This window comes from Zingiber officinale, chromosome 5A (genome assembly GCF_018446385.1).
Source record: "Zingiber officinale cultivar Zhangliang chromosome 5A, Zo_v1.1, whole genome shotgun sequence".
Lineage (NCBI taxonomy): Eukaryota > Viridiplantae > Streptophyta > Magnoliopsida > Zingiberales > Zingiberaceae > Zingiber > Zingiber officinale.
In genome coordinates, this window is record NC_055994.1 from 91,132,058 (window position 1) to 91,276,236 (window position 144,179).

Here is a 144,179-nt window from a genome sequence, read left to right on the forward strand (position 1 = left end):
GTTGCAAAGTCATCGTGAGGGATGACCGATGGAAAATTGATGCACGAGTATCTGAAGATTTTTATTATTATTTTTTGATAATTTTTATTTTTTTAATAATTTTTAGTATTTAGATTATTTTTGGTAATTTTTATTTTTTGTATTTTTATATTTTGAGTTCGTTTAGGGATTTTAGGATTATGAGTTTGCTATGAATTTTTTTCCTTTCCGTTAGAATTTCTTTCTTTCTTTACACGTTAGAAATTGGGCCTATATGTTAGGATTTTTTATCCTTTCTTTGTAGCTTAGAATTTAGAGTCTATATAAATATTTATTTAGAGTAATCAAACTTGGTTATTAACTAAAATTTCCTTTTTTGGAAAGATTTAGAGGACGACAAATTTTTCTTGTTGTCTTCTCCTCAATTGTCACTTCTTATCAGCCCGCAGGATAATTTCTATCATGTCTAGCGTCAGTTGGTATTAGAGTTGGTAGGTTTCGATTGAAGAATCCAAGCATCAGATCTAATGGAAGTTCGTGGTCGTGCCAAGTAGGTTCAGGTTGAGGAATCCTTGCACCATGGCCAAAGTGCCCGAGATGAGATTAAGGATTTACATAGGCAAGTCACAGATTTAACCCAATGTGTAGCGGTGGCGTCATGAAATTTCATGAGATCTCATATTGTGAATCTGAGTCTACATTCAAGAACCCTTATCACTAGCGAGCTACATACTAGGAACGTAATGGTTGGAAGGAGTCTTATAGAGGCCTGAGCTGTCAGATTAATCTACCCATATTTTCTGGTAAGTTACCAACAAAGAACTTTATTGATTAGATCAACGAAGTGAAAAGGATTTTTCATTATGAGGAAGTACTCGATCAGATGAAAGTAAAATTGATCATCTTTAAACTCAGAGGTCTAGTGTTAGAGCACTTGTGATTCTTATAAGACCGACAAGGAAAGGCTAAGATCAAGGATTGGGATAAGATGAAGAAGATAAAAAGTCACTTTCTTCCCTTTGGATATACTCAAACTTCGTTCTAGGGACGATTAAGTTTTGTCATGGAAGATGATAGCTTCAATGATCTAGATGACAGATTCAAAGATGATTAGAGGAGAAATTGGACTCAAAAAATGGTTGTAGGAAGTCGACTCTTCTTGCAGCCATTGGATGCAGGGATTTCCCTATTCTTGAGCATACGGATATATAGCACAACCTTTTGAAGGAAAGAGTAAAATAAAATGTCGGTCGTTGGTGGAAGCTGTTAGAACATGTATTTTCTCCTAACCTCATAAATTCTAGGAACGAAATAAGAACTCGAATAGAGAAAAGACGAGCATATGAGCATAAATCTTCGTTTTCATCGAAAACATGACATAAGAAAATAAATACATAAACATATGATAAAGAACCTGATTGAAGATTCATATCTTTATCCTTTAGTGTCGTCTAGACGATCCTCAAGAAGAAGATGAAGTAGAAGTAAACAAAGGAGGATCTTCCAAGGGGCTTAGAGAATAACGGCGCCAAAATGTTTCTTGTCAATAGGGAACAAAAAACTAGGTCAAGATCATCTCTAAACCCTTGGGGGCCTCCCCTTATATAAGCATCCAATCTATTATCAACCCATCGATGATAACGGATTGGACTAAAGGGTTCTACACATTCAACCGAGATCCAATAACCCAAAATCCACTAAACATAAGTTGATCACTTTAAAGGGTTTGGATTGTATTCACACGTGTAATTTATAAAAAAAACCCACATAATAGAGATAATTATATCCAACAATCTCTCACTTGGGCTATATGTGAGTTGTATGTAAAATATAAGTACAGCTTTAGTTGATATCAAAATTTATGGATACAAGATACCCTTGTAAATAATCTGGTCCATTAACTTCATTGGCATAGGACTAAAGAGGTCATATCTACTCTATATGATCATAATAAGCCCTAACAATACTCACAATATTAATATCATTAATGATATAGATCAAGATGTGGATGTGTAGAGTAGAAATTACATGAAATGTGATCAATACATATCAATTTTCAACTGGTCCTAAGATGACCTCAAAAGAGGTCAGATCATATTTGTAAAATACTTTATGCTAAATTGCAATAGCAAATCATGATCCAAACTATATGATTCTAAAAAGAATCTGTATTATATTTACAAACATCAAATACTAAGTAGTAGCAGTAAATGATGATATTATAGTCATAGTATTAAACAAACATATAGATTTTTATTAATGTTTTGAACTTTAAGTACGTACAATCATTAAAACAAATGTTTATCTTTATTAATTAACATAGAGCAATAAAATAAATACAGACTCCTACCAGACGAGTTCTTCTTCCATAAGAAGGATTCTCATATCCACAACATGCGTATGAAACACCTTAGCCACCAAACTTTTGGTGAGTAAATCGGCTAACATGGAATCTATGCTGATTTGCTTTACCATGATTTTATAACTCTGAACTCTTTCGTTAACTGCTAGAAATTTGATGTTGATATGTTTAGACTTTGACTAACTATGATTGTTCTTGGTATAAAATTTTGTGGTTTTATTATCATAGTAGATCCTCAGTGGTCTGATAATGCCATTAACGATCTACAATACTGATATGAAGTTACGCAGCCAAATCCTGTATTGGATGTTTCATAGCATGCTACCAACTCTGCCTCCATAATAGAAGTGGCTATTAGCATCTGCTTGATGCTCTTCCAAAATATAGCCCCTCCAGCAAACATGAAGATATAGCCCGAAGTAGACCTCCTGTTATCTAAGCATCCGATAAAATCAGAGTTTGAATATCTAATCACCTCCAGGTGATATGATCTCTGATATGTCAACATTTGTCTTGTAGTTCTTTACAAATACCGCATCACTCTCTTTACCACTTTTTAGTGTGACGACCATGGATTATTAAAATATCTGCCTAACATCCCCTGTATAAATGCTATATCTGGTCAAGTATAAACTTGTGCATATATGAGACTTCCCACTACTGACACATATGGAAATTAGTCCATCTCCTTATTTTAAGTTCAAGCTGTGGACACTGCTATAGGCTGAACTTGTCACCTCTTGACACAGGTGTGTCATCAAGTGTACAGTTCTACATTCCATACCTTATAAGCACATTTTCAATATAAGTTTATTATGAAAGTTCAAGAATTCCTCTTGAATAATCACGATAGATCTATATGCCTAAAACAAAGAATGGTTCACCAAGATCTTTCATTTTAAAATTACCAGATAGAAATGACTTGATTTGATGCAGTAGACCTTTATTATTGCTCGCAAGTAATATATCATCTACGTATACAATAAGTATAACAAACTTTCTCCTACTGAACTTAACATATATGTACTAATTAACGGGGTTCTCTTTAAAATTATATGAGATAACCACTTGATCAAATTTTTGATACCACTGATGGGATGCCTATTTTAAACTATAAATGGACTTCTTTAATCTAGATACTAGGTGCTTTGAGTCCTTAGACTCAAAATTCTCTTATTACACCATATATATAGACTCCTCTATGTCTTTATTGAGGAATGCAGTCTTTGCGTCTATTTGATGTAGCTCTAAATCATAATGAGCTACAAGTGTCATGATTACCTTAAAGGAGTCTTTCATCGACACAGGTAAGAAAGTCTCCTTATAATCAATGTCTTTTTTCTGAGTGAATCCCTTGGCAACAAGACGAGCCTTATACTTTTGACATTGCCCCTTGAATCCGTTTAGTTTTAAATATCCATTTACAACTAACGGGCTTCTTACTTTCAAGAAATTCAACAAGTTCCCAAATGGCATTGTCTGCCATAGACTTCAACTCTTCTTACATGGTGTTAATCTACCTTTCAAGGTTAGAGCATTGTTTGACTTTTTGGAAAGATGTAGAATCACTTTCCAACCCTATGTCAAAATCATACTCTTGGAGATAAATATAATCACAAGAATTAGTGGTTCTCCATTCCCTTGTGGATTGCCTTAAATGCACTTGTATTTGAGGTGGTTGAGGTACTTGCTCATCAATATGAGCTAATACTTCAATTTCAGTGGTATGCCCCTCCAATTACATTGGAGATGTCATGGAAATATCTTGGTTCATTACGCTCACTAGATGTGTGATACCCATAATATAAGATATGGTAACCATACCGCTATTGATCGCACTAGTAGTGACCACAGGAGGATCACTAATACTTTTCTCAAAAGATACTTCCCTAATTTTATAACTCCCATTGTCCTCAATGAATTTGGTGTTTCTCATTTCGAAGAAGGATCTCTTAGAGGGATCATCAAATTTATACCCCTTTAATTTCTCAGAGTAACCTACAAAATTGCAGCTAACTGTTCTTGAGTCCAATTTTCTTTCGTTAGGCTTATAAGACCTAACTTCAGCTAGATAACCCTAGATGTGTAAATGTCTAATGCTAGGCTTTCTACCCGTCCATATCTTGAATGGGGTTTTAATTACTGCCTTACTAGGAACTTTATTGAGTAGGTAAACTGCAGTCTTGAGTGCTTCACCCCACAAAGATTCTGGTAGAGAACAAAAAGTCATCATACTTCTTACCATGTCTTTTAGGGCATGATTGCGATGTTCAGTTACACCATTCTGACTAATAGTACTAGGCATGGTATACTGAGGTACAATCTCATACTCAGTAAGGTAATTCACAAAAGGTCCTAGACATTGTTCACCTGATCTATTATATCAATCGTAATACTCATCTCTATGGTTGGATTGGACAACTTTAATTTTCTTACCTAGTTGAAGTTCAACTTTAGCTTTGAAAATTTTAAACATATCCAAAGATTGCAACTTCTTATGAATAAGGTACAGATAACCAAATCTGAAATAGTCATCTATGAAGTTAATAAAATATGTGTGTCCATTCTAAGATGCCTTACAGAATGGTCCACAAATGCCTATATGTATTAGCTCCAAAATGTCACTAGAATGACTAGACCCCTTGTTCCTTTTGTTAGTGGTCTTCCCCTTAACACACTCTATGCAGATATCAAAGTCTAACATGTCAAGGGAATCGAGAATTTCATGTGACATTAACCTTTCTAGGAGTTATTTGGATATATGTCCTAAATGTCTATACCACAACATGAAAAAATTTTCATTGGTCAATATACATTTCATACCTATACTATGCATTATTTCATTATCAACCGTAGGAGTAATAGTATTCAATTTATAAAGCTTATCAACCAACACTGAATTAAAGAAAATACTAAAAATTCTATTTCTAAATGAATAAGAATAACCTGATTTGTCCAAATAAGAAATTAAAATTAAATTCCATTAAAAAGATGGTATAATAAATATATTTTCTAAATCCAAAATGGCATTGGTTCTTAAACAAATCTTAAACACACCAATCGACTCGACTTTAGCCTTCTTTCCATTTCCTATATAGATGTATCTTTCACCATCAAGCGAAAGTCGGCTCCTTAGATAATCCTACATAGTGACACTTATGTGAGTAGTAGCACCAGTATCTATCTACCAAGTGTTAGTGGATACAATAGATAAATTGACTTCCAGACTAATAAAGTTGAGAAGTTTATCTTTCTTTACACTTCAGTTGGCGTACTTGAGGCGATCTTTCTTTATATGGCCTTTCTTCTTGCAAAAGAAATAAGTGGATTCCTTATCCTACTTCTTGTGCTCCTTATGACCATTACCTCCGGAATCTGCAGTTTTTTTTTCTTTTTCCTTTATTATTGATCCTCTTTCGCTTCTTGCTCGCACTTTGAGAATCAGATGCTAAGTGAGCACTCTCATATGTCTCAATGTTTAGCCTCCCCTCCTCTTGCACGCATTGAGCAATAAGCTCATTCAATGTCGACTTCTCCTTTTGAGTATTATACGATATCTTAAAATGAGTGAAATGTGCAAGCAGAGACGTCAAGACAAAATGCACTAACATACCCTAAGACATATCGAGTTTTAGTGCTTTCATACTTATCGCTATATTGGATATCTCCATAACGTACCTCCCTTATGTTTCCTTTATGATTGTACCACATGGTTACTAACTTCATAAAAAATGTGGTAGTCTCGATCTTTTCATTTGAGGTGAATCAATTTGTCAATTGGTCCAGAAAACTCCTAACATCTCCTCCCTCTATTATTGAGCCCTTTATTGGTGTCGGCATGGAAAGTCTCATAATACTCAGGCACATGCAATTTGATTTCTCTCACAGCTGAAATTTAGTCCTCTGCTTTATAGTGCTAGCACTGGTCAGAGGTGTGGGGTGATTATTCCTCAATGCATAATTTAAGTCCATCCAGCCTAAGACTACGATCATGTGTTCTTTCCATTCAGCAAAATTCGAACCAATTAGTGTTGGGATGTTATTAATGTTGGCAGTTACAGACAGTGGCGGATCCAGACAAAAATTTAGAAGGGTGCTCAAAGAAGAGACTAAAAAAAATTCTTATTATTAAATAAATATATTAAAAGATAAAAGCACTAAATTGATAATGATAATGATACAGACATAAAAATATGTGCATACCAATAAAGTAATTATTTTTTGATACTTGAACTACCAGCATCAGATCTAGACATACAAACAAGAGCAGGCAACTGAATCCTACCAGTGTTCATCTGTTGAAATAAGGAACAAGATTCACCTAAAATTGAAGAGATTTTGCTTGTTGAGTTGTTGTGGAGGATCACCGGCGGAGCACAGTGACAACGATGTCTACGGAACAGGCGAACCGCGAACAGTAGTGGTGTCACTGGCATGAGGTGTCGACGAAGTGAAGAGGCGACAAAGATAAGGACAACAATTTGAGGAGACCGGAGAGGGGGAAACAATGAGATCTCTTAGTGCGATTAGGGTTTTTAATTTGAGGAAGAAAGGGTTGGCTTAGAAAAAGAAGGTTCGGCTGCTGAAAAAGCTGCTGGAAAAAGGATTGGGAATGAGAAAGAAAGAAAACCAAAGCTGCTGCTTGTTGGAAAAGGTTCGGGTATGAGAAAGAAAGAAAACGAAATTTGCTACTGGCTGGAAAAAGTTCAGTAATGGGAAAGGAAAGGAAAAGGTGTTTTTAATGACACTTTTGAGAAAAGTCCATTAAGTTTAAAAAATTATAATTGTACCCTTTATTTGTTAATCATGTATTATATTTTTATCTTTTGTTTCCAGAAGCAAGGGGGTGCTTCCGCACCCCCTCGCGCCCCCCTACATCCGCCGTTGGTTACAGATTGCCTTGAAATTAAAGAGATAAATTTATTTAAGCTCACGATTTAACTAAAGCCAAGAATATATAAGCAATATAAAATTATGTAAATAAAATAAAATTTTAAATGCACATAAATGGGCTATTTATGAAATACCAAGTACAACATAATATGACTTCCTTTAGACCGACACATTATTTGTTAGTGATACTCTCGAATATAACTCAAATTTTACTTGACCACACAATGTGTCTTTCTTTGAGTCGACCCATTGTGCGCATAATATTATACTTTATATGAGTTATATTTTAGTCAATAGCTCACAACAACCTTAATCAGCCACATAATATCTTTCTTTAGGCTGACATATTTTGTACATGATCTAAACAAAATAATATTTTGTTCCAAAGTTACAAGTTACCTTATGCATATATCTGGCATAAAAGTAACTTTCTTTTGAACCAATTACATTTAGCATAGATATACATCTACCAACATAAAATACACTAAACCTACCTAAGGTGTCTTCTTTTGGGCCGACATAATAGTTCAACTTTGTAACACGTTGTGTAGATAAACCCAAAAAAATATTAGGAACTTTAAATGAATAGATTATTTAATCAGCCCTGATAACTCTAAATTAGAGTTATCATAGCATATGACAATCGATTGGTTTTAATCAATCGATTTGAAAATTTACTGTTTATGACCATATATAGAATCCTCCCTTAAGAAGTTAAAATTTTATTTAAGTTCTATAATTAAATAGTATTATTTAATACTATTTAATTTCTTAATTATTCATGCATAAAAAAGAATATTTAATGTAATATTTTTTAATGCATAAAATGATTATATTTTCTTTTTTTTTTTTTTGGTTACGATTTCAATGAAATGGTTTTTTTCTGTTTCAACTAAACAATTTGGTTTTTTCCTCCGTTCACTATTTCAAAATGAAAAAAATTTAATCGATTAAAAAAAACTTAATCGATTAGAATACAATTCTAATCGATTAATAGTTACAGTAGTCACAAGTTTAGGTTGTTGATTCACATTTATTCTATTTGATATTTTAGATTTGGTAGTCGATCGACCGACCAAATTAATCAATTAAATCATCACTATTTGACCTAAAATTAGGTTAAATGTGATGGTTCTTCTTAAAACGATGGAGATTTATCATTGTTCTTTATGTTGTTCGTGAAATTCACAAATTACATGGAAGATCGAGCCTTCTCTAGGTTTTCTATACAAAAGATTTTGACGATTAAATATAATTTATACCAGTAAAACCTAATCCAGCATAAAATCCAAAAGATAGACAAAAACTCTAATTTTAATCCATGAAATTTGAAGAAACAAAGTCATGACTCTGATATCAATTATTAGAACATGTGTTTTCTCCTAACCTCATGAATTCTATGAATGAAATAAAAACTCGAATAGAGAAAAGACAAGAACATATGAGCATGGATCTTCGTTTTCATCGAAAACATGATATAAGAAAATAAATACATAAATAAAATGACAAAGAACCTGATTGAAGAGTCATATCTTTATCCTTTAGCATCGTCTATAAGATCTTGAGGAAGAAGAAGAAGCGGAAGCAAACAAAGGAGGATCTTCCAAAGGACTGAGGGGATGACGACGTCGAAAAAATTCTTATCAATGGGGAATAAGAAACTAGGTTAAGATCATCTCTAAATCTTTGGGGACCTCTCTTATATAGGCAACCAATCCGATATCAGCCCATACATGATAACATATTGGACTAAAGGGTTCTACATATTCAACCTACATCTAAGAACTCAAAATCCACTAAATATAAGTTAGATCACTTTAAAGGATTCGAATCGTATTCACATGTACAACTTACAAATAAACCCATAAAATAGGAATAATTATATCCAACAGAACCTTCTTCGCCCTCTTTCTCATGCCATGGCCGAGGAAGATCCCAATGTTGCCGTTCTTAACGATGATGAAGACGACAATGATCCTCTCCCCATTGTCCTGCCATCTTCCTCTGCCCCTTCTTCTGCTTCCTTGGCCACTGAGCAGTGCATTAGGGACCTTCTCTCCAAGCTCGAGAAGGAACGAGGAGCTTGGAAGGTAGCTGAGGGTACCTTGGGTCACCTCAAATCCATGGCCCAAGATGCCATCCAGAAGCGAGACGATGCGCTCCATGAAAGGGATGAGTCCATCAGGTGGCGTGATGATGCCCTCCATGACAAGTGTGAGGTCATGAGATCCGTGAAATGCACCACTGCTAGGCTCGCTAATGCGGTTCGACTCAGGGATGAGGCCAACAAGAACAAGGATTCAATACGGTCTGATATGGAGACTATCGTTCAAATGCTCCTTTTCGGAATCAGTAAGATCTCAACAAGGTGAGCGAGTATAAGAACTTCTCCACCTCCGTGGCCTCTTAACTTCCCAGAAGTACACCGAGCGACCCCTTCAAGGCCTATGGCATCATCAAGCAAGCACATGAGATCTCCGAGGAGCTTGTGAAGCAAATTGACGCTACCTTGAAGGCCATGGATCAGGCCAGGGAACAGGTTGAATAATAAAATTATAAGATTGCAATAGAGGCGTCGCAACTTGAGGCTGTAATTGTGAGTCCTAAAGATCAAGTCTCCCAGAAAAACTCAGAGATTAAAAACCTGGAGAGTCTCTAAAAGGGGGACAAGGATCACAAAGAAGGAGAATGTCAAGATTATTTTTGGCTGATGGAAGAATGTTCTTCCTTAGCTTGAATCTTGTGATGGACTATTTTTTGATACTTACGGGGAATACTATGAGGACTTGTGGCAAGTTTCACCAGCATCTTCCTAAGCTATTGAAACCTGACGGCATCTATTGCTACTTCAATAGTCTGTGTAGCAATAATGCTTTTTTTCAAGTGGTTATTATTGGAGGGGAACTTATCTATTTTGAGATGGACTTAAGAGACAATTAAAGGAGGTGGAGAAGTACTTAGGGAGGCGAAGATGGACAAGAGTAACATCCATGATATCATGCTTATCAGGGGATTCACAAGGATTCTCAAAGCCCAATAGTTGCTAATAGATTTTACCAATTTAGTACTAGATGATCGTCCTATCTGAAATTATTCTAAACTTAAGGACGAGTTCTTTCAACCTAGGGTGACTGATGCAGGAGGATCGAAAGATTATTATTATTATTTTGGTAATTTTTATTTTTAGTAATTTTTAGTGTTTTTTATATTTAAAGTAATTTTGATAATTTTGTCTTTTATGTTTTTGGATTTTGAGTCCATTAAAAGATTTTATGATTATGAGTTTGTTCTTTACAAGTTAGAAATTAGGGTCCATATGTTTAGATTTCTTTCATTTATTTGTGTCTTAGAATTTAGAGTCTATATAAATATTTGTTTAAGTATTTTAGGAATCATCATTGGTTATTAAATAAATCTTTTTCTAGAAAAATCTAGAGGATAATGGTTTTCTCTTCTTGTCTTCTCCTCAATTTTCACTTCTTATCAGCTCGCAAAATAATTATTATCCTTCCCGAACTCAAAAATGTTGATGCAAAGGAATAGCAACATATACAGCTTGGAGATCCCAATAATTAGATTCAATGAAATAACCTAATTGTACCGACTAAGTGAAGGAACTACCCAATGAAAGGATGGAAATTAAACATATGACGTTTAACAATCTAGTAGAATAATGTGGAATGCTTCTAAGGGATCACCTATGTGAAAAAGAAGTGGGATCGCTTTAAAAAGAATTAAAGGCATTATTCTTAAAACTTTTTACAGAGCCAAGCGTGTTCATGGATAAGAACAAATACACCCATAAAAACTGAGTTATATCATGGAGAATCCTAGTGAGATATGTCAATGTTTACACAGACGGTATAACAATTTAAGGGCATTGTGTCTACTATCAACAAATAAGCAAATAAATCTTTACAAGGGAAGATTCAAAATGTAAAATCTACCTCTCCTATACTAAACTCAATTACTGAATGTTATCACATATCCTGTTTCCATTCATATGGGAGATTTCAATTCAACAATTTTCTCTTTATCTTCGGCAATGAGATTGTCCAATAGGAGGAGCACCACCACTTGCAGCCACCAGGCCATGCACCACTCCACCAACCATTAGCGGAGCCAACCCAAGTGATCTACTCGGGCTGATCCTGGGCGGTGGGCTATGAGCGTCAATGCCAATGTGTCACCCCGGGCTACTTTCCTCTATCTCTCTCTTTTTTTTTTTCTTTTCCCTATAGTAAATCTAAGTTCTACAACCTGGGTACCTGTTAATGCGGCTCCGCCCGTTCCACCCACAATGGTCCATGAACAAATTCTCTAGCTAGTAGCTAGTGCTTCGCTCGACTTGTTGTGTGAATGGAACAAGGACGAGAGGTGATTATATTCTTTTGCTGCTGGTGGAGCCGTAGCGAGGAGCGATCACTAATCAATCAAAGGGAAGAGGTTAAGCATGATTTATGGGAATCTTCCTGCCGCATCCACACCAAACTAAATTTTTTTTTAATTGCCATCATATATTTAAGTCTTTGACTTAACTAATTCTACATGACTGACTCATTCCTACGGAAAATTTTCATATTCGTGAACAAATCTAGTGTTCAGCTTGGTAAGAGCTTGTTTATATTCTTTCAATATATAAGATCAATTAAATAAACAAACTTGAACAGCTCGTTAAACTAAACAAACAAGCTTGAACTCATATGTGTTCAATTCGTATATCACGAACAATGTTAGTGAACAATGTTCACAAACTATGTTCATTAATAAAACTCTTATCAATATGATAAATAAATAAAATAAAATAAAATAAAAATAAATAAATAAATTTAAATTATCAAGCTCGATAATCAATCAAACAAGTAAAAATTTCAAATAATCAAACAAACTTGAATTGAGATCTCGATAACATTTAAACGAACTCAACTCAAACCAAGCTCAAGGTAAGCTTGAATTGAGAGCTCTATAATATCTAAACAAATCAAGGTCAAGTCAAACTTAAACAAGCGCAAGCTCATAAAAAAATAAATCAAGTCAAGCCTAAGCAATTATTTCAAAAGCTTGATTCATTTTAAGCTCGGCTCAATTCGATTTGGTTACCTTATCAAATAAAATTGAACATCACAAAGTTCTGCTCAGCTCGACTCAACTTGTCTACGACCCTACTAGCCTAAACCGATTTTAGAGTGTGGTTTCGATCGGGATGGAGTCGACTCATAGATGAAATGGAAAGAAATCTTTGTCTCCGGATCGCTAAGAAATTCACAATCGATCCCCTGTTAACTTGAATTAAGGTATAAGGGCATCTCCAATGGGAGACATTTGGAGGGGATATTTCTCCAAATATCCCCCATTGTAAGGGATATTTGAAAGGAGAATAGAAATCACCGGGCACAATTTTGTGCCCGGTGATTTCATTGTGGGTGGCATGAAAGTGGAAATTGTGCCCGGTGATTTCATTGTGGGTGGCATGAAAGTGGGCCCCACAAGTTGTAATTGAGAGATAAAAATATTTGGTAGGTGGAGTCCATAAATATTTGGTTGAGGGGATATTTTATTGTGAGATTTGGGATATTTGATAAGTGAGATATTTAATTGATGATATAGAAGTGGGCCCCATAAATATTTGGGAGAAATATTTGGTGTCATTGTGGATGCTCTAATGGGATAGGATAGGATCCTATAGGATAGATTATACATCTTTTTTATTTTATTTATCTATTTATTTTTAAAATGATAGATAAACAAATATTTAAAAAAAAACTATCTATGAAAATAGAGTTGAATTAACTTTGCTTCCTTGACAAGCTATTACTTCGTTCAAATCTGCATCTCATTGTCGCTAGCTAGCAATCTGACTCGACCGGTGGAAAATATAATGGAGGAATTAATCGCCCAACCGGTTTAACCTAACTCTTCTTCCCACCTACCGCACCAAATTCCTCGATATATTGCGTTCTTCCTGCGTGGCCTCTTCCTCGTCGTTTTTCTCCGTTCCATCGCCGCCTCTTCCGTCGATTCGATTCCCCTCTCCCATGGAGCTCAAGCTCTCCAGTTCCTCTCCCTCCTCCCTGCACGCTCATCGGATCTTCAGTTGCCCGCGCGCCGGCGCCTCCTGCAACTGGACAGGGCGATCATTCCTACCTGACTCGCCTCTCTCGGTTTCGCCCAGAGCTTCGAAGAAGCTCCATTCAATCCAAATTCGAGCTGTTTCTCCTTCCAGGTACGAGAAATTTTGCTCCTTTGGCTTTGGTTTGCCGTGCCATCGTTGGTATAGGCCGAGACGAGTTTTTTCGAATGTCAAATTTGCTTTTTTGGATCTGCGGAAACTTTGATCTCCATTTTCTTGATCATAGGATTTATTTTTCGGATCATTTAGTTGTGATTTAGGTTTTCTCTTCTTCTGCTCTTCTGTCGTTCTGGAGTCCGACTATTCATCCGTCCACTACCTCCGCTTTTTAAATCGATAAAATTTATAGTGGAATTGCAGCTTTTCACACATTCTTGTATTTGTTTAAGAATTTTCTTAACCTGATGGCTGTTTATCAAGATCTACGTATCTTTCTCTTGTTCTTTGCCTGTTTGGCACCAAAATATTTACTCGAATTGAAACATCTGCAATGGAACAATGTTGGAACGTACGATTTGCTGCCTTTTCATGTATAGATACGCCAAACAAAAAAGGACGGTTTTTTATATTCCTTGATAGTGGGATTATGTTCTTCGGAGCAATAGTTTGGAAAGGAAATATGATTTTAGGGGAAACTTTTTAAAACCCTATCAGGTTCAGCTCTCACCATTCAAAATAAGTCAAACACCAACCTTTTAAGCAAATTTTCTTTTGTGAGAGATGGCTCTATTTAATGAGGCCAGATCCCCATATCCTCAAGTTATAGTTTAGGTTGGGGAGGGCGGCCGGACACACACACTCGCCCCCGGTAGCCTGGCCACTTGCCCACCGCTGACATACTCCAGGCGGCCTCTAACCACCCACCCCGACCCAAACTATAATCGTGTGGAGGGGATAGTGAACCCAGGAAGGGATTGTAACCAATTGCGGTCTGATTGTTGCAACGATCTAGCGGTAATTGCAAGTGGTCCATCCCCCGGTCCATTTTTTGTGGACCAGAGGTTCTGGTCTCTTAATGAGGATCCTCTAGCCTCTTAATGAGTCCAGATCCCTTGGTCCACAAAAAAAATGGATCAGGGGATGGACCACTTGCAATTGTGGTCGGATCGTGGCCACACTCCGGCCGTAATTGATTGCGATCTCTCTTTGGATTCACCGTCCCCCCAGGTTATAGCGGTGGGTGGCCAGAGTCCACCCGAAGGACGCCTCCCGGTCGGCCCTCGGTAGCCTGGCTACTTGTCGGCGGCCTTCGGGAACCTCCAGCCACCTGTCTGACCCAAATTATAATCTGGGGAGAATGTGAACCCAAGAAGGGATCGTAACCAATTGCGGCCAGATCGTGACCATGATCCGACCGCAATTGCAAATAGTCCATCCCCTAGTCCACAAAAGTGAACCAGAGCATCTGGTCTCTTAATGAGGTCAAATCCCCTGGTCCACTTTTTTTGTGAACCAGGGATAGACCACTTGCAATTGCAGTCATGGCCAAGATTGATTGTGATCTCTTTTTGGGTTCACCCTCCCCCAAGTTATAGTTTGGGTTGGGATGGGTGGCCAGGCCGCCCCCTACTTGACCCCCGGTAACCTGGCCACCGTCGGCGGCCACCCGTCTCGACCCAAACTATAACCTGGGGGGGGGGGGACAATGAACCCGGGAGTTCACCGTCCTCACCAAGTTATAGTTTGGGTCGGGACGAGTGGCCGGAGGCCGCCCCCCGCTCGACCCCTCGCCACTTGTCCACCTCTGGCAGCCTCCAGCCAACCGTCCCGACCCAAACTATAACCTAGGGGGGATGGTGAATCCAGGGAGGGATTGTAACCAATTGTGGCCGGATCGTGGCCACGATCCGACCGCAATTGCAAGTGGTCCATCCCCTGGTCCACTTTTTTGTGGACCAGAGGATCTAGTCTCCTGTTTAATCTAGCTAAATAAATATATAACTATAAGTTGTGCACTTAATGGGAGAAATAAAATATCAAATATATATTTAAGATTTCAACAGCCATTGTAATTGTACATTGCTTATGACTGTCTGTGTATATAACAAGTTGCCCTGCCTTTTTTGTTTTTCAAAATAATCAATTTCAGATTTATCATTATCTCATCTTCTCATCCTCTGTAGTGTGGAGAAAGAAAGGATCGATCAAAGTGAGATCTTAACGTTGGAGAGCATCCGACACTCACTGATAAGACAAGAAGACATCATTATATTCAACCTTTTGGAGAGATCACAGTATGCTTATAATCCCGATACATATGATCGAAATGCATTTTACATGGATGGATTTGGTGGTTCTTTGGTTGAGTTCATGGTTAGAGAAACTGAAAAGTTGCATGGCCAGGTAAGCTGCACCTTAAAGGAGACATAAGTAATAAAAACAGTCAAACTCCCGAACTAATCCCTTTTTCACTTATTGATCACTGTGTAATATAGGTTGGTAGATACAAGAGCCCAGACGAACATCCCTTCTTTCCAGATGCTTTGCCTAAGCCCTTGTTGCCACCTATTCAATACCCTAAGGTATGTATATGTTCCAGTAATAGTATCTTCCACATATATGACAATTGAGCCTTCTCTCTGAACCATTACACTAAGAACTGACAGACATTTGTTAGGAAAAGTGAAATCTCAACTAGTCTCTTTCTTATCAGTGCTGTCTCTTCCTCTTCTCTACTCTCTCTTCACTTGTTACGTTGTGCGTATGTTCTACCATGGGGATTTCAGACATTCTAACTTGTGTTTTCAATAACATGCATATATGTTTTAGAAAACTTAAAAGCAGATTCATAGCTTAGCATTTTGATGATCAAACCATTTAAATTTGATTACACTCGAAAGAAACAGAGAACAAATCAACTTAGGACTATAAATGAGCTCAATGTTTGAGAACAAACTTGATACTTAGCTCAAGTGGAGCTCATTTATATTGGTTCTCTGCGAAAAATTGAAAAATATACAACCTGAATAAATTTGTAAGTTAGACAAGATAACAAATAATCTTGAATCCTTGGGAGTTTAATTCATTCGTGTTCTTGAATAAACTTGTGAACTGTTCATGAATAAAGCTCAATTCATTCATGAATACACTTATATAGAAACTTGTTAAGGCTGGGTTATGTTATTGCTTATTTAGCTTGTTAATTCACATATATACAATACATATGCCACATGTATTTATGGCACTATTTTTTTATATACTCTTGAAGTTTTGCAAATTTAAATATTGTGTTTATCAGTTTTTTTTTCATTGTGTACAAATGAATAAATAACATACATTTTAGTCTAAAACTAGGTTTATTTCATTTATGTCCTAACTTCTTTTATTCTAGGTTCTACATCCGGCTGCTGATTCTATTAATATAAACAAGAAAATATGGGGTATGTATTTCTATGATCTACTCCCAAGATTGGTTCAAGAACAAAGTGACGGAAACTGTGGCTCAAGTGCTGTTTGTGATACGATCTGCTTACAGGTATTCTTTTAAAATTATAGGTTTCTGTGCATGATCAAGTGACTCATACTCCCAGTATAGAGGGTGTGCAACATGATTATAGCGTGCTGCAATTTCATGCTAACATGTATATGCAATGAATGTGCAGTAACATTAGATGTACATCCTAGGTTATTGAAATATTCCTGTGGCTTCAAAATCAAGTACACATCAAGAACAAAGTTTATTGCCCTTGGAAATGATTGGGTGCATTGACTGCTTCTCGTCACTACGAAGATATTTAGAATCATGTTAAAGCACCATTTAGAATTTGCTTGTTGTCTAAATATGAATCTTCTTTCCTTTAGCCTATTCTTCACCTTTGTGCAGGCTCTCTCGAAAAGAATCCATTACGGGAAGTTTGTGGCGGAGGCTAAATTTCGGGAGGCACCTGCAATCTACAATCCAGCAATAAGGGCACAAGTACAGCTACTTATCCTGTGCCAATCCAACTATTCCACAAATGAATTCAGATGGATAATATATCTTTCTTGTGGTTTTCAGGACAAGAATCAGCTAATGCAACTTTTAACCTATGAATCAGTCGAAACTGCAATCAAACAAAGGGTCGAGGCAAAGGCCAAGATCTTTGGACAGGAGGTTAAAATTGGAGAAGATGATGGAACACCCCCTGTCTACAAAATACAGCCTTCTGTAGTTGCTGAGCTCTACGACAATTGGATCATGCCATTGACGAAGGAAGTGCAAGTTGAGTATCTGTTGCGTAGGTTAGATTAAATTGTGATATTTAGAGAAGTATGTATACTTTCAGCAAGCACTTTGTCATGAATCCAATAACGAAAGCTAAAAAGAGCCATATGCTGTTTGCAAGCAGTGTCCTTTCATGTTGAAACTTGAAATGAGCAAATGAAGAAGTTTCCTTTAGAGTGAAACTTAGAAAACAGTTATCTGCTGTGTTACTTGTGCATGGATTTAAGAGTAGAAATTGGGTTGTGCAGTATTTGAAGGATATTTCATCGAGCTCATAGGGGCGTGCAAATGAAAATTCTATCAGAATCGTATCGTTTATGTTCTTAATTTCTCTTTTTGGCTCTTGATTTATACTATTGGTCTTCTAATAGTGATTAATCATTTATATTAAGGCCAATGAGAGCTGTATTTTCCAATTGGTTTATCTCCTGTAAATATATGATTCAAATTTGGGTGTTCACTCATGATAACCCCTTTGTAACTTATTTATGAATTGGCAAACAATTAAGTTTAAAAAATCTAATCGCTTGTTCACTTAAGACAACTTTATGGTATGCTGCCCCATTGATATTGCAAAGTTTGATTCATTTATTTAAGCATCTTGGTTTTTAAGCATCCATATCCATAGTTTGATTTTCAATTATTAAGTAAGAATTTTTTCTCAGTTGGATAATAAATTTAAAATGTTGCTCGTTGAACGATGAGATACTTGCACTTTCGAATTATCTGGTGATCGATGAAAAAATTTTATGAAGCTGAACTGATCATCTCTCTGATTAATTGGTTCCGAGTTTGAAATCTCGATTATCAAAAAAAATAATAATAATAATAATAATAATAAGAAGAAGAAGAAGAAGAAGAAGATGCTGGAGGAAATGGAAACTGTGCTGGGGTCACGTAGAAATTGTGGGTATTGTCCGATTGCAGCCTATGACTGCAAGGGCTGCTATGAATGAACTGTGCGTTCTCTGGTTTGGGCCGTGACTACACAAAGATTCATCTTGTAACAGTGTCGCGACAATCAATTTGCTTCACCAGAATTGAACATTCCTATATTCATTATCGGTATAATAGATTGTTGCCCCGAGACTATAATACAGTAAAATGAAGCTAAGTTGTTCAGTGTTGTTACCTGATCCAATATTTTTTTATAATAGATTGTCGTCCTCATAGAGTTCCTAATTAATTAGAAAGTGACAGATTTACTACAATAAAACAAAAATCAAATCCCCTAATCATTTAATGGTTGGCTATAAACTAATCCTCCCTTCACATACCCTGAAAATGAACCGTAAAAAATATCAACTTAATCAACCTTTATTGGTATAATAGATTGTCTGTTAGTTACAATAGATCAGGTAATCCAGAAAAGTAAGTTGGTGTCATGGCGTCTGATGTGGAAGCTATTAGAATAAGAAATGTTATGTCTATCCAGGAGGTAATGAAAACTCATGATTTTGCTCATTCCAATAAACTGATGACGAACTTATAAAATCCACTTTGACAACAGCATGACCTTCCTCAGTTGGGGAATGCTACATTGAAAGAGAAACAGGTACTCGCATGATACAGAAGAATTGAGCGGACGTTAGCAGATGTAAGACAGAAACCTACATGATTAGAGCTCATAGTAGCAATTTGCAATTATACAGATAATATTGCCTCAAAGAAAAGAAACCGTCTGCTAGGTTAGGAAAAGATACCTTCTTCTACAGCAATTCAAACACGATTACTTGTAACCACATTGAAACCACATTAACTGGCAGGTAGAAAAACCGTTCTGACAATTTTGATCTATTCTTCGAGTTGAGGGCAAACCCAAGTGTACATACATTATTGTGGATGCTGGTCGATATGAGTTTTAGCATCCTTGGCTGATCGTCATCCCTAAACAGTTGTTATCTCTTCCTACTTTGAGAATCCAATAACTCTTTGAAAAAAATCATGCAATTTGGTCGATGAAAGCAATTCCAAATTAACAAAAGCTTAGAGATACAAACAGAAATTTAGAATCATTTGATAAATGCGGCCATGAACTGTGATGAAGAACTAAAACAACTCATTCATGATCAAACAAACAGAAACACGTTTAGATAATCAGAAGAATGTCAATCATCACACAGCTAATTATTAGCCCAGGAAAACATAGTGGTACCACGACAATTTTATAAAGTAGAAACCTAGTGAGCATAATCAGGCAACTGCAAAGGAAAACAGATCGTACCCAATAAAAGCAGCTCCTATTATCCAACTAAACAATGGAAGGCAAAGGATTGCAGCTTTACTACTACCTCATCCTAGACGAGGCTCATGGATCAAAACTCTTAAAACTTTCAAGATGACACTCAGGTTTGATGATTGATACCATCTGCTGCAAATCAATTTCTCCTGGATTCCATTTGCACAGGCAATGGGGCGGATAGGCCAAACTTGCCATTCTGATTCTTGGCCTGCTTCACACTCTCAAATCTTTCACCATTCTCGAAAGAACTTTCAGAACTCCTCTCATCATCACTAGCCTCATGAAACCTTTCAGCTCCTGTATGATTTCCTTGTCCATTTCCCACAGCTTCACAACTCAAATTCTCCACAACAGGATGTTGATCACTGAAATTACTAATTTCATCTACAAACTGGTCGTGATTGCTAAAGGGCACCCTGGATCTCTTACCAACTTCTGAAAAGCTTACCTTTTTGACGGCCAGAACTTCCTCAGCTCCCTCATTCCCTCTTCTACTATCCTCCGCAAAAGTCACCAGATTTCTACCATTACCTGCAAACTCAACAGCATTGAGAAACAACTGATGCTCCTTGACCAATACTTTATCAATGAAGTCAAGTATCCGGGTCAGCTCTCTGCTGATCGATCGCTTTCCTTCTCGAATCATTGAGTCGCCACTCTGCATGTCAAATGCATATCAAATACAGAGATCCTCAGCAGGATATAGCGACGGATACAGCGAGCAAAGAAACCCAACAAAAGAACCAACTTTCCTCGTTCTCACCTGGATAGCGTCCAACCGGAAGAGAAGATCCATGACTCTTTCGGTGAGGGCTTTCGGGTCGACTCGAGTCTTGTCGGAGAGCGCCGATCTAAGGTCAACCACATGGGATTTCATCGCAGCGAGTTCCTTCAGGTGGCGGAGCGTCTGAGATCTCCGCAGAAGGAACCGGCGGAACGCCGCTTGGATTCTCCGCGCGGCCAAATCTCTCAGCGAAGGCGCGCAATAAAAATTCGATCTTGCCGATGGGGGAAAATGTCTTGTCGATGGACGCTCCATCGCAGGAGAAGGAGAGGGAGACGAGTGAGAAGGGGGAACATGGGAAAAGGACGACTCGAGCGCAGCGATACGGCAGAGGAGAGACTGGACGAGTGGGTGAGGTTGTTGTTGGTGATCGTGGAGATGATGAGGAGGAAGGCGAGACTCCTCCCCATGATGAAGACCTGGAAAAAGGGGAGGCTGCGGAGGCTGCTGCTGGAGTTTGGAATAGAGAGAGGGCATCAACTGAGGAGAGTGCTGGAGGAGGATTTGGGCGGCTAGGGTTTGGGGGAGGTGACCAGATGTGGTGAGCGGAGAGGTGTTAGAGCAGCAGCAGCAGCAGCAGTAGTCGCTGCTATAGAACGAGGAAGAACAGCAGCAGCTGCGGCGACAGCATTGATTCGATCGCGTCTGGGTGTGGGCATAGCGGTGGTGGTGTGGGCAAGCCATGAGGGCGGCGAAATGGGAGAGGAAGCAGAGAACTCTGCAGACAACAAGGTATTAATTAAAAAGGAATAGGGGCAAAGAGAGAGCGCTCGGATCATGCGTGGAATGGGAATTGTTATGGGCACTGGGGAGTTTTTTTTTTTGTTTTTTTAATGATTCAGGTGTTCAATTCTTGCAATCCGAAGATAAACTCGCATACTTCAGCCCAAGATCGTTCGGTTTAAGTTTTCACTACCACCAATTGTGCTAAGCACTGGCCAGTTGATTGAACTGGAGAATATGAGAGAGAGACGGCAGGTTTGATTTAGGAGGATGCTTGATGGGATGAATTGATAGATGATTTGTTTGTCGATATGAAGTTTTTGATAGAATAATTTATAAATTATGTGCACTATTAATCAAGTTTGATGTGTTTTGTTTTTGTTTTATTTTTTAAAACAGTTACTTACCAAACCGCGTAGCTGATTTTGTATTTTTTTTTTCCCATCACTGAGTTCATTTTACATTTTACACTCTTCCCTCCTATTTTTATTCATCCTAAAATCAGCACCACAACATTGTGTTGCCCTCAATCACCTCTCTCGATCTCCCGCTTCTTTGCCTCCTCGTCTTTTTGCTCCTGAGCATCGTGGCCGCCATAGAAGGTCATCTCGAGTTCCATGACTAGGAGATCCTGATGGGTCTTGACATTGGTGAGGACGATTGGAAACATTCGCAGAAGCATGACTCCATCGACGGAGAAATCGTGTTCGACTACTTCATGTTAGATTCGCGTGAGGAGTGTCATAAATGAGCCTCCTCTAATATTTGGCCACGATGAGGAGACAGTTGAGACGGCGATGATAGACAATTAGAAAAATCCTAGTTGGGGTGGACATGAAACGGAACGACGTCGATATTCTAGAGGTGAGTACTGATTCAAAGGATTGTGGGTTCGATGAGCCGAAGGAGGAGAAAAGATCTTATCTTGGTAGCAAAAATGACAAGCTTGGTGGTACTAAAGCACCAGAAATTATTGAGAAGATACATGAAGATGCGGAGGGAGAAGAAACAGTGAATACTATGAAAATGAAAATTAAGAAACCTGAGGAAGAAAGATGTGAAAACATGTGGAGATTGAAAACATTAGTTTGCATAATAATTTGGTTAAAGTACAAGATCAGAAAATGACGGTTTAATGGAAGCTCTCATTTGAGCTTCTAAAATTACGTGCTTTGCAACTTATTATCTATCAATTATTTTTTTCCGTTTAAAGTCATTTCATTATTATTATGATACTATCAAAATTCATTGCTAAACAATTATTAGGCACAATGTCAAGGACTCTCTTTTAATACTCTTTCCTCTCCATAAAAGTCATTCCAGCCTCAATTGAAGATCCAAGTAGTGCATCTCAATGTTGCCTTTTCGATCATGAGGCGCTTTCGATTCTAAAATCTCAACTGCTTACTGGTAGATTGACCTCATGGTCAGTTCTAACCCTTTAATAAGACGTTTCGTGACTTCACCCAAAGAAAGGTACCTCTAACAAGGCATGAGATGATTGTTCCTATTAGTTGTGGAACTCATCTAAACACCTTGAATAGTTACTTTTTCAAGAAAGCTCTGAGTCCCTAATTAATCCTTGAAACTCATTTTCTTTGTCACTCAGTTTTATGCTTGTGCAATAGTTGCCTGCCTTATATTGTCTAGTCTTATCGTTGATGTTGGTATGTGTTTGAAATCAGTAATCGATGTTTTGTGTTTTTTTTATCTTTTTATCGAACAAAGATTGGTTGTATTATCTTTCGAATGATTTATTTATTTATCTTAAAAAACTCATAAAGAATGATGAAAATTATTGATTGAAAAGTTAAATTACAAAGTAGATTATCTATATATATATATAGAATATTTTTACGTAAGCTTGGGGCGTATTATGAGACGCTTAAGATCAACATAATTATTTTTTTACTATAATTAATATGGTATTATTCTTTTAATTATATTATTATTTATAGCCTATTAAATTTATTTATAATATTTGAGGAAGGATAGGTATGTTTTAGTGTAATATATATTGAACTAATTAAAAATATATACGAGAATATAATAACCAAAATAAAGACTTTAGGCGAAGTAATTGAAGCATTTATAATAAAAATAAAGTTACATTAAATATCAGTTCTAAGTCCCTATCTTTTTACATTAATTATAGATGAACTCACCATACACATTCAAGACGCAATGTTGTGGTGTATGTCATTTACAGATGATATTATTTTGGTGGATGAAATACGTGAAAAAATAAATGCTAAAATAGAATCTTGACGGAAAATACTAGAAAAGAAATATTTTAGGCTTAGTAGTGTTGGACCGCTGGGGTCGGTTAGAAGGGAGATTGAATAGCCTGCAAAAATAAAGATCAACCCTTCTCGAACTTCTTAAACTACACTTGCATAATAATTAAATAGACAGAAAGTAAAAGAAGAGGCATACAGGGATTTACTTGGTTACAACCGGGGAGGTTGTTAATCCAAGGAAGATGTCGCATTAGTATCTCTTTTAGGCGGAGAAGCCTCATACAACGATGAAACGCAAAAAGAAAGAAGCTAACTAAACTGAAGCGTCTAAGTGTTAGAAAATGAATTGCTTAGAATGAATATAAAGCTTCTAGACCAAGGCTGTATTTATAGTCTTGGTCGGGACGCCCCGAAGTGTTCTGGGCACCCTGGAAGAGATAAAACTTTATCCCCAACACACAGATCTCGGTTTGACCGAGATCTGGATATACTTTCGATCCGGGCGCCCCGGACAGTTCCGGGCGCCCCGGATGGGAAAAGTCAACATTATTGACTTTTTCAACCTGGGTCTTCTGCTTCGGCTCCATTCGCCTTAGTCCGAATCTTTCGCTCGTTTGGGTGATCTCGACCATCCGAAAATAGGGCTCACCCAAACCTAACTTTCAATCTTCTCGAGCATGCTTTCGCTTCGGCTTCTCGTCCCTTAGAATCGTCGCGTGCTTCCTTCTTGTCTGCCAGCGTACTTATCTGTAGTCTTCGTCCCTCGGTCGCACCCCGTGCCAACCTTCTCGCTAGCTGTATCTCTTGCTCCCCGAGCAGTCTTCCGCTTTGGCTTTTCATCCCTCGAAACCACCACACGCTTCCTTCTCATCCGCCGGTGTACTCTTTCGTAGCGCCTCGTCCCTCGGACGCAAAATAATGAAGAGAGAGAAAGTGTGGTGAGAGAAAATGATAAAAGAGAGTGTGATAAGAGAGGGCATTATGAGAGAAGATGAGAGAGAAAATATGATGTGAGAGAAAGTATGTGGTAAAAAGGTGATTCGCTCGCCTCCAGCGCCCCCACCAACCCGTCCCTAGGCCAACACTGAGGAGGTAAATCACGGGTGACTACTAGCCATTAGTGCAAATGACCAAGACATGGGGGAGGTTATGCTCGGTCACGCCGAGTTTCGACCCCAAGACCTCATGTGGCAACACCCCATGCCTTAACCATCGCACTGCCTCGAGGGGACGATGTGAGAGAAAGTATGATGAAAGAGGATGAAGAGAGAGAAAATGTAATGAGAAAAAATGAGGAGAGAGAGTGTAATGAGAGAGATTGAGGAGAGAGAAAGTATGGTGAGAGAGAAAGTATGATAAAAGAGAAAGTGTGATGAGAAAAAAGAGAACAGTGAGTGTGATGAGAGAAATTAAGGAGAAAGAAAGTACGATGAGGGAGAAAGTACAATGAGGGAGAAAGTACGATGAGAGAGAAAGTATGTTGAGGAAAAAAAAGGAAGGAGTGTGACAAGAGAGATTAAGGAGAGAGAAAGTGTGATGAGAAAAAAAGAGAAGAGAGAGTGTGATGGGAGAGATTGAGGAGAGAGAAAGTGTGATGAGAGAGAATGTATGATGAGAAAAAAGAAGGAAGAGTGCGATGGAAGAGATTGAGGAGAGAGAAAGTATGATGAGAGAGAAAGTGTAATGAGAAAAAAAAAGAGTGTCATGGAAAAAATTGAGAAAAGAGAAAGTATGATGAGAGAGAACGTGTAATGAAAAAAAAAGAAAGGGAATGTGATAGGAGAGATTAAGGAGAGAGAAAGTGTGTGATAAAATGATGAGAGAGAAAATATGATGAGAGAGAACAAGGAGAGAGAAGTGATATGAAAGAAAAAATAAATAATTATATTTTGATATTTGATATTAAGGGGAAAAATTTTAATTTTAGGTCAAGGGTATTTTTGGAATAAGAGAATATTTTGATAGATGAAAATAGGGTAATGACTCATAGAAAGGGAGGTACATGAGAATGAGTTATTACCCAATTTCACAGATTCATTCCTTTATTTACATTCTTATTTCTATAATCCAAATATTAAAAATAGTAATCAATAATTCTCATTCTCATTCCTCACTCCTATTCCCCTAAATCAAACACGCCTTAGACTTCCATATATTTTTGAGAGAGAAAAATGACTTTCATCTAATGCATATTTTTAAGTGAGAGAAATGGGGTTTGTTTAGTGAACGTTGGGGGCGTGGATAGAATCCTTCGAACTATTTCTACATCCGTCACCGGACCTCACTCCTCTGCCTTCCCGATCCTCGTTTCTCGGTCATAGCCATGGCGATCCGAAAGCTCCTCGCGCTCTCTCGCCGCCGACTCGTTCCCTCCGGCCATCGATCCACCTCCACCACCTCCGCTGCTACTCTGGCAACTCCAGCCGCCGCCGCCCCCTCCCTGGCCAAGCCCCCGGTGATGCCCTACGATCGGCTTGTCCAGGAAGTACGATCCAAGATCAAGAAGCTAGATGATCCCGACCCTCGATTCCTCCGATATGCCTCCCCTCATCCCGACCTCGCAGACCACACTCCCATCCTCGCCGCCCCCGAGACCCGTGTGACCACCCTTCCCAACGGCCTCCGCGTCGCCACTGAGTCCACTCTCGCCTCCCGCACCGCCACCGTCGGCGTGTGGATCGACGCGGGAAGCCGATTCGAGACGGACGAGACCAACGGGACAGCGCACTTCTTGGAACACATGATCTTCAAGGGTACGGAGTCGCGGACGGTTCGGCAGCTCGAAGAAGAGATCGAGAACATGGGAGGACATCTGAATGCTTACACATCGAGAGAACAGACCACCTACTATGCCAAGGTGTTGGATAAAGATGTGCCCAAGGCGTTAGAGATCCTTGCTGACATACTTCAGAATTCGTCTTTTGATGAGAAGCGCATTGAAAGGGAGCGGGATGTCATTCTTAGAGAGATGGAGGAGGTAAAAGTTCATCATTTTCACCTCTTTTCAATAAGAATTTTTACCTCATTGGATTGAGCCAAGCTCACTAACCGTTTAAAGTCCCTTTCTGAGTCGGCTTAGCTTGCCCATTGCCTGTCTTCATTGTTACCTTGAATTCCGTTATTGACTACTTTTTTTTGTACTGTACATGATTCGATTGTTAAAGCCCCTCTTAACCAATATACGAGGATATCCGTGAGAGTCCAGATGGCCACTAATATAATTGATTGATGACTGAGGCAAGCACATATTAAATAACTAAACAGAGACATCACTCTTCTTACAAATCTCATAGGAGCTTTTATATTGTGGTTATTAAACTGCTAGATTTCTGTAAAAACTAGAAGAAATTTCTGTTAGGTGTTTTCCCAGTGTATTTTGATTTTTTTTTTTCTGTTGCAAATTGCCTGTTCGTTTTAGTGACCATGACCTTTTATGTACAATATTGCATTATTGCTATATCTAACTATGCAAAACCAAAAAATATGTTTTACTGCTTAAGCACAAACTGATGAACCCAGTTTCACTTGTTGCATTAAACTCCTTGTGTTGTGTTTATTGATTGCCAAGCTATTGTAGCTGACCTAATATGGTCATTTTGCAATTTCATTGGAATCCACATTGATTTTCCTGTTGGATCTGATGATTTTTTCATAGTCTACATCACCAACTAATTAAAATCATCATAGGCAAATTTACTCTGTTGTGTTCAACAGAAATGCATTTTGAAATTTGATTCAATGGAAGGAAAATGATATATTATTTTTTAATCTTTGTAAAGACTTGGTTTGAGAAATTTCAGTGCATTCACAAGTCTTATTATTATATTTTCCTTCTTTGGTCCTATACACTCAGGTCCTTTCTCTCTTAAATACAGGTGGAGGGACAAACGGAAGAAGTTATTTTTGACCATTTACATGCGACTGCATTCCAGTACACTCCACTTGGCAGAACTATACTGGGACCAGCTCAAAACATTAATTCAATTACTAAAGAGCACCTTAAAAATTACATATCAACTCACTATACCGCCCCTAGAATGGTTTGCTTTTTTTTGTTCAAAATAACACTTTTTTTGTCCGGACACAGAATAATGTTGTTTATAATTCTTTAGGTTATCTCAGCCGCTGGTGCCGTTAAGCATGAGGATCTTGTTGAGCTAGTGAAAAAGAAGTTTCCAAAGCTGTCAAACAATCCTATTACAGCATCTCAGTTGATGGCAAGGGAACCAGCTATTTTTACTGGTTCTGAGGTGGGATCAAATGTTAATACTTTATGAAGTTAACCTTTCTTATAAAATGAGAGAAAATAGGATGAGGTGACATGAATATATTCAAAGATGATCAGATTCTATACTTGGAAATATTTAGGTGAAGTTTGGTTAAGGGGTTTGGGAATGAGAAAATGGATTCATTTCCAAACCTTGTGTTTGGTTGATGAGAATGGAATTAAAATTTTGGAATGAAACCTAAAAACTTGAGTATTGATGAAACTCACCTCCTCCCTTGGGTTTTGATGGGAATGAAAATGAGAATTAAGTTTTGGACGAAAATACTCTTAATATATTTGCTCAATTTTTCTTTCATATCACTTTCTCTCCTTGTTCTCTCTTATCAAACTTTCTCTCTCCTTATTCTATCATCATACTTTCTCTCTCATTATACATTCTCTTTACTTAATCTCTCCCATCATATACTCTCTTTCCTCATTTTCTCTCCCATCATACACTCTCTCTTCTCATTTTCTTGCATCATACTTTCTCTCTTTTCATTATCTCTCATCACACTTTCTCTTTCTTCATTATCTCCCATCATACTTTCTCTCTCATCATATTTTCTCTCTCCTCATCCTCTCTCATCATGTTTTCTCTCCCATCCCCTCGGGGCAATGCGATGGTTAAGGCATGGGGTGTTGCCACATGAGGTCTTGGGGTCGAAACTCGGCGTGACCGAGCATAATCTCCCCCATGTCTTGGCCATTTGCACTAATAGCTAGTAGCCACCCGTGATTTACCTCTTCCGTGTTGGCCTAGGGACGGGTTGGCGGGGGTTGGGGGCGAGCGAATTGGCCACCCGTGATTTCTCTCTCATCATATTTTCTCTCTCCTCATCCTCTCTCATCATGTTTTCTCTCCCATCCCCTCGGGGCAGTGCGATGGTTAAGGCATGGGATGTTGCCACATGAGGTCTTGGGGTTGAAACTCGGCGTGACCGAGCATAATCTCCCCCATGTCTTGGCCATTTGCACTAATAGCTAGTAGCCACCCATGATTTACCTCCTCCGTGTTGGCCTAGGGACGGGTTGGCGGGGGGTTGGGGGCGAGCGAATTGCCTTTTGCCACATGTTTTCTCTCCCATTATGACCCCACGGGTCATCCGAGTTGGTAAGTGGTGGCATGCTTGCCACATGAGGTCGCGGGGTCGAACCGCAGGGCTGTCGGGGCGTAAATCCCTGGACCCTGTGCACCTCACCCCACCATCACTTGCCCGCTCGGCTACCGTGATTTACCTCCCTCGTGATGGCCTGGGGTCGGGTGCGGTGGGGGCGCTAGGGGCGAGCGATTTCGTCTTTTTGCCACATGTTTTCTCTCCCATTACATTATCTTTCCTTATTTTTTCTCATCACACTTTCTCTCTCATCACACACTCTCTCTCCTCAATCTCTCCCATCACACTTTCTCTCTTCTCATCCTCTCTCATCATGCTTTCTCTCATCACATCCTCTTTCCTCATTTCCTCTCATTACATTTTCTCTCTCATCACACTTTCTCTCTCATCGTATTTTTCTCTCACATCTAATTTTTCTCTTATTTTCCTCTACAGGTAAAAAAGAAAATTTTGGTTTATTCCGATAGAAAATATTCAACTAACCAAACATTATTTTTAAGAGTGATATGCATGCTCATATCCATTCCCATTCCACAATACTATGATTCCAATTCCCATTCCGATTCCTAAGAAAGAACCAAACGTCACCTTAATTTGAGTGGAAGGAATATGGCTAGAGGGAGAAAAGAAAAACACATTAGTCAATTTAATAGTGAATGATTTACTTATTTTTAACATTACTTGTAGCATTGCCTTACATAAAACTCAATTGGGAGGCATATGATTCATGCAACCGACCCCAAGTAGTTGTGGCAGATACAAATTTGATGGTGGTGAAGTCAACCTTTTCTAGATAAAGTTAACCTCTCTTAGATATGTTATCTTTGTGCAAGATTGTTTTTTCTTCTTTGACAACTACAGTGTGTGATATCCAGGTTAGAATAATAGATGATGATATTCTACTTGCACAATTTGCTATCGCATTTAGTGGAGCATCTTGGACAGATCCAGATTCCATTGCTTTAATGGTTATGCAGTCTATGCTGGGTTCTTGGAACAAGAATTCAGGCTGGGGGAAGCACATGGGGTAGGTGGTTGTTGTTTGTTTTATGCTTATAGTTTGATAATACTAGATTTTAACTTACATTGCTTTGCACTCCTTTATGACTATCTACCTGTATTTAAACAGTTCAGGGCTAGTCCAAAGAGTTGCTATCAATGATATTGCAGAAAGTGTAATGGCCTTCAACACAAATTATAAGGATTCTGGTCTTTTTGGTGTTTATGCAGTTGCCAAGGTTAGCCATCTTTTCCTTATATCTTATGAGATCCTGTGTTCGTACCATAGAAGTGTGATTGATTGGTATACAGGACGTTTATTTTGTGTTCTTTGAATTGGATACATTGAACTTTATTACAAACTAGTCATGATTTAGGAAGAATTTTGCAGTAGATCCTGGAATCATTTGCTATTCATCTAGTTTCTCTTAAATTTGTTAGAGATTCATTCTTGTTATGACTATGTATCTTTGAGGAGCTGCTATAAACAGATGTTTTGCTTTGAAAGCATAGTTATCACAGGCGTGAAGCGCCCAAAGCACATAGGTGTTGTGGGGCCTAAGGTACTAGGCGTATAGTGAGGTGCGTGCCTTACTAAAAGCGCTTGGGGTATAAATTTTTATAATTTAAACATATATCGGAATTTCTGCCAAAATATTTCACTAACAAAATGTTGGGGCAATTTCCCTAGGTCAAGTTTGACCAGTTTGACTAAGCTTGAGTTGAGTCAAGCTTGAGTCGGGATTTGAGTTTTAATGTTTGGCAATATAAGGAGATTGCTGGAGCAATTGCCCGGTTATAGAGATGGTCAAAGGGTTGACCAAGTTTGATGAGAATACAAGTCAAGTAGGTCAAGGTTGACAGGAGACTTGACTGGGAAAGTCCTAACTAGATGTTAGGCATTAGGAAAGTCCTAGTGAGGAGCTAGGCAACAGAAAGTCCTGATGAGGAACCAGGTAAGTGGAAAGTCCTGATGAGGAGCCAGGCAATTGGGAAGTTTTGATGAGGAGCCAGGCAACGGAAAGTCCAAGTGTGATCTTGGCAAAGGTTGTAAGTCCAAGCATGTGGTCTTGGCAAAGTAAGTCCTAGTGTGACTTGGCAAGGAGAACTCGATAACTAGAATGAGGCCGAAGGAAGCTCTTGAAGGCAAGGCGTGAAGGATGGGGAGATATCCGAGGGACGCAAGACTGATGGAGGAGGCTAGAAGACTAGTTCGAGGTTGGTCGAGTGTGGTGGTATAATCCGACAACTAGAATGAGGCCGAAGGAAGCTCTTGAAGGCAAGGCGTGAAGGATGGGAGATATCTGAGGGACGCAAGGCTGATGGAGGAGGCTAGAAGGCTAGTTCGAGGTTGGTTGAGTGTGGTGGTATAATCCGACAACTAGAATGAGGCTGAAAGAAGCTCCTGAAGGCAAGGCGTGAAGGATGGGAGATATCTAAGGGACGCAAGGCTGATGGAGGAGGCTAGAAGGCTAGTTCGAGGTTGGTCGGGTATGGCCGGATGCTAGGCATGATGTACCAACAGGTCATGGATTGACCGGATGTTGGTTTTAGGGGGCTTTGGACTTGATTGGGCAAGTCCACAGGAGCTGGATCGATCAACCGATCGATTGGCTCATGCCCAATCGATCGGTTGATCGATTGGGAGAGCACCCGCGGCAAAGGGTTCTCCTAATCGATCCATGGATTGATTGGGAGCCTTTGCCGATCGCACAGAAAGCCTCCCAATCGATCGGTCGATCGATTGGGAGGTTGGATTTTTGTGCGATATCTCTGGAAATCGCACGAAACACAGTGAATCGATTGGGCAATCGATTCAGGGGATTTTCATAGAGCACAGAGGCGCTTTGGATCGATCGGCCGATCGATCCAAAGCTTCCCCAATCGATTGGAAGCAATCCAATCGATTGAGATTCGACCGTTAGCGTAGATAAAGGCATTGGCGTGTGATTTCTTCGGTAGAACTTCATTCCTTTCTACACGAGCTTGCAAGGGCGATTTCCACAGCTTCTCCACAACTCTCCCCGCCAGTCTTGAAGATTCTTGGAGGCACGTCCAAGTCAAGAGGCGAGTTAGACAAGAAGAAGAAGAAGCTAGGGTTTTATTGTATAAATCTTGTAAGAGTTATTTGTATTTGGCTTCCTTCTTGCTTATTGTTTTATTATAAGCTTGTAAGACTTCTCCGCCTTCGGTAGTTACCGTAAAGGAGAGTTTTCATAGTGGAGGGTGTGTGAGTGTGTGGATCCTTGGACTAGTCACCTCTTCTTTAGGTGGATACCAAGTAAATCTACATGTTAGCGTTGTAGTGTGTTGTTTCTTGTATTTTCCGCTGCACATCATCACAAGAAGCAAACCGACGCAAGCGCGACGAAATGCTATTCACCCCCCTCTAGCGGGCACATCGGTCCCAACACAAAATTCAAATATTCCACCAACTATTAAACAATAATATAAATATAAAATTCACAAAAATTTAAATATTGAAATAGTTTATCTTCATTATCAAAATCAAACTTCAAATTAAAGAAAATCAAAATTAGTTAAATGAAAATTCTAAACTAATTTATAATTTGAATTTGTGAGGAATGAAAAAAACAAAATCATTAGAATGTAAATTTTGAACTAAGAAAAAAAAAACAAAACCGATAAAAAAACTTATGAACTTAAATCTGTTAGGAAAAAAATATACTATTATTGTTGGTGTAGATAACACCAAAATCGAACTTGTATTTTGATGTTATCAAAGGTTTAAAGTTAAGTCCTATTGTATTCTAATATATTTCCCAAATGTGCAGGCTTAAAGACTTGATGGATTTAGAGGACCAAACATCAGGCTTAGGTCAGCAAAACTAGATAACTGGGAGAGAGGACCTGATATCTGATAGGAAGTCCAATTGGGTCAACAGGACTTGACAACTGGTTGAAGTCCAAATGGAACATTTGGCAGGAAGACCTAGTGGATCAAGAGATCAGACGTCAAGTAAGTCTGCAAATGGTAGATGGAGTTAAGCAACTGGAGGAGATAGATCCAGTGAGGACAAGTCCCAATAGGACTGTAGGCGCGGATTCAACTTAGATTTGGAAATCTAAGTTGAGACCAAGACTAGATCCTGATTTTAATTAGACAGGATCTAATTCATAATTTTAATTATCTATGTTAACTCTGTTTTGCGGGTATTTGTTTTTGTTAGTTTGGACTAACATATTTTGTAGGAGCTTAAAGAAAAAATGAAGTTCAGATGAATAGTGCTTGATGTGCCTCAGTTGAGTGGAGGGCACCCTGAGTGAGAGGTTGGAGGTGCCCGAGGAGATAAACTTCGAGGATGAAGTTTTAGCATTGGAGGCGCCCTGGTTCAATGGAAGTGCCTCAGGTTAGAGCATTGTAGGCGCTCTCATCCGAATGGAGGTGCCCCCAAGTGAATAAAAGTTGAACTTCTCGAATCGGATCAGTGTTCATGGAGGCGCCCCGGATGAACCGAGGCGCCCTCAATGCCCTTTAAAAGAGGGGTTCGGCCACAATTTTCATAATCAATTTTGTACGAGCTTTCAAGTTAATTCTGTTGCGCTGCTTACGCCCAACTACTTTTTGCGACTCTACTGTGACTAACTGTTGCTGCAAGAACGACACTGACTTCGAGCTTCAACCTTCAATCAAAATTATTGTGGGTAAAAGATTGCTTCTTTTTGTTATTCTTATTATACTTGTATAGGAAAGTGTAGGATGTTATACTTTCCTCATTTCTGTATTCAACCTCTTTGCCCGAAGAATCTTCGGACAGAGAATTTAGTGAATTGCCCAATCAAAACGGTTCAAGCGATCGTGAGCATTAGAGTAGTAGTCACGGGGCTACGAACTAAGTAAAAACAAACGTTTTCTTACTTTCTATTGTGCGTTTTTAATTGTTATTTTTCGCTACGTACTTGTTTTTCAAGAAGTTTTTAAAAGTTTAAAAGAAAAGTTTTAAAAATGAGATTCATCCTCCCCCCTCTCTCGTTTTACAGTTATGACGAAACGCAAAGCAAGAAAGTGTAGCCAAATTTAGAAGACTGATGTTGATGTTATAGGCGAAAGAAGAGTTCACGTTTGAGAAGGGAGGAGAGGGGAGGTTGATGCTGATTTTTTAGGGCAGAGAAAAAGTCATGCAAGAGAAAAAGTCAAGCAAGAAAAATGTGCCGCATACATGTAAGTTAATGCAACATAATTAATTTAAAGGGTTTTTTTTTTAAATTAAAACTTCAATAAAGCGAGGAAAATTACGCCTTAAGTGTACCTTAACCTCTCAAAAGGTGCGCGTTTAAGCGCGCTTCATTAAAGTACTACGCTTGAGTCACTGCCTGGTTGTGCCTAGGCACAACCAGGCGTGCTCTTTTCACAACTATTCTTGAAAGTAATTACATTACTAGCAATTATAGAGATATTGAATCATCTTCAGTTGGATTGATAGGTGATGTTAGAGAGGAGGAGAAGGAGCTTCAGTCGGATTGATAGGTGTTGTTAGAGTGGAGGAGGAGGAGGAGGAGGAGGCAGGGAGAGGGCTGAGCAACCAATTGCTTGTTTGTTTACAATTAATTAGCACACTCCAAAAACAAGTCTAAATTACAAAACAATTTAAAGGACAATGCTCACAAGGGATATTTTATGCGACTCTTCATGGTCTATCACTCTTTGGTAAGTCACTCCTCAAAAATCACTATTTTTTCCTTTCTTAAACACCTTCCATGGATGGAGAAGCTTCTTATAATATTTCTTACAAAAAAATGATTGGCACGATACAAACTAAGTGATACAAAAGAAAGATCATGGACACCTCAACCAAATTTTAGTTTATTTTCCAATACGAATATAGTTGACTGCTTTAAGCTTTCAATCAACTGTTGTCCTCCTTAAGGATAGCACTAGTCATTGAATTTGCCTCTGGTCGACACATCTTGTTGAAGCTTTTAGATCATCAACCATTGTAGTTAAATAATCATTCTTCAATGACTCAATTTGCTTTTAGTCAATTATTCTTGCAAGCTTGGAAATCATGAACCACTGTGACTCACTAGTTAACTGTTCTCCAAATAGAGACAAATGAAAATATTCTCTTCCCTTCTGGTTTTACCTGACTGGAGGGGCCAATCGACTAAAGTCTCAATTGATTGAAAGTTACATTTGGTTGAGTAGATCATTGACTCATATCACTTCTAAGGTTAACTCGTGCCTAAACCTAGTCCAACAGATAACCCTTTGTACAAGTGCACTCAACTCTCAACATCATCCAAAGTTACATCTCAAGAGGATTTTCCTCCGAAACTTCACATGCTAAGAAGCTTTCTTTACTTCCGAGCCTTCCCTATCTACAAAACATCTGGTATCATTGACCTGCTCAGACTTGAATTTGTTTCACTTGCAATACCTATATGCACATTTATCACCTTTTATATTAGTAATCACAACATATTTTAACTTCTACCTTTGCACAAACATCAAAATTTAAGCATGATTGCATCAACAGTTTCACTATTGATGGTGGTTGATAACTTTGAATGTTAATGGATTGAAGTAATAGTTGATGATCGATAACCATATGACTCGAAGTTCACACATCTTACCGTGATTGTGTATGTCATACCCGTGCCACCAAATAATGAAATTTATGTTGTGTATTTTTTTACTTCAAAATTCATTATATTAAGCAACAATATATTTTTATAATATTCTTAAATAGTTACATCAATAGAAATTAGATGTCATCTATTTAGAATTTCATCCGGTCAGACCATTGCTCTTGCCAGATTGGTTGAACTTCATACTCTGTTTACTTAGAAGGGCAGATTTAAAAAGTGAGGGAAAGTTTTCCGTAGGGAAAGTTTTTCATTGCTTACTTAGCGAGGAAGGATGGATTACTCCTCCTTTCCTCTCTTTTCTGGTTATCAACTGATGGATGGATGGATGGATGGATGGATGGATTTGTAAATCCATCCGCGAATCTTTTTTTTGGCCCTTTTTTTATCAGCTCAAATCGGACAGAATACCTTTCTCTTCTCCTTTTCCTCTCTCTTCTTCTGCCGCATCTCCACCATGCCCACCAGCCACGGACCAAGCAAGGCGACCGCGCCTTAGGGCAGCACCGTGAGGCTACACGAGGCAATCGCGCCTCGCCAAGGCGGCACCGCGCGAACGCGCGAGGTGGCTGTGCCTCACGTAGGGTGGCGCTGCGTAGCCTCCCGCCAGCCTCACACGACTGAATGCCTCCTGCTTTTGTTTTTTATTTTCTTTCTATTATTTTTTCGCAAGATTTTCGCGATTCTTTTCCCTCTTCGTTCTCTTTTCTTTTCTCTTTTTCCATTCGAATAATTTTTTTTCCACATGTATTCCTTTCCATCCTCAATCTGCACATTTTGGGAAACAAAGTGTAATTCTCATCTTACTAATCTCTATTACAAAATGTAAATTGGTAGCAGTGGATTGACAAAGTTGACATGTAGAATTTAAGTATATGGTCAAGCATGAGATATGAATGGTAAAAAGGTCTATAAAATTAAGATGATAGCAAACACAATGTCATACCTCGTTAACATTGGTGCACATAAGTATGCAATTGCAACGTAGGAGTTAAATGAAACATGTGGGAATTGTAACTGAAGTGGCTTGGCATCAAGTGGTTCTAATTAGTGTAACTATCGTATGATGAAGCATGTCTTAGAAAATTGTATGTGCATAGAGAAGGAAGGGTAGTTCCTTTATACAACGTATTCAGCAACAACAACCAAACTTTATCCCACTAGGTGGGGTTGGCTATATAGATCTTTTTACACCATTGGACTCTATCCCCTACTATATCATTATCTATGCTTAAATATATTTTATCTCGTTTTATTATTGCTAACTAAGTCTTTTTTGGTCCTCCTCATTTGTTGTGTGTGTTTATCATAGTTTCACATCGTCTAACTGGAGCATTTATTAGTTATCTAAGTACATGCCCGTATTCAAAGATTGGAAACTTTTTGTGTGATTTAACTCTAATTGTGGTCAACATCAAATGATAGTTGTAATGAATAAATCTCATTTTTAGATTAGTTTCAAAATTGCTCCATATTGATGGTATGAATAACGCGTGATGTATCCCTCAGGCAAGTAGATTTTCTAATCTTTTTTACCTTTAGGTTGTCTTGTTGAGATGTTATCATATATGCAATGCACAACAGATTTTCTCTAGATCAAAAGGGTATTATTCACCTTATTGTTAACATGTTGCTTTTTCGTATGACAACTCTGCCACTACATAGAACTATTGTGAAGCATGCATCACACGCTGATTAAAGTTCTTGTGCAAAGTTACTTGTCTAGCTTAAACTCTCAAGCATTTTGTTTCAAATCTTTCTCATTTTGCTAAATATACTAAATTGTGCTAAGGGATCTGAAATATAAAGCTAGATTGTATCAAGATAATGGAGCATGATTCCTATCTGCTGTGTCTTTTTCTAATAGAAAACCTGCATTCAACTCCTGCCAGATTCATTTCACATAATAACTAACATTCACATAATAACTAACATTTTTCTCATTTATTACCAGCCAGATTGCTTGGATGATTTGGCCTATGCAATAATGCATGAGATAAGCAAGTTGTGTTACAGAGTTTCAGAGACTGATGTTATTCGTGCTCGAAATCAGGTAATTAAGTGATCCAATGTACTTTTTTAAATTCTATACATAACTGCATAGCTATATTCTGAACATCAAGATGATGTAAATATGATCTTGGATACTTTCGATGCAGAAAGATAGTTGATAGCTTTCCAATGAGCTTCTGTTTTTTTCTTTTTTCTTTTTCCTTTTTTCTTTTTTCTTTTCAAGATGCTACATGTAGCATCTTACTAGTTTAGTACTTTGGTTAACATCTTTCATATAGAACAAAATTTTTATGAAACTGCACAAACAGTTTGAATGTGTGATTCTGTGGGACTAATAGTTAAGGCAACTAAAATAGTGTTGGTATCTCCTAAGTTACCTTAGAATTAATTTCTTTTGAGAAAGTACTTGCAGTAAGGTCACTTGTTGCATTTATATTTTGCAACTCAAATAACCAATGTGAATGTGAGTGTATCGAGGAGGAAATGCCCATCTACAGCATTGACAAAGTATGTCTTATAAGATGTAGAAAAGGTCATGGTTTATTTTGGTTATTTGTGTTTCTTTGATACTTTGAGCTGATATAGAATTCAAGTACATCATACAATTATTCTGTCAGAAGAACTTGTGCCGTTGGAATATATTTTACACTATTGTTTATCTTTTTAGAAATGTATGTTGTTGGTTTGTACTTTGTGGTTGAGAGAGAAGCATGGAATGCCAATTGATTGATTCTCAAAATGTTGACATGGATGCAAGAGTATTAGTTCATTGCATATATTTCTCATCATGTGCCTTCTAGGCTAAAGGGAAAATTCAATAAAACATTGGTATGCTAGCCATAATTCAAGGATCAGATTGCTAGACAGAAAACACTCGTACAAAAGGTTAGTGTACCATGGATTTGGAAGGTAAGATATATGATGAGAATATATCAGATGAATATGTGGGACCATAAAAGAGGGTTGGTTTAGCAAATATGTCTAGCTATTAATAAGCTTTAATAGATATATGATGAGAAGTATATGTTTAGTATATGCATGTTTAATGATGGTGATTAAACTCTAAAGGTAGACAAAATAAATCAAATAAGAGTTGAATGGGTGAGAGGTTTAAGGGAAACAAAGGTAAATTTTAACTTAGTTGAAAGTGATTTAAAAAAGTATTGATTTAGCAGAAGATAAGAATTACGTATGTGGACCTTGTTTTTTTGTTAATCCAGGTATCGTATGTGGACCTTGTTGAAATAACTAAGGGGTGGTGAATAGTGATTAACCCTTGAATATAAATTTTCTACTCTTGCTAAAACATTAATAAGATTACAGAAACAAAATTAGCGGCGGAAATAAAACATAAGCAAGTCAAGACATACCACAATGCTAACAGTACAATATAATGTGATTAGCAACCCTCGTTCCTACTCTATGTCCTACAACTCATTGAAGAGTCATTCCTAAAAGTCCACTATCTTTCTATTTCTTGGATACCTTCTAGTTCTGAAGGCGGGAAAACCTCTCACAACAATAAACTTTACAAGTTAATGCTTTTAGAGAATTAGGCTATAAAGAACCGCAAGAAAATGGAGAATAAGAATTTTCGTTAGCCTTTAAATGTTCCTCTTAGTTCTCCTTTTATAATCTTTAATATGCTTCAATTTTAATTACCATTCGATTGCTCTCTCACCAATAAATCAATTGGGTCAACTATTAGTCGATTGCTTGATCGCTCTAGCTTCCACTACAAATAATCTCTTGTCCCCTCGGCATAGTCTAGTGGCTAGCGCACGAGATGCTGCCACCATCAGGTCTGGGGTTCAAATCTCGGCATAACCGAAGTAAATGCCTCCTTCATGCGTCAGTCACTATTCTAAAGGCTAGTCATCCGTGATTTACCTCCTCCATATTGGTCTTGGGACGGGTTGGTAGGGACGTTGGAGGCGAGCGTAGTCATCTTTTGTCACCTTGAATACCCTAGACCCAACCATAGGCTGAGTTCGAACCAAATCCTGCTCAGAACCTTAACTGGGTCCACGAGCCAATTACATGTGGATCAACCAAAATTGTAACCGACCCGTCTAGGGATAGGCCGGTTAAGTTTCCAACCCCAAATGAATCGTGAACCACCAGTTTGAGCATACTATATTGGAGGGCTTAAATATATTCAAGTGTTTTTTTTTAACTTTTCCAAATTTTTGAATATATTTTTAAAAATTAAAATATGAATAATAACCGTGAGCCAACAATGAACTTTGACTCGAAAGTCGAAACATAATCAACACTTCGAAGCATAATCAACACTTCTAAACTGTGAACTGTGGCTTTAAAGGATAAGGTTCGAGATTTTTTGAACCTCGAAACAGTGAGTTTGAACTGTCAACCATCAGTTCACAGGTGATCTGACTGTTGTAGCTTAAGTGTGTCAAATCAGCGGTTACTTCTCACTTTCTTGTAGAGTTCTCAAATTTCATCATCAGTCGATTCTCAACTGAACACAATAAAATGGAAGTCAATTGCCTAGTCAACAAGGTTCATCAGTTGGTTGGATCCACTTTATCGATTGGAACCTCTACAACGGTCATCCTAACGATCTACTTTTCACCCCTTAGCCCACTCCACATGTTATCCTTCATGCTTCACCTACTTAGTCCACCTTCTTCCAATTATAATCAATGTTGTGTCTCGATGCTCCTTGTCTTGTGATCATCCTCATTAATGACTTTTCACCCCGTAGCCTACTCCACATGTTATCCTTCATGCTTCACCTACTTAGTCCACCTTCTTCCGACAATAATCAATGTTGTGTCTTGATGCTCCTTGTCTTGTGGTCCTTCTAGTGTCCCGTTCGATTCTTTTTTAATTTCCAATGACATCGATCCATCGATCCAACCAACTTGGTCACACCAAGTTAAGTTCCACTAGGTACTCCAACACGACCTCAATGCTTCTTGTCCTGTCTTTCAGATGCCTCATGCAACCTTCTCCAAGCTCCATCGGACCTCAACCCATTGAGCATGTTGCTTTGGTATGTCAAGTCATCATCAGCACAACCTTATTATCAGCTCTGTGAGTTCGATGCAATTGGGCTTGTGATTGGTTGTTTTTTTAGTTCTGCAAATGATCGGCTTCTAGGACTGGGGAGAGGTAGGTTATGAAACAATCTGACTTGCAACACAGAATATGTGGCCTAGATCTCCTGAATTTGACTCATATCAAGGTGCAACTTGCAACACAGAAATGTATACCTTGAAAGAAATCTATCTCGTTTGACTATAGTTACAAATTATATAGTTGTTATGTTTTGAACCTCTCTATCAATCATAATCTGAATGCTTGGCAGGCCAAGTTTATTTTATAGTTGTATTTTTTCAATTATAATTTTCTAATAATCAAGGATTTTACAGCTTAAAGCTTCTCTACAACTTCACATGGATGGTACCAGCCCTATTGCCGAGGATATTGGCCGACAGGTAATATTTGACAACGTACAATGATTGTTCACTAGCACAGGATATAATACTCAATTGCACAAAGTTTATCTTGTGGCCAGCCAGCTATCTTCTTTTTGCTACTAATTCTTTTTCTTTGCAGATACTTACATATGGTCGTAGAATTCCAGTTGCTGAACTTTTTGCTCGGATAGATGCCGTCGATGCAAGCACTGTTAAGCGTGTTGCTAACCGCTTCATATTTGATCAGGTGAAGTCTTCTCATTTCTTTATGATTAAATTCATAGTAATCAACTAATCAGGAAAAAGGGATGTAGGAACTTAGAATCTCTGGGGTACACCATTAGTTACATACTGAATTATTGTGGATGCAAATTGAACCCAACCTAATACATTTATTTAGTTCAATTTCTTCTTGTTGAACAGGATAATTAATTAACTATAACTAAAATGTCTTCACTTAATACATATATTATTGCTGGTGGAATATTAAGTGGTGGATATAAGTGACTTGGAATCTCGTCGTGGTATGCAATTGGTTCGACCTCTACATAGCAGAAATCTTAGTCGAATACAAATAGAACTGAACCAAATGCATACATTTCTGTCCAATTCCTTCAGATCTAACCAGATAACTAATTAACTATAACTAAATGCCTTCAGATAATGCATTTTATCATTGAAGAATACCTATTGTCGAGGATAATTTTAAAAAAAAAATAATGATGAAATCATGAAATTCTATTTCAGTATTTCCATAAAGATGACCCATTTGAGCCAAAACATGATAACTCTGTAGGAGTTGGTAGATTATGCAAGTGATGAAGCTGTCCATACTGTGTAATAGCTGCTAAACGTAAGATTAGTTTTTGCAACCTTGTTATAGATTAGTCAAAAAGGCATTGCATTAATGGTGTGTTTAGTTGGTTGATTGAGTGTGTCAGACTGGACAAATGAGCCAGATTAAACAGTTGAGTTGAACGGGTTGATTTGGCTAGTTGGGTCAAAATGGTTAGATAGGACAACTGGACTGAAATGGGCACAGGTGTGGAGATGGATGGTCAGTCTAGTTTGGTTGGACGGGTTGGTCAGTTTAGATGAGTTCGTTCAGTGGGCAAATAAATTGGGTCGGCCAGTTTGAATAAGTTAGCTAGGTGGTTCATACAAAGTAGATCAGTCAGTCCGGACAAAATGAATGTGAGGACAAGTCCGGACAAAATGAGTGTGAGGACAAGTCAAGCCAATTGGATAGAACGGATCAGTTGAGCTAAATAGATGGAGCAGGTTGGTCCTGCTAAGATGACTAAACAATCAAGTTGGGCTGGGTGAGATGGTTAGTTGAATGGGTATAGTAGGTCGAGCAAACTGGTTGGACCAAAATGACCAAGTTGGTCCATACAGACTACAAACTCATCAGACTAGATGGGACAAGTGGGCTAGTATCAAGGTGGGTGCAGTGATGGCCAGAAACATTATATCCCAATTAGTAAACCTACGAGCAAAGACATTATGCTCCTGCTCCCAATCTATATGCCTTCCACATTCCTTTTTACCACCAAAATGCTTATCGAACACCTAGATTTCTTTGCCCATTGTTTTTATAATACCATGCATTCATTCAATTGTTTCAGAATGTACTTTGGCTACTTCAAAAATAAAATCCATAGTTCTTTAATACCAATACGATATAGCATTGTTGTGGAAGCTAGGAACAACACAAGCAGCGTAATCTCTGTCTCTCTCTAGTATTCATCCTCTTACTTTTTTTGAGGCAGCAATTTATCCAATGTTTGGCCATGCAGGATGTTGCACTTGCAGCCTTGGGACCTATCCAGAGCCTTCCAGATTACAACTGGTTCAGACGCCGAACCTATATGCTCCGCTACTAGTTCGAATTCTGCTCTGCTTTTGGTTGTTTGTTGTTATCTATCAGTTTCTTTGTTAGCTCACCTTCCTGAATGTTGTGGTAGTAGGTTATGTGTACCATTGCCATCAAAATGTCTTGGGTCTGAAACATCAGTTTTTTCCCTTTTCCCAATAAAACTGTTAACTGCCCAAGAGTTGAGAAATTCTGTTTTACTCGTAAGAATTTTCCTTCCATTTTGTTGTTTTCAAGGTTAGCAACTCGAAATAGTGGATTGAGCATCCAAACTGCTTCAAATATCTACTATATGAATCCATTTTAATGACGCTTAAATGATAAATAATACCCCAACTTACAAATACCCAACTCAAACATCTAAGATATATATGCATAAATTTAAATTTAATTATTAGCCATAATTAAATATTTCAAGTTACGTACTATTTGGATACTGATCCTGCTCCTCTTGCAGACATGAAATGATAATATAATTGATACTTGTACCCTTTTTTCCCCCCACGGACTGGTTAATAATATTATTGACAGTTGTGCATATAAAAAAAACATCCAAAATGGTGAGATACAAACAAGTAACAATGGGGGAAGCCCTTTAAACTTCACTAAAAAGGTGAGATACAATGTACACTGTACCAACCCAATGGCTTGTCAATGTTTTGGCACCAAGACTTGGTGCTGTGAAAGAATTGAAATTTTCACTCCTTTGTAGCTGGAGCACATATCTACAACCCTATAACCGCCCAGACTGGAGAGGAGAAAATAAAAACAAAGCAACAAAAATAAGGAGTTACAAAAAGGGGGCACGCGCTGCGCCAGAATCTGATTAGCTTCAGTTTGTAACGAGACCAAGCCTTGTTAATTGCTATGCACTTATATCCTCTCCTCCACAACCGCCAAATTAATATAATGTACAAAAAACAAAGCTAGAGTCTGCTGTTAATGGCTACACCTGCACTCGTTGTCTGGTTATCCTAACGCCGTTACTCTGGTTACTGAAATCAAGCATGCGTGGTCCGCCTGTCCAGTCTTCATCATCATCTTCATCATCATCTTGGTTGGTTCTTCTCTGGTTAGCAGTTTTTCCACCTTTTGAGCTTCTTGGAGTGGGCCGCTTCTTTTTGATACTAGCAGAGTATATGGAATAGTCTATGGTGTCTTCTCTCAAAGCCACCTTGAAGTCCTATGTCATGCACATCAAATTTATGAGAGTGGCCATAGAACAAAAATTGAGCAGGTAAAAGAAATAGTACAGAAATTGAAGGGAAAACATTGGATGGGAACAGAGAGAAGCCACTGAGGAAGAGAGGAAATCACTATGTCAGACTACATGATCCTCAAACTGCTTAGGGATCTGTAGATATGGAATTTCTTAAACTACCAGAATTTATCAAGCAATTGAAGGACCAGAAGCAAAATTAGAAATGAAAAAGATCATGTTACTATCAAAAGTTATCATCTTTTAGTCGGTGATGCTAAAAACCAAGGGAATAGTAGGATGACTACATCACAAACCAAGTACCAGCTTAGGATAGATAGTCACATCATGATATTGATATGTGGAATCATATCCCAGATCCAAGCAAATATTCTGAAAGAGTTTAAAACAGACCCTATTCTGGTAAAGCTCATATGTGATAGAGTTTAGGTCTAGCAAAAAAGAATGCAATGTGATTTTGCGAATACCATCACTAAGCTTCAAATAAAAACAAAAACTAGAGGGGTATCAAAATATATAGTGAGACTCCGAAACTACAAAAGTTGAGCACGGTAGCATACTGGCCATCAAATCGAAAACTAAAAGATTTTTTCTTTGCTGGAGAATCTTGCCAAACCAATGGAGGTATCAGACTATAAAAGATAAGATATCATAAAAAGCAAGTGCAGAATATTTTTGGGGTTAACAATGAAGCAGTACCTGATACTTTTGAATCATAGCTTGATAGGAGGTTGGCAGACTAAGTTGGGTGTCACCAGCACTGAAAGGAACATTTTGCCTAGAAATTGTCTCTCCAGGCTTTGGAGGGTCCTTTAAAGAAAATGCCTACCGAAGGAAATCAATCAAATGTGTAATTAATTTGCATGAAACAACTTAACAAAATTATTAATAAAGAAAGCAACCTGGCATCGAGCATCATTCAGTCCATAGGTAATTTTCAAGTGTCTTTTCAACTTCAAAAGGAGCTGTAGAGCAATTGCCTCGTGACAATCCGCCTGTATACGAAAATGGAGCTCAGACATCAAAATATATTACCATAAAGTATCTGGAAGTTGATTGAGAAAAAGTGATCCACCCATGATTAAGATATACAAATGATAAAACTAATCATGTTCTTCAACTTGTCAATGTCAATAGCAGAAAATGCCCACAAAATTTTGTTAAGGTTCTATATGTAACCTTGGAATGCTTAAATCAGCATATATACAAAGTGAAAAATGAAAAAGGAGTATAAGAACATGTATAAGGCCATGTAATTGCTAAGAAAGGAGATTCAGTCACAATTTCTGTTAACAGAAGCACAGAAAGGCCCAATATATAAAACATTCTATGAAGAATGTATTAGTCACTAGGTGTTTGATCAGATGTTATTCGGTATCAACTAACATAGCTTAGTGGAAAAAAAAAATTATGCCATCAACTGAAAATATTTGCAAAACAATGACTTGAAAACTGTATACAAATTTTCAACAAATGCCACAACCTGAATCTTATGAATGTCCTCTTCTGAAATTGCATGTGAGTTTGACATCTTGTCCTCCATCTCCAAACTGTGCTGAGGTGTCTTTTGCCAACAAGAATTAGCATTCAGATCAAGATTTTCATTAGTTGTTGCACTCTCGACCGAGTTCTGGTGCTGCAAGAAAGAACTCCAGGCTTTCATGTTTGCTTCCAATGCACCTGCCCTAACTTGTATTATTCTATTTATATCATATATCAAGTAAAGGGGCTCATCAGGACATGTGAATGGGAGAGATGCAAGAATCTCTGTACAATACCTGCAAAGTAATCAAATCAGAACCCAAAAGTAAAAAGTAAAAAAGAAAAAAGTCAAATGATAAATAGTCACTTACACAAGAAAGCTAATTGGTAAATAATTCCCACCACCAGTCTCAAATTTTTTCACTATTGAGTGAATAAACTTGTTCCTTGATATACGATTTGCTCGAATAAGCCTATATATTCGAGATATACCTGGCCTGACAAATGCTATTGGGTTCCTATCCAACTTGCCTTTTTCTCCTGAGATTAAATTATGAGTATTTGCTATGCATTGAACAAATTTAAATGACATCTGAAGGCCATCACCCAAACGACTTTCAAAGAAAGAAGGGTACCTATAAATACGTCATATTACTTCTCAAATTCCTCGCTATTCCAATTTGATGAATAATTTAAAATCTAAAAAACATAAAGGCTTACATACTTTTCATTCATGTTCATAAGCAAGTGATGAGCCAATTTTGAATTTACTTCTAGGGGATCAATTTCAAGTGCTATAAGGCATGGAACACATGTAATAGGATGCACCAGACCTTGACGTAGAACAACTTCCAGAATCTGTAACATAAACATAAAGGGAATCACCAGCGAAAATTTAATCAAGCAAATATAACAAACAAGAAAAAGGCATTTCCAACATGAACATAGATGCTGAGAAAATAAGTGTCCTCACCTTGAGAGCTGTCTGACGAATTTGCTCATCAACATCCAAGCAAATTTCAAGAATGTTGTTCCAGTAAAGTTGAATGATTCCTCCGCAAATATTAGTATCACCTGCACCTGCAGCTACAGGCACTGCATTTCTAGAACCTTCAAAATGTGGAATTGCATTGTTGTTCTCAGTATCTGAACTGAATTTGGTTTCCGCATCAAGAAGATATTCATATAGGTTTTGCAGTGCTTGTGTCTGGAAAAAGAAGTCTCATTAAAGAAAGTGACCAAGACAGAGGAGTGTGCAAAGGGGGTGAGGGAGAGCCACCATACCTTCAGCCTGGGATCAACAGTAGTGTCCAATGTTGCCCTCAATATTTTCCCAACATCATTTTCCAACATGTACTCAGGCCTAGCAATCAATACATTTCCCAGTGCCTGCCCAGAAATAATTTATGAATTCACAAGATACAAAGCATAATCTATAAACAAGAACTACCTGACAAGGTCACTTGCCTGTAAAGCTCGAACCTTTAATACAATGTCCTCCATAGCAAGATATTTTTTAAGCGACAAGAGACTCTTGTGAATATGAATATGTTGAGTATCCATTCTAAATTCTAGATCACTGCTGTACCTTAGAAGCAACCCAAGGCAGAAAAGTGATCGAACCAATGCCTAAACATTGCATACAAATAGATTATAAGTTACATGCAACCAACAGAATTAATTTATAGAAAAATTCAATTTCAATGAGAAAACAAATGGGCCAAATTAATATAAAGAAATATTAATATCAACTGACATTGATCTCATATCATTTTCCTTTCTCATGGCTTGGATTGACAAGATTGTCAATTTATTGGAGATGTCTCGAAACATATTGCCACTAAAAATTTGTCATTTCATATAAAATAGCTGAAATGGACAATTTCAACTACAGTATTTAATTCAGTTATTCATTCTTAATCAATTAGCAAGCACCACTATATGAAGAAACTTCAATACCTAAAATGCAACTGAACACAAAAGAGAATCATAGAAGCAGAAAAAATAAAATAGTTGTACCATATAGTAAGCCTATTTGATAGTAGATATTTTACCTGTGTGTTATCTGAACTGGAATCTTGCAGACGCTTGAAGAAGACGAGAATCAAATATTCAACCACATTTGCACCTTTGCCTGCAATTTTGCTAAGCGAACAAAGGCACCTAAATGGTAAAAAAGTGAAAACGACCACTTAGTACAAAAACTAATTGATGCATCCAAAACAAGGGCAAGAAACAAAGACAGGTAAACAAGCCAGATCAACAAAGTTGAATCAAGCAAGAAATATGGCTAAAACATAAAAAAACAATCCATTAATAAAAAAAATCAAAATGATGTGATTTGTTATGTGCAGTTTGCACTATTGCATAAGAGGAGCTGGTCACCCAAAAAAATGATGTTTACATGCCAAAATTCTCTACATCTTAGTCAATCCACATTTCCATTTGCCCCAGTTACCCCATTGCATCCTCTTTTCTACAACAACAATGACATGTTGTATGTCCAAACTACTTGAGCTCTACTATAAGAATTTATCCCTCCATTGGTTACATGCAAGTTCAATGCATAATACCCATGTGTTAGATAGGGGCAGTAATTTACATCATGTCATAAAGTATAAAGATTAATTTATCTATTAAGAATTAGGTTACATGACAAAAATTCATTTAAGTCTTTTAAAATAAATTCTTTGTGATCAGCATACCTTGGATTGAAACGAATTATATATTTAAAAAAAAATAATTAGACTCTCTTAAAGATTAAAAGTTATATAACATAAAATTTATTAAAGTTTTAATAAAAATTAATCTTTGCAATTGGCACAATTTGTCTCACCTTTTTTTATATATTTAGGTTGTGTCATATCATTTTCAGCTTTTGTCTATATTAATTGTATTTTGGATCATGTTGAGTCATGCCATGTTATTGGGTCATATCCAATATTATCAGCCTTAGTATTAAATAAGTTGTCTTTTATTACTATCTTCTCTACCCTGATAAAATTTACTTGAATTGGTGAATTCAAATTAGATTCGACATCAACACAATAACAACTTAGTCAAATAAACCTATAAGAAGGAAACATAGTTCAACGAATTAAGTTAAGCTTCACAATCCAACTAGTGAGATTTACACATCGAAAAAAATCAAATAAGTCAAATAAAGTAAATGAATAGAGTTCAGCATTAACCACATGGCATATACACAGGTAGGTCTTTTACCAAATGGGTTCTATTATGCAAATATGATGTCACATTATAGTATAGATATGCAAGGAAGAGATACATCTAATTGAGCTGTTGAGCATTAAAAGGAAATAACAATTTATGGGTAACAATCAAATGCAGGAAGATGAAACCCACTTGATACAAGCATGAACAACTGTCAGGAAAGAGTGGCGAACAATCATGTGTTTCAGGTCCTGCTCAAGTTCCTCAATAACGCTCTGTGGTGGCTTCCGAAGCAAGGGAAGGACAGCATTGACTATGAATAGTATACTCTCAAGAAGCTGTGAGGCTGCTTTATTCTCAACCTATATATATCGAGAAGTGAGATAGGCTATAGAATCTGTATGTCGACTTTATATTGAGAAAAAATTCAAAAAAAAAAATTTAAGGTTGGGATTGGAGAAATTAAATGCATACGGTCATAAGAAATTAAACTAAGTCATGATCCCACGAATATATTTTCAAGAAGATACTTTCAGCATTATGAATTTTTTTTGGCATTTTATGGTGTCAGACACATGTAAAAGGTCTTTTTTAAGAAACTGGGAGCAAAGCTACAAGTTAATACATGTTACACAGGATAAAGGTGAGATTAACACCCATAACAAATTTTAAGCCCTTACTAACTAAGCAACCTAGTATCTTCACTAGCCACAAAAAAGTTCACTTTGGAACAATGAAAAAATATCATACAAATATAGCTTCATAGTTTAAACAAATTTCCATAAAAAACCCTTTTCTTAGGTCAAGATGTACCATCTGCCTTCAATAATTTTCACATTTGAGATAGAGCTATTTTGGTCATTCACTATGTGATAGGTCTATTGGTCAAAGGGTTAGATTCAAAGTAACTTAATTGTTACACGCAGCTAGCCCACAAGTTCACCACCAAAGACTCGTACTAGTGTTTCTCACTGGCAAACTAACTACAATCAGTTTAGAAAGAATTCACCACAGATGGCCCACCCATCCCATCACCTAGACTGGTTCTAATCACCTTCAGAGAAAATGAACACTTTAATTCTACTGTCACAGGATTAGAAGTCCCACCTAACCCAACCGTTAATGGATCCCCCACCCCACCAATGTATAAGGACTAAAGGAGAGAGTCAACTGATGGAAGTACAACCACATAGACACGAATCTTACTGGTAAAATTAGGTTTAGCTAACGTATTGTGAAAAAATTGACAACTAAAAGAATGAATCATTTACTTAATATAGTAGGATGTAAGATTCAACATGCAAATTAGAAGTTAACCTGCCAAGCTGATACATGAGAACTGTGACTAAAAAAATCAATAGATTAGAAAATATACTAAGATATAATATATGGTACTCAAATTAAAAAGTGACCAACTTCTAAAACTAAAGCTAAACTGACAATAAAATAAAGTCTACGCGTCCAAGGAAAAAAGAATCAACATGTCTCAGGTATCCCATGTCTTCTTCATAAACAATGTTTTTTCAGCAATGTTTCTTTTAAAGAATGATAAACATAGAGTACTTGACTTTAGAAAGATTGCAAAAGACAGACATAACTTTGCAATATTCCATCTTTATCAGGGATAACTAAGCTAACAAGGCACAAGCCTTCGTATAGGAGAAATGAAGCAAGAAGAGTGCACATCCTCCCATGAGCTTGATGAACATAAAATTGCTGGTTCGTTCACTTAAAGGAAGAAGGGAGGGCAAGGAAATTAAAAAAAATCACATAGATGACAAAGTAAACAAGCCATGAATATCCAGAGAAATAGAATTGCCAAACTAATAACACAAGATTTGATAAAACATATACCCATAAACCACTGAGCATCAATAGTCAACTGAATAATTAATCTTAGCCAATACCTAATAAAGTTGCTAAAGATGAAATCAGTACCTGATTCTTAAGATACGGTTGAAGTGTTGTAACAAATTGAGATTGATCTGTAGATGGCACACAAAGTGCTGGGTTTACAACACAAAACGAGTGCAAAGCAAGCACATATGGTAGTGCACCGCCCTCCTCTTTATCACTATTCTCCTCTTCTACCTGAATGGCTTTCCATCAGGTATGGAACGCTATGACTAAACATTTACCAAGACTAAGCTTATAGAATAATGGAAATGTACCTGCAAGATTCTTTCTAACAGACGTTTACAAATGAGCTCACATCGTTTACGGACAGATGCTAAAGAAGCATTAATTCCAGTAGCTTTAGCCGATTGTGGGAGAAAATCAAGGGTCAGATTACGCCTTATAATTGTAACAAGATGATGATTATTAGGCATATTTCTCAGCATATCAACAATTTGCTCAGTCTTCTTAGCTATATCCAATGGTACACAGCTACCGTCAGCTATCAAGTGCTTCTGACTTCCTGTTGGCTCCTCAAACCAAAGTTCATAGAATGTTTTGCAAACTATGTCCTGTTATAACCCCACTAGGCAATTAACATTAATTCTTTACAAGTTAATATATTAAAATTTCAAATTATACACAGACAAAACATTGTCATTTTGAATTTTCCAAACAGTAAGTCACAATTAGATGGAGCAAACCACTGTAAAATAAAATGTGACAAACCAATTCCCTATTAATGGTACCTGTACACTTGATTCCTCATCAGTAACACGAGAAAGTATCACAATAAAAGCTTGTGTCGCTTCAGGAAAGTTAGACTGAGAGATACACAAATCACGGATGATCTTAATAGCACGCTTCCGCACACTAACTCCAGTGTCTTTTATCCGTTCTGCAACTTTTTCATAGTACTGACCATGCAAAAAATAGATTACAATTCGGACAAGCCATTCACAAATACAAAAGCACCATTTTTCACCTTCAAACCAACTTCAGGATGAGAAGCAATATGTCTGCCAACCAATTCAAGAGCAGCTTCCCGAACAGAAATTGCAGAATCACAAAACCGTCCTTCAACAGCAGTTTGGACACGTTCATAACACAAAACCTTAGGATCAGCTTCAACGATAGCACTGACCTAAGGCAGAATAAAGAACATCACAACTGTAATATAAAAAAATTAATTTCATTATTTCTATGTTGAAGGAAATCCTTACTGCTCTCAATGCCTTGGCTCGTAAAACTGGAGAGTTCTCCCTCAAGCTTACCTAAGAACAAATTTTTTATTGTGATCCATCAGAATTCACAGTAGCATCTAATAAAGATGCAATGAATAAAATAAACCAGTTACCAGAAGCAAATAAAGAATTTTGTCGAATCCCCGAGCGAAAGAAACATTTTGCCCAAGCGCTAAGCATATTCTTTTAGCCCCATCTCTTGACAAAAATAAAGAACCAGTAGAGTCACGCAAAATGGCTCTAGACTTTAGTCTAGCGAGATGGTAAGTAACATTTTCTCGAGATTGAGAATCATCCTTGTACCACAAGCACAGATGGAACCTGCAAATTATTGGTAGTTTATCCACGTATTTAAAACTGAAACAAATCTAAATGGATAAAGTGAATAGTATCAAACCAGCGAGTAAACAGATTCACATCATCTTCTGAGCCATTTTGTTGCATATAATTCAAAAGAATTTGTTGGATGACTTCTGATCCAGTGACTGAATCCGTATCTCCAGAAGTAGTGCTTGTCAAACCAATGTTTTGTTTAGCATTATCCTTGTTCTGCATCTTGCAATATGAATGCAAAGCAATGAGCTGCTTCTTGCAAAGACAAATGTGACAAGCCCAATCTCGAAGCAGCATCTCTTGTCCAGCAATTCCCAAGCAATCAGAATGAAAACATCTCTTACAAATATGACAGATGATGTTTGCACCCCTCCCTTTTAAGCAAACAGAGCATGCATCATTCTTGCCATTAAAGACAGATCCATTTCGATCAACTAGCTGTTGTAGAATCCAGAATTTATCGCTGCTGCTAGTCACAGCATCGCGTTTCAGCTTTGCTGCAATAGCTCCCAGAAAGTCAACAGCCATGCAACGTGCTGAAATGTCTTTGCATTTCAAACCAGCATTCTCAAGCAGCAAGACACACAAAACCTGCAAGGCCAAAATTTTAATAAGATCTAAATGCGAAGAGCATACTTTCTAGTGAAGTTCATCACCTCCAATAATGAAGCAGAAGCAGGATACTCAGGTAAGTTCAATGTTGTAAGTAGATCCATGACTAGGTTCTCTAAGATTATCTTTGATTCTGAGGCATCCTGAGATTTTCCATTAGTTAGTCTCTGAAGAAAACTGGTCCAGAAAAGACAACAGGTTTTGGTTGCATCTTCATAACATTTAGCTGGGGTACTTGAATCAGATGAAGTATCGAGAAGAACATTCCAGTTTGATGCTGACTTCAAACTCTCTGGAAGGTTGCCACTAAATTGTACCATTTGAATCAACAAAGCTGTTATCATCTGAATCTGCTTTTGCTCTTCATCTGGTAGAAGATATGTTCTAATGGCCCGCTTAGAGAATTGTAACTTTCGAAGAAGCTGCAGTGTTTCATCTATCAAAAAACTCCGGTGTATTGTGTATGACGCATACACCTAAGTAAATATAAGACCATAATTAACAATTACACATACAAAAATTATATAATCAAACTGACAAATTTATATGGCAGATTACCCCAGAAATCAAATTAATACACTTTAGTTGCAAAAGTTGGACGTTCTCTGCCAAAAAGGTAGAAAAACTAGTCTTGACCAGCTGTAGAATACAACTATCTGATAGCCGCTCCACAGACAATAGATCTTTGAGAAATCCTAGAATGGTGCAAAGTTTTTGAAGGACAGACTGCACTGGAGTAGAAATTCTGGCATATATAAGAAATGCAGATGTATCAAACATCTAAACACACGAAATAACAGAAAAGAAATTTGATAAGTGACCAGAGATTACTTGCTCCCTGCAGACTTTCTCATATTAAAACTCCTACTATATCGCCTTTTTTTAGCTGATGAATTATTATTTATATCATCATCATCAGCATCCTCACCTAAATGCATAGGGGGAAGTAACAGCAGTAAGCATGTTAATGCAGAAATAACTTTCAGATGTGATATAGAACAGATCATTAAAATTGCTGTTTGGGAATTTAAAAAGTAGCACCACATGCTATGAGCTATAGTTTTGCATGGCAAGGAAGATTTTACATCAGGTGCCAACCAATTAATTAGGTGCAAGCAGCTTATACAGAGATGAAAAAGGGCATCAGGTTCAAGTCATTTGGAAATTCAGAATCAGGATGTACATACAAGAGGAATTTGGATGTCACAAATGAGGTCACACAGCATCATCAGATGTTCCAATCAAAATTTGGTATGAACTACTTTCAGTTCTGAAAATATTACCATCAAAGAAATCATTATCACTTGGTTTGGCAAGATTCTGCAGCGGATTGCATGCAGCTATGATTTCCATGATTTGATGTCTTGAGAAATCAAGAATTCTTTCAATCACCTGACATGATTAAATGTGAAACAATTCACTGAGGCATGAATAATTACATTTTTAAACAAATTCATCAGCAACAACCCTTAATAATAGAGTATGACAAATTAGTTTATTGCATCAGTTTGCCATTAATGTCATAAAAAATTAGTACATACTTCTTCTCTATATAACTGCTTTGGCATATCTTGGTGGGCCATAATTGCCAGTGCTGCATGTGAAGACTCGAGAGCACATAGGACAAGATTTGCAGCATCAACATCAGGCTGAAAATTGTACACGTTCATAATAATTGTACACATACATAATAAGCATTGAATTAGCATGTGAAGTTAATAACTTTTTTTTAAACTATCATGCTAAAAGAAAAGGCAATAATGAAGAATTCAAAAGACATTTATTGATGATTGACAGTTCATATTATTGCTTTTCTTGTAACTGGCAATGGATGAGTGATTTATCTGTAGCAATGTAATAGAACACTATCAGAAATTTCCAACAATCTTAGCTTTGTGTCCTGAAGAACTGTATAAGCTGCTTATTTGACAAGATAAGTGGAATCTCAAACAAAAACCTTTAAGGAAACTCAAATTCGACAACCATACTTCGTGGCTAAAATGTGGAACAGGAAGGAAACAACATATATACAAAAAGTTAGTGTAGAAGATATGAGAATGATAAGGAGGATGTATAGGATTACAAGAAAAGATAAAATAGAAATGTTTCTCTAGAAAAATTAGGTCCAGCTACAAATAATTATAAAACAGAGAAATAGAAGGAAATGGCACGGAGAATGACAGAAAATTATTATGTAATACAAATCAAACCAATTAAGGTTGAGATGTGAAGGATAGTGGAAGACCAAAGGCAATTCTACTTATAGCACCATGATTTGAAAGCTTATGCAGTGTCGAATGCTATGGTGGAAATGTATCACATCTCATATTTTAAGTACAACACAATGTCAAAATTGTACCAATTCAAATGTCACAAAAAGTTCGAACTTAGTCTTATAGTTGTGTTTTTTTTCTATGTACTTCCTCTTTCCCTTCCAATTTGCCAGCCGCATATTTTGCAACACAGTACAGAAATAGTATCATTTCAATGAAAGTTCGTAACCTGTGTATAGCTCAAGATTTTGAACTTGTGTAGCACAACTAAATGTGATAAAATGATGTAAAAATGATTTTTAAAAAATGAAATTTGACAGTAACATGTTCATACATAGAGTTCAATGGTTGGTTAAGTGGATAGTGGATCACAGATAGTTGAGACTCACTTTGTTTGTTGTTGTTATAATGTGGTACAACTGTTTTGTATTTTGAAATGGCATAAAGAGTGAAATTATCCTAACTATTCCAAGCTCATGATTGTGTATTCAATTGAACTGGGGATTTTAACAGGTCAGTTCTAAAGTTCAAAATCTAGCAAGCACACATGTTATTATTAGCAGTAATAGATTTCCAAAAAGAATAAGGCTTAGGAAATAAATAAACTTGGTCAACCTTTCGAAAAAATATACAATGAACAAATAATATCAATGAAACTGCAGGGTGATGCATATCGATTCAGTCAGATAATTATAATCATCATTTCAACCTGCTAATGATCTAGCACCTCTTAGGCAGCTGCAAAAAATTTATAATTGCAACATAAGATAACAACTCCCCCAGCTATGTGAATTAGAGAACTGCTCTCCAAAATCATCAATATAGGAGAACAAGACCGAATAGACTTTCACTTTACTGGGAATTTTTTGTCTATATATGCACATCAACAAATTTTCTCCTAAAGCAGCATGTAATACCCATATCTAACGCTTCACTTTACCAAAATAATGGTATGTATGTTTAGTCTACAGCTCAAGTACAAAAGAACGACGATGAATGAGTATATCAAAACCCATTCTACTATATCAACCATCAAGCTTTACTCATTCCAATCATTAGGCATTGGCTATATAGATTTAGTTCTACATTGATCCATCCCCACGGGATGCTCAGTTGGCTAAAGATGACAGATTTGTTACAATGGAGCATGGATCAATTCCCGACGGGCACATGCCGTCAGGGGAAAAACTCCTCCCACCCTCTAGCCACTTGGCGGTTATAAGCTGATCTGGGGTGAGTGTAATCACCTCCCTTCACACAACCTGGATTGGATGTTGTTAGGACCAAAAAGTAGCTAGAGGGGGGGTGAATAGCTTCGCGTGTGCTCGTCGTGCTTCGTTGCTTGTTTCTTCAAAGTGATGCGCAGCGGAATACAAAGAAACAAACTACAACAATGCTAACAATAGGATTTTACTTGGTATCCACCTCACAAGAGGTGACTAGTCCAAGGATCCACGCACACACACGCACCTCCACTAATAAACACTCCTTTTCGGTAACTACCGAAGGCGGAGAAGCCCTACAAGACTCTCAATACAAGTAGAAGAAAGGGTAGTAAAGGAATAAGCAAAAGCTTACAAGAGATGCAGTAAAAACCCTAGCTTCTTCTTCTCGTTGCAACTCGCCTCTTGACTTGGATGAACCTCCAAGAGCCTTCAAGAACTGGCGATGAGGAGCTTGAGAAGAGTTGTGGAGGAGCTGGTGAAGATCTGAAATGAATCTGTGAAGTTCTGCGGAAGGAATCGCACGCCAACAGCTATAAACGACGCCAACGGTCGAATCCCAATCGATTGGATTGCTCCCAATCGATCGGGGAGGCTTTGGATCGATCCACGGATCGATCCGAGTCTCTGCTCTCGAATGCCTCGGATCGATCCACGGATCGATCCAGCCCTTATCGCAGCGGCGTCCCAATCGATCCACCGATCGATTGGGACTCTGATCGATCCACGGATCGATCCGGAGGTGTTCGCGAGGACTCACCGGATCGATCGGCGGATCGATCAATCTCCGATCGATCCACCGATCGATCGAACTCGGATCGATCCACGGATCAATCAAACCTCCGGATCAATCCACGGATCAATCCAAACCTTGGTTTTGCCCAAACCAAGTCCAAGCCCCTAAACCAACATCTAGTCAACCATGACTTGTTGGTACATAAGACCTAGCATCCGGTCACCCTTGACCAGCTAGGACTCTCTCACCAAGTGTCTGGTCAATCCCTTTGACCCACTTGGACTTTTCTTCCTCGTGCCAAGTATCCGGTCAATCCCTTTGACCTACTTGGACTCTCACCAGATGTCTGGTCAACCTTGACCCATCTGGATTTCTCTTGCCTGGCTTCACTCACCGGGACTTTCCCAATTGCCTAGATTCACTCACTAGGTCTTTCACCTGGCTTCACTCACCAGGATTTTTCTCCTGCCTAGCTTCACTCACTAGGACTTCCCAATTGCCTAGCTTCACTCACTAGGTCTTTCACCTGGCTTCACTCACCAGGATTTTCTCCTGCCTAGCTTCACTCACTAGGACTTTCCAATTGCCTAGCTTCACTCACTAGGTCTTTCACCTGACTTCACTCACCAGGATTTTCCTCCTGCCTAACATCCCAGTTAGGACTTCCCAGTCAAGTATCCGGTCATCCTTGACCTACTTGACTCTTCTTCAATCAACCTTGCATTGTCAAACATCGAAACCCAAACCAAGACTCAAGCTTGGTCAACCAGGTCAACCTTGACCTGAGGGATGTTGCACCAACAATCTCCCCCTTTTTGATGTTTGACAATACCAACACTATCACTTACAATACCACATGTAAGTTAGGCTAATCTCATAGCCTAAACCTTCTTCATGCCACTAGGTAATGAATACATAAGTTAAGCCCTTCATTCTCCTCCTAAGAGGGCAAACTCCCTCTAGGTAATGAAAGCCTAACTTACTCCCTTTCATTCTCCCCCTATTGGCACACATCAAACCATCTTTGAGCACACATCAACCCGTGCCTCAATTTTGGGCACTCTTCAACAAATGCCCCATTGTTGAAAACTCTCCCCCTGAAGAGTTGCTCATCGTTGTTCACAACTTCACTCGTTGTGACCAACACGATAATGAAGGTCCCATACCCTTCATTAACCTTAACCCTACATTCTCCCCCAATGTAGGCAAATGCCCATCCTTGAGCATTATCCACTTGAAGTCACTTGAACAATGAGGATATCCACTCCCCATTAAAGTTCAAACGCTCAACCTTGAGCATGTTCTTAACGGAAGGTTGACCACCTTCCAAGGTTCATGAAAAAAATAATTTTCATTTCTTTAAAGAGTCCCTCCTCCTAAAGACATGGTGGTAACTTCTGTCATTGCACCAACAATGACTTGGAATCCCTAAAACTTTAGGAAACCCAATTTTAGAAGTTTTGAGGTTCAAATATTCAAAATTTGAAACAAACCTCAACCTAAACTTCAACTTAGCCTTCCTTAACCAATCCATCCTTGTTTTCACATGAAAACACCCTTTTTTATGTATACACATGTATTTTTAGGGGTTTGGAAAGGTTATCTAGACTAAATTAGGTTTCAAGATGCTGAAAATAAGCTTTCCCAGCCAAAATCAGCATCTTCAATCGATTGGAGTTGGGTTCCAATCGATTGAACCCTGCTGAATCGATCCACTGATCGATTCAGTCTTCTTGGATCGATCGGCTGATCGATCCAGCGAGCTTCTGCTCGCGAGAAATGCCTTCTCAATCGATCGGCTGATCGATTGAGGCACTCCAATCGATCCACTGATCGATTGGAGGCCTGAAATTGCTGAAATTCAATTTCAGCCAATTTCAGAAACCCCTAGAAAATTCTACAAAATTCCAAAAATCGTAAAAATTTGTGTAGACATTATTTAGGGTATAATTTATCATGGAAAAATAGTTTTCTATGAAAATACATCATATTTTTAAAGATTGACACAAACTTGAGAACTTGCAAAAACTTTAGTGTTTTCTTCAAGTTTGTGTCTAACTATTCAATGGTGATTACTATCAAAAGATAGCCTTCACCAAGGTTTTCCAAAATCATTTTAAAAACATTTTCAAAACCAATATCCCACCATGTTCCTTGGGCTTAATGCACATGACTTGTACATTAGCTTTCCCAATGATGGGAAAACACATAACTATGTGTTTTGATGAACTTAAAAACTCAAACGAATGCACTAAATCAACATCTTGAGTTTTGTTCATCATCCTAACATCTCACTTGTATTTAATGTGCACTAAAACACATACAAGTCACCTTATCGTCCTTGTGAGATGTGAGATTTTGGTTTTGCCCTATTCTAGGGATCATGCATATCTATCTAGGCATTTTAGAGATATTAGACATCCACCTAGGATGTCACTTGTTAATAAGTGTTGTTAAATGCCATTTGTCCTTAATTACAAGGAATTAAACTTAATGCATGATTATGTTATGACATACATCAAAAGGAAATAATTTTCAGAAGAAAATTTCCTATAACTACATGATGTATGTATGTCATGACATGGTATTTTTGAGTTTTTCATAATAAGTCATGAATGCACAAATAAAACATGATGTCATGGCATATAATGGGCAACCAAACATGGCAAGATTTAGCATAATTAAAATATACCTAGATTATCTATCTAAGTATCCTTAACCCTTAGCTAATCCTAAAGCATAAACCCTAGATTGCCCAATTTCCTTAAGAAAATGCCAACACCCGACTTGACATTTCTTTAATCTCTTGATTTGTTTATGCCACTTAAAAATTAAGCATATCCTCAAATGTTGACATATTCCATTTTTCCTCAAGAGTAAAAACGTAAATCAAGGCCCGGATTGCCTTAAATTTCTAAGAGAATACCAAAATCCCAACTTGGTATTTCTCTAGGTTCTCTCAATTTATGCCATTTAAGATAAAATCAATTTTTCCACCATTTGGCACATTTTACTCTTCCAAAGAGTAAATGATAATTCCATTTCATTTTCAAAGGTTAACAAAAACCTTGAAAATGCTCCTTGAGTGTCAATTTCTTCAAAGTTAGGTTAACTACCCTTCTTCTTAGAGTTGACACTCTCTAACCCATCTATGGGGTAGAGAAGATGCTCCTCGGAACCCAACACCTATTGGTGCTCCTTGGATGCTCTAGGTACTCACTAGGGATAACTTCCCTAGATACCTTCCTAATGACCTTGTTGGGCTTCTTAGAAGCCTTGGTCACATTTTCTAGGTCAACTCTAGGGATAGCCTCCCTTGTGACCTTGTTAGTGACTTTCTTAGACTTCTTAGAAGTCTTAGTCACATTTTTCGCAAAAATACTCTTAGGGATAACTTCCCTAGTATTCTTGGCTTGACCACTGGACCTAGGATTTGTTCCATAACTATATGGAACTCTATGGTACGAGGGCACATCCTTCTTAGCCTTTGGTTTGTATCCCAACCCTCTATGGCCATTGGATGGCTTTGATTTTCCTAGCCCTAGGTATTTCTCATTTTGCCCTTGTAGGATATTTTCCATCCTCTTTAGGGTCTTTTCCATTTTATCAAGTCTTGACCTCAAGACTTGATTTTCTATCATTAAATCCTTAGGTTTTGGTCCATGAGCATTTTTGTTCTTGGGCATGTATCTATTATCCTTAGTGTTCCCGCCCAAGTGTCTATCTACCTTCCTAACCTTAGGTTGGGTAGTTTTGGCATGTAGGGCCACATGCTTTTCCTTAAAGCCCTCATGCTTTCTATTCTTATGGTAAATTGCATTAAAATGATAAAAATTTGAACTATCATGCTTTTTACCATAATGTAAAGGGGTAGGCTCAATAAATGTTACCTTCTTCTTTACCTTGGAGGCTTCCCTTGACTAATGCCTCCTTGAGCCTTGACCATCTTCTTCCCCTTGGGGCATTGACTTCGGTAATGCCCCTTTTGGTTGCACAGGAAGCACACAATGCGCTCCTTGCTCCTTTTTGTTCCGGGGATGGTCTCCTTGAGCTTCTCCTTGCCTTTTTGTGCCATTTGGCCCTTTTTCTTGGCCAATTTGGGGCACTTGCTCTTGTAGTGCCCATGTTCCCTACATTCAAAGCATATAATATGATTTTTATTATTAATTGAAATATTTATACCTTTGCTTGTAAGGGTGGCATCTTTTCTTCCATTTGATATGAATGTAGAGGCTTCCTCTTGATCCGAAATCGATTTCCCTCCAATTGATTTATCTTGACTTGTGGAGGTGGAAGCTTCTTCATCCTCTTCTTCTCTTGACCCGGATGTGGAGGATTCTCCTTCTTCTTGATCCGGTGTCACCAAGAGTTGCTCCCCCTCAATCCTAGAGGTGGAGGCTTCACCTTCTTCTTCATCCCCTTGTACATGAAACAAGGAATATGCTCCTTCCTTGCTCTTTTGATTACACTCCCTTGAGAATGAAGCTTCTTGGATTTCCTCTTCTTCGGAAGTTGAGCATCTCTCAACTTCGGAGTCCTCCTCTTGATCTTGCTCCAATGAGTCACCCTCTTTGGATTCTTCTTGCTCTTGTACAGTGGAGGGGATCTCATGAGCCTTTCCAATTTGCTCCATAGCTCTTTGGCATCTTCGACTTCTCCAATTTTCTCCAAGATGTTGCTCGGCAATAGATTGACCAAAAGCTTGGTCACTTTGTCATTGGCCTCACATCTTTGGATTTGTTCTTGGCTCCATTTGCTCCTTTTGAGAACTTTGCCCTTGGAGTTTGTTGGAGCTTTGAAGTCTTCCATTAGAGCAAACCATTACTCTATCTCCACCATTAAGAAGTTTTCGATCCTTGATTTCCAAAGATCGAAGCTTGTAGATGTGTATGGTGGAGGCACCCTCGTGTCGAATCCGAGTCCATCTCGGAATTCCATTTGAAGTTGAGCTTCTTGTGATGAAGTCTTCGACTTGTAGAATTGCTCCAACTTCTTCACCCTCTAGCTTTGCTTGTTTTGTTTGCCCCTTCCGGCGATGATTCCGGTGAAGAGCGGCCTCGCTCTGATACCACTTGTTAGGACCGAAAAGTAGCTAGAGGGGGGGGATGAATAGCTTCGCGTGTGCTCGTCGTGCTTCGTTGCTTGTTTCTTCAAAGTGATGCGCAGCGGAATACAAAGAAACAAACTACAACAATGCTAACAATAGGATTTTACTTGGTATCCACCTCACAAGAGGTGACTAGTCCAAGGATCCACGCACACACACACACCTCCACTAATAAACACTCCTTTTCGGTAACTACCGAAGGCGGAGAAGCCCTACAAGACTCTCAATACAAGTAGAAGAAAGGGTAGTAAAGGAATAAGCAAAAGCTTACAAGAGATGCAGTAAAAACCCTAGCTTCTTCTTCTCGTTGCAACTCGCCTCTTGACTTGGATGAACCTCCAAGAGCCTTCAAGAACTGGCGATGAGGAGCTTGAGAAGAGTTGTGGAGGAGCTGGTGAAGATCTGAAATGAATCTGTGAAGTTCTGCTGAAGGAATCGCACGCCAACAGCTATAAACGACGCCAACGGTCGAATCCCAATCGATTGGATTGCTCCCAATCGATCGGGGAGGCTTTGGATCGATCCACGGATCGATCCAGAGTGCCTCTGTGCTCTGGAAAAATGCCTGGATCGATCCACGGATCGATCCAGCGCTTATCGCGCGAAGCAGCAGCGTCCCAATCGATTCACTGATCGATTGGGACCTCTGGATCGATCCACGGATCGATCCAGAGAGGTTCTGTTCGCGGGGACTCACCGGATCGATCGGCGGATCGATCCAAATCTTCTGGATCGATCCACTGATCGATCCAAACCTGCTGGATCGATCCACGGATCAATCCAAACCTGCTGGATCAATCCACGGATCAATCCAAACCTGCTGGATCAATCCACGGATCAATCCAAACCTTGGTTTTTGCCCAAAACCAAGTCCAAAGCCCCCTAAACCAACATCTAGTCAACCATGACTTGTTGGTACATAAGACCTAGCATCCGGTCACCCTTGACCAGCTAGGACTCTCTCACCAAGTGTCTGGTCAATCCCTTTGACCCACTTGGACTTTTCTTCCTCGTGCCAAGTATCCGGTCAATCCCTTTGACCTACTTGGACTCTCACCAGATGTCTGGTCAACCTTGACCCATCTGGATTTCTCTTGCCTGGCTTCACTCACCGGAACTTTCCCAATTGCCTAGATTCACTCACTAGGTCTTTCACCTGGCTTCACTCACCAGGATTTTTCTCCTGCCTAGCTTCACTCACTAGGACTTCCCAATTGCCTAGCTTCACTCACTAGGTCTTTCACCTGGCTTCACTCACCAGGATTTTCTCCTGCCTAGTTTCACTCACTAGGACTTTCCAATTGCCTAGCTTCACTCACTAGGTCTTTCACCTGGCTTCACTCACCAGGATTTTCCTCCTGCCTAACATCCCAGTTAGGACTTCCCAGTCAAGTATCCGGTCATCCTTGACCTACTTGACTCTTCTTCAATCAACCTTGCATTGTCAAACATCGAAACCCAAACCAAGACTCAAGCTTGGTCAACCAGGTCAACCTTGACCTGAGGGATGTTGCACCAACAGATGTGAGGGGCGCGTGGGGTGAGCATAATCACCTTTTTTTTGCTACAATAGTTCTACATTGATCCAAGTAGAATATCATTATCAAACCGTGTTTGTTGCAACAATTTGGTGCAAGGCAATACCACCAGTAATACTAAAAATTAACTAAATTATTTTTTTATTACATTGATTAATATTTCTTTGTTATCTTTCTATCCTTCACATCTGTACCTCTAAGAAAATCAATTAGAATCCAACAGTTGTGTTTTATCAGTTGTACATACCATCTTAGTCTATCTCTCACGTTATATCTATTTCAAAAAATTTCTTACGGTCCAAGGGGAATACAACAATCATGAAAATTTCCAAATGCTCAACTCCATTTCAACCACTCACATTTTATCATAAAAAATATATCTTTAAAAATATCTCCTCCTTGGAGATCAAGAATGAATGTTGGTAATCACACTACCTAGCATCAACCAATTTCCATTCAACTTGACGACAAAGCTTGGTCCTATAATTATTTGTGTGTGGTTTGTGGAAAATTTTGCAATTTTCTATATTCAATTTATCAGGAAAAAAATTGCAATTGAAAAAAAAAATGTCATCAACTTTTCAATGCCATTATATAATAAAATTTATTATTTACACCGAAGGTGCTTGATATTTTCCAAAAATTATTATGGAAACTCATAAGAAATGAAAACAGGAAACAGTGCTTTTACTAGGTACTACAAGGCACAAGCAACATACTATAGTTATTTAACTGATCCATAATGGCATATAGTGGACTGATGATAAAGCCCTATAGTGCATTTGGTTCATAAGAATAGCTAATCTATAAATTCAAATCGAATAAGAATTACTAAGTTTAACCACAAAAATGAGATCAGAACACCAATTCTCATAGAATTATGATTCCCTAATGATAAGAAATAAACATTCCTTTATTCAAAAAAAAAAAAAAAATACTCACCACAGAATGTATAATCTTACTCTATTCTACCCTTCAAAGAATGTGTGGTTCATTCATCCCATTCTTATGGCCATTCATAGTATATACCTTGCAACTAATGTCTAGAAACTAACTAATTTTACTACTGTCTGACATATTATTGAACACTGGCATTATGTATTATTACCTTGAAAGGGAGCCTTGGCGTAAAGGTAAAGTTGTGACCAAAAGGTCACGGGTTCAAATTCTGGAAACAGCCTCTTGCAAAAAGCAGGGTAAGGCAGCATACAATGGATCCTTCCCCGGGACCCCGCATGGCGGGAGCTTCGTGCACCGGGCTGCCCTTTTTTTTATTATGTATTATTACCTTATTGCTTCATTTCTTTACTGAACTCATTGTAATGTTGCAAGTACATGCCTTGACCAGTTTCTATACTAACAATTCTCAACTGAAAATGGACCAACTAATATTGTTTAGTAATATACCTTGCAACTAATGTCTAGAAACTAACTACTATTTTCTTCATGGGTTGAAATGTCTTCCGTACCGCTCGGCACGGACGGTTTTTACTGTTCCGCCGAGCGGTCGAAACCGGCATAGGAGGCGTCAGAGGAGACGCAGGACGCCTCCGGCGGCGTTGGAGGAGACGTGGGACGCCTCCGGCAGCGTCCCCAAAAGTGTCCGGCGACGCTTCCTGCGCCCGGCGAGGATCGTGGCCGATCTCGCGTCCACGAGCTTTTTCTTTTTCAATAATTAATTATTTTATTTAATTAATTTAAACAAGGAGGATGTGTGATATTTCGAAGAGACTTTGATAAACCCTAATTAAATTATCCTAATAAAATATATAAAAAATATATTTAAAATTAAAATAAATTTAATAAATTTTATTAATTAATATTCTGAAAAAATAATATTTTAAATTTCATTTAAAAATTTTAAAAAATATAATAATTCTTATTTGTATTCTAATATATTTTTTATTAATTTAATTTTAATCTAAATTTTTTAAAAATTCTAAAAAAAAATTAAAAATTCTTTAAAAAAATTTAAAAATTCTAAAAAATTTTTAAAAAATTCTAATAAATTATATTTATATTCTGATATTTTTTATTTTAAATTTTTTTACTTAATATTTGTTTACTATTTAAAATATATATTATTTAATTAATAATTAATTAATTAAATGAATAAATAGTTAATTTATATAATTATTATTATATATAAAGTAATATCTTGTATTAATTTATATACTTATTATTATTATTATTATTATTATTATTATTATTATTATTATTATTATTATTATTATAGATAGTTCTATTTTTAATTTGAATTATTGATATATTAATTCTATTTAAATAAAACTATTTTTAATTATTTTTTCTAATAATATTAAATTATTCAATAATTGAAAACTTATAATAAATCAATATACAACTTACTTTTATATAAACATAAATATATTTATCTTATAATTACTATATATAAATAAAAAAATACCAAAAATGTATCGGTATGGCACGATACAATACCAAAATCGTATCGTTCCGGTTTGAGACCGAAACCTCGACACGGGTTGAAATTTTAAACCTTGATCTTCTTACTGTCTAACACAGTTTTTTAATATACTGGCAATATGTATTATTACCCTTTTGCTTCATTTCTTTACAGAACTAATTTTATGCTGCAAGTACATTCCTTGACCAGTTTAGACTAACAATTTCTTAACTGAAAATGGACTAATTTAATTTTTACTGTCTATTAAAATGCCTTGCAGTTAATGTCTAGAAACTAATTAATTTTCCTACTGTCTAACATGTTGTTTAACATACCGTCAATATGTATTATTACCCCTTTCCTTCATTTCTTTACTGAACTAATTGTCATGCTGCAAGTACACCCCCTTTACTAGTTTCTAGACTAACAATTTCTCAACTGAATATTGACCAACTTAGTTTTTATTGTCTAGCACAACGCTGAAACATACCCCTTAACCAGTTTGTAAACAGAAACAACTCCACAACTGAAAACCGTTTTTGTTTAGTATAATGCTAAAATATATCTTTTCTTTATTTCCCTATTTTTCTCATAGTCATGCTTCAATGCATACCCCTTGAAACAAAATCAGCTCCTTGTTGATGCAAGTGGGGAATAAATATGTTTAATATATAGAAATTTACCATGTGATCTTAATTTCATAAGAAAATTGTATATAAAGATATTAAAGCAAAATCCCAGTAAAATAATTAGTTTTGGAAAAAGGAAAGGAGAAAGACGAGGAAACAGCCTTCTACACAAGAAGCTAAAAATAACCAACAGAAAAGGCCAAATACGACAGAGAAAACACACTTACATTGTCATTGTCATTTCCATCACTGGACACGCCTTGTGCACATTGTATTTGGCGATCAAAAACGCCTAAAAGTCTCACAAGAATGTCAAGTGGAACCAAGTGCAGGACTTTCTTTGAACGAATAGACATGATTTGGTTCACAAGTGTTTTGATCTCAGAAAGAGGCAGAGACTGCTCATCTGCTAATTCTAAATCATCAGGAAATTCTGCCTTGCTACAGAAATCTTCTACCATCTCACAGAAGCTTCCAACAATACCTACAATCAAAAGAAGAAAAAATGAATTCATGAAGAAACACCACAATAAGATAGATCACAGAAGAAAGGTCATGTAACCTTGTTGGTCCAGAGTATCTGGGCCTGCTGTTAATGGAACTGAATCAGTTTCTTTCCTAATCATTTTAGGTTTCCTTGAGGTAACAGAAGGTGGCTCCTGCACATTCATTTTGGGATTTATATAAACAGAAAAGGAAAGATGTAAATAGCTTACAGAAGATCCTAAACTCACATTGACTAAGTTTTTTTCTGACCGATCATCACTATCAGTTTCAATAACTCTTTTCAATTTCACAACTTTCTGTTCAATCGGCTTCTTTTCAAGTGTTTGATTAGAACTTCTCCACTCCTGAGAAGGACCTGAGAAGCTTGAACAGCAAACTTTACATAATCAAAGAAGTGGTAATGGTTGAATAAACAAGGGCATAATCACATGATTGATCTCTAAAAGCTGTCATCAAATTTTATCAGCGAATAAAATATAAAACAGAACAAAAAAGGTTACGCATTTTAAATGTACAAGGCAATGGAACATCTAAATGAAGTGAGAAGAAAAAAATTGAGCTATCCATTCAGATCCAGTGAGTATCCATGAGACAATTTTTTCTAAAGGCACCCTACAAAGAACAAATCTAATAATGAGCTACCGAATTGGACTAAACAGAGAAAATGTCAGGCATGTCACTTAACGCTATCAAAACTCGAATCTCTATTGCAAAAGTTATTATGCATCACTTTGTTCCAATAGGCTGAAGAAGTATATCTAGTTGTAGTCTTGTAGATCCTAAAGTCAATGGCATGTAGCAAAAAAACCTGTCACCAAAACCAAATTTTTATATTCCCCAATTCAAACAGGGAATACAGATTTCATCAAATTCAAGATGTGCAAGCTAAAGCAGATCATTTTTTGGCTCAATTCAAACAGAAAAAACAAAAACAAGTATGATGCAAACAAAATACACCCTTCTAAAATAAGTTGATCGAATAGCATAACTTAGTTCATGGTTTAATTTTTAACACCACTTCTCTCCCATGAGAATGTTGATTGAGGCACTCAACAACATGAGAATGTCTGCTTATGCATGTGAATTATCTTGGTATATGCAATAAGATTCCAACATAGTTTCAACATTGAATCAGTCTTGTGCTTTTGGCATTTTCTTACTACGTAATTACCCAAATCTCCCACAGATACAAGTGTAAACTTTGCACCAAGTAATCCAGATCTGAATGGCCATTTCAAAAACCAACACACTAATATTATCTGTATCATATCGCAGACCTTCTGAATATTATTGTTGTTTAATTTTTCTTTATAGTTTTTTTTAACATTTAATTATTTTTCCTCACAAAAAACCAGCAATCCAGTCCACACATTAGTCCAAAGAAATACCACTATACCTTTGCAACAAAAAAAAAAAGTTCACTATATAATTTATTCATAACTATATTTATTTGCCAATAACTTACATTGGTAATGATGAATGCAAATATTTCAATACTGTAAAATAAAAAAAGTCCAATATACTAGGTGAGGACCTTGAAATCAAATACTCCAATATGAAGTTCAAGCTTTGATCCTGAAAGATAAAATTCACACTCACCAAAGTTTTGAATAATTTGTTGATAAGTCATTTGGTGAATTGACAAAAGCAAAGTGTCTAGCATACATAGATTACTAACTATTGACAACCCACTAAGAGTATCATCAGCCCCTAAGATGTCTAGACCCAAAATTGCACCAGCACATGTTTAGGGAAGAATTTAATTGCTTTCCTGAATATCCAAATAGGTATGAACACAGACCTAGGCATGAACTAGGGTACAACATAAAAGTATGTTAAAATTGAAGCCCTTAGTTTTAACAGTCAATTAGTCACATTCTCTGATGTTTGCTAAAATGGAAGATTGTAGGACATGTCAACCCAACACAATCAAAAGTTACCAAAATGAAATTTAGAAGAACTATCACAAAAAAAATTAAAAAATCAGTTTGAGCCAACTCATAAAGATTAGAGAAATCATCTAATATTACACACTAGCCTGAATGAGACTTAGACTAAAATATAAGTATGATCTCACGTACGTTAAGGATCAAGTGATCAACTATACCAACAACAATCAAACGTTATCCCACTAGATGGGGTCAGCTATATGGATTCTTTTATACCACTATATCATTATTTATATTTAAATAATTTTTGTTTTGTTTTATTATTGCTAACTAAGTCTTTTTTTATCTAATTTTGAGTGTAATGGAACATGTTCTAGGGTTGTTCCCGGAAGGAACGTGTTTTAGAATTCGACTGTAATATCTTGGCAAGGATCGCTACATCTCCAGAACTCGGGTGTAGTGTTAAATATGCAAGAGCTCGTGTTGCAAGGTTCGACTGTAACATATCGGCAAGGACTACTATGGGAACTTAGGTGTAGTTTTAAATAAGTAAGAGTTCTCACATCATAAGTTAGATAAAAAAAAAGGACAGCCCGGTCCACAAAGCTCCCGCCATGCGGGGTCCCGAGGAAGGATCCATTGTACGCAACCTTACCCTACTTTTTACAAGAGGTTGTTTCCATGATTCGAACCTGTGACCTTTTGGTCACAAAGCAACAACTTTAATATTATAAGAAGCTTAATGGTCAAAGATTTGGAACATGAAATATAAGAACCTTCACTTGTAAAGTAATGGAGGTAATAAATACAATGATTAGGAGGAGAATTAGTATTTTGTGTATATAAGAGATGAAATGGCAGGCAAGAAGGCAAAGATGGTAGAAAACTTTGGTTTTAAATTATGGTACACGGGAAAGAGTAAAACAAGAAATAGAATGGGTATTGTTGTAGATAATTTGTTAAATGATAAAGTTATGGGAGTAATTAGAAAGGAGGGTAGAATTATAGTTTTCAAGGTAGTAATGACGAAGAAAACTATAAACGTAATTAGCATATCTGCACCAAGTAGGATTAGATGAAGATATCAAATCAAGATTTTAGGACGACTTGGATGAAATATTACAAAACATTTTGCCAAATAATTTTCATAGGAGGCGTTCTAAATGAGCATGTTGGAATGAAAAATGAAAAATATGAGGATGCATAGGGTTTTGGGTTTGGAACAAGAAATGAAGAAGGGAAAGCTATATTGGATTTTATGATAGCATATGACCTTATAATAGTAATGCAGAACTAACCCAACATGACCTCTTAAACTTCAAGCAATCAAAACTTTTGATTCGGACTCAGAATCAAGCTGTGTATGTGGTCACGCGTGCAAAATTTGAAAATCTACATTTATTACTAGCCCATTTAGGGCCCAAATTCCACAATTTAGAGCCTCATCTGAACCTCCAAAGATTTTATTACTATTTTTAATAATTTTTATAGTATTTAGAGTATTTTTGGTATTCCAGGTAATTATGAGTCATAATTAGTCTAAAATAGCGTCTTGTTTTATTGATTTTAATTTCTACCAAGAGATTTCCTTTTCTTGAAAGATCTCTTCTTTTTCTACAAGATTAGAATTGAAGTCCATATATTGGGATTTCTTTCCTTTCTTTATCTTGAGGTCTATAGTCTATATAAACACTTATCTAGTTGTATGAGGATTAATCCCTCAATTAATAATAAAGTTTCCTTTTTTAGCAAACAACGATTTTTCTTCTTGTTTTCTTCAGATTCTCTTCTTACCTTCTCCTCAATTCCCCTTTCTCATCCACCGGATAATCATTATCCTCCCAACATCAAATAGCCAATACATTTTTTAAGAATAAAGAATGTTTAGTCACGTTCAAAAGTAGCAATAATAAATCGCAAATTAACTTTCTTATAGTTAGGAAAAGGAATAGAAAGATTTGTAAATATTGCAAGGTCATAAGAAAGCTTAAACTAAGTTTAGTAGTGTTGAATATACGCATTAATCATAGCATCAATTGAAAAAAAAATATGCACAACTCCTAAAATTAAAGGGTGAAAATTAAAGGATGGGAAGTAAAATATATTTAAGGAAAAAAGTAGAAGTACAAGCATTAGGTGAAATATACGGTGATTCTAATATGACATGGGATAAGATGGTATCAAAGTTGAAAATATTAATAAAAATGTACTGAGTCAAACCAAGTAAGAAATCTTGATGGTGGAATGAGAAAATACAAAAAATAAATAACGTATAAGGAATTAGATATATGTAAGAACAAGGAAAACTTGAAAAAATATACAATAGCCAAGAAAGAGAGGCTAAAAAAGCAGTGAATGAAGTAAAGAATAAAACTTTTAAACGGTTATATCAAAAATTAGATACAAAAGAAAGAAAAAAAGACATTTATATAATAACTAAAATGAAAGAGAGGAAAAGAAGAGATCTTATCCAAATAATATGTATTAAATATAAATACAATAGGGTAATATTAAATGATGTTGAAATAAAAGAACGATGGAAAATGTATTTTCATCAACTTTTTAATAAAGATTTAGGTGAATTCAAACTTTAGAAGTAGAATAATCTTTAAATGGAATGCAAAATGGAAAAGTCGTAGGATTAGATGATATTCTGTGGAAATGTCTAGGAAAGCAGAGTATTAAATAACTTATAAAAGTATTTAACATAATATTGAAAATGAAAAAAAAATAGATCAATAGATGGTAAGTGCTCTAGTTCACTTATATAAGAATAAGGAAGACATGCAAAATTATACAAACTATACTGGTATTAAACTAATAAGTCATAACATGAAACTTTGGGAAAGAGTAATTGAAAAAAAAAATTAAGGGAGGTCGACTATGCATCTTCTCAAGAAAATATCGGGAGCAAAAGAAGCATCTATATTCATTGACCTAGGAAAATCTTATGATAAAGTTTCAAACGAAATTATATGAAGAATTCTAAAAAAGAGAGGTGTTAGCGTAATATATATTGAACTAATGATATGTATGAGGAAAACTTCATGGATTAACTGAAGCATTTCCAATATAGATAGGGTTACATCAAGGATTAACACTAAGTTCTTATTTTTTTTATACTAACCATGGACGAATTCATTGGTAGATGGGACACGTGAATGAGTAAATATTAAATTAGAATCTTAACAGGAAACACTAGTGAAAGATTTTACGGCTTAATAGAGTAAAGACGAAATATATGAAATTTAAGTTTAGTAATATTAAACGTAATGAGACAATTGTTAAGATAGAATATGATGAGTTGTCTCGAACTGAGGGCTTTAAGTATTTAATATCTTTTTTGCAAAACAATGGAGGAATTGAGAGAGATATCTTACATAAAATACAAGTAGGATGGTTGAAATGAAGGAGAGCGTCGAGTGTTTTATGTGATCGTAAAATACCTCTAAAACTTAAAGAGAAGTTCTACAAAACTACAGTTAGACTTGCTATGTTATATGATGCTGAATATTGGACTATGACTTGAGCACATAAGCAGAAGATGAGAATTACAGAGATGAGAATGTTAAGATGAATGTGTGGGCATACGAGGATGGGCAAAATAAGAAATGAAAGCATTAGCGAGAAAATCGGAGTTGCATCTATTCAGGAATAACAAAGGCATGCTTAAGAATATACAGACATATACTTAGATAGCGAATAAATGCTCCAACTTTGTAATATGAAAGTATAACAAATATGCACATCAAATACGAAAGAGTAAGACTAAAAAAGACTTGATTAGCAACAATAAATAAGATAAAATTTATTTAAGTAAAGATAATGATATAATAGAGGATCGAGTCTAATGGCGTAGAAGAATTCATATAGTCAACCCCATCTAGTGGAATAAGACTTGGTTGTTGTTATTATTGTTCTTGAGTGTAACAGAATACCAAAGCCAATTTGAGGAATTGCTCGTAATGTGACAATTTGGAAGAACATAGATTGACTATCAATCAATTTTTTTAATGAGCTTGAGCTAGAAATTGAGAAGAGGTCAAATTGTTTTTGCCTAATTTATAGAATAGGCATGACGAAAGGATACCTAAAGCTTCACATGTTCAGACACAAAACTCCATCGACAGAAAACAAACCAACCTATACCACTATTTAAGGAAACAACCTGCAATCACTGATTCTAGAGTACATACTAGTTCTTATATCATTAAAATAATAAATCAGAAATGTTGAATCCTAAATCTCAACTGACAAATTATAAAATCCAATATGCTCGTTGTCACAATAAAAGACACATGGCATCAAAATGTCAAGTTGAATATTAACAACTTCGCCTAAAGGTGAGGAAAGGAGTGGAGATTAAGACTGGAAAGAATGAATAAGAAGTTGATCCTTTACATGAAAGTTCAGCTAGAGGGGAGGAAAGGGGAGGATGGGCGTGAGACTTAAACCTTAATGTTGACAATGCATTGTAACTATGATCAAACTAATTGGCATATCAAAATGCACCAGTAAACTTCAAAGATTGTCTAACATGGCATAAATTGTATAAATATGATCTCGGTCAATGCAATTATTTCAATATAACTCAAATTTAACCTCACCCTTAATCATACAAATTTTGTTGGATGAATCATACCTCTTTGACAAGTCATATAGAGGTCTGTGGCTCCTACATAATGATGAATTTTGAGTGTAACAACTTCCATTATATGGCTCATATCATACTTGGATACTTTGCTGTATATCTTTTTGTTACACGGTATGGGAGAGACTTCATATACCTATAAACTGCTATCAAGCTCAGTCATATGAAACTTAACCAGGCTAAAACAAAAATTAGAGCCCCAAACAACAAAGCAAGCCCCTCATTTTCCCACTTGGACCCAACTTGTGGAGGAAATCAAAGATTTAACACTGTTGTCAAACTTAATACACAAATAGATAAAAGTCAAGGTTCTAACATCGTAAACTGACCCTTTTCCTAAAAATAAAGAACCTTTATGTGAGTACCAATAGGGTTGGAAAAATTCCCGAAAATCCCGACCCTTCCCGAATCCCATCCCATTTCCGACCCGAAAATATCCCGACCCGACATTTTCCCGACCCGAAGGTTCGGGATTTTTCCCGTCCCGATCACTATCGGGAAAGGGATCGGGAATTTTTTTTCTCCCGACGGAAATCCCGTCCCGACCCGACTATATTATAATATTATTTTTTATATTAAAAATATTATTTTTTTATATTAAAAATATTATTTTTTTATATTAAAAATATTATTTTTTATATATTTCTTTTATATTTTAAGCAACTAACTATTATGTTTATTTTTTTCTCTTCATTTTTCTCATACTTCATCATAATTTTGTTTCTAAATAATTTATTGGCAATGTGTGAAGAAGATAATCAATTAGTTTATTTTAGCATATGAAAACTGATAAAATGATATAAAGAATAATTTTTATGATCTTTTTTCTGTAAGTTGAATCCAAGCATTTCTAAGGACTAAGGTCATCATATCATCAATTCATTATTGATACAATGGTTGACATGACAATTTTTATTTTTGGATTTTCTTGTATTAGGTATAAAGTATAAACTAAGTAGTAGTTTTAGTTTTTTTTAATTAGTTTTAATATATTTATGATGTCCTAGGAAGATATTTTAGCTTTTAATGGTTAAGTACCACGAAATCGTTTTAATTTATTTGTATTGTACTAAAAAATTGTTTGAGTCTCTATAGATTTTTTTTTAAAAAAAAATATTTTTCGGGATATTCTTACGGGTCCCTACCCGATCCCGAATATTCGGGATCCCGAACATTCGGGTCCCGACACTTTTCGGGTACGGGATCGGGAAAAAAAAAATTCCCAATTCTTATCGGGATGGGTATTGGGTAAGGGGGTTACAGGACGGGTCCCGACCCTATCCCACCCCTAAGTACCAAGACTTAACTCAAGAATAACCCTATGATGACTTGTCCCCAATAATAAACAGTTTGCACACCTCAGAAGCACAATTACTCAACCCAAAAAAGTAAATTAAAGTGAATAAACAGAATGACATGGGTCTGTTGGATCCTCATTTGTTGATTAATAAATCTTTTTATAATAATTTTATTAACACTGGTATGAGTCCATGTAGCAATTTTTTGGCCTTATGTATATAATTCTGCATGCTTCCATAAATACTAATCAACGACCTTCATGTTTCTTCCACTAACACATATAGCAAGTAAATTGATTCCAACACTTATTTGTCTAAGTAATCAAATAACTTGAACATTAGCCTACTTTTAATAACATGAGCTTTATTAACTAATTAGGAGAAATTTGAGCCCCTGTCTGTTTTGGGGATTTGGTGTTTCTTGTTCAAGAGGTGATGCAAATATTTATACTCCGTTTATTTTGATTATTATTACTTTTATCATTCTAGCAAACTTAGTTTATTTTCCTTGAATCATATCAAATCATAACAACAACAATAACAATAATAACAACAACAACAACAAAACCTTATCCACTAGGAGTGGTCGGCAATCATATCAAATCATCAAATTAATGTAAATCCTATAAAAGAGGTTCTCTCTTGGTGCTTCATCATCAGAGCAACAATTCATTTTACTATCAAAAGAAAAGTATAGATTACCTGGACGAAAACACTTAAATGCATCGTGATTAAACTTCATAACCTCTTGATAAAGAATCGAATGGTCGTCCGGGACATCAGTACCAACGGCTCCATCTTCCTTGAGATTTCTACCCGATAGGGAAAAAAATGCATAAAATATAAGCAATTTAAAAACGTGTCTACGCTCAACAAAATCCAAGCCGCCAGGAGACCGAGAAATTCGATACTCACAAATATCCCACGTCGCAGTTACTAAGTAGCTCGGAGATCGTTCTAGCGTGCGCAATAATCTCCGGGACGTCGCCGGCTCGGGACCCAGCGAGCGCGTCGGAGAGGCCGATCTTCTGGTCTACAGACCCGAAGCACGGGGGAAGCGAGGGCAGGGATAATGAGGGAGCGATCTCGGAGTGGGTAGTGTTGACCAGGCGGCAGTAGCGCTCGAACCGTAGGTCCTGGTTGAGCTCCATGGGTCAAGCGGAGGCCGTCGGGCCGTCAAGGGGGGTCGGGGATCGAATTTGGGGCCGCAAATCCCGGGATTAGGACGGATCCGCGGGGAGCGGTTAGGGTTTCGGCAGGCGAAAACCCTAGAGGTCCGTGCAGGGAGATGGAGCGCGGGCTCGAAGGGGGAAGGGAAGGGGAAGCGGAAGGGTACAGAAGGGGGAGAAGGATTTGGGGAGGGCAGCAGTTGCTCCGCACGAGCTGGACCCACTTAAATAGAGACGGCGAGCGGGCAACGGCGAAGGAAGTTTTTACTATTAAGATCTCGGATCGGAATTCACCAACGGACTTGCTGCTTCCTCCGCACGGAAGCGGAAGAATGAGATGCAACAAACAAATGTTATTTTACGAATTCTTAAGCATCAAAAGAAATTTATTTTTTTATTTTACACAAATACCTCATCTCCAAACACTAGTGTGATTTAAACTCACTGGTGGCAAAACGTAAAGCTAAAGACAAATTCTGCTAAAGATTAATAAATTCTTATTTGTAGTGTACAATATAAACAGAGACATAGTTAAAATCAAGAAAAATACTCTCTCTGTAGTGATCAACTGCTTCTCGATTTATCTCCTTACAAGATGCTTGTAAGGTCAGTCGTGTTGGGCTGTTAAAGTGGCAAATTACACATTTTGTTATAACTAATAAAATTAAATATTTCAAATAATATTTATTTTAAAAAATATTATTTTTTTCATGGTTTAAAGTGGCATGTCGAAACGGGCGAACGTCTCGTTTCGCTTGACGATCGACACCGGCATGACCCGGCATCAGACCCACGACAGCTGCGACGTGTTTGCGTGACCCCGAGGTCACAGCGGAGGGGTCGCTCGACCCTGTAACAGTAGTCGAGGGGTCGCATAACCCTTCCGTTGCCACCACGGAGGCATCGTGCGACCCTACGGTCACTGTAGAGGGGTCGCACGACCAACGTGGTCGCGCCGAAGGAGTCACGCAATCCCCGCGCCCATGGCTGATCGTGCAACCCCGCGACAACGCCGAAGTCGTGCGGGCTCGCTAGTGGTGTCGGATTTTAGATTTTTTTTAAATTAAACTTAGGTTAATTATTTTAATCAACTCCTAGTTATGATAGAGATAATCTAAAGAGACTTTATTAAACTCTAATAAAATTATCTAATTAATTTTATATTTCACTTATTTTAATTTAAAAATTATAATAAAATTTTTATCTATTTATTTATTTATTTTCATATCTTTTCTTTTTTAAAAAAATTATTTTTTATATTATTTATTTTTTAAAATATTTATGTTAAATATTTTAGTTTTTAATTAATATATTTTATATTTAAAAAATATCGAAACTATATCGACATACACGATATGATATCAAAATCGTATCGTTCCGATCCAGGATGAAAACTACAATACGAATTGAAATTTTAAATCTTAATTTTTTTTCTCCATTTAGGATCTCGAGAATGATTGAGACGGCTTGGATATAAACAAATTTGATCAGGATGTGTTGCATGCTCTTTCTTACATGTTATAAGTCGAGTAAAGTGACTATAATATTATGTTTTAAAAGGGTTGGTGTTGGGTTATTATTTGTAATAAAGAGCTTTTTTGGTGAAAAAATAACAAGAAGATCCATTCGAAAATAGTTAGATTAATCAAATCAAAGATTTTTGTATATGATTTGATTAAGGTCTCAATGTGTTTTTGATTAATTTCTATGGAATAAATACACTGAGTTTGTCTTATATTTGATCCGACAACAATTTTGGCTCTTGGTGGGTCCTTCGAATGAAAACGTGTTTAAATTACGACTTTGTTTCCTCGTCCACATGACAACTCTAAAAAGACAATTATATTAAAAAAAACAAAATGTAAAGAACAGTAGTGGTAAGAAAATTGTACGGGGATTTTCCACACCGCGTAGCTGGTTTTGTTCTTTACCTAAAATATTTATTTATTTTTTAATTGATTAAATCATGTATTTCTTTCCCTTCTTTTTTCCATTATACCCCTCTTCCTTTTTACTCCCCTCTTCCTTTTTACTCTTCGTCCCAAAAAAAACTCTGAAGCGCTTTATTTTTCCATTAAAAAAACTTAATCTCTTAACCCTCCTCCGTCACTATCTCAACGAGTTTTCTCTACCATCCCCTTTGTCTTTGCCCAATAATGCAAAGAGTCATAAAAAGTTGATGTCAATTTAAAATTAAGACGAGAGCTTTGAATCGATTCGTAGTGATCTCTGGGATTCAGTGGTATTTTTGATCGAGATTTGGAAAAAAGCAAACGACATGGAAGCCGTGGCGAGCTACATCAAGGGCACAAAGTTGCGGCTTAGTCTATCAGGCTCCGATGAGTTGGAGAAGTCAATCACAAGGGATGGAAATTGAGCACTTATGGAGGATAAGACTGACTTCGTCAATTCTTAATCAGAGGATGACTTTGGTCACAAGAATGTTAGCGCATCTCTGATGACGAAATAAGTTTTTTATTTCGAATAAAGATGTGAATATGTTTTAGAGTAGTTCTAATTTTTTACTAATAATTATTTGATGAAATGCCAAGGCGCAACTAAAGGTGGAGACAGAGGCAAACACTGTCTAGTTGTTTTGTGAAGGTTAGCATGGATGAGGGTTCTTACTGTTGGATATTGGGGCCTTAAATGGACCAAAACGATTTTGAGGAAGGAAGTCATCAATTGTTGAAAGTCATAATTGACTTCAAAATTGAAATCTACGATTCGCGTAGATAGATTTAGACTACTAATTTGCTCAAAACCGATTAAGGGTGAATGAGAAATTAATGTTTAAAATCGGCACAAAATAACATTTATTATTCATTAATAAAGTGCATGGGAGAATAGTCCCACATCGGAAATTCTCGTTGTATGTTCTCTACTTATTAATGAAGATGTGTTAATGGAGTTAACACAAAAATAAAAGGACAGATGCTCCCATAACCCAGGGTGAGCAGGTGCTCGCACCTGTGAGCCCGCTACCCGCCACGTGCGCAATGGGCGCTTTGTAGGCGCACTTTGCACTTCGAAATTTATGCTCCAGGTGACATTGCAGTGCCTACGTGGCACTCGGGTGATGTGTCAGGCTCGTACCTGACGTGGCAGTACCTATGCGACATCCTCGTGGGCAAAGGGAGATGACTGGACAGTTGACTTAGGGAATGGATGGCTACCGTTGATCAACGTTGATCAAATAGGTATGATGGATCGCTTGTGATGCAATCTAGAGCGTTGGATCGCAAAGAGTAACGATCTAACGGCTTGGGATGAGACTTGATCTGAAGCATCGAATCAATGGATCCAGATCCGATGACAATAGGCGGGATCTGAGGGTCACAACTCCTCAGATCTGATGGATGAGATTGAAGTGGGCTTGGTGAAGGGTTACAACCCTTCAGAATGGATGATCTAGATCGATCCAGCCCAAGGAACACATCCACTCACCCAAAGGACACTCAACCTCTTCTTTCAGTATAAATAGAACCCTCCAGATGATGGAATATTCACTCAATCCTCTCTTCTCTTTCTCAAGCATTCATCTCATCTTGTGCATTAAAGAGTCCAAGAAGTCTACTAGAAGGTTCGCTGGTCTCGGAAGTCAGAGTGCTACGATTCCGAGACGTTCGTCATCGTTGTATCTTGGGAACGAATTGCAACAATCCGTTAAGCACCGTAGCGGAGCAATATCGTTTACGGAGATAGTGTCGAACACTAGCCTCGACGATCAGTTTGTATACTCCAGAAGCTACCCGGGATTAACAGTCGTAAACGATATTCCGACGGTAGTACCGACCGTCGTTCCGACAACCATTCCGCACGGAGAAAAGCCGGAGAAATTCACCGGGCCGACTTCAAAAGATGGTAACAGAAGATGCTGTTTTATCTAACAACGCTAAACCTTGTACGGTTTTTGCACGAAGACACGCCAGCCGCTACGGAAGGTAGTAAGGCAGCTAGCGATGCGTGGTCTCACAGAGATTTTCTGTGCCACAATTATATACTCAACGCCTTGGACAACACGTTATATAACGTATATTGTTCTCTGGAGATGAGAAAATCTTTGTGGGAATCCCTTGAGAAGAAATACAAGACCGAAAATGCTGGATTGAAGAAATTCATCGTCGGTCGGTTTCTGGATTTCAAGATGGTGGACTCAAAAAGCATCTCATCTCAAGTCCAAGATATGCAATTAATACTGCATGATTTGGACGTCGAAGGCATGAAGCTGAACGAGACATTCGCAGTTGCTGCGGTAATTGAGAAGCTCCCTCCGTCACGGAAGGATTTCAAGAATTACCTAAAGCACAAGCAAAAGGAGATAGGGCCGCAAGACCTGATCCTGAGGCTACGAATAGAAGAGGATAATCGAAAGTTATCCGACTCCTGAGGAACCAAGTGGACTATAGACGAAATGTCCAACCTGGTCGAGCCGAACGCTAAAAAGCTGAAGCAGTTCAAAAAGAAGGCTCAAGAAAAGAAGTTCAAAGGCTCCTGCTACAACTGTGGAAAGGCAGGACACCTGTCCAAGGACTGCAGACGCCCAAAGAAGCCAACGAAGGGGCCAAAGGATGCTGCGAATCATGTCGCAACCTCTCTTGAGGACTTGTATCTCACTGCAGTTGTATTTGAAGCCAACTTGGTGGATACCAAACCGAAGCAGTGGTTCATTGATACTGGAGCAACTCGTCATATCTGTTCCGATAAGGCGATGTTCTCCAAGTATACTCTAAATGGGTAATTCTGAAGCTCTCCAAGTAACGCCAATTGTTGGACTCGGAAAGGTTGTTCAAGATGACGTCCGGAAAGGAGCTAACACTCATTGATGTACTCCATGTTCCCGACATCAGTAAGAACCTAGTTTCGGAGCGGCATTGGTCAAGGCCGGATTTAGGGTAGTGTTCCATCAGACAACTTTGTACTTACGAAGAATGGTGTCTTCGTAGGAAAGGGGTACCTAGAAAAGGGTCTATTCAAAATGGTTGTAATGCCTGTACTCCGAAATTTTGATGGTAATAAAATAAATGCTTCCAGCTATGTTGTTGAGTGTTTTAATTTATGGCATGATCGACTCGGACATGTGCATAATAATACTCTCAAACGTCTCGTCAAATTAAATTTATTACCAAACGTCAATGTTGACGGAACACACAAATGTGAAGTGTGCGTGGAAGCGAAAATGACGAAACTACCTTTTCATTCGGTGGAAAGGACAACAACTCCTCTAGAGTTAATACATAGTGATCTATGTGACTTGAAATTTGTGCAAACTAGAGGAGGTAAAAAATATTTTATTACTTTTATCGATGACTGCACAAAGTTCTGTTATGTCTTTCTTTTAAGAAGTAAAGACGAAGCCCTAGTGGCGTTCAGAACCTATAAAACAGAAGTTGAAAACCAACTTGACAAACGAATTAAAATAATTCGAGCGATAGAGGTGGAGAATATGGTGCACCGTTTGATGAATTTTGTACAGAATCGCATTATCCATCAAACAACGCGCCTTACTCACCTCAATCAAACAGTGTTGCCGAACGTAAAAATCGGACACTAAAAGAAATGATGAATGCCTTGTTGATAAATTTAGGCTTACCTCAAAACTTGTGGGGAAGCAATATTATCGGCAAATCACATTCTCAACAGAATCCCTCATAAGAAAATGATAAAACTCCATATGAACTATGGAAAGGCCGCGAGCCATCGAATACCTGAAAGTGTGGGGTGCTTGGCAAAGGTCAAGTACCTAAACCAAAGCAAGTAAAGATCGGACCTAAAACGTTCGATGCGGTATTTGTCGGATATGCCCATAATAGTAGTGCATATCGTTTCCTAGTTCACAAATCAGACATTCCTGATATACATGTGGGAACAACCATAGAATCTCGGAATGCGATATTCTTTGAAAACGTATTCCCAAATAAAAAGGGAAACGTTGAAAGTGATAACAACGGAAGTTCAAACAAAAATGACGTTACCGAACTTAGCTGTTATAAAAGGACTATTGACGATCAAAGTGAAGAGCCACGTCGTAGCAAACGGGCTAGAGTTGAGAAATCGTTCGGGCCAGATTTCATGACTTTCATGTCAGAAATGAAACCAAGAACATTAAGTGAAGCTCTCTCTAAACCCGATGCTCCAATGTTGAAAGAAGCTGTCAATAGTGAAATTGAGTCTATCATGAATAATCATACTTGGGAATTAGTAGACCTTCCTTCTGGTAATAAACCATTAGGTTGTAAGTGGATACTAAAACATAAGTATAAAGCTGATGGATCAATTGACAAGTATAAGGCCAGACTTGTAGCCAAGGGTTACAAGCAAGAGGAAGGCCTTAATTACTTCGATACATACTCACCGGTGATAAGGATTACGTCCATACGAGTGCTAATAGCCATTGCAACACTGTATGACCTTGAAATACATCAAATGGATGTTAAGACTGCGTTATTAAATGGTGAGTTGGAAGAAGAAATTTATATGGAGCAACCCGAAGGGTTCATGGCTCCTGGAAATGAGAAAAAGGTGTGTCGACTTGTTAAGTCATTGTACGGACTTAAGCAAGCGCCTAAACAATGGCACGAAAAATTTGACAAAGTAATGCTGTCAAACGAATTCAGAATAAATGAATGTGACAAATGCATTTATGTCAAAAACACACCTGAAAGCTATGTAATTGTCTGTCTATACGTAGACGACATGCTAATAATGGGCAGTAATCATGATGTAATCATGACTACAAAGAAAATGTTGACCAAAAATTTTGATATGAAAGATATGGGTCAAGTATATGTTATATTGGGAATTAAAATTCTCAGGACATCAGAAGGGATAGTTTTAACACAATCTCATTATGTAGAATCTGTATTGAAAAAATTCAATGTGTACGATCTCTCTACAGTGAAAACACCTATGGATCTAAGTCAACACTTAGCGAAAAATCATGGTGAGACCATATCGCAGTTGGAATATTCTCGGATAATAGGCAGTTTGATGTATCTCACAAACTGCACACGTCCAGATATTGCCTGTACGGTCAACAAACTGAGTCGTTTTACGAGTAATCTAAACGACACCCATTGGAAAGCATTGATGCGAGTTCTCAGATATTTGAAATATACTATGAACTATGGATTATATTATGGAAAATATCCCGCTGTGCTGGAAGGATATTGTGATGCTAATTGGATATCAGATACAAAAGACTCCAAATCCACTAGTGGATATGTATTCACGATCGGTGGGGGAGCAGTATCTTAGAAATTCACTAAGCAGACTTGCATTGCTCGGTCAACTATGGAATCCGAGTTTATAGCACTAGACAAAGCAGCTGAGGAAGCTGAATGATTGCGGAATTTCTTGGAAGATATTCCGAGCTGGATGAAACCTACACTGTGATAGTCAATCGGCGATTGGAAGGGCACAGAGTAATATGTATAATGGGAAGTCACGACATATACGTCGTAGACATAATACCATTAGGCAGTTGATCTTGAATGGAGTGATTGCAATCGACTATGTTAAGTCCAAAGATAATTTAGCAGATCCTCTAACGAAGGGTTTGAGTCGAGATCAAGTATACTGCTCATCAAGAGGAATGGGATTAAAAATCTACAACTGAAAACGACTGTAGCCGTAACCCAACCTTGTTGACTGGAGATCCCAAGATCTTGGTTCAATGGGACAACGAAGTTACAGAAGTTGTGGTCCAGCACATTAGATAGTTTATCTCTATCCCAATCCTAGGATGAATTTGTGCTGTCCTACCTCATGTAGTGAGGTTAAGCTTATGCTTTTAGTGACTTCTATACCTGATAAGGTGGAGTATGGTAGGATACTCTTGATAGAAGTGATACCTATGTGAGTGTGAAGACAGGCTGCTTCAATGAAACACTCATGAATCCAAGATGGTATCCATAGCCGAAACGGAACCAACCATGAGAACCTAAAGTAGGTGAGATAGATCTCTGTATGGGTGTTATTGTCTAAGTATACACCAATAGCTGAGCAGTTCAAGACATCACGTTCACTGCGCAGCCTAGTATACTCGATAGCATTTCACTACGGAAGGTTCAAAGCCACAAGCTACCTCTCCCGATGCAGTGACTTATCGATTGGACTCTTGTAAAGTGTCAGCATGCATACACGCATTGCATTAATTTCCATTCATGTGGGGGATTGTTGGATATTGGGGCCTTAAATGGACTAAAATGATTTTGAGAAAGGAAGCCATCAATTGTTGAAAGTCGTAATTGACTTCAAAATTGAAATCTACGATTCGCGTAGATAGATTTAGTCTATTAATTTGCTCAAAACCGATTAAGGGTGAATGAGAAATTAATGTTTAAAATCGGCCCAAAATAACATTTATTATTCATTAATAAAGTGCATGGGAGAATAGTCCCACATCGGAAATTCTCGTTGTATGTTCTCTACTTATTAATGAAGATGTGTTAATGGAGTTAACACAAAAATAAAAGGACAGGTGCTCCCGCATCCTCGTGGGCAAAGGGCGATGACTGGACAGTTGACTTAGGGAATGGAGGCGCATTGAGGAGCTTAAATTTATGCTCCAGGTGACATTGCAGTGCCTACGTGGCACCTATGCGACATCCTCGTGGGCAAAGGGAGATGACTGGACAGTTGACTTAGGGAATGGATGGCTACCGTTGATCAACGTTGATCAAATAGGTATGATGGATCGCTTGTGATGCAATCTAGAGCGTTGGATCGCAAAGAGTAACGATCTAACGGCTTGGGATGAGACTTGATCTGAAGCATCGAATCAATGGATCCAGATCCGATGGCCGATGACAATAGGCGGGATCTGAGGGTCACAACTCCTCAGATCTGATGGATGAGATTGAAGTGGGCTTGGTGAAGGGTTACAACCCTTCAGAATGGATGATCTAGATCGATCCAGCCCAAGGAACACATCCACTCACCCAAAGGACACTCAACCTCTTCTTTCAGTATAAATAGAACCCTCCAGATGATGGAATATTCACTCAATCCTCTCTTCTCTTTCTCAAGCATTCATCTCATCTTGTGCATTAAAGAGTCCAAGAAGTCTACTAGAAGGTTCGCTGGTCTCGGAAGTCAGAGTGCTACGATTCCGAGACGTTCGTCATCGTTGTATCTTGGGAACGAATTGCAACAATCCGTTAAGCACCGTAGCGGAGCAATATCGTTTACGGAGATAGTGTCGAATACTAGCATCGACAATCAGTTTGCATACTCCAAAAGCTACCCGGGATTAACACTTACTTGAAGAAGATTAACCTCAAGATTTATAAAGGGTACAAGGAGCGGAGGCCTTGAATAGCATGTTCAAATAATTTTCCTTAGGTAAACAAACATGACTTAATTGCTGCTATAAATACAAACTGATATGTGTTTGTATTTCTCAATAATTATTGTTGCAAATTATTGGTTCTTACATCTCTTACAAGAGAAGTATCAAGAAAAGAATGTTGTAATGGATGTGAATATGCTATCACTTACAAAGACAAAGATGGTGGCTTGATGTTGGTTGGAGATGTTATTTTAGAGTGAGTGTCATGCACTATCTTGTATTGTTTCAGTAAGTATTCCTTTTTCTTGTGAATGTTAATGAACTCTTTAATTGTTACTTGTAGAATATTTATATTTTCTTACAAAAAAATCTAAAGATAATGAAAGGATCTGAAGTAAGAGTATGGAATCAAAACAACAAAAAGTCTACTAGTCGTACAAAGAGATACAAATGAAACTTAAGTATTTATTTCACGAAACTAATTGTTTTGTCCAAGTTTATAGACTCTGAATAAAGAAAGGAAAGATTGGAAGATCTTATTGTCCATATTCATATAAAATGCTAAAAATATGAAAAGAAACTTTGCAATACAAGATGTTAAAGGTTGTTCAAACATGCATTTAACTAAGAATATCATGCATGTTGTATATGAGATGTGCTATTGTTATGTGAAAGAAAAGAATATTATATTTTAGAAATCTTCTAAGGTAATGATCATATAAAATGTACTATTTATTAGATAAATAAATATTCACTATTTTAATGTACATACTTTAAGTATATGATTGGATCTTAAATTCATTTACCGAATGCCTGCAATACGATTCATTGCATATGAGAACTTATGATTGGATCACAACTAGTGAACATCTCTACATTTGTAATTATGAATATATTAAAATACATTTGGATGTTGAGAGTTAAATATTGATGCTAGTTAAAAGTAACTAGTTCATTAAAAGTAATTTGCCATAAGATTTCATATGAGCCTATACATATATGGATATGTCAATGAAGATCTCATTACAACTTAAGTACGAGTTTCCTTTGACTTGAGGTATTCAAGTCACCTTGGTTATATAGACTTATACTTTGACATCTTAGTCGATACATCTCCACAGAAATGTAGGTACGAGATGATTGGGTATAAGTTAAAGTGCCGAAAGATGTTTGGATAGCTCACAAAGGATTCACCAGTCCTTGCAAAAGGATATATATATCTTATGGTTGCTTGTCAATATTATTACTTGAAATATTTGATCAAAGCATTACATGTCAAGAGTATGGTACTCTTGGACACATGTCTGAGTAATTTAAATCCATGAGACAGGAAATATGACTTGGACTAAGTGTAACGTAGTCAGTCTAGTGAGGACTAACACATAAACCATGTCTTAAAATAAGTAGGTATAAGATGAGTAAAAAGAACAATGTATGATTCACTATAGCTGCTAAAGGGTTTAAAAGTGGCTCTTGTTGGATTGGGTGGACCGGCTAGAGAGGGTGAATAGATGAACTGCAAAACAAGTTAGAAAGTTCTCTTTCTTTTACTTTAGCAAGAACATACTATTAATTAAGAAAAAATAAATAACATAAAAAATAAGAGACTCAGAATTTTATTTGGTTACAACCTGTGTGGTTATTAATCTAAGGTAGTAGAAAACTTACTAAAGATCTTCTTTGACAAAGATCAGAGGTGAAAAAGCCCCTTACAACAGTTGAATATACTAGAATTGATTATAGAAGTTTAAGAATAGGTGTGTCTTGAACTCCTAGTTCTATGGTGCTATTTATAGTCTTTTAGCAAAGTCATTGTTTTGCTGACGTGGCTTGGAGACACCTCCAATCCAAGGCGCCCTCAATGTAATAAAGTATCATCCATGAAGAAATGACTCTTCAACGACTACTGTTCAATGGAGGCGCATCGGCTACTGTTCATCTGAGGCACCTCCAGTCAACTGAGGCGCCTCCGTTCCATTTTACAACAACTTATCTGTTGGATACCCGAGGCACCTCTAATCCCATCTGAGGTGCCTTGAGTATTGTTCATTCGAATGTTCAATCTCAATATTGACCATTCTTTTTCTCACACTCGCTTGGGTAGTGCTCTAGCCATCCAGAGTTGAGTTCACCGGAATCCAACTTTAGCTTTCTCCTGGAGCAGACTTCCTCCCGGCTTCTGGATGCATTATGCACATCTTTCTCGCTCCACTAGTGTATTCTTTCGTAGCTCCTCATCCCTCGAATGCATGTAGTCTGTCGACTCTCTTCTAGTGTCATCCTTCTTGCTCATTGCATCTTTTGCTGGACTTCTTGTGTTCCTAAGTCTCTGCACACTCAAACATAAGGTATCAAATATATAGGGTCTAACTTAACTCAAATGATCACATCAAAACTAACATGGAGTACTTACAATCTCTCCCTTTTTATGTGCATTAACCCAAGTAAAGATCAGGGTAAATAAATAATAAATAATTTAAAACAATTTATAAAATAATAAATAATAAATTTGCAATTAGTAAAAATAAATTTGCAATCACTCTCCCCCTTACTTAACCTTTATAATTTTTTCTCTTTGATCACATTAAAAATAGGGTTAATATAATGAGAAAAAAGATATAAAAAATATTTAAAAAAAATTCTAGGGGTTGTGTATATATTAACAAGTATGTATATTTTTTAAAGAATTATTTTTCATATCTACAAATTTCTATGATTAAAAACTAGAATTTTTTTAAAAAATTGAAAATTATTTTTAACCCTCAAAAAATTACGAAACATTTTGTCAATAATCAATATAAAGCATAAACAATTTGATCCTAAAAAAAATTCACAAGAAAATAATTTTCTTTATAAAAATATAAATTGTTGAAATTAAATGCTTTAAAAATAGATTTTAACATAAAAAAACTCACTAATTTTTATGAGCATTCAAAATATAATGGTTATCTTCAGGAAATCGAGTTCAAAAATTAATTATTAAAAAAATTGAATATTAATAATTCATTTTTGGGTAAAACAATTTATAAAAAATTATATATCAGTCGAAAAAATCAAAAATATTTCTACTAACAAATAATATTTTTGTCTATCACAGAAAAAATATTTAAAAAACAAATCAAACAAATAACATTTATTAAAATTATTTTTTCCAATGCATTTAATAATTCAACTAACTTAATTTCTAGTATGCACATAAAATTAATTTAATGATCTAGAATAGATTTTTTGAATCCAAAATAAACTATTACCTACTAGATTAATTAAATATTTTCTCAAAATATTAATTTTTTATACTTTTGTAATTTGACCCCAATAATTTCAACTAATTTTGCATTTTCAATTTTAAGTTTATCAAAATCTTTTTTTATCATGCATTTTCTATTTTTTTTTCTAAGTCAATGTTAATTCTTTTTAGAACCATATATTTGGTTCATAATTTCTATAATGATCTATTTAGCATTTTAATGGCTTTGTAAAGTTGATTGGAGGGAAGGTTACGTACGTCACTTACTGTGTCAGACTCATAGATAGACACTCCCCCTTCATCATTGCTCTCTTCCGAAGTGGCTTTGCCGTCTTCTCTTTGATGGCTAGCTATAGTGCTAGCTCGGCATCTTATTATGTCTCAGACTCTTCAGATGACGCCTTACTCCATGTTGCTTATAGGTTCTTTTGTTTGGACCTTCTTGTCCCTTTCTTCTTTTCTTTGTTCTACAATTTAGAGCAGTTGTCCTTGATATGTCCTTCTTCACTGCAATTATAGCACCTTACCGTTCTCTTCTTTCAAAGTAGATTTGTTGTCTATTTCTTATCAAAGTTGTTAGTTTTAAATAATTTATTGAACTTTCTTACTATGTATGCTTCTTCGTTTCCATCAAGGATGACTTCGAATCTGGTTCGATTTTCTTGGCTTTTAGTGCTAAATTCTGACTTCACTTCATTTCTTGAGCTTGCATATCTGGATTTGTAATTCGAAGGTAAAATATAACTCTTCTAAAGTACTTACATCTAAGTTTTTTGAGATATAGTAGGCATCTACTATTGATGTATGCTCTTGAGTTCTCGAAAAGCGTTGAGTGCATATCGGAGAGAATCCCAAGACTATTTCTCTGAGATTGGTCAATCCAGTGATTAGTTCTTTGATATTTGTGTGCAATTGAGCCACTTTCTCTCCCTTTTCTATCCAGAGGTTCGTCAATTGATTTCGGAGGATATCCCTGAAAGTACCCTAGGTTGATTTTGATATGATCAGCTGAGTTAAGTTAAGTCCTGTGTCTTTTGATGTCTTGTGTATATGTGTGTAGGAACTTAAGAATATAAGAAGTCAAGCAGAAGATGCGACGAGCGAGAATGATGATACGAAAAATGAGTCAACGGGCTTGGTGTATCTGAGGGATGAAAAGCTGTGGAAGAGTACACTAGTGGATGAGAAGGATGCCCACAAAGCATTCGAGGGACGAGAAGCCGAGAAGAAGCCTACTTGAGGAAAAGATCAGAATTAGGTTCGGATGAGCTCAACTCTAGACAGATGACCAGAGTATCATCCACGCAAAGAAAGTCAACTCTAAAGTTGACCAAGACCAAGCACAGAGGCACCTCAAACACTAGGCACGAAGGTGCCTCGAGCAAGGGCGAAGGCGCCTTGAGTAAGCACGAAGATGCCTTAGGACTAGGTATGAAGGCTCCTCGAGCACAAGTGTGAAGCCACCTTCAACCAGTTTGAGTCGTTGGCTGACTATTGAAAAGTGGATAAAACTTTATCCACTTAGAGGTGCCCTGGATAGCTTTGGAGGTACCTCCAAGCAACAGTAACTTATCACAGGAGGCTATAAAAGTTTCCTAGAGCTAGAAATTAGGTAACAACTCTTGTATTCATTGTTTAAGTCATTCTTGAGCATTCAAATTCTATAAGAGGCTATTCCGCTTTCACAAAGAGTCTTTTTAGTGGTTTTTTTTCAATCGTCTTGGATTAACAACTACCTAGGTTATAACTAAGTAATTTTTTTTTAGCCTTCTTACTTTTTAGGTTTTTTGCTTTTATGTTAATTGTTTATTTTAATTAATATTGTGTACTTATTTTTTTTTTCAAAAAGTAAAAGAAATTTTTAACTTCTTTTCATGGTTATTCACCTCCTCTAGTCGACCTCTATCGGTATCTACAATTGGTATTAGAGTAAACCACTCTAAAAAGACTAACTGTCTGCTAAAGCAAGAAGACGATGGTCGGATTAAACATTGACCCGTCAAAGTTCGAGGGTGAGTTCATGATTTGGAAGCACAAAATGGAGGTATTTTTTAAAACAGATTTTGAAATTCTTTTAACTATAAAATAGGATTATATAGCACCCAGAGATTAGCATAGAGAAGAAATGCAAGAACATCTTTGAAGCAAGAAGGAGCAGGTTGATTTTGTAGCCAACGACAAAGTAAAATTCCATCTATTGAGCATTCTACCAACCTAAGAAGTCAACCAGATTGATGCTTATGACTCTGCTAAAGAGCTCTGGGAGAAGTTCCTAGAACTACATGAAAGAACCTCAGAAACTAAACTCGTAAGATGGAACCTGCTCTAGAACCAGCTCAGCTACCTCTAGATGGAAAATGAAGAGACAATAGCTCGTATATATGCAAGAATCATGGAGCTGATCATCAGACTTGCAAACCTTGGAGAAATGGTAGCAAACCTAGATTCACTAAGGTATGCATTAAATGTTTTTTCGAGAACTCTTGAGTGGACATCCATAGTAGATTCCTACTATATCTCCAAAGACCTCCGAGGTAAGTACATTAGAAAATTTATTTTTGATTTTTGAACTTCATGAGTCTCAATGTGCAGGTCTTAAAGACATAGAAAAATCAAACAATAACATCACCTTGAAAGCTAAGAGGATCAAGATGAAGTCAAAATCATCACTCAATGAAAATGAAGAAGCCTACTTGGTAATAAAGTTTAGTAAGTTTTTTAAAACTAATAATTTTGATAAGAAATAGGCAACAAAGCTGCTACGAAGCAAAAGGAAGGTTCAGTGCTATAACTATCAAAAAGAAGGATACATCAAGGACAACTGTCTAAAGCAGAAGAAAAGGGAGAAAGAAAAGGATAAAAAACCAAGATAGCGCGAAGCATAAGAATCTAAAAATGTCATGTGGGACAAGTCGTCGTCAAAGTCATAGATCGAGGCATATGATGGACTTGCACTAATAATACGTCATCAAGAAGATGAAGATGAAGAAAACTCATTAGATATGAGCATTGAGAGCAACGATGAAGGGGGGAGCGACTTACAACGAGTCTAACATAATAAGTGAGGTATGTAACCTTCCCTTCGATAAATTATATGAAGTTGTACAAATGCTAAGTAGATCACTTTGTAAAATAAGGATTAAGAAGATAAATGAAAAGAAGAAATATACATGCTTGTTAGAAGATCTTGATAAACTTAAAACTGAAAATATAAAGTTAAAAGGTAAGATAAAATTGTTAGAAAATTCTCCATGCTCAAATTCTAACATTTTTCGTAGTTCAAATTTTATGAAGGGTGAATTACATTTTACCCCCTGAGGTTTGACTAAAGTATGAAACGACCCTCGTAGTTTCAAAAGTAACAAAAAAGCCCCCTGACCGGTAACATTGTAACATTATAACCCTTTGACGCTGGAAATGTACACTAAAATGCTGATGTCATCATAAATTCCTTTTTTTGGACAATAATACCCTTATTATGCTGTGAATTTAAATCCGGGACAATACTACCCTTTAACAAAAGAAAGGTAATTGCAAAATAACCTGATGATTTAAACAACAGTCCACACAAAGACATTAAAAACCCACAGATGCTTTCATTCCACCAAAATGAGTACTTAAATTTTCAGCTGTACAAAAAGACAGTATATGTCTCCATCGACATTAAGTAAAGACATTAAATTTTTTTAGTTTCATGGATGCAATATTTGTTAAACCAACTGTCATCAATAGAATTATGATTATTTTCATCATCATCCCCTCGGGGCGGTGCGATGATTAAGACATAGGGTGTTGCCACATGAGGTCTTGGGGTCGAAACTCGGCGTAACCGAGCATAACCTCCCCCATGTCTTGGTCATTTGCACTAATTACTAGTAGTCACCCGTGATTTACCTCCTCCATGTTGACCTAGGGATGGGTTGGCGGGGGCGCTGGGGGCGAGCGAATCACCTTTTTGCCACATGATTATTTTCATCATCTCTTATCACAAATATATCATCCTCTTCACTTAATTCAACATCAACAGACATATATGACATTCAGTATATATGTCAAAAAAAAATTCAGCTACTTCAGTTAATTTTTTACTTTTTCCCCCGCTGAAACGCAAGAGTATATATGTCTTTTTCTTATCTTTACCGATTGACTACTATCGCTGACCAGTCAAGGGACTTTTTTGTTACTTTTGAAACCACGAGGGTCGTTTCATACTTTAACCAAACCTCAGGGGGTAAAATGTAATTCACCCTTTTATGAATTATAATTGACTTAATTGGTAATTAACAAACCATAAGGGTTGAATTGTAAAAATTGCTAGAAATAATATTCCTAATATTACTTGATAAATCTAGTAGGTAGAAACTTAAATTAATTTTATGTGTATAGTAGAACTTTGAATATTTTGATTTATTAACATTTTTAGAAAAATTAAATTCTATTCAAATTTTCTATCTATTTTTTTCTTTAAAAAGGAAAATATTATTCGTTAAAAAAATTTGAAATTTTTTTACCGTTATATTATTTTTTATGATTTTTTAACAAAAATAGAATTTTTAAAATTCAAATTATTTAAAAAATTAATTTTTGAACATCTTAATTTTTATATAATAAAAACTTATGTTTTATGTTTGTAAAAAATATTTCAAAAATTTTAAAATGTTATATTAATTATTATGATTTTTTTTATCAAAAATCATGTTTTTATAATTAAAAATTCTTGAAAATTTATTTTTAAAAAATTTAATTTTTCTTTGGATAAACATTATATTTATATGCTTCGAAAAATTATTAAGCTTTTTTTAAGTCTAAAAATATTTTTAATCATTACATTTTTTAAAATACACATTTATATTCTAAAATATTTATTTTGGTTATGGAAGAAGATAGTATTTTCGTGAAAATTTTTGTTTTGATCTGAATGTTTCTGTGTAACATTGATAAACATTTTTAGAAATTTTCACAACTTAAAAATAATTTTTAAATTATATATTTCTTAAACATTATTTTCTATGAAAATTTATTTTGGTAAAAATATAGAAATTTAGCAACTTTGCAACCAAACCCTCCAATTTTTCTCGTATTTTTCTACTATTATTTTTTTTATTTTTTCCTTAATTTTTTATGTGATCAAATGGGGAGAATAACTAGATATTAAGTTTAGGAGAAGTTTTTATTTAAATTATCATTTAAATAATTCTATTTAATTACTATATTTAGGTGCAATTTAAATAATCCCATTTAATTGTCATATTTAAGTTATAATTGCTTTTTTGTTTGTTTAATTTAATATTAACTCGAGTTTATGCACATAAGAAGGGGAAGATTGTAAGTGTCTCGGGTTGGTTTTGATGTGATCAACTGAGTTAAAAAAAGTTGAGCGGAAGACGCAACGAACGAGAAGGATGACATGAGAAATGAGTCGACAAGCTTGGTCAATATGAGGACAAAAAGTTATGGAAGAGTACACAAGTGGATGAAAAGGACGTGCACGGAGCATTCGAGGGACGAGAAACTGGAAGGAAATCTGCTCGAGGAGAAGATCGGAGTTGGGTTCAGGTGAGCTCAACTTAGGACGGATGAATGGAGTATCACCCACACAAAGGAAGTCAACTCTAAAGTTGACCAAGACCAAGCACGAAGGCACCCCAAACACTAAGCACGAAGGCGCCTTTGGACCAAGTGTGAAGGCGCCTTGAGCAAGTGTGAAGGCACCTTAGGACCAAGTGCAAAGGCGTCTCGAGCAGAGACGCGAAGGCACCTTCAACCTATCAGAGTCGGTGGCTAAACATTGAAAAGTAGATAAAATTTTATCCACTTGGTGGCACCTTGGATCGTTTTGGAGGCGCATCCAAACAATGATAACTTATCCCGGGAAGCTATAAAAAGGTCCCTAGAGATAGGAATTAGATAACAACTCTTGTATTCATTCTTTAAGTAATTCTTGGGCGTTCAGAGTCTGTAAGAAGCTACTCCGCCTTCACGAAAGAGTCATTTTAGTGAAGTTTTTTCAACTGTCTTGGATTGACAACTATCTAATTATAACCAAATAAATTTCTCAGCCTTCTTAATTTTTAAGTTATTGCTTTTATGTTAATTGTTTATTTTTGAGTAATTCTTGACCTTCTTAACTCCTAAGTCTTCACACACTCAGACACAAGACATTAAATATACAGTGTCTAACTTAACTCATTTGATCACATCAAAACTAACTTGATATACTTATAGTTTTGAGATCAACCGTTGATTTTTCAGTCAATTAGGGATCATGATATACTACTAGATGCCACTAATGATCTATTTATAATTAATAGTTAATTATGAATGTCCAATATAATCGAGAACCTATTAGGTCACATACACTATGAGTTTATCTAAAAAATTTAAAATGAGTTTGAGAATTGGATTCTCAAAATGAGAGAGACTAAGTCTGGTTGGACCAGACGAAGGTAAATATGGAAAGATATTTGTTGTGAAGGAAGTGTAGATGTGTAAAATACTGAGAAATGGTGAATAATGATAAGGAAATTTTTCGAAGCTCGTATGACTTCGTTTACAGGGATAAAACTGGGTCCGGGGAAAGTCTGTTTTAGACTACCCTATTTGTTCGAGGAAAAGTTTGGTTTTTTTGTTTTTGTTTTCTTTTTCTTTTTCTTCTCCCCTCACATGATGTCGCGTGCCTTAGCCCTCATTGGTGCCGATCCCTTCTCCCGATTCCTCATCTCCTTCCCCTCCTCTTCATCTTCTCCATGCCCTAACTGCTCCTAACCGGCGCCGCACGCGACACTCCTCCCCGATGACACCACACGACCATCGGTAGTTTTTCCTCCTCGCGATTATCTTCTTCTTCTTCCCCAACTAATCGCCGACGCGGATCGCCGACGTTGATGGTGGCTAGCAACGTGCCTTAGCGCCGACCCCCTTCCCTGTGCCCTAGCCGCCAGCCACCTGAGCGCCACCCCAAGGCCGATGCCCTAGCTTCCGACTCTAGCCTCTGCCCCGACTCCAGCCTGTGCCCTAGATCTTCCCGATCCTCTCCAGCCCTCTTTTGATCCTTCTTCCTCTTGATCTCGTGGCGCTGCCTAATCAACGAGTGTCGCCAGAACCAGTCAGCCGCTTGTCCAGGATGAGCAGGGAGCAACGCCAAGCCCTAGTTCTTCACCGTGCCCTAGACCTCACCACCGGGTCTTACTTCTTCGCCACCAGACGCCAGCAGAGAGGAAAGAGGTGTATCGAGTTAGGTAAGGCATACTAGGAGTATTTGGATTTTGATCGGGATCCTGTGTTGAATTGTTGGGCTAATCACTATGGTTTCTCTTTTCTGCAGCAACTTTCTTCATGATTCATTGAAATTGTGTGCTACCTTCGGCCATTGTTCTAGCAGCATATAACTTGCTACCACACTTAAGCGATATCTCACGGGTTCGGCTACCATTTCGGCAGTGATCGAGCTTCGGCTGTAAACAAGCAAGAAACCACCAGCAGCACCTTCTTCAGCGCTTTCTTCGATTGAGAGATAGCAAAGGTGTATCTTGTTGAGGTAAGGAATAGAGGAATTGTTTCATTTCTTGTAGCGTACACAGATTTGGAGCTAGGAAAGGTTAAGGATAACGCTAGTTAAGGATTTGATTTAGCTAATTAATTATATATAATTAGCTAAATCTGTATATATGTTATTACAGGACTTTGATTCGAGATGGTGTCTCGACGAGGGATCTATTTCGGATACGATCCTCTTATCGGAGGCGGGTACCTTGACTTATCTTTGATAATGTCATGTTGATATGTTTAGTATGTTATAACCTTTAGTAATGATTATATTCGTCTTTACTTCGGTTGGTCACTACCCGATACCTGTTACATGCTTGTTTTGTTTACTTATTATGCACTTCATATTAGTACCTACCGGATTATACATGCTTATAGGGGTAGTGACACAACCATGTGTTTATTATGTTCAGGATCTAAGTTTTTATACCTTATCTGATCTGTGTACCTTTGATTTGGTTCATTGTCCTATGATACACATTATATATATATATATATATATATATATATATATATATATATATATATATATGGATATTGCTATGTTGTTCAGGATTTTGTTATGCTTAGTGTCATGCACCATTCGCATGATTGCATGCTGTGCGATAGTCTGCTCCATTATTGTTGAGCACATCGCCAGTTTCATCTCTGTCGATGCTCCGCTGGTTCGCTCATGGGTAGTGTGATGTAGTGTGGTAGCATGTCAGTTTTGCTCGGTGGTGCTCCGCTAGGACGCTCATGGGTAGTGTGGCTGTAGCGTGATAGCACGCCGGGATCCCTCCCCGTCATTGTGTACCGGGAGATGAGAGCATTGTGCTCCCCCACTTATGATTTGGGGTAGGAGGATAGGTGTACTCCGACAACATCCCGTCCACTCGGTCACTCATCAGGAGCAGTGATGGCAGAGTGCACGGTTGTCATAGCCCTACCCACTCGGTCTCACCATTGTGTGTGAGATGGCTGACTGGCGTCAAGGGTGACCAGGACATGTCATTGGCATCATATGCATTTATACATTTACTGATTTTGTTTGCTGCACTTATATGCTGCATTTGGATGGATGCATATGTTTAACATGCATACAGGATTTATGATACTCTCGGTCTGACGACCTGACTATTCTGATAAGAGGCCCTGGTGAGTACAGTTCTCTTCAGCCCTTTTCTATTGTGCATTTCTAGCTTTTGTCTAGGAGACTGTACTCCATAGTTATTACTATTTATTATAGTTTACTATACATGTCAACTAGGTATCTGCTGAGTTGTTGAACTCACCCCGTGGACACTATCTTTTTCAGGTACCAGGTTGTTTATGGAGTCGCTTGGAGTATCCTGCTTGCCGGTTCCTACGTCACATCAGAAGACCTGTCTCCGCTTTGGTTTATTTTCATTTTGGTATATGAAATTTATGTATTTCGCTTTGTGTTCCATTTTATTTCTAGAGTGTTGTTTTGTTGTGTGGTGTAAGCCTAGCCGGCTAGCAATCTTCATTTTTAGTTTATATGTGTTGTCCATTGTATTTTTTGTTGTGTTTGGTTTTGGTGCAGCCGAGTGGGTTGTTATATTTACATATAACTGTGTGGTTGTGTTTTTTATTGTATCAGCCGAGTAGGCTGCATATAAACTGCGTGGTTGTGTGTATATTCCAGCCGCCTATGACTGAGGTATATTGGGTATGTAGAAATGGTTCAGATTGTCAGCCGTACAAGGGAGATGTTGTCGAAATTTCTTCGGACAGGGACTCTCCCGGGGCGTGACAAGATGTGCCACATCTTTTGAAGATGAGTTGAACCCTCTTTTATTTAATTATAAACCAAATTAGTTTGGTTTTAATTAAAAGATGTTTGGTTATTGAACTAAGTGGTTTGGTTTTTGAACTAACATAGTTTAGTTTTGACCCAAACTTAAGGCTATTGGTTTGGATTGTGGGTTAGTGATAATAAGTTTGGATTCACTAATCAAACTCATTAGCATATCTATAAATATTATTAGAGTGGAGAGAAAAATAATGCTTTTTGGATTAAAACCTAAAAGTTAGGTTTTGATCATCTCTCCCTCTGTCCTCCTTGTGTCGCCGGCCACTAAGGAGGCTTCCCCTCTTTGGCTCGCCACCCACAAGCCCCGGCTTGCCACCACCCTCTGTCCAGCAGTTCCCCGCTGGCAAGAAGGACCTCGAATGATAGTCTGTTAGCTAGTCACTACCACCCCACGTAAGAAGAATCGGAGGACAGATTCTGTCCGTTGGCGCCCAACCCCTCTCTGGCCTCCCTACACTCTGTTATGGTGAGCAAACATTGCTACCAGAACCCCAACTTCTCAAGGTACTTTATCCCTCATCGACAATGACTTTATGGATGTCGAACATATAGAAATGTATTGGACATCATCTTCTTTGCAGCCCGAACAGTAGCTATTTTTGTTGCTCGTCTTCCTTTCTTTGTGCCACCGGGTTGCCCCCACCGTTGGGGCACAAAATTGAGCCGAGACTGTCTCGGATTGTCTTTGTTTGCTAGCTAGAACCAAAGATGAAATCGTGGCTTTGTGAAGTTGTCTCGATGATTGCTTGGGGTGAATACAAATAGAAGCGAGGCTTCATAACATCTCTAGTTGATGTCATTTCCACTCCATGTGATTCGTCAGGTATAATTTAGTTTCATAAAATTTTATTATGTGATTATATCTGGCCTGTTATATCATGTATGCGTGTGATGCATGTATTATAATAAAGAAGTTTACTATTTTTTTTTTCACTACGCGTTTTGTGAAACATGTCCTATGCATGCATTTGACCTAGCTCTATAACAAAGGAAACTATCAACTTGAAATATATTGTTGTTTGTCTATTGTAAATTGATATTTGGTATATTAGAAAATGATATTGTTCTTTTATTTAAGAAATATTTTATCTTAATCTATGTTGGTATTAAATTCTTATTGTAAATTGATATTTGAGAAATTATCAAATGAGTACTTTTGTTAAATAGACTTGGTTTTGACATATCAATGAACTCATTTACAGTATTGGTCAGTGAGTATGATCGTCGTGGCCTAAATAATGAGCTTTTGATATCATTTTTCATTCTTGAATTGAGTTGAAAAAATTTACTGCTTTCAATATAGTGTATCACATTATTATTTGAGGACATGAATATATTAAGGAGTATTAGACGAGTACATAGGTCTTCATTTAAAATCATTTTGAGTTCTCTAGGTCCATCAATTACTTTTAGATGAAACTGGCTGATAGACCTTTGTAATTAAATAAAAATAAAAATTTGATATCTTTAGAAAAATGAAAGTCCAAGGAACTAATTTGTGGTGACAGTCAGTGGTATGATCGTCGTTACTCTTATAATGCACTTTTGACATAATTTATTATATTTGAATCGAGTTGAAAAAAAATTTGCTACTCTCAATATAGTGTATTATGACGGTGTTTGATGGCATGAGTATAATATGGAGATTGAGTTGAGCACTTAGGATTTTGTTTGGAGTGAATCAGACATCTCTAGATCTATCAATCACTTTTGTGATGAAATTGGCTGATGGTCTGTAGAAGATTGTATTGCTAGTATTCATAAGATTAGTAATAATGTGTTGTTGATCTTCAGAAGACCAACAAACCTATGTTATTAATCTTTAGAAGACCGGCAACAACGTGTTAATGATCTTCAGAAGACTAGCAACAACATTGATCCTGCCTAAGAACACCGATAAACGAACCATCGATGAGTTGGCATGGATGCCAACTTATCACCAATAGCCTAGCGACAACGAGGATTGATGAGGAGATCTGCGAAAGCCTGGATAGAAGAAAATCAAAGAAAAGTGGTTAGAATGCTGGGTAGGAGGTTCCTTGGCATAGCCAATCCGACGCTCAAGTTAGTTTTCAACGATGATGGTGTAGGAAGAAGAATGAAGGAGAGTATTAAGGTTTTGATGTGTATGTGTGTGTACCTGTAGTCATCAAGGAGGACTACCTTTTATAGGGCAAGAACTAATCTCTATGTTCTCTAAATGTCTTCTCCTCCCGCGAGATTATTATTTGCTCCCTCAAACATTCTGAAATTCCAAAATCCACACTAGCATTATCTTCTTCTTGAAATACTCCTGAATCTCAAAATCCACGTGAGCATTATTTTTTTCATGAAATAGTCCTGAATTCCAAAATCCTCATGAGTGTTATCTTCTTCCTGAAATAGTTTAAATTTTGAGTAGAGTCACGAAAGAGACAGTGTTAAGGAGACAGGGTGCTGAGGACATCAAGGGGTTGAATGTGCCAAGGAGACAAGGTGGCAAAGAGACAAGGATGCCAAGGAGCCAGGGTGCTAAGGAGTCGGGGTGCCAAGAAATCGAGGTTGCTAAGGAGATGGGGCATCGAGGATGCCAAGTAGTCAAGGTCGCCAAGGAGACAAGGTGTCGAGGACTCCAAGGAGTTGAGGGCGCCAAGAAGACAAGGTGCTAAGGATTTAAGGTCGCCAAGGAGAGAGAGTGTCGAGGACGCCAAGGAGTCGGGGCACCAAGGAGTCAAGGGCACCAAGGAGATGAAGATGCCCCTGGATTGGAGTTAATTCACCTTTTTCCCTAGCTACTTCAACCAGACTAGTATTCTCCTATATCTATGTGGCACTCTCATATTACTTCCTAGATCACAAGTCTCCCTTTCAAGTCTAATTGAAGGAGGTAAGAATCTGGCTGACTGGACTTAAGTGTGCTCAAATGGACTAATCCCAGCCATCTCAGTCATCCAAGCCACGTGGTAGATCCCTTTGAGTATTTTTGAAGAGATTACACATTAAATGTCAACATGCTTCTAATGTGGCACCTTTAAATATAACCATCCCTTTTAAATGTGTTGCATGTATCATCTGCCGCGATTCCCTAGCTAGAAATACATCAGTGTTGTTGGTACTGGAACTACTAGCTAATCAAACCTATACTTTGATATTGGCAAAGGTTCAAAGTTAAGCGTTATTATGATCTAACAAGGTTACTAGAGTGTGCTAGAAAGTCCTAGTTGAGGCTAGAAAAAGAAGTCTTGGTCAAGTGGATTGGACACGAAATCCTACTAGAGTGGACTGGGCAGAAGTCTTGATAGATCGATTACATCAGGTAGAAGCCCTGGGGTCATGGACACCAGATAGAAGTCTAGCCTGATCGAGGATCGAACGTTTAATGGGAAGTTCTGAAGGTTAAGATCAGATGCTGAGCAAGAGTCTAAACATGTCAGAAGGACCGGATGTTTAGCAACAGGTAAACTCTTCTAAGAGGAGTAGGTGAAAATGCATTCCCCATTGAGGGAATAGTAGACGTCGGTTTGACTTAGGATTTTAGTAAAATTCAAAGTCAGAATCGAACAGTTATGAGACTATCCAAATCATTATATTCTGTCTGTTTGTCTAACTCTATGATATAGGAAATTGAAATTGGAAGTTAGTCGAAAAAGGAACTTCCAGGCACTTGTAGTCCAAGCGCCCTGAAGAGGATCCAGGCGCTCGGATGAGTCAGCATCCAGCTACTAGCATGATGAGTTGGCACACTCCTATTGGTTGACACATGTCAAAGTCCAGGTGTCTGGGAGTGGTGCCTAGATGAAGATAAACTTGGATGGATTGAGTTTCGCCAAGGGGACACCACATCAACATGATGGGAGCACCCGGATAAACCTATAAAATGAGCTTCGACTAGCAGGTTCAAGACATCATTCCAAATAACTTTCATATTTGTGTGTTGTTCCAAAAAGCCTTCTACGACGCCGAAATGTTACTTCAATGACAACGTCGAAACGCTGCTCCGACGATAACACCTAAGTTCTTTACTTCAAAGTCAACGGTATAATTATTTTTCATTACACTATACTTTCAATTATATTCTTTGTAATTATTCGAATTATTAGTGAATTACCCAAGGAAAGCACTTAACGAGTATGGACCTTGGAATAGTAGTCTTCGGGCTACGAACCAAATAAAAACAAAAGTGTTAGCTTTGTTTCCATCTTTACTTCCACTATTTTTACTCGTGATTTATGAAAAAGTGAAAAAAGTGATTCGTGCTATTCACCCCCTCTCTAAAGTGTTTTACGATCCTACATTTGGTATCAGAGCGAGGGCGCTCTGAATTGGTGCAACCATCATTCAATCACTTTATTTTTTTCCATTTTCAATTTTTGTGTTTTTCATAGTTGATCAGAATCGGTGCAATTACTCCTTTTGATAAAGTGTTATTTTTCATTCATGTTTTTTATTTCTCATAGTCGATGCAATACCACTCAAGTAAATCCTCTTTTTCTTCTTCCGTACTACTAATCCAAGACTAAGTCTTGGTACTTTCCTTGTCATTTTTTTTATTATGAGAATTGAGGATCTTCTTTCCAAATGGCCCATCAAAAGACTACAGTACTGTCCGCCCCCCCTCTTTTCTCCGACGAGGATTTTGGCTACTGGAAGAGCTGAATGGAATACCACCTCAAGATACTGGCAAAGATGTGGATTATGATCCAAACTGAATACACATCCTCCACTGAAAATGGAGTACTCATCCCCTGTGACAAATGAGAGGCACTAACGAAGAAAAATATTGAAGTCAATGCTAAGGCAACTCAAACTCTACAATGCGGTATAACCAAAGAAGAGCTGAATCGAGTTGGACGCTTCAATAGTGCAAAAGAACAATGGAACAAGTTGATAAAACTACGTGAAGGCACATTCGATACAAAATTAAGTAGACATAACTTAATTTTCAATAGACCATATAACATAAAAATGCAAGAAGGAGAATCAGCAAGTTAGCTCCATGTTCGTATTCAAGATCTCCTCAACAATCTCCATGCAATCGGTCAACAAGTGGAAAATCATGACGTCATCAAGTATACTCTAAACACATTTCCATGAAACACTTTGTGAGGATATTTCTTTGATTAGATTAGATGAACTATTTTCATAATTTGAATTCTATGAACATATTAATGCACGCCCTGCCGAGAAAGGGATTGTTAGTGTAGGAAAAATCAAGATGAAAGCACTTAAACAAAAGTTACGACTTAATCTCGAATCCAAAGAAGAGTCAAACTCTGAAGATGACGAAGAACTCACCGCTAAACTAGTTAATCTAATTAAAAAATTATACAAGAAAAGGAAAAGTCTCTCCAAATGCGAAATGCAGATGGTGATTTAACCGAAGGACACTCAATTAGGACCAAGCTAGAAGAGCAAGTCTGAGGTAAAATGCTACGGATGCAACCAAAAGGGATACTTCAAGTCGGAGTGTCGAAATTTGAAAGAATCTAAAAAAACAAAGAAGAAAGAAGACGCTCTACAAGCAATATGGATGAATCCTCGTTAAAATACTCAGACAAAGAAGGACAAGCACAAAAAAAACTTCCTCACACTATCAACACGGAAGCAAGTGATCGACACTAAGTTCGAGACCGAATCAGAGGCCAAGTCTGAGAGAAGTCACTGATCCGTATCTATTTCTGAAGGGTCCAACACCAATGTAAGTCCTACCTCAATAGATAATCTTTATACCTTGATTTTTTATTTAACTCGTAAGTTAACAAAGTCTAATGCCTGGGTCAAGTCACTCTAAAAGAAGGTAAAAGTCCTTACGGAGGAGACTAATCCAAGTCCTTTGATTGAATCAGTTCAAAGCTGAACATCAACTCGAGTCCAACTACTTGTCTCAAGAAAATTCTATCTTGAAAACTTAAGTCAAAGAACTTAAAGATGTTGGATCGAAAGCGCTAGAGGGGGGGGGGGGGGGGGAATAACACTCATGGCTTTCAGTCGTTTTGAAAATCTTACGAATAATGTAGCGGAAATAAATAAAAGACAGACACACCAAAGACTCCAAGATTTACTTGGTTCAGAGTCTGTGACGACTCCTACTCCAAGGCTCGCGATCGTTGATCGCTTTCGGTGGGCAACAACTATAAGTTCGTAAATCTTTACAAACAGTTGAGTACAAATATAAGCTTGAAAGAAAAGTTATACCGACAAACTACAAAAGATGAAAGTGATTGCCGATTGTCGGAGCAGCAGAGTGTAGTCGAAGGCTTCGGAGCAGCACACCAGATCGCAAGTTCTTCTGTTCGAGTTCTGTCATCAAGCTGCACCCGAAGGCTCCCTTTTATAGCTCTGCAAAAACTGATCCAGATCCCCAAGGCTCGGGATCAAGTTTGACCCGAGGAGGATCGGTCGATCGATCACCGGTTCGGTCGACCGATCAGATGACCTCCACCTCATCTGATCCGCTCACTCCGTCTCGATCCGGTCAACTTTTATCCGTGGTTCAGTTGACCGATAAACAGGTTCGGTCGACCGATAAGCTGCTCTGACTCAGTCCAGCCGCCTTATCCAGTCGACGCCCAACCTTGGTTCGGTCGATCGATCCCCAGGTTCGGTCGACCGATCCCCTGGTCGAGCCCGGTCCAACCTCTGGAAATCTGTTATGCTGGTTTGGGGGTTCGGTCGACCGATCCCGATCAGTCCTAACCCTACATAAAAATATTAGTTTCCTGCAAAACAGAGTTAGAACTCAAACGATAGTATCTAGAAATAAATTTGACAGTCTCCAGATTATCCGGTTCTGACTTCGGATTTCCAACCGGAAACCCTAAGTCGAATCGACGCCTACTGTTTCCTCTTCCGGGGAACGCATCCTCACCTACTTCACTCAGGAGAGTTTACCTTTGCTCAGCGTCCGGTCAGATGCTTCCGATCTTCATTCTGGACGTCCGGTCCTTGACTCGTCCAGTCTTCCAACCGATTCGCGACACCAGGATTTCAACCTAGGGTTACCGCCCCCTAGGACTTTTGCCCGAAGCTTCGACCCACCAAGACTTTCCGCATAGGGTTATCACCCCCTAGGGTTTTCCCTTTGCCTAACCGCAGCTAGGACTTTCCTGAAACACTCAATCATACACATTAGATAACAATTAAACTTAACTTTGAATCCCTTTGCCATTATCAAAACTTGAGTTCGATCGTCGGATGCTTCCCGCACCAACAATCTCCCCCTTTTTGATTATGACAATCGAAATTCAAAGTTAAGACAAAAATGCAATAAAAATCAGCATAAATTGACATACGCATAAATAAACCATAAGTACTTTAAAGCTCCCCTTAATAGAAGCTCCCCCTTAAAATCATTTTTTATTTTAAATTTTCTTTAATTTCTTTTGAATTTCCTTATACTCTCCCCCTTTACCATATATCAAAAATAAATAAGAGAGTAAAATTAGTATAGGCATAAACACTTAGTTCTTTTTGAAAAATTTTCTTGTAAATGTTTAGCTAAGTTAGAAAATTAGCCATAAGTTTGGAACCACAATTTTTTTTTTTTGTTTTTAAAATTTTCAAATAATTTCCAAAGTATGCATTTAAAAGATTTTTCAAATGATTTTTCAAGGCAATTTAAAAGATATAAATGTAATTTTAAATAAGTTTTTGAAATAATTTTCAAAGGATTTTTAAATAATTTTTAAAGGATTTTTAAAAGATTTTAAAAATCATTTTCAAAAGATTTTAAAATGATTTTTCAAGTAATTTTTAAAGAATTTTCAAAATGATTTTTAAAGAATTTTTTAAATGATTTTTTAAATGATTTTTCAAATGATTTTTAAAGAATTTTTTAAATGATTTTTAAAGAATTTTTTAAAATGATTTTTCCAATGATTTTCTAAAAAAGTTTCAAATGATTTTCTAAAGAATTTTTTAAATGATTTTTAAAGAATTTTTTTAAAAATGATTTTTCAAATGATTTTTTTAAAAATTGTCAAATGATTTTTTTAAAGAATTTTTTAAATGATTTTTAAAGAATTTTTTAAATGATTTTTTAAAAAATTTTCAAATGATTTTTAAGTTCATTGGGTTTAGTTGATTTTGATTAAATTTTGAACAATTTGAACTTATTTGAACCTAGATCCATCTCACCCGATTCTAAATTATCAATTAGGTAATCTTAAGTAATTTTGTGAGATAGTTTTCTTTAATTTAGGTTATTTCAAAGGATTAATTTACATTTGAGTTAAACTTACATTTTCCAATTAGTCAATTAAATATGTCTTTCCATGATTAATTCCCAGGTCAGGGCGAGACTTTAGGCCTTATTGGGTATGAGATCATCCACCCCTTCCTAGACAGAATCGCTCAAAGAAATATATATTTAATTTTCTTTTTGAAACTTCTAGATTTAACTATCAAGTGTAAATTACGCCTAGATCCTTAAGCTATCCTAGTCTATGCATGTATATTGCAAGGAAAATAACAAGCATCAATCAGTTCTATCTATTGGTAAAGATGGTCTTTCTATTGGCTCCTTTTGGATCATAGCCTCGATATGGTCTATCAAGGTAATGGATCTGATCCTTGGGGACCCAATATTGTCCAAGTCTAACTTGATTAACCAAATTTGACTTGGGGACCCATGCTTGAATTATGTTTCTATTATTTCTATTTACTAACGATAGATATGATTTGTACTTTGTTTTGGTCTTAAATCCAAGTCCGGATTTGTTGTAAATGGCTCGCTGTTTTCCAAGAATCAGATCCAAATTCTTGGAATCCAAGGTGAACCATTCCAACGTGTCCTTGAGTTCTTTAATTTGAGTTTTCAAATTGGAATTTTCTTCCTCAAGTTGTTGGACTTGAGTTGAACTTCCAATTTGAACTGGCTCAATTAAAGAACTCGAGTCAGTCGCTTCCTTAAGAGCTATTACCTCCTTTTGGAGTGACTTGACCCGAACATTGGATTTAGCTAATTTCTTAAGCAAGTACGGAATTAACTTTTGCAAATCATCTAACTGAGTTTCGACAAGTAAGGTACTTACAATGAGGTTTGGTCCTTCAGAAACGAATGCGGATTTGTGGCTTCGCTCGGACTCAGTTTCTGACTCGATCTCTATTTCGGATTCGAACTCGGACTCTGTGTCGACAATGTTCGCTTGCACTGGTAACGCGAGGAAGCTCATCGGTTCTTCTTCGTCAGTCTTGGATTCATCTGATGACTCGGACCAAGTTGCCTTCAATACCTTTCTTCTTTTCTTCTTGTTTGGACAATCTGGCTTGTAGTGCCCCTTCTGGTTACAGCTGTAGCAGGTGACTCCAGTCTTGTCCTCCTTGGTTGTTTGAGTCGCCTTTTTCAATTTGCATATCTTCCGCACAAGCTTTACCAGTTCGGAAATAACCTCATCGTTGTCTTCTGCGTCTGATTCATCTTTGGACTTGAGTTTGGTTTTGCGCCTTGACATCGGTTCGCGCGTTCTGCTAGTGCCTGCAACTAAAGCAACACCTTTCTCGGCCGGACGTGAGTTAACCTGTTCGTGTAACTCAAACTTTGCAAATAATTCATCTAACTTAATTGAAGATAAGTCCTTGGATACCTTGTACGCATCTACCATGGATGCCCACAAGGTATTCTTAGGGAAGACGTTTAAAGCATACCTCACGATGTCCCGGTTCTCAACTTTTTGTCCGATTGCATGTAAACCGTTGAGTAGGTCTTGTATCCGGGCATGAAGCTGACTGGCCGACTCACCTTCCTGCATTTTAATATTATATAATTTATTGAAAATTAAGTCCCTCTTACTTACCTTAACGTCGGAGGTGCCCTCGTGTAGTTCGATCAGCTTCTCCCATAGCTGTTTGGCGCTTGAGAAGGGTCCTACTTTGTTGAGTTCCTCATTTGTTAGCCCGCATTGTAGCATGCAAGTTGCTTTGGCATCGGCTTCAACCTTCTTCTTTATACTAGCGTCCCAGTTGATGCATGAGACTAGTTCTCCCGCGCTGTCACGTGGAAGTTCGAGACTGGTCTGGATGATAATCCACATCTCGACTTGTGTCTTGAGGTGGTATTCCATTTGGTTCTTCCAATAAGCAAAATCCTCGCTGGAGAAGAGTGGCGGGCGGACTGTGCTAAAGCCTTCTTGGAGAGCCATTTTAAACCTTGCACACAGAGAATATGAAAACATAATATCCCAGGACTTGATCCTGGATTAGCAGTGCGGTATGGAATTAGAAAAGAAAAGCGAACTCGAGTGGTGTTGCATTGACTTCGAGCAAAAATCAATTCGAAAAAAACTAGATCAGAATATAGTAATTATACTAATTTCGATCGACTCCGAAAAATTTGAAAACACCACGAAAAATTTTCTTGACTGGTGGTTGCACCAAATCGAAGCGACCCCGCTCTGATACCAATTGTTAGATCGAAAGCGCTAGAGGGGGGGTGAATAACGCTCGTGCTTTCACTCGTTTCAGAAATCTTACGAATAACGCAGCGGAAATAAATAAAAGATAGACACACCAAAGACTCCAAGATTTACTTGGTTCGGAGCCTGTGACGTCTCCTACTCCAAGGCCCGCGATCGTTGATCACTTTTGGTGGGCAACAACTATAAGTTCGTAAATCTTTACAAACAGGTGAGTACAAATATAAGCTTGAAAGAAAAGTTATACCGACAAACTACAAAAGATGAAAGTGATTGCCGATTGTCGGAGCAGCAGAGTGTAGTCGAAGGCTTCGGAGCAGCACACCAGATCGCAAGTTCTTCTATTCGAGTTCTGTCATCAAGCTGCACCCCGAGGCTCCCTTTTATAGATCTGCAAAAACTGATCTAGATCCCCAAGGCTCGGGATCAAGTTTGACCCGAGGAGGATCAGTTGACCGATCACCGGTTCGGTCGACTGATCAGATGACCTCCACCTCATCTGATCCGCTCGCTCCGCTTCGATCCGGTCAACTTTTATCTGTGGGTCGGTCGACCGATAAACAAGTTCGGTCGACCGATAAGCTGCTTTGACTCAGTCCAGCCGACCTTATCCAGTCGACGCCCAACCTTGGTTCAGTCGACCGATCCCTAGGTCCGGTCGACCGATCCCCTGGTCGAGCCCGGTCCAACCTCTGGAAATCTGTTATGCTGGCTTGGGGGTTCGGTCAACCGATCCCAAGATTCGGTCGACCGATCCCGGTCAGTCCTAACTGGGCATAAAAATATTAGTTTCCTGCAAAACAGAGTTAGAATTCAAACGATAATATCTAAAAATAAATTTGACAGTCTCCAGGCTGTCCAGTTCTGACTTCGGATTTTCAACCGGAAATCCTAGGTCGAACCAACGCCTACTGTTCCCTCTTCCAGGGAACGCATCCTCACTTACACCACTCAAGAGAGTTTACCTTTGCTCAGCGTCTGGTCAGATGCTTCCGGTCTTCATGCTGGACGTCCGGTCCTTGGCCCGTCCAGTCTTCCACCCGGTTCGCGACACTAGGATTTCAACCTAGGGTTACCGCCCCCTATGACTTTTGCCCGAAGCTTCGACCTGCCAAGACTTCCGCATAGGGTTACCACCCCCTATGACCTAGGGTTACCACCCCCTAGGGTTTTCCCTTTGCCTAACCGCAGCTAGTACTTTTCTGAAACACTCAATCATACATATTAGATAACAATTAAACTTAACTTTGAATCCCTTTGCCATTATTAAAACTTGAGTTCGATCGTCGGATGCTTCCCGCACCAACAAAAGATTCATTAGAACAGTTCACCTTAGGTTTCAAGAATCATGATATGATTCTTAGAAAATAAAGGATCGTATACAATCGATCCAGACTAGAATATAAAGCTAACATACAATTTAAATCGTACTTATCAATTTTAAATTGAAATAGAAACCAAGTCCAAGCATGATTCCCTAAGTTAAGCTTGAATAATCAAGTTGGATCAAACTAATATTGGATCCCTAAGGGTCAAATTCATTATTTAGATAAACAATATCAAGGTATGATCCAAGGAAAAGCGAATAGAATTTTTTTTTTTGTGATTAGATAAATGATAAACCCAATTTTTATCGTGAAATGTGTATCAAAAGAATTAAGTGACCGAATTCATTCTACACTAATGTAGCATAAAGATAACTTGGGTCGTCTCCCAATAAATGTAACAATGATAGTATCTTGGAATGATTTGTTATTAGTTTTTCAATTTTTGATAAGAAATTGGGTTTTAGATTTTGCTGAGTTCTTAAACTAATGAATGAAATAGCAAGACAATTATGAAACTAAATCTAATGTAATGAAAGAGATTTGATCTATCTATTAATCATGAACGCATAATATACTGTCACTTTATGCCATGGATGACACCATTAACAGATCCAACCAGATTGGAAACTAAACAAGATCAAATCAAACAATTCAGATTCTTGCAATCGGATAACATCAAAACAGATTCAGATCTCCATCAGTGGAGCTAACAAGCATTCAGATGAATGTACAGAAACAAATCAAAGCTTCATCCAGTCTAGCTAACTCAGATCTACAGAATTAAGTAGTAAAATGGAACTAAACTAAACTAGAAATTACAATAACAGAAATGCAAAAATGAAGACAGAAATATAAGGGAGGAATGATAAACCAAAGTGAGCTGGGAATTCCCAAGCACTCATTCGATTAGACGAAGATGTCCAGACCTTGCAAATGATGAAGAACCGATTAAATCAGATGATTTGATCCAATGACATAGCCAAAGCTAGAAATTGATGTAGAAATCAGAAATGAGTAGAAGAAAGCACTCTCGTCATTTGAATGTGGTCAAAACTTCTAAGGAAGGGGATTGTCGGCTGGAAGGAGAGGGAATCGAGATTAAACCTCCAGATTGCTCCACTTATCAGCTTCTTCTTCACTCAGGAATCGTGACCAGGCTAGAGATCAGATGGTTGAAGTGGCATCGCTGGTGGTAGAGAGGATGATGACCAGAGGGGGAAACACCCTTGACCTCCATTGCTTGCTGGCGATGGAAAGAAATGGGATCGCCGAAGAAGGATCTCCCCGCCTTTGCTTTTGAAGTGGACATTGTACCCAATTGATGAAGCTATATTGTAGCTTCTCACACAATTTAAATAAGATCTTAGATCTGCATGGATAGCCCAGAATGCTCCGGATCTTGATCAATGATGGGAAGTCACTTTAAATCCGATCTAAAGGTGTTGATCTTTATCAAAGGTCCTGATCTGCATGGATGGGCCGGATCATGATAAATGGCTCAGATCTCCTCAAGTATTGGATGGACTATCCATATTATTAGAATTTGAGGGATGTCCTAAGGAAATCACCTTATGATTTTTTTATTTATTTGATAAGTATAGATTCACTATTTGAGTGCATATTATATGTTTGATTATCTTAAACTCATTTACTAAATGACCGTAATATAATTCATAGTATGAGAGAATTTGTGGCTGGATCGCAACTAGTGATTATCTCTACATGTACAATTATGAATATATTAAAATTTCCCTAGTCATTGGATTCATGCATTCGAACATCATCAATTCTATAAGACTAGCACGGGTTATACTCCTTAGTTCGACTAAGCAGCTATTCTCTCACTGGCTGGAGACATTGGAATGTCGAGAGTTAAACGTGGATGCTGGTTATGGTAACTAGTTCATTAGAGTGACTCGCTGTAAACTTCATATGGTTCTCTCGCTCTCTCTCTCTCTCTCTCTCTCTCTCTATATATATATATATATATATATGTTTGTGAAGTTCTTACTGCAGCTCGAGTGCAAGTTTCCTTCGACTTGAGGTATACAAGTCATCTTGGTCATGGAGACTTATACTTTGACATCTTAAGAAAGCATCTCATTGAGGTGTGGACCCAGAATGATTGGGTATAAGTTGAAGTGCCCGAAGTTGTTTGGATAGCCCACAGAGGATTCATCGCTCCTTGCGAGGAGACGTATACCCTATGGTCACTCATTAGGATTATTACTCAAAGTCTTTGGTCAAAGCATCACATGTTAAAAGTGCAAGACTCTTGTACACATGTATGAGTAATTTGAATTTATAAAACGAGGAAGTATTACTTGGGCTAGGTGTGACATAGTTAGCCTAGTGGGGACAAGACACATAGATCATGTCCTGAACCAAGTGGATATAAGACGAGTGAAAGGAATGAGGCACGCCTCACTGTAGCTACTGAAGGGTTTAGAATTAATTCTAAGATCAACTACGATTTTTCAACTAATTGGGGATCATGATGTACTACTAGGTGCCACTCATGATCGTTCTATAATTAGGTAGTTAATTATGGGCGACCAAGATAAACCGGGAACCTATTGGGTCACACGCACTAACGAATCTCTAAAAGATGTAAAATAAGTTAAAGAATATGATTCTTAGATCAAGAGATAAATATTTAGTTGGACCATACATAAGACAAATATGAAAATATTTGTCGCAAAGGAAGTACAGATGAGCCACATCTCTTATGAAAGAGTTAGATCATATTTGGTTTAATCATGAATTAGTCATGAACCAACTTGGTTTAGTTGTGAACCAAACCAAGAGGTTAATGAACTAATTTTTGGTTAAGGGATAATGGATTGGATTTGGGCTTTCTAATCCAACTCATTAATGAGGGCCATATATTGATATGGTTGAGAGAAGATTATACCTATGAGATTATTAATTAGCTTGTAAGGTTTTTGGAAACCTTTAACCCAATTTCTCTTCTCCTCTCCCTCTCCCCTTCTCTTTGCCGCCGACCACACAACAACAAGGAGAAGTTTTCTCCTTATTGCCGTGACCACCACAAGGGAGAAAACTCTCCCTTGTGTTCTTTTCTTCTTCCTCTTGATCCCTCTTTTTCGTTCGTGGCTAATAACTTCTGAAGGAGAGGCTTGTACTCAAGGAGTTGTTTTGAGGAGCTCGGCGTGGATACAAATAGAGGAGGGTTAGACAGCGTTACCACGGTTGATGTCCTTCTCATTACAGGTCATTCGTAAGGTACACCTAACGTAAATTTACTTTCCGTAAAAATTTAATTATGCGATCATGCTTGGCATGTTGTATCCTTATATGCGTATGGTGTGTGTGATGTAATAATTTAGGAATTATTATTTTATTTTCCACTACACATGTTTACAAAACGTGTTTTAGCACACACCGCATCGGGCATATCCCAACACATATTACTCCAGAGCTTGATCTCTTCATTTAAGCTCAGATTTGAGCTCTATCTGTATTGATCAACTCGAGTCCTTGCCCTTTGATGCCTGTAAAGATCATATTCGAATATTAGCATAAAATATCACAATAATAAAATACTTTATAATTAAGTCCAAGAATAAATATAAATCATGAAATGTGATGTAAATATAAGTTTAACCTATGAGAAGATCATAAAAGCATGCACTTATAAATCAAAATATTGTGACAAAATCATAGTTATCAATAAACTTGATTGATTGATGATTTACTGCTTTAATATGCACGCTTAGTTTAATTTTTTTTCCATAAATTAGAATAATTAGATAAGGACTAGGCTTGATTAAGACTTACTTAACCTAGTATTAGGGTGGGGCGAGATAATAGTGCATTAGGAAAGCTTGGTCTAGGAGTTAAGTAGGGTAAGACGTACCTTATTTGGTCTACTTAGCTAAATGGAACTAACCGAAGTTATCTCACCACATTGTAGACTAGTTAGACCAAGGTTTTTTGATAGAAAAGTTAAATATATAATTTTTTTAAAAGGCTTTGTCTAGAAGTGGTCGTTATTTGGATTCCCAAGAAGACCCTGTACCTCGCCACAACCTGGAAGCTAATTTTTAAAAAGTGTATTTAACAAACTAACAGTAACCTGAATCCAATTCAAATGTCAATCAATCATTAGATTTCAAAGTAAATTAATAAAGATAAAATTAATAACCATCTCACAATACCTATAAAGTTCCTTGTTTGAAAACTTAGAAACAGGTGAGATATTAAGATCAATAATTTTAGTCTGATTGAGCCAACCTAATTAGTTAATTTACTTAATTAGTATTTAATCCAAACATAATTAATTAATCTAACTTAATTAATTAACTCAATTAAACTTCATTAACCAAATTCACTTAATTAAAATCAACTTAACTAAAATCACTTACTCAATCATATTAATTTATCTACTTAGTTAATCAAACTTAATTGGAACTATTAATTAAAATAATTAATCAAACTAAAACCTTTAATTCTTAACCCGCTTAATTAATTTAACTTAATTAATTCCTAACGAAATTAATTAAAATTTAATTTTATTAATTTTAACAAACTTACTTAATCTATTTAATCAATTTAATACAACCTAACTAACTAATTTACTTTAATCTAAAACCTAATAAATTAATTAAAACTCAAACTCAAATTATTTAAAACCTTATTGAATCAATTACAATTGTCCTGCTCGAATCAGGCACCTGGATTAAATCCTGGTGGCCCGAGTATCAAATCCAGCCAACCCATAGTCTTAGAAAATCACCCACATATTTGGATTGGGGTGCCTTGATAGGCCTACATGCACCCCACAAAAATCGAAATCTAGGTGCCTGAACCTCACCTATATAAGGCACCTGGATCTTTAACTCTAGGCACCCCAAACCGAAGATCAAGTCCGTCTTTCTCCCCATTCTCAAGCCTAGTCTAGTGCCAATCAATCAAGGTCATCATTTCTTATATAATCTTTCGAAAAATGCCTCCGCAATACTCTAAAACTCAAGTTTTTTTTAATAAAAAAGGCTTAATTAATGACATATTTATTTTAGGAATAAGAGAAAGCATCCTGAGGCTGGTACCTCTCATACTCTTAATACTAACCCTATACTCCCTACCCTTAAACATAGCTCAAGGTTCTTATCTACTAGATACATCCCTCTTCCCTCTAGATATCTCTATAGGACCTTCTTTATGAGATCATGCATTTCATCAGTTGAGGTAATAAACTATTATTAGCTATAAAACCTAGTCAATTATTCTAGTCCGATTAACACAGGAATGTGTCCTGAACTATACAATAACTTAGTTAAAGTTGATAACCTCAACGACAACACTAGAGTAGATGGTAGGGAAATTAGACTATCACCTACTCTCTCATTAGAGATTATTTTGGACTTAGACCCTAAACATCTACCTTCCTATATTACCCACCTAAAGATCTACCATTTGGTTATCCTTACTCTCACATTACCTTAGATACGATATACTCATTTTGTTTTGGAGATAGAGGGTACCTACTGTGACTCAGTTTTGATCAGTCACACTTAGGATTCATGACTATATTCTATATAGAGTCTTAGTATTTTGCATTTTGCCCCTCACTACCAGAGATGTCACCATGATGCTGAAGGATCGTTACACATGTGAGAGGAGGGTGAATCATGTCATTTTAAAAAACTTATATTTTTCTTTTGGAATCAAAAGTACACAACAGAATTAAACTCAAAAATAGAAAACAAAAACATAAGTACGTGAACTCGGTCTGTTTTACTTAGTTCGGAACCTTCAGCGACTCCTACTCCAAGACCCAAGTCCCGCAGACCTATCGACGGGTAACCCACTAAAGACCTCTTCTGGAACCACTAGAAGAGGGGATCGAGTACAATAAAAAAAATAGGAAAAGTGTAACAAGCTACACTTTCTTTTAAGCGATAATTTAGTACACAAGGAAACTTCATTACCTAATACTTGTAGTTTTAACAGATTGAGCTCAGTGTTAGACTGTTTCTCAGCGTAGTCAGGCACAGTTGTGTCATAGCAAAGTATCAGTATGAAGTCAGAGTAGTCATAACATCAAATGAATGCGTAGAAGCTTGTATAAATTGTAACAACCCAAATTTCCTCAATTAGAGTCCTAAAAGTAATTTAAAAATATTTAAAAATGCTATATAAATATTCTAGGAATTTTTAGAAATTTTTAGAGTATTTTTATGTAATTTTTGGAGGTTGTTTGGTATTTTTATTAAACGAAGGAAGTTTTGACAAAAAAATATCTAAATCAAGGTTCGAACCAGCGACCATTGACTCGGTCAAAATCTGGTTGACCAAGTGTGCAAGCAGTTATTTCTTGATTAAATAGGAGTCGAATTGTATTTAAGTAATAAATAGTTATTGGCAGAAAATAATTGAAATAAAAAGGGCGCGGTGGAGGATTTGAACCTGCGACCCTTGACTTGGTCAAAACACGACCAACCAATTGTTCCGCAAGTATTTCGTGAAAAGGTAAGGTGCGAAATATTCTTAAGCAATGGTTGGAAATAAAAATAACCCTAGGTTATAAAAAGAGGTTAAGTGAAGAGAGGAAGGAAATTTCGCTCGATCCCTCTCCTCCTCTCGCATGCGGCGATGACGTCGGCTTCTCTCGGGCAGAAACGAAGAAGAGGGATAGGGCTTCGCCTCTATCTCCTCCGCCCGTGCGCCTTCTCCTCTCGAGCGACAGTGAAAAAGAAGCTCCCGAGCACCTTGTCGAGGAGGACGTGCGGACACGAAGGGAACGCCGAGATCGCGAGCTTCCCCGAAACCCTAGGATCGTTTCTTCGGCTGTAAGTCCAAGAAACCTAATGTAAGTTGCTCACTCACCTGCGGTAAGAGTAGTTCCGAGGTTTTCTGCCTTGTTGCTGTGAATTTGAGGTTTCGGATCTTTGTGTTCATGAATTCCGAAGCTTGCTACTGTGTTGATTTTTGTAGCTTGCTGCTAGGGATTTTAATTTCTGTTGTTGATTCTTTCTTGATTTTGTTTGCTGCCGTGAGCCCTAAAGAAAGAAGAGAAGGATTGATTTAGTTTAAGCATGAAGAACAGGAGAATTAGTTTCGAGTTTTAGTTTCCTTCTTTGTTTCGGATTGTGTTGCACAGAAATCATGGTTAGGGATTCAGCCTTCCTTTCATGCTTTCGGAACATGTAGAATTTAGGTTTGTGTTCCTTTGTTTGCTGCTGTATTGAACCTGAATTTGCCTTCATAAGATTCAGATTGGAGTTCCTTTGTATGCAGTAGCCTTTTAGCAGGATGGTTGTTAGGCTTCTTTGATTTCGGAACATGCTATAGTTCTCCTTCTTTGATTCGGATTAAGCTGTACATTCCTTCTTTGTTTTCGGTTCATGCTCTACAAGAATTTTGGTTGCTAGGCATTCGGTTGTTTTCAGAATATGCTGTACAAGAATTTCGGATTTGCTAGGGATTTAGATTCCCTGTTTGATTCCGGAACATGTTGTACAAGATGGTTCCTAGGGCTTTGGTAATTTAGATTGGTTGCCTAGGTAGATTTAGTGAAGATCAAGGAATCTGGATATAGAGTAATGGAAAGAGAAGCAACTTCAGATGGAAATTTTGTTATTTAGATAGAGTTTTATCTCAAGATCTACTTGATTATCTTTAGGTTTACTATGTTGCTTTCATTGCTTGGTATAGCTTTACTGAAGACTTTACTAGAATGTGAGTGCATGGAAGCTGTCACGGTTAGAAGTTTCACTCATTAGCATAGCCACCTAGGGATATTTGGATCAGGACATTGTGATCTATTGCAACTGTAGCATTGACTTCAAGCGTAGTTCATTTGAATTTCACTGTCATTGAGCTCAAGTTCATTCTGAGGTAAAAAGTGAAAACTTGAATTATGATTTAAGTATAATATTCCAGTTTCAGATTTAGTTTCTGATGCTTTCTTAATTAGTTGGAACAGCCTTGCCTTAAGCTTGCTAGTTAGATCTTTTTATGCTATGCATTGGGCAAGAACAGTCCTCATTTTTAAAGTATGCAGTATAGATTTTTGGTTAAGCTAGTATGCAGATTTTTATTAAGTAGATTAGTGCAAACTTTTATTAAGAAGAGCAGTGCAGATTTTTATTAAGTGTTAATATGCAAATTTTAGTTAAGCTTAATATGCAGATTTTGGTTTAAGCATTTCGAGGTTAGAAGTTGTTTAAACATTTCAGTTTCGTTTTAAGAAGCATTCCTTTATTAGAAGTGTTAACAAGTTTAAGCAAGATAAAGAAAAGAAAGAAAAAGGCCAAGACCTTAAGTAGATCCCAAAGTCAAGACTTTAGGGATTTTGGCACACAAAGTGCTAAAGAAAATGCCGAGGCATTATATAGAAGTATTTAAAGATAACAAATATTTTACTTTTATCAGTGGCACTGTGCTGGACTCTTAGTTGTCCTTGGGTTGGGCTCCCATAGTCATCCCTAGGTTTAGATAACCTAGTAGTAACGACACGGCCGACGGTCGATGGTCGACGACCCGAGGGTCGCCAAATAGGCCGCCAAATGGGTCGGGTCGTTACAAAAGTAAAAGCAAGCACAGTTGCCGGGCCCAAGAGAAGTTGATTACTATTTTGAAGTATTATAAGTATAAGTTTTTGAACAAGTAAAGCAATTTTTACATAAGTATAAAGTATTAAAGATTAAGTTTAGAACAAATGAAATAAGGTTCATATAGTTCTAAAAATCAATAAGTTTAGTTCTTTATTCTACCATGTTTATCTAGTAGATGAGTAGTTTTTCATGTTTACCTATTAGATGAGCAGCATGATTAGCTATTAGAATTACATGAGTAGATTCCTTAGATTTTCTTTGCTATTAGTTTGACATGAGCAGTTATGTTTATGCTTTATTTCTTTTTAGAGCATATAGTTTCTAGTTCTTTTCGTATACATGCACATTCGTGATTTTGTGAGTTAGATAGCGCTTACTAAGCAAATTTTTCTTATAGATTGCATTTCCTCTTACTGCAGATACAGGAAAGGAAAAGATATAGAAAGGAATGTGACAAGGAGGTGTTCGAAGGATGTGTGATGCCAGGACTATGGAAGCCTTGGGACTAGGAAAGAAGTTTTATTTTAGTTTCCATTGTCTTTTGCTATGTTAGGAGTATTTGAGATAGTATTTGTTATTTTGATGTTATTAGGACATAGTAGAAGAATTGTAATCTTGTGTGATGATTTTTGGTGTTGTTCTCTTTTGTTTTGGATTTATTAAATTGCGTGAGAGTCTGTTACATGTTCCAGTCGTCTGTGGCTATGTCTATTATGTATGTATGTCAGTTTAAGGTCACCGGTACAGGGGAGATTTTGTCGAAATTTTCTGGTAGGGTTTCCTTGTGATTTTAATCATACCGGTTAAGTAGAGTTAGTAGTTAAGTAACGGTCACTCTTAGGTAGTAGTAGTAGTAAGAAGGGTGGTCGTTACATAAATGTTGTCTCTAAAGCCTTGGTTGAATAGACCTTTTAAAGGGGATGGAAGGCGCCTTCAACACCGCTAAAGGTGCCTTCAATACCAAGTCTTATCCCCCAAAAATTAGCTATTATTGTCATCAAGATCTTCTACATTATCCGGCTAAAGGCACCTTCCAAGCTCTCGAAGGTGCCTTCCATAGCCCTGCTCAAGGCACCTTCCTTCGCATAGAAGGCATTTCAAGTATTGTTCACCCAAGACATTTTGTGCTCCTTTCACCCTATAAAATATGTTAGTCTAACAAAACATAGTATACCCTGCAAGACAAAGTTATCACAATAAAAATAAGTAGTTTAGTAATTAGATCATGTCTCTCCGAGACTAGGATTTAGTCACGGTCTTGATTAGATTTTTAAAATGGACCTAAATTGGACCTACGCTTAAAGTCCTCAAATGAGACTCGTCCTCACTGAAACACTTTCCTCCAATGACTTACTTTACTTACCATACATAATTACTTAACTCTTTACGGTCCACTAAGTATTCCCACCAGTTGTCAGGTCTATAGACCCAACTGGACTTCAGCCAGCTGTCAGCCCCGCGGACCTAGCCGGACTTCCCACCAAATATCAGGTCACTGCTTGACCTATCTAGACTTCTATACCAGTTATCAGGTCCTCCAGATCTAGCTGGATTTCAGCTTGGTGTCAGACCAGTCAAGTCTTGCACACTTGGTAGAAAGGCTAGATCACAACACATCTAATTTTAACCTATCTGTCATTCATCAAAACTTAGGTTTGATCATTGGTACCAACTGCACCAATATATGCAGCCATTTCATTCATTTCTACGCTATGCATTTTGTCATAGTCTTGACCTAGATATCAATCTCCACATATTCCATGCCATCATATTTTCAGCCAGTATTAACACTAGGGGGGAGGGTTCATATGCCTTATTGCCATATTCTGACATCACTGTTGACATCCCTAGGGTTTGATATTACCTTAGGTGATGTCAAATATCCAAATGAGTTTGACATAGTAGGAGCTAGGAACCTATCATTAGTCGATGTTCGTATAAATGATGATGGAGTCACGTCATGGAGGAGAGAGGACTAACATCAGCCTGACCCAGAGGTTCAACCTAACCCAGATCCAACCTCAGTAAAGGAGGATTACCTACATGATATTCTTACTGATCTTCGTCACTTACCTCCATCTTCAGTCTCTCCTACCCTAGAAGACAGAGTTACTAGACTTGATGAGTCCTCTAATAGACTTAAGGAGTTTGTGTCTCGTCTTAGATTGGAAATACTTAGTCTTAGAGAGGAGGAGCAGACTAGACACCTCTAGTTAATAGATATGCTCAGATTTTAGAGTTTAGATTTCATATCCTGATCCTGATCTATATTCCTAGATACACTAACTTGGTTGTGATTTTTTACTGTAGTTGACATTTTGGTTTCTACTTAAGTTTGACTTTAACTTATGCATTCCTCCTTATGATTCACTAATAAATACTCAATAGAATAGGAAGTTATTAAAACTTATGTTTAAACTTATGTTTTTTTTTGTCTGAACCTATCTTTTTCAAAACAAAAATCAAGTTTCTTTGAAAATTAAATTCTAGGTTATGTCTATGTTTTTTTTTTTTCAAAAATTCCTATTTTTACTAGTGTTTAAAATATTAGACTTAGCTTAGGTTTTCCCCTAGAAAGTATGAACCTATAGATTTAGACAACTAATATCTCACAAGCGCATTAGGATTACCTTGCTTGTGTATTAAAAACACTTAAAATGGTGTGAGATGCTTATGACAAAATCTGAATTTCAGATGCTTATATCAATACATCATCATAAGTAAAGCTGTCAGATGGGTCAACCAATAGCGAGGTTGGTCAACACGTGATGGGTCAGCCATTTGGCGGGACGGGATGGGCCGCCCCATCATCTTGGTGGGATGGAAAATCCGCAACCCAACCTAATTCAAGGTGAGTTGCGAGTTAGGTGGGCCAACCTGCGGGCCCATCAAAAATTTTAAAAAAAGTTTCATATCTTCAATGTTTTACTTTAGAAAGGCTTCATCAATTATATATATCCAAAAATAGATATTTTAAAAATAAATGGACACAAAGGAGTACACATGTTCAATAAAAAGTACTATTTTTATTTTAAAATTATAACAAAGAAAGATAATAAATTAACATAAAATTTAAATTACATGTGTTTCTCAACCCGCAGCTCAACCCAAGCTTGTTGAGGGCCAACCCGCGCGGGACGTGGGTCTACGAGGGTTGGCTCGTAGCAGGCTTGGGTTGATAAAATTCTAACTCAACCCACTTAAATTATTTGGCAGAGTAAACCAACCCTACGAGCCCAACCATAATTGATGACACTAATCATAAGTTTAGCTAAAAATACCAACTCAAATTGATCAAGTTAAGTAATCCTTCATAGTAACAACTAGTTAGATATCTTTACTTAACTTAATTAATCAAGTGAAAATTACTATTTATTGATAGTCAGTTAGTAGCTAAATGTTAGATATTTCTTTAAAAAAATAGATAAATTATTTTTACATATTATTTTTCAAAAATTACTAAATTTTTTTTAATCATGTTTGGATTATAAGGAAAAACTTTATTCTGACTTAAATCTTGCTTATTAATTTTTTACTTAAATTATTGCTAGCAAAATTAATATCGACTTAGATGATTATTAAAGTATTGTTTCCCTCCTTGAAAAATTGCTTAATTTTAATTCCCTTAGAAAAGTCGAGCAATAATTTAAAAAAAATCTGAGTGAATTTTTCTTCTAAACTCTCAAAAATTCAAAAGAGATCTTTTAAAACTTAGCATATATTATATCACAGCCCTGAAGAATCTCTGCCCAAAAAACGGACAACATCTCCGTTATAATAGTGAGAAATGAAACTTGGATACATAGTCACATGACTGTACAAGTATAATAACTTATAGCCCACACAACTGGAAATAAAACACAACCACGTAATTTAATTTGTAGCTCACATGGCTGGATCAATAACCACACAGCTATATACACAACCCATAAGGTTGGAATAGAAAATAAAATAATAACAACCCATACGGCTGTAACAAGAAGACAACAGAAGACATAGGAAAGCCACAAAATCCAAAATGACAAACTGCGTGCTGGCACGGCTTAAATGCAACAAGTACATAACTAAAACAAAAGGATGCCACAAGTCTAAAAATCCACACAAAAGATACATATTACATGTACACGTCTAAAACCAATAAATCGAGTGAAAGAAATAATGGAAGAAGACGCTTGATGTGACACGGGACTGGTGGACAGGATCTCCAGCTGACTCCATAAATCCTCTACCTGCTCCCTAGTGAAAGAAAAACCAGTGCAAGGAGTGGTGAGTCAAGGTGACTCAATGAGTAATAGACATAGACAGTGCATGGTCAATATAAAATATTAAGATCAAAGTATACAAACTCAGTAGGGAAATAAAAACATGATTATATATGACATAATTAATGCATATATCATAACTGATATAATGACTCTACATAATCATAACTGATATAATAAATACACATACTGGAATCTAGCACATCTGATATAGTGATTAGTAAGCTCACTAGGGATCAGCAACCGATCTGTTCGTAACACCTGAATAATATAACTAATAGTATATACATGTATGATAAATGAATAGAGGTGTAATTGAGCCGAGCCGAACTCTTGAATGTTTAAGTTTGGCTCATTTATAATTGAGCCGAGCTTGAGCTTTATTTAATGAATATATTCATGGCTCAAGAGCTTATTCAAGCTTCCATTGAGCCTAAACGAGCTTAATAAATATAAATTATAAATTTAAATATTCATTAAAAACTAAATTATATATTTAGAGAAAATTATAATATTCTTATTAAAATTTACAATTTTATTTTAATAAATAAATTTAATAAATTTATCTATATTTTTTATAAGTAGAGTGTAAAATCTATAAATTCAATATCAAAACTATTATTTTTTCATTTAAAAGTTGATTCATGAGCTTATTAACGAACATGCTCATGAGCTAACAAGCCGAGTATTGTGAAGCTTGAGATTGATTTGTTTATCTTAATAAGCCTCATTAAATGAGCTCAAACGAGCTTTTATCGAATGGAGCTTCAAATAGCTCATGAGCTACTTGGTTCATTTACACCCCTATAAATGAACATGTATGAAGCATGACAACCATATGTAATAATCATATCTCAAGCAAATGCAATAATCACAAATAAATGCAGATATATCTCTGAAAGATGCACCGCACATCATATGCAATATGCACGTGCATACAACATGGTTACTCCTAACCACCCCTCAAGACACCACAACCCCTGTGTGGTGGAGAGGCTGGGAGAATGACAACTGTACTACCCTCTAGATATCACTACTCTCGAGTGGTCGAGGTGGACAATTATCTAAGTAGTTGTCTAACTATATAGCGACGGGGTCCCTGACTACTTGCATCTCTAGCCCCTGACAACTGTACTACCCTCCAGATAATACTACTCTTGAGTGATAGAGGTGGATAGAGTATATGACTGAGTGGCCGAGTGAGCACATCAGGACAAGATGAACCCAACTTCAAACTACAACTACCCCTGAGTGGCTAAATGGGCAGCTAAAAATGATCGACAACTCTCTCACACCACAAGAGAGACAATAATCATCAATATGTAGTGCAATGATGAATATGATGTAAATAATCATGATACCGACACAATCATCATCAATGCAACAACCCAATTATCATAAGAACATCCAATCCATGATCTACCAATCACCTAAGTCTATAGGTTTGAATAGATCCAACAGGTGTCTACTAATCAACACATAAGGTACAAAGTAACACCTATCATATGCCCCACATAAGTGGTTACGCGACAACATAGGTTCAATCAACCTGATACCTCCAAAAGTACATACCAAACACTTGTGTACACACCCAATATAAGTTTAATCAACTTGATACTTCTAATAGACACTTCAGACATGCATACACACATATAACATAGAGTTAATCTACTAGATTCTTCTAGTAAATGCACCAGAGTTGTGTGAACAAATAAAATAGATATAACCCAAAACATGATCCATCAACCACATGTATCTATATGTATATATAGATCCAACCAATATCTACCAATAACACATGAGGTACAAAGCAACACCCATCATACAACTCACCCAAGTGGCTATGCAACACCATATAAGGAAATCAATCAGATTAGCTCTTATAGTGTACACCATACATGTGTACACGCTACATACATATAATCAATCAACCAAGTATCTCCTATAGTGCATACCATACATGTGTAAACTCTAAAGAGTATAGATATCCAAAATTAAGATTGTATAAGCATTAACTAGATCATCTCCAAGGTCAAGCAGATAAGAATCAAGCAGAATAACAATGAATGAATTTAAGGTAAAACAACTTAATCCATCAATCAAAATAATCATGCACTAAGTTCAATGAACTAAAGAGGGCAAGGAAGAAGTACACTCCTTTAATTATCAATCGTACTAAACAATCTCACATTGAGATGCTCATTTTGAATCAAAGTCTTGCATCAATATATATTTTATTTAGTTAAGTCATATGAATTAAATAGCTAAATCAAATCCCCAAAATCAATTAGGGTCATCCTAATCGAAATGATCATTAATTAATCTCAATTAATGATTTAGGTCTCACTGATACAATTCACTATTTAAATTAGAGTTAAGTCATTTTTAACCCTAATTAATCCATCCAGTTGATTAGATTAAATTAGATCCTCAATTACCATAAACATTTCGCATAACATTGGATTCAAATAACCCTAATCCTTCAACAAACCAAAAATATAACTCAATTACGTATCAATTAATCCTCAACTAACACAATCATACTTTCGATTAATAAATCTCTAACCTAACTACTGATAACCACTAGTTAAATCCTTAACCAAGTAGATTCAACATTTCTAACCATTTCATCATCCAATTAAAAGATTAATGCATAATTTCATCTACTACTACTCACCTAGATCCAAACATACCCCACCGTTGGCTCATGGCTAGAACACACCCACTGTCGAAAACTCACCCATTGCCCAAACTATGGCCGGAAGAAGATGATGTTGTTGTCCAACAGGTATTGATACCCCAAGTCAGCAATCCAACATTCAATCACCTAAATCAGTTGCTAGGGTTGGTGATTACCTCGGATTTGGCCGCAAGGAGGGTGAGGGAAGAAGCTCCCGTGAGTGTGAGAGAAGATAGGGGATGTTGGCTAGCCGGGAGTCTATGGTCGGACCAGGAGGGGAGTCCAGCACCAGTCCTAAGGTAGACGAGTGGCCGGAGGTGCGGTGCTTAGGTGATGCGATAAGGGATAGAAGCTAGAGCTCAAATCCCTCTCCTCTTGATTGAAAATCAGCCAGTACAGGGTGGCAGCTCGAGAGGAAGATGACTAGATGGATTTGGGCTATTGGTGGAGTAGATGGGAAGCCCAACCAGCGATGAACTAGATGGTGTTGGCGCTCGCTACGATTGGCGGATAGGGGAGGGAATCAGATGCTCAAGTGCCGACAGAGGTGGACCGGCCAGTGACATCGGGTGTGGAGTGATGATTGACGATGAAGGGGAAAAGGAGAAAGTGGTCGACGACGTGATGAAGAAGGAAGGGGATCGGGATAGGTGAGGATGAAGAGAGGAGAAGAAGCTTTTATATCCAAACTAAACTTATATTTAATTTAATCAAATCATAGTTAATTCCTCAATTAACTCCCATTTAAATGGTTATTCCAAATAGACTTTCTCTTAGCCTATAAATTCATCCCCTTAAACATGTCACACGGACTCCATTTAAATCCCAGAAAATTTGTAAAATTTTTTAAAAAAATCTAATAAGTTTATTTCTCCAATAACACTTATTATTTAATTTTCTGTATCTTACATATTACCCGTGGTTATAAAATTTTCTCTACTTAAACAAACTTTTTGATATATGACAAAGGGAGAGAGAAAGGGGAGAGAGAAAGGTTAAAGTTAATCTATTTTTTAGATAAAGGTTTTTAGATATTTTCAAAATTAATAGATTTTCAAAATATACCAGCTTTCAAAATCTCCAAGAGAGAACGTTAAATTAAGGGGGGAGCAAATTTGAAAAATCCTTACTTTGAAAATTTTAAAAAAATTTAACACTTGAAAAAAAAAAAAATCAAATTTATTATTTTTAAGAGTTTTCTTTTGTGTTAAATTTTTTTAGTACAATGGTTTACTTAACTTTGAACAACCTTATCATAAATAAAAAAGGAAGATTGTTGGTGCTAGAACCACCAACTAATTGAACTTATGTTTTGATATTGGTAAAGGTTCAAAGTAAAAGGTTATTGTGATCTAACAAGGTTACCTGATCAAATGAATTGTGCACGAAGTCCTGATCGAGTGGATTAGGTAGAAGTCTGGGCAGATTGAGGACATTGGGTAGAAGCCCTGGGATCACAGACACTGGAAAGAAATCTAAGTGGGCTGAAGATCGGACGTCTAGCTGGAAGTCTTGAAGGTCAAGATTGGATGTTGAGCAAAAGTCTAAACAGGTTTGGAGGATCAGATGTTTGGCAATATGTAAACTCTCCTTAGAGGAGTAGGTGAGTGTTAGGTTGCAATGGTTACAAAAAAGTTTCACATTGAAAACACATGGAAAGGATCATAAACTTATAAGAGAAAGATATCTCCATTGGTATGAAGCCTTTTAGATAAAGTAGGGTTGACTTTAGGGGGAGGCAGCCTAGCTAGGCAGAGCTGCCTAGGGCCTCCCTATTTTAGGGGCCTCCATATTATTAAGGTTTTTTTTATTTGTATTTAGGTTTTTTATTAAAGTTGATAATGGATCAATTTTTGACAAACCAATTAGAACATTCCACCTATTTTATAATTATACATGGACCATGAGACACATCTTGACTAAACCTTTTGTATCCATAATTCATTATATTCAAGCATAAAAATATCAATCTGAGTGAAAAAAAGTCATTTCACTTTTTCCTTTTCAGTTCTTTAATTCACTCCCATACAACCCTATCCTTAATTTTCTACCACATCTTTCGCCTCGTAGCTATGCCACCTTCAAATCACAATAGAGAAACTCTCTACAGAGATCAACAATCTAACAATCTCTAATTCTCGGCTCCAATCTCGAATCCCACCAGTCCACCAGTTCGGCACTGATAGTCCCTCATCTCTGATCTTTGTTTTCTAGGTTCCTATTATTGGACCCCGTGGTAGTTTTGATGTGATCAACCAAGTTGGTTAGGTCATGCTTTGTGTTTGATCCCTGTGTCTGAGTATGCAGGAGCTTAGGAGCACAAGAAGTCGAGCGGAAGTCGCAGCTAGCGAGAAGGACGACACAGGAAGGGAGCCGACGGGCTCGGTGCGTCCGAAGGATGAGAGAGCTGCGGAAGAGTACTCCGGTGGGCGTGAAGAGCGTGTGCGACGTTCGAGGGACATTAAGCCGGGACGGAAGGCTGCTCGAGGAGAAGGCCGGGAATTGGGTTCGGGTGAGCCCTATTCCAGTTGGCCGCAATCACCTAAAAGAAAGGAGCGTCGGAAGCTGAAGAAACCAAGCTGGAATTGAAGCTGCCAGCTTGGAGGCGCCTCCAGCTTGAAGGCGCCTTCAACCTTGTTGAAGGCGCCTTCAACTGGTCAAAGTGACCGTTTCAAGCCGCGGATAAAGTTTTATCCACTCACCTCTTGGAGGCGCCTTGGACCCCTATTGGAGGCGCCTTAGACCCTCGAGATCAGATTTCCAGAGGCTATTTAAAGCCCCCTGGAGCTAGGAATTTAGAACAACTCAAGCAATCAATACTGTAAGCAATTCCTAGCAACTAAGTGAGCGTTCTAAGTGTAAAAAGGCTTCTCCGCCTACAGTAAAGGAGATTCTGCTAGTGGAGATTTTTATCGCCCTAGATTAACAACCTCCTTGGTTGTATCTAGGTTAAATTTTGTTTCTGTTTCTTTTTCTGTCTCCTTAATTTAGTTGTTATTTTATTGCTGATTTTATTTCTGAGTTAAAATCCGAGGAGGGTATAGTTTATTCTTGTTTTCAGCAATTCACCTCCCTCTTGCCGGCCTCCGCTGCACCTACAATTGGTATCAGAGCCTGATCGCCTCAGAAGGACTAACCGCCAACTGAAGCACTACGATCAAGACGATGGCCGGAGCGAATATCCATCCCTCGAAGTTCGACGGAGACTTCGCCACATGGAAGCGAAAAATGGAGGTATTTTTTAAACGGATTTTGATATTCTTATTACAATGAAATATGGTTTTGCAGCGCCGAAAGACAAAGAAGAAAATACATGGAGCAAGAAGGAGCAAGCCGATTTCGTTGCCAATGGAAAGGCAGAGTTCCACCTGCTTAGTGTGCTGCCACCACAAGAGGTAAGTCGAATCGGAAGCTACGACTCCGCGAAAGATCTCTGGGAGAAATTCCTGGAGCTTCACGAAGGTACCTCCGAAGCAAAGCTGGCGCGACGCGACATCCTCTGGACCCAGTTGACGAACCTCCGGATGAACCAAGGCGAGAAGGTAGCGCAACTCCAAGCGAGGATCAAAGAGCTGATCACTAAACTCACCAACCTTGGAGAAGAAGTAACGAACCGGGACTCAATTTGATACGCGCTCAACGCCTTTCCGAGAACTCCCGAGTGGGCCTCCTTAGTAGATGCTTACTACATCTCTAAGGATCTCGAGGTAAGTACATTGGAACAATTGTTTTCAACTTTCGAACTTCACGAATCTCTACTTGCAGAAAATCTAGTAGAGAAGTCAAACCTCAACATTGCCCTTCGAGCCGAAAAGGACGATCCTGACTCCGAAGCGACAATCGACGAAAACGAATCTGCATTAATAGTAAGACATTTTAATAAGTTTTTTAAATCTAACAAATTTAGATCGCAGTCAAGTAAACATCGTCAAAAGAGAAGGATAGTCCGTTGCTACAACTGCAACGAAGAAGGGCACATCAAGGAGGACTGCCCAAAATTAAAGAGCAAACAAAAGGATAAGGAAAGGAGCAAGAAGCCAGCTCGAACCAAACACAACCTAAAGGCCACGTGGGATGATTCATCATCCTCCGAATCGGAAGTCGAAGAATTCTCAGGACTAGCACTGATGGCCAACCATCAGCTAGAAGACTCAAGCTCAGAGATGAGCATCGATGAAGGGGGAGGAACATCAGAAGAAGGAAGCAGCAGTGAAGGGGGAGTGTCACCAGATCAGGTAAGTAAGGTACGCAATCTAACCCCGTCTCAGTCTTTTCGATTTATTAAATCGCTTTCTAAAGACTTATTCGAATTAGAAAAAGAAAATAAAGAATTAAAAATAAAATTAGCAAAAGCATGTCCACTTGAAATGTACGATAGTATAAAATCAGAAAATGATAAATTAAAATTAGAAATTGAAAAACTGAAATCTACTGCATGCTTAAATCAATTTCCACACTCAAAATTAAAAGTTTATGAAAAATTGAACTGGTACATTAGAAACCATCAGGGTCAACTTAGAAAAGTACCAAGAAACTATGTACCCCCTAAATTTTTGAATAACCATGTAGGAAAGAACCTCTAATGGGTTCCAAAATCTGCGCTAAATTAATTTTTTAATTAAAAATCTTTAAGAGAGAAAATTAAACATTGGAATTCTTTATGGAAGCTTTGTCTAAGGAAGTGGTTATTGCTCCAATAACCAAGAAGGCCTAGTGCCTCGCCACGACCTGGAAGCTAAAATATTGAAAGAAAATGTTTAATTAACTTTCTGAAAAAGCATTAAACAAGAATTAAATAATGCTTTAAAAGTTTATCAAATACTCCTTAAAATAAACAAAAATTTCTTTTACTTAGAAATTTTTTAAAATTCTAACTTAAAATTTTTCTGGGAAATCTTCTGGAAAACTTCATTTGACTTAGATTTTTTTTTTAAACATTCAAAACTTAAAGTTTAACTTAGAATTTTTTTTATAAAATTCTAAAAATATCACTTTTGCTTAGAAAAGTTTTCAAAAATTCAATTTAACTTAGAATTTTTTTTAAATTCTAAAAATTCATTTTTGCTAAGAAATTTTTTTCTGAAAATTCAATTTAAACTTAGAAAATTTTAATTTGCTTAATATTCTCTTATTTGTACCCCATTTTTGCTGTGATCAAAGGGGGAGAGAAAGGTACAAGTTTAGGGAGAGTTAGAAAAATGAAAATTTTACCTATTTTTTGAAAATGTGTTGTAATTTTATTTATTGTAGAACTTATGCTTAACTTGCTAGTTTAGTAATTTTTCTTTAAAATTACTTTTTATGTCTATTTTAACCCTAACTAGAACTTGGGTTGATGCACGTCAAAAAGGAGGAGATTGTTGGACCCCGTGGTAGTTTTGATGTGATCAACCAAGTTGGTTAGGTCCTGCTTTGTGTTTGATTCCTGTGTCTGAGTGTGCAGGAGCTTAGGAGCACAGGAAGTTGAGCGGAAGACGCAGCTAGCGAGAAGGACGGTACGAGAAGGGAACCGACGGGCTCGATGCGTCTGAAGGACGAGAGAGCTGCGGAAGAGTACTCCGGTAGGCGTGAAGAGCGTGCACGGCGTTCGAGGGACGTTAAGCCGGGACAGAAGGCTGCTCGAGGAGAAGGTCGGGAATTGGGTTCGGGTGAGCCCTATTCCGGTTGGTCGCAATCACCCAAAAGAACGGAGCATCAGAAGCTGAAGAAACCAAGCTGGAATTGAAGCTGCCAGCTTGGAGGCGCCTCCATCAGGCTTGGAGGCGCCTCCAGCTTGAAGGCGCCTTCAACCTTGTTGAAGGCGCCTTCAACAGGTCAAAGTGATCGTTTCAAGCCGCGGATAAAGTTTTATCCACTCACCTCTTGGAGGCGCCTTGGACCCTCGAGATCAGATTTCCAGAGGCTATTTAAAGCCCTCTGGAGCTAGGAATTTAGAACAACTCAAGCAATCAATACTGTAAGCAATTCCTAGCAACTAAGTGAGCGTTCTAAGTGTAAAAAGACTTCTCCGCCTACAGTAAAGGAGATTATGCTAGTGGAGCTTTTCATCGCCCTGGATTAACAACCTCCTTGGTTGTAACCAGGTTAAATTTTGTTTCTGTTTCTTTTTCTGTCTGCTTAATTTAATTGTTATTTTATTACTGATTTTATTTCTGAGTTAAAATCCGAGGAGGGTATAGTTTATTCTTGTTTTCAGCAATTCATCCCCTTCTTGCCGGCCTCCGCTGCACCTACACCTATTTGAGGTGAGATTTTTTGCTTCCTTTCTTTTTGTTTCCCTTCCTTTTCTATGTTTGTGGTTTGCATCGTTAGTCCATTGTACGACCTTTTGCCTTATTTGCTTGTAGCCATAGAGTTTAATCAATTGACATGTTTTGGTTAAGATCGAGAGTTCTACTTATGACATCATTTTGTATATTTGATTCTGTCTTGAAATTAAAATTATCGTTGATAATTAGGTGGAGATCATCCCGATAATTAAACATGTCTTGATTATTTGAGACCTCACTTAATCAACTTGATTCCTGAACTATGATTATGTGAAGTTTGATTTTTTTTATGCAAGATTTTGTTACTCTGTATTCATATAAACCATGGCTAGTGTATTGCACAATCAAAATAGGAGGCTACCAATAACCTCACAATAAACAAGAATAATATTTAAATAGTTGACAACAAGAACGTGTGGATTGATAATTTGAATTAATTTACTGATGTGCATCCATATATAATTGTGGTTAATCATTATTTGAGTATGCTTAATTGTGGTTAATTATTATTTGATGTGGCCCGCCAACACGTCCCTAGGCTAACACGGAGGAGGTAAATCACGGGTGACTACTAGCCATTAGTGTAAATAGCCAAGACATGGGGGAGGTTATGCTCGGTCATGCCGAGTTTCGATCCCAAGACCTCATGTGGCAACACCCCATGTCTTAACCATCACACCGCCCCGAGGGGGTTAATTATTATTTGAGTATGTTCAATGGATGGATTGATGTGTCAATAATTAGTGTTCTAAAAGCAATCTGTTTATTGCAATTATTAAAGTTATAATCCAGAATGTTTCATGCATCAAAACTGCTTAATGTAATTAATCCTATCATCGGTTAATTTAAAAATTATATATATATATATTAGTATTTAAATTATATTTTATTTTTGTTTTGTTAGATTTGCATTGTGAATTATGACGGGAAAAAGAAAATTTGAATCTGGAAGTTTGAAGAAGAAAAAGAAAGGAAGACGAGATTCTTACAAAATCATGATATCTCTCACTGGTTCTATGGAAAGGTATATAAAACCTATAGTTTCCGTAGTTGAAGATTTGACTATTATTACAAATTTGGATCAAAATTTGATTCCTAGAATGTAGTTGCTAATCAAATTTTGACTGAGAATATAGTTTTAAATGATAGAATTCAAGTAAATAATAATCATTAAGGGACTGAAATTGAAGAAAATAATAATAATGGAATGGAAGATGCAAATGATATTGAAAATTTAATGAAAATATAGATATGAGTTGTGAAGAATTAGATGATTTGTTCGATCCGAAAAATTTAAAGAATAATATGCCTCAAAGAAAGATTGATTTTTTAATAAAGAGGTTCAAAAAGAGTTATGGATATTGTGTATCTAGTTAATGACCACGGCAGAAGCTTCAATGATAGACATTACAGTCGATCTTTGTCGAATGGTGAAAAACTTGATAGATCATGGCTAGTGTACTCTTGGAAGAAGGATGAAGTGTTTTGCTTTTGTTGTGTGTTATTCAAAAGAGATAAAGTTATATCAAGCGAGACTTAGTGAGCATGAAAGAAGCACTGATCATATAAATAACTTAACAAACTAGATGGAGGTAGAAACAAGGTTGAGAAAAAAAAATTAACAATTGATTATTCTAATCAAAAAGTCATCGAGAAAGAAATTTTTTTTTGGAGAGATGTTTTGAAGAGAATTATTAGTGTTGTAAAAACTCTTGCTAACAATAATTTGGCATTTCGTGGAAGTAATGAAAAAACTTGTGATCATAATAGTGAAAATTTTCTAAGTATAATTCAAATGATTGCTGATTTTGATCCGATCATAGAAGATCACCTTTGGCGCATTTGAAGAAAGGATACCCCATCGTGTCCATTATCTTGGTCATAATATTCAAAATGAATTAATACTTTTGTTGTCAGGAGAGATTAATAATAAGATCCTTGAAATCATTAAAGGAGCAAAATATTTTTCTATAATTTTTTATTGTACTCCAGATATTAGTCATGAAGGACAAATGCCCCTTATATTGAGATGTGTTGATATTTTCAAGACTCCAATTGTAACGTCCACCCTTCTTACTACCACATGTAAGGGCGAACATTACTTATCTACTACTATTAACTTCACTTAACTGGTGTTACTTTCTTACTTGTTAGCGGTACTTAAAACTTATAGAATATAAAATCCGAACATGTAATCATGAAATAGCTGAACATGTGGAACTATGGTTCCTTAAAATATTCTCAATAAACATACATCACGTAAGAACATATAACATGCATTTCTCATCTTGAAGCAGGCTGTATTACCAAAGCAACCTAAGGCAACTGAAGGAATTTGGCAAATGCAATTCATCTCAACACCCATCTATCAAGTTACAGCAGCTGAGCATGTCCTACTATTACTTGCTAACACTTACAACTAACATGTTAATCTTGATTAAAGGAACAAATCAACATAATAGTACTAACATTCTAATTGAACCACAGAAATAAAAAGTAAACTCCAGCAACCAGTTAGAAAACACAGCCGCAACTATATAAAGCATTTCTAGAAAGATCTAAACAGGATATCCCAACAGTACAGAAGAGCACCAATTCTAATAATCCAAAGCCAAACTTTTTAGCACTGTCTAAACAATTCCTTGCCACACGATGAAAACAATTTCAGCAGAATGTAAGCTAGCAGTAGCAAATAAAACAATTCCAGAAATTCTAGACATCTTTTCCACAATACCGTGCAAACAATTCAAGCAAGCAAATCCAGCATTCCAAAATAGTGCATGAAATTTCTAAACCTCACTAGCAGATTTAAGAAATCTATCTATCTAACTTTCCTTAACCACTTAAAGGAAGGATTTAAATAACTTCTTAGCAAACTTTTTATCTCCCCATAGTCCAGCCATCACACACCTTCATCACCACCACCTTGTCGCCTTCCTTTCATATTCTAGCTTTTCCTTTATCTGCAGTAGGAGGCAAAAAAAACGAAAAGTATCTATAAGCGAAAACGCTTAGTAAGTACTAATCTATCTCACAAAACTTACAATGCATAAATATAATGCAAAAGTACTGAAACTGGAATATTAAAGCAATCTGCATGTGATCATGGTATACAGAAAATAAACTGGATGCAAGTCATACTCACTAACTAGCAGGATAACAAGAAATTAATACTATAAGCTTAGAATTTCAGAAACTAACTTTTTATTTCTTCTAAGCATGTAACTTGTTCCATTTCTTATATCCTTGTGTTAGAAATTAATCTTTTAATTCCTATCTTTTACTCACTTCTTCTTTCTTTCTTTCTTTCTTAACTTTTCTTTTCTTTGGGCCCAGACTTAGTACCATCTCATGCGCGTTCCCTAATAGGTTGGGGTTGCGAGCCACCAATCCTAAAAGAGCAGACCTCGGTCTACCAGGGCCAAGACCTCGGAAATGGTCACCTGGATTTGTTTAACGACAAGCTCTTGGATGTCGGGTACTAGCCTCTTGCTTTACTTACTTGTTATCTTTCTTATTCTGATATTAAAAATGCCCTGGCATTTAATTAAGCTTTAGTGTTCTTTTAATCCTAAACTACTTCCAGAAAAATGGTTTCAGGAATTCTAAAACATGGTAGTAGCATGGGAGTAACCTAATTCCAATCATACTGTAAATATAGGCAAAGAATGCTACTTTAGTGATTCCAATCATGCTGTAAATAAAGCAAAAAGGAAGCTAATTCTAGACTTTTTAGCATGCTGCAATAAAAGTAAAAGAATGCAACTTTATGCTTCTTATCATGTTGTAAAAACCCTAAATCCATTTGCTGGAATTTATGGCAGCAATTAGGCCTACACGAATACTACATTTAAGGCTGTAGGCATGCTAAAGAGACAACTATAAGCTGAAATTTAGGCTGTCCAGTTTAACCAGGAGCTCGAAATAGAGTTTCTATGTAAGAAATGCTCAAAATCTACTTGGTATAAGGAGCTAGCGGCTTAGGTAGCACAAGAAACTACTTAACTGTATAACGAAACCAATGGTAAAGCCACTTGGCACAAATCATACTACAAGTTTAATTAATCTAAACAAAAATTCGGATCTCCCTGTAAAGCTCACGGCAGGACTCGATTGACATCAAGAACCCACCCAACTTAAATCCCGCAAGCTCAAATCATGCTTTGTTAGATTGGCAAAAGACATTCAAAATCCAATCCTTCCTCAAAAACTCACGGAAGAAATCCATAGGTCTCAAAATCCATACTATTTCCATTTCGAAAGCCAACAAATCGAAGCAAAACTCGAAACAACTCCTACCGCAGGTGAGTAGTACTTACTTGCTTTCTTGGACTTACAATCAGAGAAGAGGACTCTAGGGTTTCGGCTAGCTTCAAATCTCGACGTTCCTTTTGTGTCCGCGTGCTCCCTTCGACGAGAGAAGCTCGGGTCCAAGGAGATCTCCCGGAAGTGTCCTTGCTCGACCGCCGGAGGCGGAGCCCGAGCTGCGGCTGCGTTTTCGCCCGAGAGGGAGTCACCGCCGCGAGAGAGGAAGGGATCGCGAGATTAGGTCACGGGAAAATAATTCCCTTCTCCCCTTAACTTACCCCTTTTATAGCCTAGGTCTAACTTTGCTCTTTGCTATGACTCATATATATCCGCTTCATACTTATTAACAAACCACGAGTAGCCCAGTTGGTTGGCTGCATTCGGTTAGGTCGGGTTCGGCCGGAGGTCTTGGGTTCGAGTCTCACCTTCCACGGTTTTTGTCAAAACTTCTTTTCTTTTTTGTAAACCTACTAAACGACCTCCAAAAATTACGTAAAAATACTCTAAAAATTCCTAAAAATCTCTAGAATATTTTAAAAGCATTTCCGAATATTTTTATGGACCTTTAGGACTTGAAATGGGAAAAATTGGGTCGTTACACCAATAACAGTAGAGGAGCTCTTTATTCAATTTTTAAAAGTTGCTGAAACATCAAGGGATGCACTTTATAATGAGCTTAAATCTATTTTGGGAATATTAGAACTTGATTTTAATGACATGAGAGGGCAGGGTTATGATAATGGTTCAAATATGAAAGGATAATATAAAGGAGTAAGCAGCAGAGTATTTAAAGAGTATCCTAGGGCATTTTATACTCCATGTGGTTGTCATTCTCTTAATCTTGCCCTTTGTGATATGGCTATGAGTTGTTTTCAAGCTAAATCATTTTTTGGAGTGATACAAAGAATTTATAAATTATTTTCTGGTTCAGTAAAATGGTGGGAGGTCCTTAAATCTTTTGTAAAAGGTTGCAATAGAGAAGGACTTAAATTAAAATCATGGCCGGATATACGTTGGGAAAGTCGTCTTGATAGCATAAAAACTATAAGATTTCAAGTTTCTCAAATAAGAGATGCACTATTTCATCTAGTAGAACATAGTGGTGATGCAACAATACTAAGTGATGCGTGGTCTTTGGAAAATTATGAACTTCAAAGTTTTGAATTTTTTGTAGCCATGGTAATATGGTTTGAAGTATTGCAAAAAGTAAATAAAGTCAGCAAGATTCTCCAAATAAAAGATATTGCTATTGATGACGGTATTAGTCTCTTAAAAGGTTTGATTATCTTTTTGGAAGAATATAAAAATACTTGTTTTGAAGCCATGAAGAGTGAAGCTGAAAAGATTGCTTTAGGAATGGAGGTTGAGCCCATATTTCATGAAACTCGTATTCATCGTACAAAATATTCTTTGATGAAAATTCTCAAGATGAACCAATACAAGGAGCTGAAGAATATTTTTGAGTAAATTATTTTACAAATAATTGATAATGCTCTTTCTTCACTCAAGACAAGATTTCAATAATTTCAGAAATATGAGGAGACTTTTGGATTTTTATCTAACTTTGAGAAAGTTGAAAGATGCAGATGATGAGAGTTTGAACAATTCATGTGTTGCACTTGAAGATTTCTTGAAACATGAGGATGATTATGATATTAATGCTCTTGAATTATTTTTTGAATTGCAATTACTCAGAAAAACATTGTCGAATTGGATTACCAAACCACTTGAAGTCTTGGAGTATGTCAAAAATTTACATCATAGGTTTCCTAATGCTTGGATAGCTTATAGAATATTATTATCCATACCGGTTACGGTAGCTTCTGCTGAAAGAAGTTTCTCAAAGTTTAAGTTATTAAAGAACTATCTTCGATCAACTATGTCATAGGATAGATTGAATGGTTTGACCATATTGTCTATTAACAAAAAGATGGTAGCTAAGCTTGATTATGATAATTTAATTGACAATTTTGTATGACAAAAAGAGCGAAGAATGTTAACATTTTGTTATTAGATTTAGTTTATATATGTCATTTTTTTATAATTTAATGAATTTATATAGCATATTAAATATTGGTGATAATTATGTGCATTTAATTATCGGTTTATATGTAATATTTTTATATTAAATAAACAAATTATTATATAGGACTTTTATCTAAAAATTAGCCTAGGCCCTCCAATTTTCTAGAGACGGCCCTAGGTAGAGTCCAAAAATAAAATCATAAGGACTTTAGCCCAAAGTAGATAATATTATACCATTATGGAGATATCTTAATTCTTTTGGTCCTAACAATTGGTATTAGAGCCTGGATTACCAGAAGTGTTGGGACCGAAAAGTAGCTAGAGGGGGGGGGGGGGTGAATAGCTCGTCGCGTGCTAGATGCTCGTCGTTGCTTGTTTCTTCGAAGATGTGCAGCGGAAAATACAGAAACAAATCACACAACGCTAACAAGGTTGGTTTACTTGGTATCCACCTCACAAGAGGTGACTAGTCCAAGGATCCACACCTACTCACGCACCCTCCACTAATAAAAACCTCCTTTTCGGTAACTACCGAAGGTGGAGAAGCCCTACAAGACTCTCAGTACAAAAGAAAGGGAAGGGATACAAGAATACAAGCACAAGCTTACAATAAGCGTAGAAAACCCTAACCCTAACTTTTCTCCTTGCTTTTGATCCGCCTCTTGACTTGGAAAACCTCCAAGATCCTTCAAGAACTGGCGATCTGAGCTTTGAGAGCGCTGTGGAGAAGCTGGCGAGAAATCTGAGATGAATCGGGGAAGAACTGCTGAAGGAGACGCCCGCCTACAGCTCAAATACGACGCAACGGTCGGATCCCGATCGATTCGAAAACTCCCAATCGATCGGGGAGGCTTTGGATCGATTCACGGATCGATCCAGAGCGCCTCTGTGCTCTGGAAAAACGCCTGGATCGATCCACGGATCGATCCAGTGCTTATCGCGTGAAGCAACAGCGTCCCAATAGATCCACTGATCGATTGGGACCTCTGGATCGATCCACCGATCGATCCAGAGGGGTTCTGTTCGCGGGGACTCACCGGATCGATCGGCCGATCGATCCAGATCTTCTGGATCAATCGGCTGATCAATCCAGATCTTGATTTTTGCCCAAAATCAAGTCCAAAGCCCCCTAAACCAACATCTAGTCAACCATGACTTGTTGGTACATAAGACCTAGCATCTAGTCACCCTTGACTAGCTAGGACTCTCTCACCAAGTGTCTGGTCAATCCCTTTGACCCACTTGGACTTTTCTCTTCTTGCCAAGTATCCGGTCACTCCCTAATACCTACTTGGACTTTTCTTCCTTGTGCCAAGTATCCGATCAATCCCTTTGACCTACTTGGACTCTCACCAGATGTCTAGTCAACCTTGACCCATCTGGATTTCTCTTGCCTGGCTTCACTCACCAGGACTTTCCCAATTGCCTAGCTTCACTCACTAGGTCTTTCACCTGGCTTCACTCACCGGGATTTTCCTCCTGCCTAGCTTCACTTACTAGGACTTCCCAATTGCCTAGCTTCACTCACTAGGATTTTCCTCCTGCCTAGCTTCACTCACTAGGTCTTTCCTTTTGCCTAACATCCCAGTTAGGACTTCCCAGTCAAGTATCCGGTCATCCTTGACCTACTTGACTCTTCTTCAATCAACCTTGCATTGTCAAACATCGAAACCTAAACCAAGACTCAAGCTTGGTCAACCAGGTCAACCTTGACCTGAGGGATGTTGCACCAACAATCTCCCCCTTTTTGATGTTTGACAATACCAACACTATCACTTACAATACCACATGTAAGTTAGGCTAATCCCATAGCCTAAACCTTCTTCATGCCACTAGGTAATGAATACATAAGTTAAGCCCTTCATTCTCCCCCTAAGAAGGCAAACTCCCTCTAGGTGATAAAAGCCTAACTTACTCCCTTTCATTCTCCCCCTATTGGCACACATCAAACCATGCTCCATTTTTGGGCACACATCAAACCATGCTCCAATTTTGGGCACACATCAACAAATTCACTTGTTGAAAACTCTCCCCCAGAAGAGTTGCTCATCGTTGTTCACAACTTCACTCGTTGTGATCAACATGATAATGAAGGTCCCATACCCTTCATTATCCTTAACCCTACATTCTCCCCCAATGTAGGCAAATGCCCATCCTTGAGCATTATCCACTTGAACAATGAGGATATCCACTCCCCATTAAAGTTCAAACGCTCAACCTTGAGCATGTTCTTAACGGAAAGTTAACCACCTTCCAAGTTTCATGAAAAATAATTTTTATGTCTTTAAAGAGTCCCTCCCCATAAAGACATGGTGGTAACTTCTGTCATTGCACCAACAATGACTCGGAATCCCTAAAACTTTAGGAAACCCAATTTTAGAAGTTTTGAGGTTCAAATATTCAAAATTTGAAACAAACCTCAACCTAAACTTCAACTTAGCCTTCCTTAACCAATCCATCCTTGTTTTCCACACGAAAACACCCGTTTTATGTATACAAATGTATTTTCAGGGGTTTGGAATGGTTGCCTAGACTAAAATAGGTTCAAAGATGCTAAAATCAGACCTTCTCGGCCAAAATCAACAACTTGGATCGATTGGAGTTGGGTTCCAATCGATTGAATCTTGCTGAATCGATCCACTGATCGATTCAAGATGTGTAGATCGATCGGCTGATCGATCCAGCGAGCTTCTGCTCGTGAGAATTGCCTTCTGAATCGATCCATCGATCGATCCAGATCTCCAATCGATCCATGGATCGATCGGAGCTCTGATAGTTGCTGAATTTCAAAGTCAGCCAACTTCAGAAACCCCTAGAAAATTCTACAAAAATCCAAAAATCATGAAATTTCGTGTAGACATTATTTAGGGCATACTTTATCATGGAAAAATAGTTTTCTATGAAAATATATTATATTTTCAAAGATTGATACAAGCTTGAAAACTTACTACAACTTTAGCGTTTTCTTCAAGTTTGTGTCTAACTATTCAATGGTGATTACTATCAAAAGATAGCCTTCACCAAGGTTTTCCAAAAGCCTTTTAAAATAATTTTCAAAACCAATATCCCATCACATTCCTTGGGCTTAATGCACATGACTTGTACATTAGCTTTCCCAATGATGGGAAAGCACATAACTATGTGTTTTGATGAACCTTAAACTCAAAGGAATGCACTAAATCAACATCATGAGTTTTATTCATCTTCCTAACATCTCACTTGTATCTAATGTGCACTAAAACACATACAAGTCACCTTATAGTCCTTGTGAGATGTGAGATTTTGGTTTTGCCCTATTCTAGGGATCATGCATATCTATCTAGGCATTTTAGAGATATTAGACATCCACCTAGGATGTCACTTGTTAATAAGTGTTGTTAAATGCCATTTGTCCTTAATTACAAGGAATTAAACTTAATGCATGATTATGTTATGGCATACATCAAAAGGAAATAATTTTCAAAAGAAAATATCCTATAACTACATGATGTATGAATGTCATGACATGGTATTTTTGAATTTTTCATAATAAAACATAAAGAAAAAAATAAAACATGATGCCATGGCATATAATGGGCAAACGATCATGGCAAGGTTTAGCATAAATAAAATATACCTAGATTACCTTTCTAAGTATCCTTAACCACTTAGCTAACTCAAAATATACCACTTGTTTTAACTTAAAATGTTAAACCTAGATTGCCCTAAATACTTCAAAGAAATGTCAAAACCTAAATTGACATTTCTATTTCTCTTGATTTATTTATGACACTTAAAAATTAAGCATATCCTCAAATGTTGGCATATTCCATTTTTCCTCAAGAGTAATCAGATAAATCAAGGCCCGGATTGCCTTAAATTTCTAAGAGAATACCAAAATCTCAACTTGGTATTTCTCTAGGTTTTCCCAATTTATGCCATTTTAAGATAAAATCAATTTTTCCACCATTAGACACATTTTACTCTTTCAAGGAGTAAATAATAATTCCATTTCATTTTCAAAGGTTAACAAAAACCTTGAAAATGCTCCTTGAGTATCAATTTCCTCAAAGTTGGGTTAACTACCCTTCTAATCGGAGTGGACACTCTCTAACCCATCTATGGGGTAGAGAAGATGCTCCTAGGAACCCAACACCTATTGGTGCTCCTTGGATGCTCTAGGTACTCACTAGGGATAACTTCCCTAGATACCTTCCTAGTGACCTTGTTTGGCTTCTTAGAAGCCTTGGTCACATTTTCTAGGTCAACTCTAGGGATAGCCTCCCTTGTGTCCTTGTTAGTGACTTTCTTAGACTTCTTAGAAGTCTTAGTCACTTTGGTTGCCAAGATACTTCTAGGGATATCTTCCCTTATATCCTTGACTTGACCTCTAGACTTAGGGTTTGTTCCATAACTGTATGGAACCCTATGATAACTAAGCACATCCTTTTTTGCTTTGGGTTTGTATCCCAAACCTCTATGACCATTTGATGGCTTTTGTACCCCTAAACCTAGGTTATGCTCATTTTGCCCTAATAGGATATTTTCCAATCTTTTTAGGGTCTTTTCTAATTTATCAAGTCTTGACCTCAAGATTTGATTTTCCCTCACTAAGTCCTTAGTATTTGATTTTTCATTTGATCCATGAGCATTTTTATTCTTGGGCTTGTATCTATTATCCTTAGTGTTCTTGCCCAAATGTCTATCTACCTTCCTAACCTTAGGTTGGGTAGTCTTGGCATGTAGGGCCACATGCTTTTCCTTAATGCCTTCATGCTTTCTATTCTTATGGTAAATTGCATTAAAATGATAAAAATTAGAACTATCATGCTTTTTACCATAACGTAAAGGGGTAGGCTCAATAAATGTTACCTTCTTCTTTACCTTGGAGGCTCCCCCTTGACTAGTGCCTCCTTGAGCCTTGACCATCTTCTTCCCCTTGGGGCATTGACTTCGGTAATGCCCTTTTTGTTGACACAAGAAGCACACAATGTGCTCCTTGCTCTTCTTTGTCCCGGGGGTGGTCTCCTTGGGCTTCTCCTTGCCCTTTTATGTCACTTGACCCTTCTTCTTGGCCAAGTTGGGACACTTGCTCTTGTAGTACCCACTTTCCCTACACTCAAAACATATTATATGATTTTTATTTTTAATTGAAACATTTATACCTTCTTGTGTAGGGATGTCATTTGCTCCTCCATTTGATATTTCTTGAATTTTGGAGGTGGCACCATCTTCTTCACTTGACCCGGATGTGGAGGCCTCTTCTTGCTCCGGGTTCATTAATCTACACTCCCCCTCAATCCTAGAGGTGGACGCTTCATCATCTTGTACATTGAACAAGGAGTATGCTCCCTCCTTGTTCTCTTCATTGCACTCCCTTGAAAATGAAGCTTCTTCTTGGACTTCTTCTTCGGAGGTTGAGCATCTCTCAACCTCGGAGTCCTCCTCTTGGTCTTGCTCCAAAGAGTCACCCTCTCTGGATTCTTCTTGCTCTTGTACAGTGGAGGGGATCTCTTCATGAAGTTTGGCCAATTTACTCCATAATTCCTTTGCATCTTCAGATTCTCCAATTTTGCAAAGGATGGTGCTTGGCAATAAATTGACCAAAAGCTTGGTTACTTTGTCATTGGCCTCGCACCTTTGGACTTGCTCTTGGCTCCACTTGCTCCTCTTGAGAACTTTGCCCTTTGAGTTTGTTGGAGTCTTGAAGCCTTCCATAAGAGCAAACCATTGCTCTATCTCCATCATAAGAAAATTTTTGATTCTTGATTTCCAAGAATCGAAGCTTGTGGAAGTGTATGGTGGAGCCACCCTCGTGTCGAATCCGAGCCCATCTTGGAATTCCATTGTAGAAGTTGAGCTTTTGAATTTCTTTGATTTTGACAATTTTTCTTCAACTTCTTCACCCTCTAGCTCTTCTTGTTATGCTTGACCCTTCCGACGATGATTCCGGTGAAGAGCAACCTCGCTCTAATGCCACTTGTTGGGACCGAAAAGTAGCTAGAGGGGGGGGGGGGTGAATAGCTCGTCGCGTGCTAGATGCTCGTCGTTGCTTGTTTCTTCGAAGATGTGCAGCGGAAAATACAGAAACAAATCACACAACGCTAACAAGGTTGGTTTACTTGGTATCCACCTCACAAGAGGTGACTAGTCCAAGGATCCACACCTACTCA

At 37.3% G+C, this 144,179-nt stretch overlaps 4 protein-coding genes across 5 annotated transcripts; 2 read left to right on the forward strand and 2 right to left on the reverse strand.

Moving 5' to 3' along the window:
• Nucleotides 1-13,164: 13,164 nt before the first annotated feature.
• Nucleotides 13,165-17,761, forward strand: LOC121980958 (chorismate mutase 1, chloroplastic-like). Its single transcript, XM_042533246.1, has 6 exons — nt 13,165-13,457; nt 15,488-15,707; nt 15,800-15,886; nt 16,696-16,839; nt 17,188-17,280; nt 17,362-17,761. The coding sequence occupies exons 1-6, from the start codon at nt 13,270-13,272 to the stop codon at nt 17,593-17,595; spliced, it is 966 nt and encodes a 321-aa protein (XP_042389180.1). The 5' UTR covers nt 13,165-13,269; the 3' UTR covers nt 17,596-17,761.
• A 1,872-nt stretch (nt 17,762-19,633) lies between these two features.
• LOC121980959 lies at nt 19,634-21,601 on the reverse strand. The gene is made up of 3 exons (XM_042533247.1): nt 21,475-21,601; nt 20,574-21,312; nt 19,634-20,468 (listed from the first exon to the last, which is right to left on the reverse strand). The coding sequence occupies exons 2-3, from the start codon at nt 21,276-21,278 to the stop codon at nt 19,947-19,949; spliced, it is 1,227 nt and encodes a 408-aa protein (XP_042389181.1). The 5' UTR covers nt 21,279-21,312; nt 21,475-21,601; the 3' UTR covers nt 19,634-19,946.
• Nucleotides 21,602-25,748: 4,147 nt separating this feature from the next.
• Nucleotides 25,749-43,104, forward strand: LOC121980960 (probable mitochondrial-processing peptidase subunit beta, mitochondrial). The gene is made up of 9 exons (XM_042533249.1): nt 25,749-26,534; nt 27,433-27,597; nt 27,670-27,807; nt 29,818-29,969; nt 30,072-30,180; nt 37,503-37,601; nt 40,960-41,025; nt 41,147-41,254; nt 42,807-43,104. Exons 1-9 carry the CDS (start codon nt 25,881-25,883, stop codon nt 42,891-42,893), a joined length of 1,578 nt encoding a protein of 525 aa, XP_042389183.1. The 5' UTR covers nt 25,749-25,880; the 3' UTR covers nt 42,894-43,104.
• Nucleotides 43,105-43,459: 355 nt separating this feature from the next.
• On the reverse strand, nt 43,460-76,620 carry LOC121980961 (sister chromatid cohesion protein SCC2-like). Of its 2 annotated transcripts, none has more exons than XM_042533250.1 (28): nt 76,029-76,620; nt 75,816-75,925; nt 67,503-67,630; nt 67,331-67,427; nt 66,996-67,252; nt 54,382-54,489; nt 54,124-54,232; nt 53,672-53,768; nt 53,399-53,585; nt 52,885-53,316; nt 52,293-52,819; nt 52,009-52,216; nt 51,875-51,925; nt 51,637-51,795; nt 51,401-51,568; nt 50,927-51,223; nt 50,694-50,846; nt 48,948-49,117; nt 47,639-47,747; nt 47,052-47,213; nt 46,869-46,973; nt 46,558-46,791; nt 46,309-46,442; nt 45,956-46,219; nt 45,586-45,880; nt 45,005-45,097; nt 44,802-44,927; nt 43,460-44,066 (listed from the first exon to the last, which is right to left on the reverse strand). In XM_042533250.1, the coding sequence occupies exons 1-28, from the start codon at nt 76,262-76,264 to the stop codon at nt 43,830-43,832; spliced, it is 5,253 nt and encodes a 1,750-aa protein (XP_042389184.1). In that variant the 5' UTR covers nt 76,265-76,620; the 3' UTR covers nt 43,460-43,829. The 2 variants fall into 2 exon arrangements, with proteins under 2 accessions (XP_042389184.1, XP_042389185.1); XM_042533251.1 differs by having other exon boundaries at nt 67,503-67,638.
• Nucleotides 76,621-144,179: the final 67,559 nt, after the last annotated feature.

Excerpts from the sequence above, each read along its gene's own strand:
- LOC121980958 (XM_042533246.1), top strand. The coding sequence starts at position 13,270 with ATGGAGCTCAAGCTCTCCAGTTCCTCTCCCTCCTCCCTGCACGCTCAT. Across the intron at positions 13,458-15,487 it reads CGAGCTGTTTCTCCTTCCAG|TGTGGAGAAAGAAAGGATCG; the intron begins GTACGAGAAATT and ends CATCCTCTGTAG. Across the intron at positions 16,840-17,187 it reads GTGATACGATCTGCTTACAG|GCTCTCTCGAAAAGAATCCA; the intron begins GTATTCTTTTAA and ends ACCTTTGTGCAG.
- LOC121980959 (XM_042533247.1), bottom strand. The coding sequence starts at position 21,278 with ATGGCTTGCCCACACCACCACCGCTATGCCCACACCCAGACGCGATCG. Across the intron at positions 20,469-20,573 it reads TCCGGTTGGACGCTATCCAG|AGTGGCGACTCAATGATTCG; the intron begins GTGAGAACGAGG and ends TTTGACATGCAG.
- LOC121980960 (XM_042533249.1), top strand. The coding sequence starts at position 25,881 with ATGGCGATCCGAAAGCTCCTCGCGCTCTCTCGCCGCCGACTCGTTCCC. Across the intron at positions 27,808-29,817 it reads CTATTTTTACTGGTTCTGAG|GTTAGAATAATAGATGATGA; the intron begins GTGGGATCAAAT and ends TGTGATATCCAG. Across the intron at positions 30,181-37,502 it reads GTGTTTATGCAGTTGCCAAG|CCAGATTGCTTGGATGATTT; the intron begins GTTAGCCATCTT and ends ATTTATTACCAG.
- LOC121980961 (XM_042533250.1), bottom strand. The coding sequence starts at position 76,264 with ATGGAGCTCAACCAGGACCTACGGTTCGAGCGCTACTGCCGCCTGGTC. Across the intron at positions 50,847-50,926 it reads TGTTAGAAAGAATCTTGCAG|GTAGAAGAGGAGAATAGTGA; the intron begins GTACATTTCCAT and ends AAAGCCATTCAG. Across the intron at positions 44,067-44,801 it reads CTATGATTCAAAAGTATCAG|GACTTCAAGGTGGCTTTGAG; the intron begins GTACTGCTTCAT and ends TGCATGACATAG.